Source organism: Plectropomus leopardus, chromosome 19 (assembly GCF_008729295.1).
Source record: "Plectropomus leopardus isolate mb chromosome 19, YSFRI_Pleo_2.0, whole genome shotgun sequence".
Classification (NCBI taxonomy): Eukaryota; Metazoa; Chordata; class Actinopteri; order Perciformes; family Serranidae; genus Plectropomus; species Plectropomus leopardus.
Genome location: NC_056481.1, coordinates 22,389,614 through 22,533,792, shown reverse-complemented (window position 1 = coordinate 22,533,792; position 144,179 = coordinate 22,389,614). Strand labels below are relative to the sequence as shown.

The window sequence follows — 144,179 nt, the reverse complement described above, 5'->3', positions numbered from 1 at the left end:
AGTTGGTCGGTTAAGTGGAAGATGCCCCATGTGGAGGGAGAGCGTAAAGCCTCGCGGCTCCCTGACCGTGCGCACTGTCCGTTCATCATCCTGCAAGCTGTCAGAGGCGGGAGCTCCATCAAGCAAAATCAAACGAGCATGACATCCAGCCAGTGGGCAGAGATTATGGCTGTAATTAAGACTCTCTCCAGTGTCTTCTCTTCATTGTTGCTTCTTCATCTGTTCTTCTTCCTCACTTACTCCTGCCACACAAGATGCAAACAACTGTGGCGCCACCAAAAATTTTTCATGGGGGGTGGCAGGATGGGGCAACTGAAAATCTTAACTGCAATTCGCAAACTGAACGAAAAGCCGTAATTGTATAAATGTATAAAGGCTAGATGAAAACTATGTCAATATGAAGAGTTACAGAATCGCATACTAATGTACTTTGGTACATTAGTACCAAAGTAAATTAGTACTTTACTTTAGTACTTTACTTTCAAAGTGTTATGTCATACATTCATTGTTTTTCAAAAGAGAGAGTGCCCCAGGAATTCCATAACCACAGAACTAGATTAGCATTTTAGCACTCCCTGTACGATCATCTCAAAGTAAATTAGGTTTTTGAATGGGTTTTTGGTTAAAAGCCTGAAATAAGATCTGTGGTTAACTCAGGCATAAGAGGCTTTAATGTTTTTGTTCTTCAACATGAAGTAAATAATCCACTTGTGAACTTTTAAGCTTTCATGTGTCTTGAAAAAGACGGTTAAACAACAGAAGAATGTCAGACCTGCTGAACTCTATGGGCTTATTGTTCTTTAACTTTAAAAATACAAGTATACAACTTATATTTGAAGGAGAAGATCATCATTTACTGATGACTGCACTGGTGGAACTGGTTGTACAGAACGGCAAAGAAGGATGGCGTCAGATAATAACACTGCTGATGACCGCCATGTGCATTTGTTGACATCACGGTATCGGCATGCTACAGTGTAAAGAGCTGACACAGAAAGATACCTAAAACGTTGAAAGTAGACCCCGAAGGTCCAGCGACGTCATGTGATGAGTTAGGATTAGAAAGTCCCTCAGTCTATATAATGTTTTATGGAGCACACAGAGGACTGAGTTGTTCATAATGCAGACAAAGCCAATGTTCAGCATTTGTATTCTGCATTTAAGGTCTTCACTGTGCCAGGGGGTATTTGTAAGGCTCCTCTGACTCTTTTATTTCACATAGATATATGTCCTTGAAAGATATATAATTGGTTTAAAGGGAATAATATCAGTTTTAAAGGTTAAGAGCAAACAAGTGGTTGTATAATGTAATGGGAGAAGATAATTGTGTAATAGTAGAGTCAGACATGGGCATTTGGGGACAAAACATTGGAAGTGTAAATATGGCCTAGTATAAAAACATCGTAGGCAGCTATAAAGTTCTTCAGCTAGTTTTTCAGCTCATATTTTAGTTCACGCTCACCACGTGCCATTTCCGGCTGTAGCAGACAGCTGATTTGAGTAAAAAAACTCTAAAAATGAACTGTACATTGACTGCTCAGGCAGACAGACACTATTCTTATATTAATGTTTGTAATTAAGACAGATGTATAGGTTTCCGAAAAGCCTTTTTTTGTTCATTGCACTTGTTGTGTTTTGTTTTTACATGTTTGAAATAAAGATTAATTAATTAATTAATTAATTCATTCATTCATTCATTCATTCATTCATTCACTTTGGCTTTAGAATCATTATATATCATAAACTATAAGGTTTTACTCATTAGTGAGTTTTTAAAGAGCTGGTGGGCAAATTTAGCTTACTTTGGAAAGAGCCAGACTAGCTGTGTCTGCGTTTCTAGTATTTATGCTAAGCTAAGCTAAGCTAAGCTAACTGGCTGCTGGGTCTAGGTAAATATTCTTCATACTGACATCAAAGTCACGTGAATATTCTAGTCATTTCAATTTGAACTCTTGGCAACAAAACAAATGAAAGTTGGACTATTACTTTTAGGTAAAATAATGTGCGGGCTCGTCCACTAATAGGAAAACTGGTTCAATCCTTGGTTCCTCTTGTGCGCAAGTGTGAAATGTGAGTGTGCGTGTGAACATTTGACTGTATATCAGGTGGCAACTTGTATGGTAACTTCGACTAACAGTGTATAACGATTGCATTTGTTTAGATGTCATGAATGGAATATGCAGGAGATAGAGACGAAGAAAAAGGACACATAAATAAAAGACAGTATAAGAATGTACATATGTTATATGACAGCTGACCAAGGAAGTCATTGTTGATCATGATGCCCACATGGCTCTGAAGTTATAGTTAGTGTGATAGAAGGAGTGGTTACCTCAAATAAGCAATAAAAACCTGTATTTTTGAAAATGAGATCTGAATCACTCCTGTATGTGTATATTTGACCATGTCCAAAAATAATAAAGGTGAGCATTTGTTAGTGGCCTGTACAAAACACACACACACACACACGCACACACACACACACACACACACACACACACACACACACGCACACACACACACACACACACAGACAGCTGCATACAGTGTGTGTTCAGTTTGCAGGACACACAAAGGCACTTATTTCCACGTACAGTTAAACATTCACACAGCTGACTGTGTTGACTTTTCCGTGGATTAGACAAGAAGACCATGTGTGTTGTGTTTATATTCACGCAATCAAGCACGCACACACACACACACACACATACACACTATCATAGAATATAATTGCACACACTTTTGATATATTATTGAACTCAAGAGAGGAGAGGAGCAGAGGGAAATAAAAGACAGAACAGCAGAGGAGGACTTGTTGATCTCATGCTTATTTCTCTGCACTACAAACACAGTCAAGCTGTTGTTGTCAAGGTGCTGTCAAGGGTAAACATCTGTTACTGCAACTTGATTCTGGATTCTCAATGGAGTTTGCAAACAGTGGGTTAATGATGAGGTTGGAAGATCCACCTGTGTACAAATCAAGTCAGCACTTCAGTAGGTTGATCATCAGATTGATTCATCTTGGACATGTGCAGGGGGAAGAGTAGCTGCCAGTTTTAAGAACTCTCTTGTGCATATGGCAGGAAGGCTGCTCAGCCGTTCACAAGATGTGACGTCAAAGGTGCTCTGCAACAAAAGATGAAACATTACAAGCTGCACCTGTGGTTGAAATGGTGTACACTTCCTATCTCCGAAGTGGGTACCATCATCTCTTCCCCCATCCCCACCATTTCATTGTTAAATGTTGTGACCGTCATGGATGAAAGGAGACTTAAAACGATCCAACACTGGATACAGTATATACTTAGCGTTTGCATCTTAAAGGGATGGTTCACCCAAAAATGGAAATTCAGTCATTATCTAAAAACCCTCATGCCAATGGAAGGTCAGGTGAAGTTTTACAATCCACAAAATGCAGCCTGATTTTCAGTCATCTCCCTAATATTTAAAGCTTATGATGACCAGGATTCAAACTTAAAAAAAATACATAAGAAAACCATATAATGCCTACATACTGCTTGTTCGAAGTAATCCAAGTGTCCTAAAACCCCAACATGCAAAGTTGTTTGAAAAACGGCACTGACACTATGTTAATAGCTGTAGTTTGTCCCACATTTGAGCCATATCCCACATGAGGAGCTGAAGGTTACAGTATAAAATATAGCTAAATACATGGAATCAGTGACATTTTTCAAAACTTCTCAAGACACTTGGATTTCTTTAGACAAGCGGTATGGCTAAATTTTATGGTTTATTATGTTTTTTGTTTCCTACACTTGAATTCTGGCCACTATAAGCTTAAGCTGTTTGAGAGATGACTGCCACGCCCTTTACCTGTGAAATTGCGGCTGTATTTTGTGGATTGTAAAACTTCACCTGACCTTCCATTGGCATGAGGGTGAGTAAATAATGACTGCATTTTCATTTTTGGGTGAACTATCCCTTTAACCTAAAGGTTATTCGAAGATAACATGTTTGCAACAACAAGTTACAAGTTATTTTAGACCAACTGGTATTTACTGATTTAATACAGCTCTAACTAGCATTTGACAAATATTTGACAATTCAATTCTTGAATTCAAATCTAAGCAATGGCGATATAATTGAATTTTTGACTTCTCTCAAATCCTTTTTGCTTTTTTTTTTGTCCTTGATAATGACATGATGGTAAAAAAGGTCAGGCAATAATGGACTTCTCCAATAAAAGAAAGCAAGTTTTTTTGGCTGCACTCGTGCTCGATAAACCACATCTGCTGTTACTATGGTAACCACAGGTGTCACCAAATCAAGTGGGACTGAAACTTTAAGGATTATAAATCTAATCTCCAAGATGATTCCAAGTGTCACCACCTCAGCTTCACCCTGCTGGATTTTCTGGCTCCATTACCTGGTAAACATGGCAGAGAGCAATAAACTACAGGCTTAAGAAATGTAGTCAAGGTGTCATAGGGGCTTCTTACACAATGTCCATCATCTTTCTTCAGTTTGTGTTCTGAATAGAACTCGAGCAGTTGCACAATTAATAAAAATTATAAAAAACACATTTTGTATGGAAAGATGGTGCAAAATATTCAAAGATGACCAAACTTGTCTCGTTCTTACGAAGCCAAAATGTCCTCATAGTGCAGAAAAATATATTAAAACACAAACCCACATGACACATAAACACACAGCCAGAGCGCCACATACACACATTCAACACACACATACACACACACGTGCACATGGTGTTCAGCAAAGGTAAACACTGTGTATCAAAACAGCAGCTCGACGACATCATTTCCTCCAGCTTCCTCTCCTGTTTACAGTCAGACGCAGACAGAGGCAAACGGGAAAATAACAACCAGCGGAAGGCTCTACATTTGCTTTCCCACAATCCCTCTGTCCCAAGTGAAAGCACTGAATCATCAAGGACAAATAAAAAAATAAGCCTGACGTATTTCAAAACCCCACACAAGCTCTCATGAACACGCATGTGAGAGACAGAAAGGAGAATGGAAATCTATCAGCACACTGACACAGTGCACATGCAAACACAAACTCCTTTTACACTGTCTGTGCAAAGCAGGAATATCGCACTGTTATGCTGCTTCACAGTTCTGTATATGAGTTACGATTGCAGAATGGGGGAACAGAGCTGTTTCACCATTAGGAGGTAGTAACAGCGCCAAGAAAGTGTCTGTGTCTTTTGTGTTAATTTTGGTCGGCCTGTCATACGGCAGACAGTCAGCAGGTTCATGAAACTCAAGAAACCGAGAAAAAAGCTGGTGCACTGCCAGTACTAAAAGCAGACAGGAGAATGTTGAGAGGGCTTTAATGTAATTATCCATTAGACCCCTTTGGCCTCAACAAAAGATGTAGAAGAGGCTAAAGTGAACTCTGGCAATGGAAATAGGCTTTTTAAATTTTCTATATATGCAATAGCAGATTTTTAAGTTTAAAATAAGGCATTTATTGAGCATCGAGTGCACATTACCTGTGAATATTATTATTATAATTATTATTAATAATAATAATAATAATAATAATTTCATTTTGAAAAGATACAATGCATGTAACACTTGTGAATTGATTTGCTGTCCCTGAAACACAAAACTGATGCTGGAGAGGTATCTAGAGTGTCACAAATGCAACCTATTCTTGTAAAAGTAAAAAGTATAAATCCTTGGCCTTCATGCATGTAAGAGCAAAAAGGAGAAAGACAGAACAACAGTTACTGCTCAAAAACAACATGGTCTGAACAGAAAACAACTGAAAAACCTTTACTGGAAGCATCGGACTGGATCAAGGACTCTTGTGTTTGAAAACTGAGCATATCTGCATAGGCAAGATTAAGCCTCAAAAAAGAGCAAAGTGATTACATACAGTTTGAAACATGTGATAGTTAAGACACAACATTTTTAGAAAGAGTCTGCAGCAGAGTTGTTACAAGAGCATCAGAGTTTATATCAGGCTGATCTACAGTCCCTCTAAAAACTTTTTATGCCTTTTAGACTTTTTCCTTTTTTTCCAACATGGAATCACACAGTTGGAAGGTTCTGGTAAACACAAGGGACTCTTTCAAGTCAAAGATTTCTAGACATTTCTGCATCTAAATAAACTACAAATAAAAAAGACTATTGCATAAGTGTCCATCTCTTCAAGTGAGCATTTAGTCACGGTAACTTTGCAGCAGTTACAGTCGTGAATAAGTGTGGATAAGGAGAAGTCCAAAGAATCCAATACTTTTGTTTCACAGTCTCATAATGCGTTTCGTTTATGGTGCGTGATGTTTCAAAGGGGGTGGGGCCTGTTTGATATGCCTTCACATCTCTTATGAAGCGAAGTTGCAGCAAACTACAAAAAAAAAAAAAAAAAAAAACTTTTATAACAACTGTATGCAACCTGCTCAGCGCCAAATCCTCAGATAAAAATCATTAGTGATTAGCTGGGGAACACAGAAGATCATTTAAGCAGCTAAAGAGACAAATCTTTCCCACAGAAGTAGGTGGAGACCAAAATTGAGCTACTAGGAGAATGAATATTAGATTCTATAGGTAAACAAAAGGAGTATATCTGCTGGATGTGTGTTTAAAGCTTGTTCAACTTTCTTCAAGCAGCCAAAAAAAAAAAATCAGTTTACACTGCTTTAAAAATAAACCACATCAATGCCAAAATAAGCCCACTTTATGAGTTCCTTATCTCTTAAACTGTCTACTTCAGTTTTCTCTTAGCTTTGATCTAACATACAAAATAAAATTGTGGTTCTTTGACTCTGCCTGTGTTTTGATATCTACTATAACATAATATCTACAGGAAAAATGATGTAAACAGGTTTCCACTTTGCACAAAAGCCAACTGTGTAGTAAAATAGAAATCAGCCCTTTCATTCTTGTGCCATTTTTAGCATCAGAAATCAATTTTCCAGCTCTCTAGCCATTCCTCCATTAACCCTGATACCTATGATCCATTGACACATCCAGTCATCCACCCATTCAATTTTCCATCCGTCGTTCCATCTGTGACCAGTTATAAAAGCTGATCTGAAATGAGCTACACCTTCTCATTTCTAGTTTCTTTTCCCACTGCTGTTACGAGCTTGTTGAGCCGGTCCCTGTCTGGCAGTTCATTGTACAGTGTCAGACCACAGTAATAGATCCCAATAGTGAGGAAACAAATAACGCAGGACAGGAAATTGATAAGCATGGCAAATTTATCAAAGGAAACAATAAGGATCCTCTTGTTTGTGTCTCGAATAGCCCCGCTGGTGTCGTCAGCTTAACTGAATTAGCACGAACGACTATGAGTAATCCTAAAACTCATCACAATTTCGTACTGTACAACTCGTCCACTGATTTGTTGTCACCCCAGCTTTAAACTTACGCAAACAGCTCATTTACACCAATTAGCTTAAGCAAAGAACATTCTGACCCTGACATAGCAGTGACTGTGATTTATAGTAATATTTGCCAACAAGATGTACTGATAGTGTATATGTATTCAGGGGATTCTTGTAATCCGAGAGGAAGGTCGTCATTGGGTTAAGCAAATCATGATGTGTAGTATCGGATGCTGTTGTTTTGATACAGTGGGAGGATGCACGTGCATGCCATCTCATCCTCCTTCCTGTTGGCGAGTAAACAGAGAGCCTCATTAAGTCACTACCTGCTGCTGCAGTGATTTGTGATGGCTAAATTGTTTTCTTCATTTATTTTTGAAGACTGTGTAATCAGTTTTTACATGAGCAGAACATTAAAATGATAACAACAGCAGCCAAACAAAATGACATTTATAGACATCATTAAAAGGACAGTCATCAAAATGGGCAGTACATGATGGTCCAAGTCCCCACATGTGTACGTCAGTTGTTCATGTATGAGCAATGGGTAAATAAAGGTCAAGGAAATTAATGAAAGATTTTTTTACTGCCTCATTGGGAGAGAGTCTATTCTTGATTTATTAATAATACCACAATTTAATGTTTTTGCCCTTTTTCATATGCGTAAATCTTCATGTTATACATATGCATTATAGTGGCAAACAGTGCACATTATTTCGAGATGGATTTGAAAAAAGGACTAAATTATATTATGTTATGTCACTTTTTTCTGTTTATCTACTGCTTTCTCCCTGCTTTTTCCATTTATAAATAAATACAGAAATTTTGTACTTATTTATTCCCTGGCATTTTATTTATTCAAAAGGGACAATATTTCACAATGGATCTTTTAGAGACAAGCTGGTAAACATTGTTACAATAGTACTGTTATGGGGTTTTGTTTCATCACGAACCTTCAGTGATACATTTGTGATGACTGGCAGGCTAGGATGTTCATTAAGCTACTTATGTTATGCTTTGAGAGATTTAATAAATAGTGTAACGCCCTAAAAACTCACAGCACCAAACTGTCCCTCAAAGCAGCCATGTTAATTAAATCGTATCGTATCGCATCACATTGCATCGCATCGCATCGCATCGCATCGCATTGCATCGTATTGTATCGTATAGCTGACAATGGGGAGAAAAAAATGGACCAGTCATGGAAAACTGGAGAAGAGCCTTGTGATAAGCAAATTATTATGCAGCCTATGTAAGATATCTATATTGATTGTGCATTCCATAATCACACCCACTTTACATGCCAGTTTTCCAGAATTTTAATTCATCTTTAATGCTCTGTTATCTATTCTTTATACGACTGCTGTAAATGTGTGTAAATATTACTAAATTTGACACGCTGAAGACCTTAGAAGAGAGATCAAAAAGGTTTTTCTCCTCCACTTACTTGCATCATCCTTTGCATCTTGCCCTTTCACCGCCTTTACCTTTAGATATTGTGGGACAGGACTTATGACCCAAATTCATTTGAAGCATACTGACACCATTCTCCATCATCCATTTCCTCACCTTCCCTCTCATTACAAAAATCACATCATTTCACTTCTCTCCCGTTCCCTTCTCTTTCAGTCTTTCCCTCCATAACCCCCCCCCCTCCTGTCATTACCGCGTTAATGAGGCGAGGCGCGATTGAGATCTGTATGTAAACAAAGTGTTGCCCTGTCACGGTAGATCGATACAGCTGATGACTGCCGCGTGATTGTAGCAGCAGATTGATGGGAAATGACAAGAATGGGACCTTCTGCACACATCCAGGCTCATGGGGCATCATTAAAATGATGGGAAAAAAATGCCTACATGCGTCACTCAAGGCCTAGTGCTGAAATGGCCCTTTCCATCAAATATGAACAGGAAGTCAATGCAGCAGTCTTCTGCATTTTTAATAAAGTGTGATTCAGCCACAAATGAACTATGAATAGATTTTGAAGTGGAGTTATTATTACTGCAGTCCTTGTAAAAAAAAAAAAAAAAAGAAAGGACAGCTTTAGGAAGTCTTGACATTTCACATACTATTATTGCTGTGCATCTCTCAGGTTCAGGTTCAGGTTACTTTATTTGTACCCATAGGTAGATTGGCCATTTCAAAATGCAGGCCACAGAACAGAACAAACAGGAAACAAACAGAAAAACAATAAGTTATTTAAAGCTTCCTATTTCTCCCCCTCTCTCTTCTTCTCTCTCTCTTTATCTCTTTATTCCTTTATGTCATTACTGTAATTTAATTGTTATTTATGACATCTATTGCACAACTATACGTCCTGGAAGAGGGATCCCTCCTCAATCATTCTTGCTGAGGTTTCTACCCCCCCACCCCATACAGTTTTTTTTGGGCAGAGTTTTTGATGTGAAGATCAAAGGACAGAGGGATGTTGTCTGCTGTAAAGCTTTCTGAGGCAAACTGTGATTTGTGATAATGGGCTTTATAAATAAAATTGACTTGACTTGACTATCATAGACAGTCCCTTTTTGAACATATTAATATTTACACCATTGAATATATTATCCCATTACGACTGAATATGAGAGAAGAGGAGGCTTTAACTTTCTTTTCCTACATTGTCACCAGGAAGTATGCGTCACAGTCTCAGTGGGAGACTCTTTTCGGTCCACCCAGGGAAGGAGATTAACATGTTTTTCTAATTTGATCATAGTAATTTCATGAGTCTGTCAACAAGTGGCCTCCATAGTAGTGACGGAGGCTGGTTGCAAAGTGGTCTTTAATTTTGGCTGTCAGTCTGAGAAAGAGAATGAGTCACAGCAAGCGCAGAGCAGTGGCATTCGATCAGTTGGCTGGCGTGTCTTTGATGGAGGAGTTTGCATAGTCCTTGATTCACAAACGCAATAATAAACACATCAAATATGCATTTCCTTTCCAATGAAGCCTGTATTTCCTTTGGTTATATGCTTTTTACTTTCAGTAGCTTCACTAACTCACTTACACTCTCACTCACACATCAATTCAGTTGCTCACAACAAGTATTTCACTCGAAATATAAAGAACTAAAGAAGATATAAAGAAGGACCTCACATAAAATTAGGCCGTCTTTGCATTAGAAGGACACAAATACTTTTCAAAGTGGTGCCACATGACCAGAGAAAACAACTACAACGACAAACAACAAACAACTTATATATTGCCACACGTATGAAACAACAGTGGTCTGCTAGATCTTGCATTACAGTTTAATAGTAAACTAAAACATGTTTCTGACAACATTTGAGGGGAGAAATGAGCAACTTGGTAAAATAATCTTGGTTTATATTTGATCAGTGTTGCTTTGTTCTGCTGTTTGATCTCCTTTTTTTTCTTTTGGTCTTCCTTGTCACTGTGCAGGTAATTCATGGGCAATACGAAAATGTGGAAGTACAGCCTGTAGTTTGAGCAACAGCCCCGAGAGCCTGCGAAAATCCTCCAAATGATGTAAATTACATTATTTGGAGGATTTTTGCCAGCGGGGAAATACCTAGGCACTGGCTAGATGGAGAAAAGTTTACCACAGTTCATCTACATATACATATACATTGTTATGATACAAAGCTGGTTGAAATATTCCTTTAATAACATTTGCACTCACTCACTCACTTTTTTTTCAGCCAGCTACTTCACTAAAACTTCACTCTTTCTCCTGTTTCCCCCCTCACACTCACAGACTCCCATGGGCCTGAGAAGGAACAGGGTATAAATCAGACACACACACACACACACACACACACACACACACACACACACACACACACACACACCTTCAACTCTTGCCCTGGATCCGTCCAGCCAAGGCACACTGTGAAATCTTCATACAAACAAACACTTTGTAAAGACTACGCAAAGAAATTACATGAACTCTCCAAAACAGCTGAAAGCTAAACATATGGTGCTTATCTACGTCAGTACAGGTTTACTGAGCATGTAGCAGAGGAGTGACAGAAGTCCCTGTTGACCGAGGGGCTATATTTCAGCGGGGTAAAAGAGCCGTTCGGAGCTACAATTGTACCCTTGAACAGTGTGGGACTTTTCAAAAAAACCACACAGAGAATGTTGCATGAACAAAACGAGTAACATATACTGTATGTTATTGTACATAACGTTTCCAAACCACTGGATTTCATACAATGTCATAGCAATTTCTGTGTACTTCTTCTTGTCTTCTCCTTAAACAAGTTGTTTGCTTACTTGCACTTGTTTTTATCTATTTAACATGCAAAATATGTAACATTTTATATCAGAATTCATAGCTAGAGCAAGAGGACAAAACTGTTTTTGGAACACTCTGAGAGTCCTGATGAACAGCAGAGAGGTGAATTATGCTGCAGAAGTGGCTGAGGCAGTTTGCTGGATGTTTGATTACTTTTTTTTTCTGAGTCCAACTGAGTCACTGTTGGAATTAATTATAACTGATGTTAATTCAAACTAGTATATTCTGGAAAAAGGGAAAGCTACAATCTTTTCTCAGCCACCTTAAAAGCCCAGAAGGGTTGACAGGGTGGCCACATACTTCTTGAACTCAAATTTAAGAATTTTTAAGACATTAATAAAGAAAAAAAAAAGCTGCAGCTGTGTAGCTCAAGCTTACTGGGCAGACTTTAAAATGAGCATTCGCCAGGGGGATAGCAGCAGACAGTCCAGTCGACAGACAGGATGGGTCGCGATCAGAACCACTGGCACAAAAAGAATCAAATTATTGTTTGACTGGAGACATTTCGATACCACTTGGTCCTGAGTTGTTTTGGTCTTTACCATAAAGTACCGATACCAAGCCCATCACTCAGCAACTGCTTATAGTACAAAATAAATGGGAGCACAATAAAAAAATTAAATGAAAATAATAGAATTACTGCCTTGCTGTTGAATGCTCCTATGCACCAGTCAAGTTGCACTTACAGTAAATAAGCCGTGTATCAAAGTGTATCAAAGCTTGATACACTTTTCGGAGTCTTCCTTTGGAAGCAAAAAGCTTATTGTCATTTCAAAGGGTTGGAATTAGAGCTATCCATGTCCATGTGTCATGTATTGCAAAGTAACAACCACGACAACAATCGTGTTCTACACCGTGGTCATCTGTGGCATGGTACCCTGCTGCTTTTCTACTTTCATGTGTTGAAAATTACATTGGTTCTTGAGAAAAGAGAGCGTGGGAGCTTTTTTAACAATTTGGATCCAAATTCAGATGGCTGATTCATCTTCTCAGTCTAAGGACTTAATACAAAAAAATGAGCTACAGCATCCAAAAGAGCAATGTCTCAAAGGATAAGACTGACATGTGGCCGCATTAGCGAAGAACATTGTATGAAAGCTCGGTCTAGAATTCTTGGGGCTACTACTATGTTGTGTCACTTTCTATATCCAGAGATAATCTTTGGGATTTAATCAGCAGATTTGAGTGTAACAAACCCTAAATGAAATACAGAAGTTGCTAGATCACATACTGTCTCTAATACTGGCACTTGTCATGACAGGAAGGGAACATATTGTAAGTGACTTTTTCATCACATTAAACTTTGTTCAATATCTCCTGATGCTACTATTGTTTTGGACTTTCTCCTGTCTGCACCAGTTGTTTAATGTATCATCTACAACATTTCACCCTCAATGGTCACCGTTTTTTATTGACACTGTTTCCTCGATTCTTCCTTTTTAAACAACTTGCTACAAGTCCTGCTCAGGCAGAGCGCCCACAAGGTGATCAACACTCACTGTACAAGGGGTGAAACTATCCGAGCCCCACATAAATACAAAGGTGAAGAAAAACAAGAGAAACTAAACAAGAGAAATCAAAAGAGGAAAAATGCTTTTACATAACCAACCAGACATATCCCATCATAACTTGATAACTTAACAAGTGTCTGAATCACAAGGTGCAGGCAAACATCACTGTACATCAGTCCTTGAGGAGACACAGGATGATACTTTGGCCATCATTATTGAGTTGCTGTTGCATAACACAAAGTGAATCACGTTGCTGCTGAGAACACCCACATCTGCCAGGTGAATGCTCTGTTTCTCGTGTTTAATGATGTACTCTCAATAATTGCAAAGTTTTGAAAGAACACTCAGCGAGGCTCTCAGTGTATTCAAATGCTTCAATACAAAATTTGTTTGAATATAAATCATGAATAGTAAATCAAAAGTCAAACTGAAAATACAAATCCTGTTTGCTACAGAAACCAGTATATTCTTGTAGTTTTATTTATTAGTAATAGTGGCCCCTACTTTAGTCCTCTCTAGAGGACAGGCATTGTGGATGGGCACGAAAGATAGTTTGTGTACATGTAGACAGATTGTAAACATGCATTATTTCTGTATCCTTCAAGAGTCGGTAGGGAATTTAAGTCCAACGCAGGAATGGCGGACTCCGCCACTAGCAATGGAAACTACTGTATAGAGAGGTAACTGCAGAGTGTGAATTTATAGAATAGGTATTGTAGAAAAAAACATAGGCCATGAATAGCATCTAAAACGAAGTTGGATTTCACTGAAATGGTAAGGCATTAAAGTCACAGGCTCACTCAACACAATAGCTCATAGAATCTAAAAATTGGGGCTGGAATCAAATAACTAATCATTAATAGTAATTCACTTTAATTTCAACAGCCACAGAGACACTTAACCAGCCAAGGAGCTGCTGTTTGGTCTCATTCAGTGCTCTCACTAGATTTATCAATATTTCAGAGCCTCTTAGCGACTTCATTTCTAAAAAAAAAACAAAAGCAACTTCTGACAAATTTAGCAATTTATCCAGTGATCAGTGGGTGTGGGGGAGGCAGGAATACGCCTTTCACATTAGTGGGAGTTCAGTTGTTTGAGTTTCTATGGTTACTTTGACACTCTCGCTTTGAAACTTTCTGCACTATACTTCTGTGATGCACTATAGTAAAGTACCATAGCGCTCCTGCCATTTAAATGTTTTATTCAGGATTTTTCTATTGAATCTGATTCAGTGAAGTTAAGCTGTAAAATGCTTCCAATTTCCATTTTGAAAATTAATGCATGGTGACATCATCCATATAATGTAATGTGATGACTTTTAGCAAATTTTGGAGCCAATGCTAGGAACAATATGACCCCACAATGCGATATTATCATAATACTTAGGTCATAATACAAAATTATTAAAATTTTATATGTACAATACGATGAGCAATAACATATATTGTGATATACTGCGATTTATTACCTATTTTCAACTGCAAATCATGTCACATCATATGTCACCATAAGATAACTATACAACATCTGATTTATTCAATAATATGCTTTCAGTCTGTATATCTCATTTCAATATCACTTCAATGCAAAATGCAGCAAAATGTATCTATATATGCCGATTGATTTTATTATTTCTTTAGGCTAACAAAAGTTTAATTTGTAGTTGCAATATTAATAATTTATACAATTTAAAAAATTGATACTATATTGATTGATTGAAATATTGACTGATACTATGTTGCCATGCAAAATATCAGGATACTATGCTGTATCAATTTTTTAAAAATTGCTGAGGCCCACACGATTGATGCTATATTTGCTTGTTTAAGAAGGGGAGAAAGTGTCTTGTATCAGTGTTTGAAGGCCTATGACAGTAAGGCAAAGCCAGTTATTAACACCTTTCAACAAGAAGTTCATTTAAAGTGTTATACATAAGCCACAGAGGTTGAAAAGCCTCCAAGCTTCGAGACTATTTCCAGTTTTTACCGGTTTATAGTCTATATTAACTTACATACAACACTACACAACTTCAATGATATTTAATGGCTAAACTTCCTTTTTTTAATCAGGCTAGTTTCCATAGGATCATGGCACAAATATGCGATGCTAAATGATGGACTTCCATTTTGCAGCACATCTCATCTACATGACTTTGTCTTATTTTAATTCATGAGCTCAGCCACAAACAGGTCAGTTCCTCTTTGTTTTCCAAATAACACAACAGATCATTGCAAAGAAATGTGTTTTGATAACTGTTAAATAGATCAACTCTGCTATAATATATTCAGTGGCTCTCATGCATGCAATTAGGTATACTGCGTCACCTATTGAATTTATTTGGCATCTTCATTTTCATTATTTTCATTGCCGAGACACATTTGCAATAACCAGACCCTGTGAACCCATCTCTCATTTCCTTTGCAAGCGTGATCTCATTTCCCACGATAGCCTTGAGGCTCGGAAACAGTCTTACAACTTAGAGACAACAGAACTAAGGTTCTACATAACATGACTGGGCTGGTATTCTGTGTGTGGTGTTTATCTTACATAATGTGGAGGTTTGAGTGTTCATGCATGTCTATCTTTGGACCACAGACATCAATTACTTTCTCTTTCCATAATCTACAGAGCCAGCAGCTCAGCATCTGTCCTGCTGTGAAATCTGAGGACAGAGAGAAACAAGTCAATCAGACTGTTTTCCTTGATGTAGTCCTTGATATTGGCTTCCTGGCATAGATGGCTCTCTTCCTCATCAGTTGAAACACTTAGCATCATGTTAGCTCCAGGAAAGTGTTTCAATAGCAATGTAATAAAAGCACTTAGTGCTAGGAAATTTACATTTATTATACCACACTGGGATTCTTCTGTAATTTGAATGGAAATATAAACAGAAAAAAAGCAGGTGAGAGGAAGATACTGTTCTGTCTTTGACTTGAATGAGGCAGTGTTCAGTTTTTATTTTGGTCTTGAAATAAAGATTCATCAAAAGGAGCATTGTTTTGCATAAGATATTTAGCTAAAGTTTATATCTCAGGCACACAAAAATTGTTTCCTGCCACAAAATGATACTTTTCACAGCTATTTATAGTACAAGGGTTCTTTTAAAGTGAGCTCAACTCGGAAAAAGTGAGGGCCAGAATAAATGCAAAAGAACAGCTGTTTATGCAAAGGAGTAAGTGAAGAAGTATGCTTTTGAACTACTGGGAGTTTGCAATGTAAATAGTTTATCTTTTAGCCAATCTTCACTTTTTTAACAGTAATGATAAATTAAAGAAAAAATCTAATTTCCCTATGTTTTTTTTTTTATCTCAGATTAATAGAATTATATTTTCAGAGACAATTTTGGAAAATGCAAATGATCAGCAGATTTTACAGCATGTTTAAGTGAACAACAAAGAATTTGCATTTTTCAAGTCCATGTCCATTCTTCACTCGCTTTCTATTTTTAATTATTACTGGATTACTGGATATTACTGGATTTCTTTCTTTTTTTACGAGACATAAAAATCCTAAATGACATGCACACATGCAATAGGCTTCATGATGCCAAGTAAGAATGAAAAGCATTTGCTTTTACAAATCTATATTCTCTAAACTTCTCCTCCAACAGTGACTGTTCAATCATAGTTTAGGAACTGTAACTACGAGGGGCAGGCCTGTCAAGCTTTGGATTTCTTAAGTGTTTCACACTCACTTGTTGGAGAACAAAAAACAAAACAAAAAAACAACTGTATAGTAATCCAACTTTTTCCATAGGACTAAGGTTAGCATGATTGTTAACTCTGTTAAGTCATCATGAAACACACTATCAAAACTCGACAGAAACCTGATAAATTCACCAAAACCGTCTTAGTTGATGTTGTTCTTTTCACTGCTCATTTGGTCGTTACTTGGTAACCTCATCGCTGCAAGTCGGATTGTTTTTACAGAAGTTTATACAGAACCTAGCCTGCTACAATAGTTGCAATGGCAGGTTGCTGGGAGATGCTTGCCTAAAAGGGGTGTCTGCCAGAAGGAAGTTAAGGTTAGGAAATAAGTTGTGGTTCAGGTTAAAATAAATAGATTTCTGTGAGAAAATGGCAAGCTTCTACCATGTGCTAACGGCAATGGTGCACAAAACGTGGCCAAAAATCTGACCATCCTGCTATGTTAATTTTAATATGAGTGTCCGTTCTAAGATAAGATCTTTATTATCACTGTTAATACCAAAACAACGAAAGTCGTTCTACTCTCACTCCACATCCAAAATCGCACTCTATGCACTAGGTACCCAATATGTGTATTATCTGTCAGTTGTGAACATTGCCCTCTACCACATTGCATTGTGGGATATTTAGGCAGGAGCAATGTCGAGTGTATGCATGCTGTAATATTTCACAGGAAGTGGTATGCAATTCACATACTAGTGATTTCACACTAACGTATTGGACATACTAAAAAATCTCATACTGTTTTAGCCACCAAAAGCATGAGATTTCTATGGATTCAACAGTGTGTTTACCTTCTTTGATGCAAGACGCAAGTGTTAGCATGTAACTATTTTATTACACACAGTAGTATCCTAATGCTGCTTTTAAAGTCAAGGAGCATAATTACCCTAACAAAACATTACTTTGTGAGTTACTATGTGAGTCCAGCCTCTGTGATGTTTTACAGTTGAGGCTAATAACACACGACACACAAGGAACACACAACTGTTATGCTTTTTATTTCTATTTCCTCCACATGAATGATCAACGGGTGAGAATGCTGACTTTTTGCCTGGGACATGAAGTCTAGCTTGAGCCTCTGTCTTTTAACATTTTGTCATGTTGGTAGACACCAAGTACATGTTTAAGACCCCTGTACATTGTTTTTGTTTTGAACATGTCAGCCGTAGGCTTAAAGGCAACTAGCTAGCTACTGCCGATAATATCTAGCCTACTAGCAAAGATTTCTTGCAAATAAAATCTGCAGTCATAGGCAAAGAAAGAGAAGGTTGCTTTTGTTTACTTGTATGAATTAAAAAGAAAAAAACATTGTTCAAACATTATCATGATTTTCAAGTGATAAATCATTTGTCATTTGTCATTGCCTTGTCATTGCCCTGTGAATGGAAAGCATCCGCTTGCTCTTCAACAGTAGCTTGATCTACAAGAAAATAGAACACAGCAACACTGTGTCAATACACCCAGCTATCTCCTGCTCAACATTTTATTTCAGTTGCGTAGGAGTGGTAGTTGCAGGTTGCCACATTGCACAGTACAGCAGCAGAATAGAAGGAGGTCATGGTCACCATCTATGACCAAAAACATAACACTGAATATGTCAGGTCTGCTTGTTATTTTAAAATTGGCCAATACAGACATATTGTGAGTATATCGAACATTTTTACAAGGTCCACAAGAAGATAATGCTAATATAATGATGATAGTCAACAGTTATTAGGTTGGCATCAACCCTATTTATCTAGCTGAGGAAGTTACATTAGATTACAAAATAATAGCACAAGTGTGCGTCATTGTTGTTATTGAGCAGCTTGAGTCTCTTTGTGGTGCCAATTCATTGTTTTCTAAAACTATGCCAAGGCTTCCCTTTCACCCCTGACAGGCATGAGGTAGATTTTCAGAAAGAGGCTTTAGTCACCCAAGAATAAGAGAAACAATTTCCAAAGTACGTAGCAAAAGTTCTGGGCCCATAAAAGAGCTCAATAAAACAGAACTAAACTTAAGATGAACTTAATAAAGCTGACTTGACCCTAAAAAAGACACAAAGGGGAACATGTATAATGATTGATCTGATATTCTTGGAACGAAATGGGTAACAAACACTAAGAAACTTAACTACAAGTAAAACAAGACAATTTGTCAATCAGTTCAAAGTGACCAATTAAGCAAAAAAAAAGCTAAAAAAAGTTGAAATACTCAAAAGAAATAGACAAAATATCTAAACTAGACACCCTAACCCACTATAATAGCGATAATCCTGTAAATTTCTTAAAGAATGTCAACAAAGTGCCACAAACTATTTTGTCAATTCAGTCAAAGCACTTCACAGATATGAGACCTCAACCTCCACAAATTCACAAATGGGTGCGTATCCAATGTCTTATAGGATCCTTAAAAAAGACTGACGCACACCATCATATTCTGAGATGTAAGGGAAGAGTAATCTGCGGTCCAACGTCAATGAGTGATTCTCTATTTCCACTGATAAAAATTCTCTATTTCAAGGATCAAAAAGCCTGGGCAATTTAGAGAGTTATTGAGGAAGAGTGACTATGCCTTTGAGGTTTCTCTTCTTAAGCCAACATAGGGGATCTTGATAAAGTCCAAGGTTTCTGACACTCTTCACTGCTGAAACATGCAATACGAACATTTTTTCTGGTGACTGGGTTGTATAACCAGTCCACTCTGCCTTCCTGACCCACTATAACCAGTCCATTCAGCTTCTCTGCCCCACTTCGTGGAGTACAGTACACCCTCAGACGCTGGAAAGAACCTTGGAGCATTAAGAGTGCCCTACAGTCACAGCTTTGACAGAGCCTGTCACACACAGCAGAAAGAACTAACAGACTGCACTGAAGGTTGTTGGCCACACAATTTCAAGGGTATGTTTGATTTGGGTCACTGAGCATACTCTCCAGGTGCACCCTTTTTTTCTTTTAACACCAACACAATACCACTAACCTTAACATCAACCTTTACCCGAATTTTTTATGAATGAATCAATCAGCATGAGTCATAGGCTTTGACAGATACTATAACAGATTGTCTGCTTTGTATCGTGACGCTGAAGAGAGAAACAGAGAAACAGAGAATGAACATGAAATAGATCAAGGTCAACTATTTCAATGACAAATTAAAGCTGACCTTATTTTAGGTACAAGAGGGTTATGTCCTTGTTTTGCACAAAAATGGTTGGTGCAATATTTACAATATAAGACTGATGATTTAAGACAAAACAGAGTATACAGGTATACAAGCTACACAGTGTATAAATCATATAAGATGTTGTTAATAATTGTTGACTAATTTTTGGTTAATTTCTCCATGTTCCATAAGATTACATTTCCATTTCTGGACGGCAGTCTTGGTGTTCTTTTCCAATTAAATCATTTACTAGGTGGATGAGCAAGAAGGTAAAACAAACACTGGCACAGATAAAAAGGGAATCTAGTGATATCTATTTTTATCTATATGGCAGCCTCTGGCTAGGCCAGGACCTGCAGTGTCTGTGTCTTACTCTTGTCTGTTATTCTTATGTCTTTGCCTTAAGTCATGCCTTACCACCCTAACACCAAATGACTTGTCAAGCAATTTTACTGTCACCAGGTGGTTGTATGCCTACACCGACAGTCAAGTTGCCATTAAAATTTACATTCATGTCTGTGAAAATGTGGGTGCTTAACACACATCTTACCCCTGGCAGCACAGAAGATTATTGTCTGACCAAATCCCCCCCGTTTTTAAGATATTAAGTAAGGGAGAACTCAATTCACGAGAATGAGATTGACACACAAACCAACACCCTAAAAAGCTATCACTGGCGCAGAGGCATAAGAGTTTTACCATGGTGCATGCTCCCATGATCTAGATCATGTAAGGTGGTCATAAAACTCCAAAGTCCAAGTTGTCTTAAGTCAGTCTTTTTCTCATCTTAATGTTCCCACAAAATTAAACACTTAAAGTTTTTAGTCTTGGTTGACGCAAATATTTAAGTACAATGATGTGAAATTCTATTCCAATCTGTGCTTTCTTTAGCACATACTTTAATGAGAAATCTAAATTTTTGAAGAACTGTTTACCTTTTTATTCCCACGGTCCACTCCCACTTAAACAGCACAGCTACCCAGTGGAGGCTGTTGGCAATGTGGGCCGACAAAATCCAAAAGACAAAGTTTGTATGCAAATACAGTTCATCTTTATGGATTAAATCAATGCAGAACTGATACGAACCCTGTCAACATGTGTTTCCTTTTATGTTGTGTTTCTACAGATGTGTTTTTGCAGACACGTAAGGAATTGCTCATATGTCATATTTCTTCAAGTGAGTTTGGCATAATATTTTCCACTAAGTGCATGATGGGAAGTTATTTAAAAAAGAAATCTAGTTATAGTTTCGCAATTAGCAACACCGCAAGATTGATGTTGTTCACAAATAAATGGTTGTCTGTCTTAATGTATTTGTTGTTATTATGACTCTGACCTTACAAGCACAGCAGAAGCAGTCGGTTTGACATTATTGCCAATAAATTTGGCAGATTTACTATCTGGCAATTTTTATTTTTTTTAATTTATATTCTAGTCAACACTGGAAGTATTTTGTCTTTATTTTCACTGAAATGTCAAACTTTTAACACCACAGGAGCACCGAGGCATCCATGATGATGACTGTCTCCAGGTATTTTTTTATGTTGAAAGGCTCTGATCTCCCAAATACAAAAACACTAATTGTACTAATAATGGGATTTCTGCCGCCATGCATTCAGTACTGCATGTGGTCATCAGAAGTTCTTTCTCCCAAAAATTATTTTCAAAATTATGGTCTGCATGTTTCTCATTAGTCTACTGTACGTGACTGTGGAAACCCTGAGTTAAATTACTGCCCCAGAAAAAGTACTTTTCACTTTGATGTTAGTCTTCAGTTAGGAAGAAAAATAGTTATTGACTGTGTGGTTGTTGTTTTTGTTAATATATTATGTATGGATATGTATCCTGTATGTGGGTGAAATGCATAGAACTGTCTGTAATGTTCTGTGTGCACATGAATTTCAATCTCTTAGCATCAGCGAGATTATGGTGAGCTGGGTTTTTAGCACATGCTGACTCAGTTTGACGTCAGCAAGTTTCTGGATCCAGACACAATATATGTTTTTCTGAACTACACTCCTTTTCTTTTTATTGCCTTGCTGACTTCATCTTCCTGTATGGTTAATTCTGCAGAGATGTAATTTTTGTGTTTGTCAGCCTGTCTTCATTGGCCTTTACTACCTTCCATTTAGACATTTTTTAATTAGAAAAAATTCTCTTTGTCACCTGCTTTTCTCAAGTGTTCCTTTGTGGTGGTGACGGTCACTTCTTTGTATGATAGTCCTCCATTAAGTGTGAAGAAGTGAACAAGGAGAGAAGTTTTTGTTCTGAAACACAACGCAATCTTTAAAGAGAGTTTAAAAAGTCTGAAATTTTACCAGGAAAAAATCATATTTTATTAAAAGATTTGCACCTGCTTCATGTGTAACTTTTTCTGAAAATTGGATCAATCATAGTGCTTCTCAAATATGCTTTAGGCTCAGTCTGAAAACACCTTTAAGTTATGTAGTTTTACACAACGCAGAGTTTCCCACACAATTATTAACTAATGGCAGCCCGCCATGATTAACTCATCTGCCACCACAAATAGATTTTCTATTTTTGAAGCAGGACCGCTCTTTAGGAGCACAGCTGGAATACGGTTGTTTATTTATTGCAGACCACGTTGTCGGAGCCCGGAGTGTACTCTGGGCAGAAACGGACCAGCAGAACCAGACACAGTGAAATATAAAGTAGGAATATAAAATATAAAGAGGGAAAACAGAGTAACAAAAAAGAAACAAACACACACAAGATTTTAAAAAATGCGAAATTTGATGAAGAGCGTAGGCCTTAGGGCTCTTGCACAACGCTAGGAGGAGCCAGGTATTGAACTGCCAACCCTTGTGTTAGATGGACGACCCGGTTCACCTTCCAGAGAAACTTTGCATCCGCTTTTGTCTTTGCATTAACATTAAACACACATGTAGTGCTTCTAAAATTTGCTTGTCCTCAGTCTGACTTTAGGTCAGATGCCCAATAACAATGTCACATTACTTTTGCATTTTTTCTAAGACAGAACAGTCAATATTCATCAGCCTCTAGAAGCCACAAGTGTCAACATAGAAGGTGTTTGAAGAAATTAACAATGCTGATTTTTTCAGGTGAGAATAGGCTCTATCAGATCCATTCAGAAAACTTAAGGTTTGAACATTATTGGAGCAGAAAATAATCCTATTAAATGTAACACATCAGAGTGGAAGAAGACAGATCTGTAAATGCAAGCACAGAGCGCAGAAGTGAGGAGACACCAAACAAGCAGACAAACATTCATGCCTCCAGGTGGATATGATATTGTCTGTCTCACCATCACATAAAGAAAGAACAGCATGTACAGCGGTGGGACTAAGGGTCCAGCTCATAAGCAGTTCTTACTTCCGTTACCAAATGTCTATGATCCCCAGATTGTCGATCTGCACTCACTGAGCCACAATAGGGGGGAACTAAAAGTCCTACACAGCATATGTACATAAGATCTCCAGGAAAGGTCCCATCTGTCAAATCCCCATGCAGTCAAGGTATAGGCTCAGCCATGCTGTATGGCTGTTGGCAACACAGGCAACTCATAACCACTGATTATGCCACATTAGCCTCATTTACATGCAAGTACGTGATTGGCAAAGCATTATTCATAATTTGTTTACAAGCAAGTGATCAGACCAAGAGAGACAACACGATCTAGAACTGGCAGTGAGGTGCAAGAAATAGTTAAGAGAGATAATGGGCAGAGAGGGAGAGTTAGATTTTAAGAATTAGCTGCCCCACATAACCTCCACATCATTTCTTACCATACTTCCGGAAGCTATTAGGGAGTTACAGTGTGCAATGGAAAGAGCAAGGTAGAAAGGGGTCAGTACTGATGCAGACATTTAGTCATCACATGAATTGTAAGTAGCTCATGCTCACATTAAGTCTTCATCTTTAATGAGGTCGGACTATGCTGCTTCAGCAATATATATCCCGTTGCCATGGAAGCAGTGGCCATAGTGATGACTCTGGTGAGGACAGTGGTGTTTGGCTTTAAAAAGTAAATCCTGCTCTTTGGTCAGTTTCAGGATCGGTTCAGTAAGGTTTAATTCTGTGGACTGTATGACCATGAAAGAATGTACGGACTGAAATAAAAACACACATTAAATTGATTTAATTCTAAAACTTGTTTCTCAGCAAATCTGCCTTTGCGTAAGTCTAATCATTGTACCCTGACAGCCAATGTCTAACCAAACTGTTCAACAAAAAATGATTTTCTGAGGTCATCTGCTGACAGGCAGGGAACAATTATTAGTTGTACAGAAGATGCAATATCTTGATCGGAAAATTAAATGTTCTCGTTAGGATTATATCATTTCAGTTTGAAAGAGTATTAAACAACAGTTAGTTCTGACCAAGTAATCTGATTAGACAAGAGGCATTTCATGAGAGCTGATGTCAAGTATAACAGCTCTGGGACTTAACTTAACTTAACTATGCATGTATCACTCCACTTAACAAGAGGTCTATTAACCAAAAATTAGTCAACAATTATTAACTAGTCTATACACCATTAATTGTGCAATATTCACTCTCCTTTTACCTCTTTTTTGCTATGAACCTAGCCCCACATTGCTGGATCAAATGTCCAAAGCAAGTCTGGAGCCTCTGAATAATTTTTTGATTTTCAAAGGGGCACTACTGACTACTGACCGGGGACCAGAATACATTTGGATAGATCTACAACCAATCAGAGCAAAACAACATGTCGCAAAGTGCTAAGCAACAGCAACGTTTCCCATGCATACTTTTATTTGTGAAGGCCTGCCATGATTGAAACATCTGCCACCTCAAATAGAATTTCTATTTTTAGAGCTGGACCATTCATTAGGACCCCTTTTGAAATATATATACCATTCATTTATGCATTGCAACAAAATCTTGAAGCACAAAGCATACTCTGGGCACAGATGGAGCAGTTAAATGTCAGGCACATTGAAAGTGAAACTTAACCACTTTTTTCCCAGTTTGTTCCACATTTTTAAAATGTAAACTCAGTTTCCCGTCAGGCACACTGAGCCAGCTGGGTTGAAATTCTTTATATTCAAAAGTGCAGCAACAGACACGGATTGCAGGAAAGGATCGCTTTCTTCTTTGAGTGTTCTGTACTCAGTGATCTTTCAAAACGAGACTCTGCCATGATGCAATGGCAGACTGCTGGAAACTATACAGGAAAAAATGTGCTTTATATTCAGTGGAGGGACTGATACATGAATCACTGCAGTGTTGTTTTCTAGGTTAACAGGTTTAGTTTGTTCTCACAGGGTAATCCTTCAGTGACTCAGGTTACTGGGGAGTACAGTGAAATCCACACCATGTGTCACTGTGAATGTGTGCTCTCCATCATTTGCATCTTCCCTGCTATCTGCTGTTCCAAAGCAGGCACCAAGTGACAGTGTCCAGTAAGGGATTCACATTTACATTCAGTGACGATCAAAAAGGACAGCGAATTATCACAGCCACATCATTGATGGATGATTTGTTTGACAAAGAATCACCCCATGTGGATCCTAATAAGGCTTACAAAGACCTCAGACTCCTGCTGGAGAAGGACACCAGACACTACCTGAACTCAGTAACCTTATCAGACTATTGGAGAAAAAGCTTAATCCCCAGAGATTTGTGAATAAAAAGTTTCTAGCTTTTGGAGGTGATGATTAAAAGGAATACAGAGACAGATGGGAAGCCATTCTCAATAAATGCTCCTCTGACCTGATGCTCCTGCTGAAAGAAGAGTCTAACAAAGACAGAGGAGTTATTCAAAATATCTGAAGTGAGGACGAGCATTGATGAACACTCAGCTCAGTTAAACTATGCACAACTTGAAGAGCAATTAAATGCAGACCGAATGAAATACGCACAGAATCTCAAACAAGAAAAGATCAGAAAGAGAGATGCAACAGACTACAAAGAAGGAAAAGTCTACAGTTGGAAAAGGCTGCATCCAGAAATACCGCTGGAGGCCCACCTGCAAGGTCTAAACCCAGGACTGTCTCCTTTAACTTCACAAGCAGTGAGGAAGAGCATGATGCTGAACACACTGCAGCCAAAAGATCACAAGATTTTTCAGTCTCAAGAATATCCACCCTTCCAGACCAAAAGAGGAGGAGGAGAGGGACATGGACCAGGACACAGCAGAGGAAGAAGAGGACGAGATAGTGGAGAAAAAAAAAAGGAATCCAGATACAAGCCGATCAGAACCAGGTACGGGTAAACCCCAGTCCGAGGAGTGCATTCAAATACTGTCCAAAGGAATTTCCCTTGCACCTGCGTATTCTGCCAAAGAGTTTGATATGAAGATTGACTTGTTCCGCTTCTACAGGAATTTACATCTTAAGGCATGGTACAAGCAAAGTCCCATAGCATCTACAACCTCCACAGAGTCAGGGGGGATGTACCACCTCACCCTAGATCACAATTTAAAATCCAAATACATCTTTTGCCCCTTGGTTCAAAGCGCTGCATTAAACACATTTGCAAAAAAATAAATAAATAAATTTGAACTTCTTCAAGAACAGAAGGGCTACAAAACAAAGCCTCAAAAAGTTGCTTTGGAAACATTATCAAAAGATGATGAAACTGTCAACAAGAAACCAGACAAAAGGGGGTTGCCATAGTGGTTTGGGGTAAGGACCTGTATGTCAGAGAGGCTCATTGTCAACTGAACACTGAGTTTTACCAACCTCTGATATATAATCCTGCTGAGTCATTTAAAGTCGAACTTAAAGAGATACTTTTAGAGGCAAAACAAAATGGATGGATTTTTGAAGATGAACTACGTTTCTTATACTATGAAAATCTAAGAATGGCCTCCTTCTACATGCTGCCAAAAATAAAGTGTTAAAAATCCACCTGGCCAACCTGTTAATTCTGGCAATGACTCCCTAACTGAACTAGTGTCTAAGTAAATTGATTATTTCATTAAACCTTTTTTGCCTTCACTGCCAGCATATATCCAGAACACTTCACTTGTTATACAACCATATAATACAATCAGGGCCTAACAGCACTGAAGTATTTTTAAATGCTCAATCATAGTGTGAAATGAAGGGACGGAGAATGATAACACACAAGAATAAAAAAAAACAACAGGAAATTTCTGACTCTTTATACTACTTATGAGCTCGTAACAGTAACTAGGGCCTACTGTGTGATGTCGTTGAACCAGGAAATGTGTGTGCTTCTGACCACAAAGAAATAATTTGTGTGAACTGCTAATTAGCAAATGCTAGCTTGCTAACATGCTAAATAAAGACACTAAAGATGTTCAACATTATACCTGTTAAACCCCAGCATGTTAGCACTGTGAGCATATTATCATGTTTACATTAGCAAATAGCTCAAAAGCTCTGCAAACAGCTCTGCAGCCAAACTAATAGCAACATGGTTCTGATCACTGAAGATACTGAGGGCACATTAATACTGGAATACATGCCTTTTTTGGCACATCAGAGGAGCGTATTTATAGCATTGCAGCATGATCACATCTAATAGTTCAAAACAGCACATCCGCTGACACACGTGGGAGGATGATAAGCCAGCAAAATAAATCACAATAAAGCTGTCACAGCCTTATACATTATTGTAACTGAATGAAAATATTAAATAACTTTTTGTGGTGTTTTTAATGTTTAATCACTGATTCGGCTGCTATCCATGACCACCTGCAAAACACAAAGCAGCAGAAGGAGGAGAAAGAGGAGGACAAGGAAAGGAAGGAGGGAAGGGAGATGAAAAATAAAGAGAGGGTGCTGATTCTTATTAACCCCCCCTTAAGCTGAGAGACACAGACATACACACATAAAGTTCTATAATCACATGTCTCCGCTTATGTGATTGCCAGATTGTTACACATGAACATTATCAGCCACCTGTACATACGTTGCCATGACAACTGTCTATATTTATACCTGCGGCTGGATCCAGGCTGGAGATTTGGAGAGGATAACTTACATGTCTGTATGATTACCAGTCATCTGCAGTCATACTGTCTGTGTGAAGTGATTCACAGCACTGCCAGACTTTCTTTCACCTCAGCTAATTCTCCACATGTTCAGATCTGCACCCGGAGGGGGGACTTTACTCAAGAGGTTAGAGAACATACAATCCTTTCTGCTGTTTAGCAGCACAGTGCTTCACACTCAAACATAGATGGTGTACAGACACTGCTGCCTGAGGAAGACGGTTTGAACAAATGGAATTCTTTAGACATATTTTCGACATATTTTTACAGATGAATGTTCTGTGCCTGGTCCTTGAAATGTAACATTGTATTATTTATTGTTTTCAATCATAAATGGCAAAGAAAACCACCAAATCCACATATCTGAGAAGCTAGCACCAGCAAATGTTTGGCATTTTGCCTGAAAAATTACAGACTTAACTGATTGTCAAAATAGGTGTTAATTAATGTTCTATTATATTGACTATTGATTAATTGACTGATATTTGCAGGTGGAAAAGACTGTGGCTGATGCTTCATATCTCAGACAAATCAAATCACTTTTTTGGGTGTCCATGAACACAGTGTAGGCGGATGTTGTCATTTTTGTTCTTTTTTGAGGCAGTATGGGGAGTTTGAGTGGAAGAGAGGATAATTGATCTGTTGATCTGGCCAGAGCTGATCAGATCAATGGACGAGAGGACCGGCTTCTGCAGAAATGAGTGAAAGCAAAGTTTGAAACTCAGCATGAATTAACTGTTAAGTTCCACTTTCACCGTGTTTGGTTAAGTCTGTGTCCAGAGTGCACACAAGAGTGTGGTGCATCAATAATCAAAGGGTATATGTACTTATTATCATCATATCCTAATATAGTCCAACAGCACTCTTAATGAACGGCCCATCTCCACAAAATATAGAATGAAAATGTGCTGGCATATGTTTTAATCGTGGCAGACTGCAACAAATAAATGAAAGTGTGAGAAACCTAGAAATTCACTTTTTAAAAAGAAAACTGTAATCTTAGTAACAAAGCAAATGACACATTTGGGTCGTTTATAATGACTAAGTTTACCATTCACGTGTATGCTTATTATACAGCTTATCAAATTGTGCAAATACTGTGATAAGTTTTTTCAGTAGAAATAATTCCACAGTATTATTTTGGACTTTGGCAGGATTAAGCTTTACTATGGTATGCAATAGTTTTAGCACTTTGACAAGCATCTTCTTATTTATATATTTATATGTGTAAAATTAAAGTTGATTTTTATTGTCCCTTTGCTGAATGGTAATTTTAGTTCCTTCATGCAGTTGTTTAATGGGGGACTGAACCCCGAGAAGCTGGGTGTCGATTAGAGATGATTGTATAGACAACTGTAGCTTTATCATTAGCCACTGCCCAGAGTGACTATAAACGCTTCCTACCAAGAAAAAACTGCATAGGATGAGCATACAGTGTGCATGTCTGTAAAGTACAGACACGTGGGACCCACTTTCACTCAGAGGCCTTGAGGTGAGAGCCTAAGGGACCCGTTTTAAAATGGCTATGCCAGTTGCCAAAATTTAGCCTAACTTTGGAGCGTTCATTAGCCCCTGTCCCGATGAGCTAGCAAGTAGCAAGTATAAAATCATACCACGACTCCTTAAATTACAGCATTCTGGCAGTGGCACCAAAACCAAGTGTATTTTAGCATTGAGGCTAAATCTAACCATGTTATTCACAGCTTTGTTGAAACATAAAGTCTCAACATTTCAGCTACAAATTTAAAATACAAATGTTACGTAGCAATTGTTTACAGAAATGTACACTGCAAACTTTTATACTGGCGGTTTGGTTGTTAGAAGTCTTTTGCGATAAGAAGACCTTACCTTACCTGTGAGAGAATGTAACTGACTAATAATATACTCCAACAGCCCTGTGATAATGTAGATGATAAAAACCTCATACCTCCGACTAATAATTCCAAAGTGTATTTAAAATGTTGGTCCCATGACCTATCCTAGTCAGGAATTCAAATCGGCAACAATTCCTGGACAACATCCCGTATACTCTTTAAGCTTGTTAGTGAAGTAAAAAACCCCAGGGACCTCCACTGATGAGATACTTGTCTGCATGCCGTGTATGTCTGCAAACAGCAACTTATTCCCGTCTGTGACTCACATTCCAAAACAGTCGGCTGTGTCCATATCTAACTTCAGCAGCATTGTGAGTGACGGATGCAACTCACTTGTCTGAACATGTCTGTAAGATGTTGCTCCATACTGGATCCCCCCTGAGTGTTTCTCCCAGACTAACTTTAGCTGCTGAGTCGTGAGTCTGCCGGGGGTGTTTTTCGTCAACAGTGACTTGGCTTTTGGAAAGCAGGTAAAGAGGACTCTGCAGTTCAGCTTCCTGTTAGTTGGGATATATTTTAAAGTCCACCTTCGGACTGTTATATATCATCAACCTGTGATATTGAGGTCATTTAAGGAGATAGTAAACCGCATGAATAAAGAGGACAGTGTAAAATCATTAAATTTAAATATACAGGAGTTTAACTGAAATGATGAGAGCAAGAGAAGCAAAACCAAAAACTGTAACATCAGAAAACACTGACCATCAACCGAAAGCATAACACCTCTGGCTACGACTATTACCAGCACAGAGGCATGAAAAAATACTTATGAATGTGCTGTAACTATTGTTTACAATAATAAAATCTAATTCCACAAAAGTCCAGTGCCAGATTTGAAGAAATTCCCTCAAGGTGTTCCTGAGATATCAGGGACTTGCTACACAGTTTTGGTGTGCTTATCACTGCTGCTGTGAGTGGATGATGATGATGAAGACTGTGCTGGACAAAACACCAGATGTGCTGCAGCAGCTATTGGAGTTGAAAGAGTTTTCATCAATCTGAAGACAGTCAAACTTACTGCATTTAGGTTTAATTTGATGCACAATGTGCGATGTGCTTAGCCATGGAGGTTATTAATTTCAGGCTTTTCAACATTTAAGAGAATGAGACTGATGCAAAGTCACATAGACCTTGACCTTTCACCAACAAAATCTAATCAGTACATCGTTGAACCCAAGTGAATGTTTGTGCCAAATTTGAAGAAATTCCCTCAAGGTGTTCTTGAGATATCATGTTCTAGAAAATGGGACAGACAATTCGAAAACAATGCTTCTGGCCTTAGCTATCACTGGTGCAATGGTTTTAAAAATAGGATTTTTAACAGCAGACAAACTAAAAATTATAAACTTTAATCAAGACTATAACTATGAAAGCCATATTTTTTGTTTTGTGCCAATTGCTAACATTGAGAGGTGTCAAACTGAAAGAAACTGTCCACTTTTTCCTACTGTTTCAGAAAAGTCAGGAAATGGAAAAGAGGAACATGGGGCTCTCTGAAAATAGCACATGAAAGGAAGAAACCTGATCTGGGTCATACTGGCAAAGGCTGCGAGGGAATGAAATCGGGACTGAAATGGTAAAATAGTTTGACTTTATTCTCATCACAAAGCAACAGAAAAAAACAATGGTGCATCTATGCTGTATTATCTTTTCTGAGTCATTTTTGGCTAGATAGATACGCCAGCGTCCTGCAGCAATTGCTCCTTCACCTGCTCCCTCATCAACTACAGACATAGATGCATCGTGACTCTTCAGTCATCAAGGGACCAAAACAACTTTCAAATGCATACAGTGTATACAGTCCTCATCAAACACAGGGCTAAAAATACAGTCCATGAAATGAGACCCCATTAACTCTCCCCTGACAGAACATGCTTTTCCCCTCTGGAACTACTGCAGGACTGAGGTCAAACAATGGTGCAATCACTCAGAAAAACTGCTCCCACAGAGATGCTACCCTCCTTTTTAGAGCGGCAGAGCCTTGGAGGAGCAGCGGAGAGTGGACAGGGTAAAAATAAACCCAATCAGTCCAAGCATTGGCTAAACAGCAGGCCTACTAAATCCCTCTCTCCTGAGCAGAAAGGTCCAGAGAAGTTTTAAAAGGAGTCAATGGGAGCTCGTCTTTGCAGCTGATTTAAAATGCAGGGCAGCAGCTTTTATTGTGATTACAATCATGCAACTGTAATGCAAGACCAAGTATTTATACCTATTGTGCCCCTCGCCTTTTCTAGCTCCAGCACATGCCCACTTTCTCACTTTTCTGCCTGAAAATGAACACATAGCTCGGCTAGTCTTTGTCTCCCTGCCGATTCCACCATTGCCGTTATGTAGCGTCAACCAGCTCACAGGTAGCCTTGCCAAACATAATAACACCAAAATTTCAAGGCCCACTGCCCTTACACACTTGACAAGTTGATACAAAGCACTTTAGATACCAGGGTTAGGGCGCTGAAAAAATGTTCAAACTGGTTTGATATCAAACCAACACCAGATCGGACTGTTATACTGAATTTTACCAGGTGGGTTACCTGATTCAGCAGCTTCCACATGACACCATGTCCCTATAACAAACTAGCATCTGACTATCATGTAAGATCAGAGCTCTCTGTAAACACTGAATCCAATAAATGTGCACTTCAGTTCCATCATATAAACAAACCCAGTAGCTATCAGCTGCACACTCGCAGATCCTACTTCTACTTTTGTAATTTTATTTTTTAAATCAGAAAACACATTTTATGTTGAGATATTTACTATAAATGACAAAACATAGCCAACAACAGGTAGTCTCCCCTGTTCTTTACTTTAGTAGAAATTTTCATCTCCTAGGCAAACTCCCTCCAACCAGCTGACACTTTATTTAATTTTCTGTTGTAAAATAAGAAAGTGTCATAGATAATTTCTCATTTCAACTTCATGAATCAGCCCTTCCTCGCCCACTTCATCGCTTTCAAAGTGAGTAACTGAAAGAAACTGAGAGAGAAACTTGGCGCCAGCCACAAATTCAGCTCAAAATGTCTCTAAATAACTTAAAATGGTTCAAAACAGCATTTGCTGCTAAAAAAACATCTTTTTTCAGCTTTAATTCTAAATGTTGTCACACTGGTTCAGTTTTACTTTTCTTGAGACTAACTACTGTGTCCCCATTCGACACCCCAAAAAACACATAAACTTCAACTAAATAAACACAGCAGGCGCTGCTCTCCCCGCTCAGTCCTTCAAAGTGTTATAAGAACTGGTTACTTCACGACACTGACTCATTCATGAAAATTGCTCGCCAAAGGCACAATTCACAAGAGTTCTCTAGCTTCCCGTTTTTTTTCCTTATCATGCAGCCTACTGCAAATGCAAGACCTTATCAATTTTGAGCCGTAAACCATCTTTGGTATTTCTTAACCATAACATCAACGTAAGCTCTCCTTCTGACGTTTCAACAGGCAAGTGGTGCCAACAAAGTTTACAATGCTAAGCAGTTTGCTAAAAACAAAGCTGCTTACTCATTGGGACTACCTAGAATAAGACCAGAGGGTGGGTACAATGTTTGTGAACACATTCTGCCACCAGGACGGCGTTATCAGCTGTAATTATTAAATTAACAGTGCTACACACTAGTTAATATTAGCTCCCACCAGACGCATGTGGTGCACAATGCAGAGCAGCCAACAAGCCAGCGGAGACAAGACGCTAGCATTTGGCTGGACGGCTCTCTGTCAGCAAAGCTAACAGAAAATAAAAGGCAAAACAATTAAACCACAACATATTAAAATTTCACCTCCTCTACATGGATGGCCCTTTGAAAGGCAGTGCTAAAGCTCACCAAGACAATGAAGTACCAGACTACAAGGAAAGGCATCTTGTATTTCACATTTTCACATCAAAATAAACTAGTTACTTTCTGGTTAATGTGTGACATCCCTACTTACAAACTAAAAACAGTTAATGGTACAAATATTTCTTAATAATAAAGAATAAACTGTATTAACTTATTATACCCACTTGGGGACACTGGCACTCAAAGAAAGGAATTATGTCTATTACATTATTTCTTAAATTACTGAGTTGTTCTGAGTGATCATTGAACTGTCATTTTCACTGAACCTCTCAATTGTAAGCACAATGCCTTTTCAGCCTCGATCTATCCTGTATAATAGTATTACTGGGCTTTTTTGTTATTGGCCTTGTGTATATAAAATGTAACACTTGTAAGGTACATCATTTGTGTGTTTTGTGTGATTCAGTGTATCGTGGATGTAAGCACAGTTTGGGAGGGAGGAAATTTTGTTCGTCACATGTTTTGTCTGCATCCTTATCACTCACCTTGCTCATTATGCACGCCTTGCTCCCATCATTCATTAACAGATAACAATATAAACTCACAATAAATATATTTTCAAATATTAAGGCGACAAAAAGTACCTCCTCCACATGATTTCACTTTGATGATTTGTTGTGTGCCATTTCCTGCCTCTTCCTCCTCCTCATCTGTTGTCTCATCCTATCAGGTAAATGTCAGCGAGGGTGGAATCTGTGGATGAACACATACAGTACAGTAGATACACGTGGCCCATCCTGACTACTCCACAGAAAAGTAAACAAACCGAGCACAGCCTGTGTGTGTAATGTGTGTATAATGCGCGTGTGTCGCAGCAGGAGGTTTTGCTCTCTGTTTGTTGACGTTTTTCGGCTGAGTGGAGTAAAGGCTTATCTTAATGGGACTGCATAGCTGGAAGGCCGGTCGTCTCCACAACGCTAACCGTGCACACAGGTGCATACACACACACACACAAGTATGGAAACTCATGTCGCTCTATTTATATGTGCACATGAAGATTACCGTCAGCCCAGTCACACAACCAGGAAAGACTGAGGAAATGTTCATTTCCAGTCCTGAAAATCAATCTGTTTGAACGAGGCCCTAAAGCTTCAGGTACAAATAGTGGAACACATTACCCACACCAGCAATATTACTATTCAAGTACCAGAGGAAGCATTGTAGTCAATGCACTGTGACAACAGAAGGGCGAGAGGAGTCATATACGGTAAACATGTGAGAGAAATGATTTATTATTTTCTAGCCATTGAAAGTCATGAATCACATTGCAACCAAACTATTAGGGCTTTACCCGACTCAGAATTATGCCCGTCGAATCAGATTTGGCTGTTAAATACGAATACTCAATGATTCGTTTTGTTTTCCATACAAAGTTTTAAAGTCTTAATGGGGCCCCAATTTGATGTTCAGTGTGACAGCAGCGTTCATGTCACATTGTAAACAAGCTTACAGTGCTAACGATGGATCCACTGAGCAAAAAAAGGAATTTTGAATAAAGATGGTAATGTTAGTTTTAGCTCCTTAGTGTTTGTTTATATATACATAAAATTACCATAAAATGCCAGTCTAGTACAGCCCAATCCAGTCTAATCCAGTGCAGTCCGGTCCATTTCAGTCTAATCTATAATCTGGTGTGATGTTGTGTGATTTCAGACACGATTAAAGAACCAAAGTATTCTCATACAACTGTTTGTATGACACGCTACAAAGTTACATATTTACTACGTAACATAAAGTTACCCGCCTCCTTACAGGGACCGCTAACTTCTTTACTCCCTTCATCACACTGATCATGCGATCCCAGCCTTGCCAAATATGGGTTACACAAGAATTACTGGCTCATGATTGTGTGCGCTATGTGCCTACTTTTCATAGATATTGTATAAATAGTACACAAGAACAGCCTCTAAGAATATATTAGGCAAAACAGAAACAATGTTACTCATGCAGATGTTTCCTGACATATTGTGTAACAACATACAGTCCTTGTTACGTACACTGTATAAACAGAAACATCAGTGGACATGAGCCTGGGAATTAGTGGTTTTAATCCTCAAGGGATGCAGTGCCTTTAATTATCGTCATATCAGATGGTGTTTATGCTGCTTAATGTCATTGCAACAAGGTCCAGTGACTCAAATGGAGACAGACAGAAACAGACAACGAGAAAAATAACAATATCAAAAATAACACCCAGACAACAAGAACAAAAAACCTCCCTCCCCCTCACTTTGTAATCATTCTCTGATCACTGTCTCGTCCCATAAATAACTCAGAGCTTTGTCTGGTGGTGTTACATGTGATATTATTGCTCCAGGTTATAGCACTGTAGGCAGGGATCATTGGAAATAGGCTGCGGTGAGTGCATGGTGAGTGCACACAGCAAGTCTGTGCCATTTAAGGATTTTCCAGAAAGTGATCATGCATTTTCGACCAAACTCAAGCTGAAGAAGCCAGCATTTCTGCACAGACACACACACATACACACACAAATACACACACCACATGGCTTTGTTTGGGGTTCTTGGTCATTTTAGCGCAGTAGAGTGGACTGCTTGGCAACTAGTGACGGATGAGCACACACACAATCACACACACATACACTGACCGCTACAGAAGAGCCATCGGGGTTATGGTGCCCTCAGGTAGGGTTAATGACACGGAGAGCAACTGGTGCAACAGATGGCCCTCGCTAAGTCATATGAGGGCCTTCGTGAGCAAGTGCCATGACTATGACTGTCTATTATTTACTTATTCACACCATTGCACACAATTACACACATATTCAGGCAGCATCGCCACTCCCGTTTGTCCGCGGCCTGCCTCTCTTCTTCTGTGGATGGAAATTTAAATTGTGGAACGTTTATGTTCCAATGATTAGGATCGATATATAAATGAAAATGTTACAATAAACCAATACCACGAGGGGAGAATGCTGAGAATTAGTCAGTGTGGATCCAAGAGGAAAACTGAACTTGGACCCCTACTGACCCCACAATTTTTTCATGCTCTGAACATTGTATACCCTGTCACCTCCAAGTATTAATAGGATATAGTTCACACAACAGACTATACATGGCAGATTTATTACATGCCCCCAACCAAGAGACCAACCACTAGTCCCGGGCTCTCTATGTGTCAGTTTGAGTGTGACGATTTCATTCACAGCATTATTTATAAAAAATGCACCACAATTGCACCGAAATAATAATGCTCTTAAACTAGATATTGTTACAAAACCTGTCTGCAACAACATTCCCAAAACATTTTGTCTATGAAAAGAGGCTGTGTGTGCTTGTGACCTCTCATCATTACATAAACATAATGTAACATACGGTTCAAGATCACTCTGATATTTTATGGTAATGGTGCAAATTGTATACCTACTTTGCACATTACTAGAATGACCAAAACCCAGCCCAAAACTAAGAAAGGCTGCAGCTAATTTGGAAGAAACTGAATCTAGAACTTTTAAAACATGGCCCTAACATTTAAATGATTAAAATTATATAATATGAACATGTAGCTCAGTCAGCCTCACTTTACAACAAAAAACATCAGAAAGATGTAGAACTCTTTTCAAAGATCAAATTGAATGTACCTCCAGTCCTTGATAATTAAATATTTTTTTCGTTTGCTCTTGCATCTGTTTGTTCTTCACTGAATGAACAGCAGTGAGCAACACGTTGCCTGTGGCTACATTGCAAATCTGTGATGCATGTGTGACCCCTGCTGGGCACAGAAAAGTACTGCAGCTCACCCCAGCTTAATATTGACCTCAGTATAAGGCAAACAAATGTGAAACATTTTCCATTTTGCATTCTGGAAGACTGATAAAAGACTGAAATGAAAAAGAAATAATGAGTAAGAATCTCAAAGTAATATATAGCTAAAAAAAATGACAATAATTTCTCAAAATTATGACAATAATAATGATTTCTCAATACAATGAGCAACTGTAGATCTCACAAAGTCATATTTACAGATTTTTACTCATCTTGTTATTTTGACATAAAAAGTCACTAGTTTGAGATTTTAACTTCTTATTCTGAGATACTACCTCATTACTTTGAAATGCCAAGTCATTATTTGGATATGTTAAACGTCATTATTTTGAGAGTTTCTCCTTCTTTTAATACTTCAAGACATCAAGTTACTATTTGAGATAACTCCCTATTTGAGATACTCACTTATTATTGTGTGATACTGAGTATTTATTTTGAGATAGTTATTATTTCAAGATACCAGGTCTCTATTTTGGGGTAAATCAATTTATTAAATTGAAGTCACTCATTATAAAACTTGCAGGGTGTTTTTTTCTTGTCACACTGGCTGTAATGGGCTTCCATGTATTTCAAACATTGTGTATATATTGCAAATTTATGCAACAGTACTGCAGCATAAAATATAAACAACACGATCATTTTGTGGCATACTAGACATCTCTTGAAGATTGGGAAATGTGGATGATGATATAAAGTTAGTTCAGTTTAGCTGCAGTGCAGTTGCAGTACAAAATCAGTTCAGCATGCCCTCCATTTCCATAAAGTTATTGTTCTATGTACATTTCAATATGTGACAACCTTTTCAGGTCATGCCTTCAGGTCAGTTTGTGCTTTTAATAGATGCCACTGAATCTTTTAAAGACAGAGGAGACATACGTATTTCTGAGTGTCACTATGAAACCGTTCCAGACTGGGACATTTTAAGGAAATTGGAATAACTATTAGTCAGAGTCTGAGTCACAGCCTGTCTCGGTACAAGCTGTTGATCATGTATGCATGGAAACGTTTTTTTCCACTCATAACGAGGGACACAATAACAGAAAGAGAGAACACTAGATTAAGCTAAGTGGACAGAACACAATGAAGATTAATTTTGTCTCCATTTTCACATTCAGTAGCAGTAGCAAGAGGCCAACTGCTCCAAACTGACTTAATCAAATTACTTTCTGGTCAAAGTTTCTATCTATGTTAGAGTTGTTTACAATCACCAGCATTAATTTGTCCACTCTGTACTCACATTCTCAAAACTCTATACACAGTTCGCACAGCGTCTGTTGAGGACCATATCATCAATATAATCCCTGTTGTTTTCACAGAATATGAAATATATGAATCTTTACACATTTCTAAAAAAGATTCTTCACATACAAGCTTGCCCAAAACCATAACTGTCTTGTCTTTGTACAAAAGTTTGCACAGCATGCCAGAAAGGAAAACCTTATGTTCAAAACCTTGAGTGTAGTATAAAACCTAGACTTTTGCAACCACAGCAGCCCAAAAGCTGTTTTAATTTAACAACAAAACAATAATTTTAGCAGATAGTAAGCAACTGACTGTTGCAGTTTTTCTCAATTGCTTCTCTCAAAAAACACATCTGTTCATGCAGAAGTTACATTTTCAGAACAGTTCACACACAAGTGCCTATGCTTAAAGTCTCTGGCCAAAATGACACATTTTGTTTGCAAAATGCTCTTATAGTCACACAAAAATTAAACATGCAACAAAGCAAAGTTTTCCATCAAATCAACACAACTTGTGCTCAGATGGATATATTCTAACACAACAGACAACAAAATACACTGTGCACCAGTTCAGCACTGGTTTGTGCTATATGCCTGCGACATCTGTTGATATTCCACACAGTATGTGTCAAAAAAAGGCAAGAATGCATATCACAGCATGAATTGTATTCTTCTGTTTTGTGAGTTTTTAGAAGTACTTATATTTAGTATTTACCTACTTTTTGTACTTTTTCTATTCTTTTGGTTTGGTTTCTTTGGGTTTGCATACTTCTCTTTACGTGGGGGTAAATGTTCTGTGGTCCTGTTTTAGGTTTGAAATGAGCCATATATTTATATTGGTATCCAGGTTAAAAAAAAGAAGTATGCTTTATGCAAGAATTCAATGCAAACATTTGGACAACTTGACATTTTGACCTGGCGATGGCACTAGGTGAAAGTTGGAGTATGACCAGAGTGATTAGAATTCATCCTGAGGGGAAAATTTTATAATAATTCATTTAATAGTTGTAGAGACATTTCACTCACAATCAGGAATGTAAACCTTCTAGTAATGCAAGGGGGGAAACTGGGTGATCACCAAAGTCAGCACTGTCGTATTTAGCGTCGAGTACATCTTCTAAGAACCTTAAATGTCTGTACTATACCGTGAGCATGTCTAAAACACCATTGTATGCTGACAATTTAGGACTTTCAACCCCAGTTTTGAGTCAATCTAATATTTAATCAGTGCAATCTGCACTGATTAAATATTCTTTCCTGTTTTCAGTTGCTCAGCACTTTTTATCTGCAAAGAGATATTTCAGTGCTGAAAATAATTCTTCACAAAAATGTTTTTCTATCTTCCCTTCGTGCTGCGGGTCACTATGTTCTTTACCTGTATGAGATTTGATCTTCTCGTATTGTACAACGTTGACCTGCTCCGTTGTCCTGGTCACTTTGTCTCCTCACTACCTCCTCTTCGTTCTTCTTTTCACTTTCATCTCCCCTGTTACAGCATGTCATTGAGTCAGACTTTTTCAGAGCAATTAAAGCAAAGCTCAGTAGTGACTGATAAAGGCTCTTAGGTTAAATTGTCCCTGCACTTGCACTGCAGGGTTCTAGCATTAGAAAACATGGATGTATCCGGCGTTCAGCACCCACACTGTGACACATGGCACCTCCAGGTTAATTTGGCCTGGACTCAAAGTCTCTCCCTCCCACCTCCTTACACAGAGAAGTTTCAGATTTCAGAAACATTTCCAGAGGCAGAATTGATCTCAGTGGCTTCTTCACAGCTGAAAGTTAGACTTAAATAGCTCAGACTGAACAGTACTACAGGGGAGGTTAATTGTATTATTTTATTTGAAACTATCCTCCTTTGCAGCAGCCTTTGAGGTATTTTGTTTTGTTGCAGAGGTGAAAACCCTCAAATACAAATTCCAGTAGTGCTATTACTTAAATGTCAAGTGTGTAGGAATTAGTGGTGAGCAAGCACGTATAGGAGGAGGAAGAGGCAGAAATTCTGAAATTCTGAAATGCTGAAATGCAAAGAAAACACTAAAAGCAAATGGCCCATATGTGGGTTGTCGGTTCTGGGCTACAGCAGAAAAAACATCGCTAAAGAGCCATTTTTCTTTTTTTTATAACTCACTGTTTAAATTCCTCAAAATTGCTCCACTGTAGGCCATGTCTGGCTCCAAAAATCCAAGAAGCGGATGGCATTCATGTACCATAATTAAGGCTTCAGAATGGGAGTTCACAAACCAACAGGCCTTTTTCCAACAGGACATCATTACTGGTCCCTGTGGCAAAGGCGCAGGTGTAAATTACGAAATTAACGACAGCTGAATTCTATTTGGGTGCTTTGATTTCAGGATGAGGTTCTGTGCATGCTAGCAGCCTGTCTCTCTCACTGAAGCACTGAAATAGAAAAAAAAGCCATCGTTATTAGCAACACCTGTGCTCTTTCTGCTAAGAAAAGTTAGAAGTTAAAATGTTTGCTTGTGGCCCGTGGGTTATGTCATGATGGCTACATCCTTTATTTTTATACAGTTCATATATGAAAGTCATCTGCACACAGAAAAAACTACTCATTTTCTCTGCTTTTAATATGCTTCTTTTTTTCTAAAGAACATATATTGTGGCTTGTGCTGCCTGTCATAGAACAGTGCCAATTACTGTAAAAATAAATAAAATAAATAAAATGCATTATACCCATCGTCACCTGTATCAAAGCTTCAAGGGGGGTAGCTGGGACAAAAATGAAAGTCAGTGAGCAAACTATTGGTGATGTGTCAAGTGTGTTGTTATATAACTGCAAAAGCATCTCAAATTCTGTTTGGTTTTGATGGCTCTGTAAGGAGAAGGTGCTATATCAGATAGTAACCCAATGAAATTACCTAAAAATTATCAAGAAATTAGTAAAAAGTTACAAGAGAATTATGTGAAAAAAAAAACCAAAACAAAAAGAAAACAGGCTGAAAACTTAAAAATGAAAATATATATTATATATATATTCTTTCTGTAACATAGTAGTTTATATACATGACTATAATTATTAGAACTATATTTGTATTGTATTGTATTTTATATCTGGATATTTTCTCAAGTTTTTTTTCCTAATAATTTCCTTACCTCTTTTTTTGTGGGATATTTTTTTGCAAAATTGCTGATTACCTTTTTCTCCGTGATTTTGAAAGTAATTCGGCCACTTTGCTCGTGTTTTAGAAGTTTAAATGCTTGTGAGAGGCGTCTAAATGCAGAACAAGAAAACTGATGTCGATCTACATGTCAAAAGGTTAATACCTTGTCCTGCCCAAACAGTCACGATCAATGTTGTAACAACATGATGCTGTCAGATGGTGGCAGAGTTAATCCATTTGTGGGCTTCATCCCTGCCCATCCACAGGTAAAAACAACTCACTCACTGTTGATTCTTTATTGTGAACACTGGAGATTGAGACAATACAAATCATTTCAGTTAAGATACAGTATACAGGTTACAAGTTCACAATAAATAAATGACTTCTGATTTATACTGAAAATCTATTTGCAAAATCTGTATATCAAGATTCATTGTAACCATTTAATGTAAGCAAATAAAGTCTGTATATGTAGGATTTCATGGTAGAATTTACAGTGTGTTTTTTTAACATAAGCAGACAGCAGTATGAAATCATTCTTAATAAAACGTCGCACTGAAGAAAAAGGTAAGGTATGTCAGCAAAGACACAACAACTATGGCTACATCTCTACAAAACCACAGGAACAAGTGAAAACAGATTCAGGCCAACCTCTTTTGGGGGAGGGGGTGCCTGGGAGATTTAGTTTTCTACATTTTGTAATCATGACTGAAAAGTACAAGACTGGAACTTGGCAGGTCTGCTGTGCTCATGTTAATTTCATCTTGTTTGGACATTTTGATACATTGAAATTAACCCTGGCAAAGTGGCGAAAAATAAAGATTTAGTTTAAATTTATTGTACATACAAAAAGTGGACAATAATAAATCCTCTTTAGAACCTCTGTCTCAAAATGGCAATATTTAACTTAAAAACAAAAAACAAACTTGCCACTTACAAGCTTTACTCAGAGCTTTCAATCACATCTCAAGTTCTTCATCCCAGGATGGAGAAGTTCTGTTGATATAATCAAGTTAATCAGCATCGGTAAGTTTAGTAAAAGCTGACAGTCTTGATTAACTCTTCATTAAAAGATTGGCTCCAGTGACAGTGAAATGTGATGGAAATCTCCAGAAGCTGCTTGTGCTTGTAAGTGGACCCTGAATTCAGTTTGGGTTTTCTTTTCACTTCCAATGTAGAGAATTAATTTTCAACCTCACTACTAAATTTTTTTTGTCCTTGCTGATACCAGATTTCACAAGAGCCCTGTTGCTTTGTGTCACAAAAACTATGATGCAATTTGTCTCTATCTCTTGTTTTTTTTCTCTTTATCAAATATGATTATGTGCTAGAAGCTCTATGGAAGAATGAAACTCACCTTTTGTCTGTGGCAATAAAATACTATAACTGATTTTCCCCCAAATTTGCACAACGAAAAAGTAAAACACAGAAGCATAGTACAGTAGAGACAGTCTCTTTGTTGATGATATTGTTTTTTATATTTAATATGGCCTAATTTTTACCAAAGGAGATTTCTTAAAGGAAAACTTCACTTATTTGTATATCAGTTACTCACCCTGTGTCACCTTGAATTCTGGAAGAAAACATTTTTTCTTGACTGCCTCTACAGTGAACGAAGAATTCAAAAATGGAGAAAATCCTTGACGAATTGAAGTCATGGGAGATCGCAACAGCAAAACTATCAAAACGTCCATTTACAATCACTCACACAGCTCGTGCAGTTGATGATGTTTTGACATAGTTTTGCAGAGTTAAACGCGGCCCCCTATGACTTCCACAAACAATCCAGACTTTTTTTTCCGTTTTTGGATTCTTCGTTCATGGGTGAAGTATTCCTAAAATGTAAAAATGCATAACACATAACAGCTTTAAACTCAAACTGAACAATCTGTGTATAAAAGGCAAAGAGCTCAAATTATTTTTTTTACACATCAGTATTATGAGTCACGATCACAAGTACAAGTATTAAAAACCAGTTATCATATGATATCCTGTACATAACAGCACACAGTGCCATTTGGCAGCTTACATTAGGTGCAATAGTGTATCTGTACAAATGTGTTTATAAGATCTATTCATTTGTATTACTCTGACAAGATTGATTTATTATTCAACATATTTGTGTCTATGTTCTTCAGTTTCAACAAGACATTTAGGCATTTTACAAACTACAAAGCTTTTAGGGCACAAAATTAAAATTACATTTAAAATATGTACATCACAATTATGGGGAAAAATGGATTGAACGGGCTGTGAAGTAACTTACAAACATAGCCGTATGTGTGTGTGTGTGTGTGTTTGTGTGTGTGTTATATGCACGTGTACGTGCAAGTATGTAGATAGGAGTTATATTACATTCACAGTTGCAGAGGATAGGTGGGTTGGGAGAGAGAGCATGTTGGTCATATCACCACTAATTTATGTTACACTGAGCATGATAATTCCCTGACTCACCAGATTAACTACTACTCCATGTACCTGTTCTCTCTCTCTCTCTCACACACACACACACACACACATACACAGGCATGCGGGCACATACACACATAGCATGTGGTCTACGAACGGCAGCAGCCAGCAGTCCTCATTTCTTTGTTGACGTACTCCTGCAGCTGAAACTTTGGCTCATCCTGCTCCTTCATGGTCCTGTGCTTCAGTTCTCTGAGAGAGAAATGGGATAAACATGAGGCTGTGCTAACTCTGCGACCAACAGGTGGCGAGAGAGCATAGCAGTATTCACATCGCACTGAATTTAATGCATTTAGTATCACAATGACATTTTCACAATTGTGTCAAGGCAGTCAAATTCTTCACAAAGAATGCATGTTTTAGAACATTTTCATTTTTAGGTATGATTGATTTGTACTACGCCCAAGTACAATTGCTCCTCTCTCAACTCCTCTGCCACTCAGCTCTCCCATCAGTATGCTGTTCCATACCCAAGCACACTTGTGTCATCTTTTTTGTTTTTTAGAGTGTAGAATCAGGCACAGCAGACGGACACCGCTGCCCAAATGACCATCCAGTTCTGCTTCTAGAATTAGGAGGAGCTGTTGCTGTCTGACGCAGAGCCCCTGTGTGGCGCTTATGCTTCCTCCCTTGGCAGCTTAAACGCAAGAAAACTCTGCTCCCCCTCTAATCCACAATCTTACCTAATACAGAGAACAGCAAGGAAGCATAACGGCGAGATATTCTGGCTTTGAACAAGCAGTGTAAACCAGTGTGTGATTGACAAGACATAAAACAAAAAATGTCAAAGTTTACAATGGTGAAAAACTCTGGATTTAGGTGAAATGAATGTAAAATGAATAAAAATAGGTGTAGTTATGTATTTTCAATGAAAATAATAAATGTGTGAATATGTAACTAAATGTGAATAATAATTATTATAATTTATTAATTATTATTAATTATAATATTAAAATTACAGTAATTATTATAATAATTAAAACATACAGCAGCATATATATATATATATATGATATAACGAGAAAAATATATTTCTTTCCAATTTCGAGTAATTTTAGGAAATACAATATTGGTTTTCTTGTCCAAAGTAAGATGAGAAGATACAGTATTTACCACTTTTATATCTGTCCATTACATTTGAAGCTGCAGCCAGAAGAGAATATGTAACTTTTCCTTTAAAGGGAAAAATATAAAAGTCTTATTTGTTGTTGTCATGGCATCATGTCACTATATCCAATTGAGTCATATTTTTACCCATTTTGGTTACTTTTTCTTTAAGCAGTTATGCAACTAATGCACTCCCAAAGTGAAATCAACCAAAAAAATGATGAAGTGCAGGAGATGACAAAGTGAAAGAGTGACACATGAGAGTTGATGGAGAAGCTTGGAGTGAACAGGAAAACAAGAGATGGAAAAACCGGAAAGGTGTTAACACGAGCTGGAGGACAGCAGCAAGAAAAGAGCTGCTCTCATATTCAGAGTCTGCGTGGCGTTTTGTGCCAGACTGTCATTCTATTCTTGGCAACACCCCACAATGCCAGCCTGTTACCATAACGAGGCTATAAATGTAAAACATCTCCCACACAAACTGTCCGACACTAGTGACACACAGAGAAAATAGCATCCTCATTATTATGAAATAAAACACAAGCACAACTATTATTTGGGTTGCTGTCAAAGCAAACTTCATTTTCAGATACTGATCTCATATTACCAGCTGAATTTCTAATTTTTGTCTCTGTCTAATTGAACCCTTAAGTTTGACAGTTTTTCCATTATCATACCATGGCTGTAGGGAGCGAATGCTAATGTAAGTAGCGTTAAAAAATAACCCCTCCTCTCCCCTGTAATTACCAGACTGCTTTTGTTTTTTAAAGATAAGAGCATCGGCTATGTTGCTCTCAGCTTTTAAACTTGTTCATACTGGTTGGTGTTGTAAAAGTCCTCCATCTGCACCTGCCCTCCATTAGTGATGGCGAGCTTTTGAAACTGAATATAAAAGACTTCAAATAGCTTCACACACAAATGGAAGGCCTGCTCAGAGGTTGCAGGGTTAGATCAACACTGCAGCGGTAGCTGAGTTGATCAGAAACCTCTACAAGGGCCTCATCTGTGCAGCTGATGAAGCTATTGTTCTGTGCTCTTTAGCACTGATAGCTCAGCTGGGTATTTTCCACCACATATAGATTGCAACACAGACAGTTTTGTCCTCTCTTTAACGATTTATGGTAATTAGAGAAGCTGTGACAGGTTATAAACAGTTGTGTGTCCAGAAGACGCAATACATACCATACATACAGCTGCACGTGTGATGTGTCGCCTTCTGGTTGTTAGGCGATTTTCTTTGGTATTAAAAGGAACTTTCCTTCACATCATCTCTAGAGCAGCAGTTCATTTCATATCAGTGTTTCTCAAACTGTTTGCTGAGTGACTCTCCTGCTTCAGAAATTCAGCGCATTAAACCTTTGAAATCTGAGTAATTTGCCTCCATTTCTTTCAAAAACCTGAAAAGAAGGCAAGGGGCAACTTTACAAGAATTGGCCAAAAAGAAAAGGACAATATTTTTTAAAAAAATGTTACCAAAGGATATCTGAAAATAAACCCAAAAAAGGAAAGAAAGAAAAAACAACTCAAAACAAAACTGGTAAATTTGAAAAATGATTTTAAATATTAAATTATGATAATTAGAATTGCCCTCCAAGAGGGTACTTTTGCTTCGTTTATTTTTTTAGAATATCAGGGCACCAAGAGGTACGGTTGCTTCATCTGCCCCCTCTGAGTCCACCAGTGTGGTGAACCACTGTATGACTGCTTCATTTTTTACTTATGTGATAAATAAACATTTAAATGTTTATTTCTGATGTGCTAAAAGTAGCAAAAGTAGAAAACTGTTATGCTTAATTCATTGATATCTCAAGTTTGCTTTGGCTTACATTAGCCACGATAAGCTACTGATCGGGGCAGATCAAGTATCAAGTAAGTGTGTTATAGTGTAAGACAATATAACAGCATGATCCCTGAGTGTATCAGACTGCTGAAACATTTGTAAGAGAAGGACTGTGTAACTGCTTTTGTAAAAGTTATATATTCTTTAACACAATGCTTTTTGTCCATGCTTCACGTAACACCAGGGTTATTGACATACAGGGGACACTATTCCAGTTCTCCTCACTTCGAGGTTTTGTGTGCTCTACCATTGTGTGTCCCTTTGCACTGTGCCGTTGTGTGTTTGTGACTCACTTGGCCACTGCGGTGAAGGCCAGCTCCACATTCAGTCCAGATTTAGCACTCGTCTCCATGAAGGGCACTCCAAACTCCTGCACAGAGAAACACTTGTTATTAGGTGTTCAAGATGTGGACTTGGCACTCTTTGTATGGCTTTCTTCTGACAGGAAAAATTAATCCAGTTTTGAGAGTTTAGGTTTCAAGCATCAGCAGAGGGATGACAGCGTTGCTGATCAATACCAATGTTTCAACACTAATACTGATGGGTGTCGAGATTTCTGGCTTTCAAAAACTAATTTGCTTGTTGTAACTTACAAGAAAGAAAAAGAACACAGAATGTAGTTGATTAAAGATGCTCTCAGGTATAGTTATATCATTCTGTGTGTGTGTGTGTATGTGTCAATATTCCCGCTCTGTGGCTATCTACCTCGACAGCTGCACTGCTCCCCTCCACTTCTGTTCGTATTTACTCTAACACGCTTCTCAGAGCTTATCCGAGCGAAACGGCCCGGAAAATTAAGTTAGCAAGCCCCCGTCATTTATTCCAAACAATAACAACATTACGTGCCTCCATGAATACGTAATTACACACACTAATCAAGACGCAGCAGCTACATGAGGGGGGGGTTTAGTGTCCACGTGGTTGCGTGGGCAGAGCACAGCATGACTTTTATCCTTATTACATGTGTCAAATTGAATATCCGTGTATGTGTGTGTGTGTGTGTGTGTGTGCGTGTGTGTGTGTGTGTGTGTGTGTGTCATGACGCTCACCTTTGCCAGTTTCTCTCCCTCCTCTCGCTTCACCATCCTGTCATGTGTGGAGTCGACCTAGAACCCATTGGACACAAAATATAGTTAGAAACTGTCACTCACATTAAGCCCTGGCTGTCACACGGTGTCTACAGAGCGGTTAATGAGGGAATTCACAGCAGTTTGTTGTCAATGTTTGACTTACATGTAGGACCACTTTAGGCTGCTTTTCCTATCTTTGGCATTAATTTCAACACTTTGTTATTTTTCATGCACTACCAGCTGCTTTTAGCATTTTTTGGTTTTGATTTTCATGACCACCCCTCCTAAAAGAGACTGAAAGTTTTTGTTTTTAACTTTAAAGTCCAGGTAAAGTGATAACTAAAATGTGTTCTGAGTATGTTAAAGAAGGTCTCAAAATCATGAAAAAATGCACAGTAATCTCTGATCTGGAATGCTGGGGGCGTGTCCACTGGAGGAGTGGAGGCCACGCCCAATCGCGGGACTATGCTAATGATGCTTCTCGTTTTTATACTGCTACATTGTCAGGGGTGGGGTTATGCTGAGTATAGCTCCATTGCATCATCGAGCTATGGTTTTAGGCCCGCACAAAAAATCTTAAAACAGGAAAATGGTGAAAAAACAGTCAACAATCTAAGTCCACAATTCAGTACTAAATAGTAAAGGGTCTTTGAAACATGTTTTCAACAATCAGTTTCCAACATATATAATGTGTTCTGAAACAAATCTCTGAATTCACTTCAGGAATGGACCTCCATAACAAGCTAATAATACAGCACCTGCCATTTTAGCCCTCTACAAATTGCTATATAAATAGTACGTATGTACGTATGTATTTTCAGTGGGGTGCATGAGTTTCTAACCTCCAGAAATAAATCCGGTAGCTAGACACTTTTTGGCATTTGCGCTGGGTGAGCAATTCTCATTGGAAATAATAGGTACCATCTTGGGGTCCTGTATCCAGTTCTTACTATATATTCATGGTTCAGCAGCTAGTTGCTGTAACGTTTTGCTGTTTGGGGTTAAGAAGGTTTCTTGCGCTGAGTTTAAAACAGCTGCCACACTGAGGCTGAACCAAGGTTGACGAGAGTGAGGAGAACCAAAACAATGCGGTTGAAAACTAAAAGCTGCTAAGCTCCACAAGTGGAACTGGGTGATAATTCTCTGGAGGCTGACTAAGTTTATTTACACATAGTCATTTGATACAGTGTTTACATAATATGTTATAGACTAATTAGTTTAGCTTTGATAAACTGATCTAATCACCACTTTTCCAACAGGAAGGGCTACCAGTTAAAATGATCAGTGAACATTGCTGAGACATTTAGTGACATTTGAAAATCCAGTGTCTAATACATATAAAGCACTCCTCTTCCCCAGCTTCCAGACTCATCCATAAATCAGTCCTTACACTCCAGCTCCCACCACACTTCCCTCCACTATCCCTCCCTCTATGAGTCCATCTGTCCATCCGTCTCCTAGTGTTGGCAACAAGGTCTCACCTTGTTGCCCAGCAGCATGACGACCACGTCCTGCTGGGCGTACTCATGGATCTCTGTTAGCCATGCCTGGAGATGGAAAGAGAGCACAGATTGGTGAAGAAATCTAAAACAGGAAAGGAAGGAAACAAAAGGAGGGAGTGCAGAGGAGATCTGCATGATACATGGGAGGGATTGGAGATAGATAGTGGTAATGGAGGAGATGGATGGATCCACAAAGAAAGACAGAGGGAGAAAGACAAAAGATTCATTTATTGTTCACTGGCTGCAGTCCATCTTATCTTCCCTTCCTCCCTACAGATTCACGCTTCTTCCCTCCTCCTGCATCTATATCCATCCATCTTCCTCCAATTACAGGCCAGCAGTCTCTTGGCTCTCTGTTACCTGGATGGTTAAAAAGCACTTAATGTCTCCGGGGGTCTTATACTCGATAGTCTCCTCGCGTGCACTTTCCTCAGAGATCTCATCTACGGCATGGGTTTACCACAGCATACGTGCAAAACATGAGAAAAAGAGCGTTTTTATCTCACTTTTAGACAACTTTTGTGCAAACTTTTGACATGCACAGTGACCAGTGATGCCACTGAGCAGCTGAGAAACCAGCTTACACAAGATGATTAATGAAGCTGTTTAACACATACATAAAGAGAGAGAAATGGTTACAGTAATTTCAGCTCTTATTAGTATCAAACATGTCAGTTTCAGAAAAAAGAAAAGGATAAACAAAAACAAACTAGGAGATGACCTGGAGAAAAAAAAAGTTTGGAAAATTTAAAAAAATATATATTGTGTAACATATTTTGAATATTTTATTATAATAATCATACATTTATTTTCTGGACATTTTTCCTTGTTTTCATTGTTTTCATAATCTTCTAATATTTTCTCTCTCCTTCTCTCTCTCTCTCTCTCTCTCTCTCTATCTCTATCTCATTTTTTTGTTTTCTTGTCATCTTTTCCCAATTGTACTTTGCTCATCGCCTTTTTGTTCTGTATTGATGACAATTATAGAATTGAACCTTTTTTTTCTCAGGTTTTAAAGGTTTAAATACACGTGGAAGGTGTCTAAATGCAGCACAAGAACATCTACAGAGAACAAAGTTCTTTCACTCGGCAATATTCCAGTACTCTGATTATTGTTAAAGCAGTCATAATGGGCTCTGTGTGTATGTGGGAACAACAGTAGATGTGACATTTCGGTGAGGTTGTGATAGACATAATGCATAAACGACACTCGCTGCACAATCAGACTGGCCTGCTTATCAAAGCGATCAATGTAAACATTATTGATACATGATCAGCCAGGCTGATAGTGCTGCCTGGCTTAGTATTAAAAAATTGCAGCACATTCAAAGACAAGATATATTTGCTAGCCGTGCAATATCTCACAGTTTATGCTTTCAACCATGCCCACACTACTTCCTGTCCAGCCTGCATTAAGTAAAGGTCACCTGGCCGAATAGGGTCTGAGTGCATCTTAAGGCCGTGTTTAGACCAACTGTAGTTTGCTGCAGCTGCATCAAAGCAGGGTGCCCAACAAAACAATGAATAAAAGTTGAACCAGCTGGATGTTTGCTGCTAAGGCGTTGACCAACCAAACACATGCTAGAGTGGGAGATTACTTTCTATTGGCTACCTCGCAACCATTATGATAAAAAGTAAAATAGTTGCTGTGGTGAAAGCTTTCCATCATTGTGCAGTATTAAAGAACAAAATGCATTGACAGTGACACCAGTGGCTAGTTTTTAGTCCCACAAAATTTGCTGCTGTAACATTACTGCTCTTACTTTGTTACTCATACAGTTTGCCAAATCTGCCATCTACACCCAGCTTTTTTTTTAAGGGAATGGAAGACAAAAATCTGAATGTTTAAATTCACATTAAGTCCAAAACACATGTATGATTAGTTAAGGGACTATTACAACCCATTTCCTCCTTTCACGCCTTAATTTGTGCCCAGATTATACACCGTTCAACTACCAAAAGTGATTAGACATGCCCTGACTGCACTTGCACTTGCATCCTGAGAGGATCAGGCTTCAAATCTCTCCATTTTCCACACCGCTTTACTGTACATCACTGCTGAGCCGTCTCCATGCTCTCCCATTGTGAGCACTGAGTCTATACGCATTTACCTACTTCTGGAACAAGTGTCAACTTCAGATAAAAAATGCATTATGAAATCCTGCTTTTCTGAATTATTCCCACTTGATACCCTGTTGTGCTGTATTACTTCTGACCTCATATTCTCACCTTCATAAAATCTTTCCCTACTTTCTTTTGATATATGCTTTTTTCTCAGGCCCAATTCAGATGTGTAACTTTTGTCTCAGACTGTAGAAATACAGTAAATCTGTTTATCTTTTGCAGCAATTTTCTGATAGAACAAAGCTGAGGCCAAGGACACAGAGCAGGAACTCTCTACCAGTGGTGGGGAAGCAGTTAATAAGGTTGGTGTACTATTCGGTAGATGGGTAGATTACTGACGAGGAAGTGGGTATACTCATACATTCAGATTGCTTTTCGGCTATGAATATACTGCAAACGGACAGAAAACGAGGTGGGTATACCCGACATACCTGCGTATACCCTCCACCACACAACTACCCCTATCCACAAATGTTGTGTAAACTGAGTTGCACTTCAGATAATTCTATAATATTTTCAGCTACTCTCTTATTTGTGCTTGCCTATAGCTGCTAAGTAAGCAGCAGCTGAAGCATGGCTAGGTGTGTCAGCATCACTCACTGGTCTCTGAGGTGGACGGTAGTCCCTTGTTGAAAAAACAAACAATCCATGGTGACTCAAAAGAATGTTCGTACACTTGAAAAAATAATAATACAGCTAATTGGCTAATATGTTTCAATAGTAACTAACTGCTAGCTGGATAAAAGTTAACTAGTTCACCTTGCCATTAAGTGCTTCAAAGAGGTGAAGTATAAGCTACCTTGCATAACTGTGCAAGGATTTGTGGGTAATAAATATTATTAATGTTGTTTATGCTAAAAGAAATAGCTGTTTTTTGTTGAATAGGCCAGTTATCTTTGCTGATAATATGTTGGATTTATGTGTATGTGTATTTTCAGACACATTTTAAACTTAAATGACCAAAAAAATAATTTGGTGCCCCCCCTGCAGTAACTCTGAGGACCCCCTGAGGGTTTTGGACCCCATGTTGAAGAACCAGACTATGCACTATAGATTGTTAAAATAGGGCTCTGAGTGGAAAAGCCTCTAACGTAGAAGATAAATTCTCCACCACACCAATAAAATTCATTAAAATGATAATTTCTTAATTCAGTTAAAGATAAAAAAGTGGAAGGGCAAGGTTCATGTGAAAAAAAAACTCTTCTGGTTTCCACCAGAAATATGATTTACACATTATTTATTTAATTTAGCTCCACATCCTCACAGAATACATGAACGCAGTTTAAAATTGTGCCCAAGTCGTGTTATGATGACCATATGTCAACAGTAAAATAGGATTATTAATGCACGCTACAGTAATTTACATTAAAGCCAAGTAGCTGCTCTACTTTCATGTTTCTAATTAGCCTCGATGATTATGGAAATAATTTCAGTTATGGTAATTGCTGACCTTTAACATTCTCTGAGCACATACTGTATTGTGTCTGTGTGATTAAATCTTAATCCAATTTTACACTTAACCATTGCACATAAAAAAAATCCTGAAAAGTTGTAATTTTTTTTCAGTAAAATGAATTTTCAGATAGTGAAGATACTAAATAATGAGTCACAGAGGATCACAGGATTTGTATTAACTTTTCAGCTTGCCTCATTTTTTTGTTCACAGGATATCGCGAAGGACAAAGATTCTGCTCCTAAGCCCGGATAAGAGTGAGCGGAAGACGGAGGTGTAATGAAAATGGAGAGCTTACGCAACAGTGAAGTTACACAGAGGTTCAAGGTTGTGTCAGCGCACCTCGATTGTTTGACAGAACAGGAGAAGAACAGAAAAGGTTATGCTGCTATAAAAGATGGCAATGGGCATTTCATCAGTTATACAGTTGTATGGGGGAATTGTACTATGGCAAACAGATGTCCTTCGGGAAAATGTATACAAATAGGATAAAAATTGTATTTTTTCATGCTGTTTTCCCTTGAGACCACAAACCTTCGTTGCAAAGAAGTCACACTTGACTGTCCATTCATGACTGTGATTCAGCTGCGTTTGCTTTTAAGACACACATATGTTTATGTGAGAATGTGAGATTCAGTTATATACGCCTTATGCAATCGATGAACTGATGGCTGAAGAGTTTCCTCAATCAATTTTCAAGCAAACTCTCCATTTTCCATGCTGAGCCGCCTCTGTGCTTTAATTACATCCAAATTACATTGAAATTTACATCCATGTCTTCCCCCCTGGCATGAAAGAAGATCTCTATAATCAGCACAGTTTCAAGGTGGGCACCAAAGATTGGTGTCCCCAATTCAGTATCTAGCCAAATGTCTCCCCTACCGTTCCAGAGTTACGTTGAATAATGGCCAAAAAAGTGTTTTTTGCAGGGTGTTATGACGTCCCAGTGAAGTTGACCATTGACCTTGTGGATATAAAATGTCATCACTTCTTCATTATATCTTACATGACATTCCCATGAAACTTTGTCATAATAGTGTATGAATTATTGAGTTATATCCAAAAACTATTTTTGTGAGGTCAGAGTGACCTTGATCTTTGACCTCCAAATTCTAATCAGTTCATTCTTTAGTCCAAGTGGATGTTTGCGCCAAATTTGAGGAAATTTCCTTGTGATATCTTCTTGAGATATTGTGTTCACAGGAATTAGACTGGTGCAAGATTATGGTGACCCTGACCTTTGATCTCCAAAATCTATTATTTTATCATGAAGTCTAAGTAACCATTTGTGCCAAATCTAAAAAAAAATCCTTCAAGATGTTCTTGAGATATTCTATTCACAAGAATGAGACAGAAGAGGTCACAGTGACCTTGACCTTTAACCACCTATGACCACCACATTCTAATCAGTACATTCTTGAGTCCAAGTGGATGTTTGTGTCAAATATGACGAAATTCCTGTGAGGCACTCTTAAGATATCACCTTTACAAGAAGGGGAGGGAGGGATGGACCGACAAACAGAAAAAATGATGCCTCCGGCTTCAGGTATCACTGGTGCTAAGGCATAAAACTACTATGAAATCGTCCTCTTCTGACGTTATTCCTCCTTAAATTGTGAATTATTGTATTATTTTAGACCTCATATTCTTACCATGATAAACTATTTACTGTACTTTTATTTAGACATATTGTCATCTCAGACCAAATTCAGATGCGTGACTTTTGTCCAAGATCGTAGAAATAAAGTAAATTTAACTTTCCAATAGATTTTAAAAGAGTTATAGAATAGGTTTAAATGATGATACACAACATATGCACAGACGGCCAGCTGTGCAGAAAGCTGCTGTTAACATGTCAAACATCAAAAAACACATATTGATCACCTCTGACTGGCAGGAGAAGAAAGTAAAATAATTTCATTGCTATTGACTGAAACAGTGGGAGAAAGGTCAGGTCTCTCTCTCACACTCACACATACTGTAGATAGCACACACATTCCCCCTGCCTCCCTCCATCTCTCTCTGAGTGTATCATCAGACGAATACAGCTCGGATCAGCGGTAATCCCCCCCCCCCCTTGTCTACAGGTTTACAGTATTCTGCGCTCCCTCCCCGGGGGTTTACATCACTTCATTACACAGAGATTAATGTAGTGAGCGCTCACCTAGCAGCCCCGACTCTCGACAACATGTGAACCTGCCAATTACTCACACAGCCTTGAAAGATCTCGGAGGCCTGTGGGTGGATTAAGAGAAAGTGAAAGCAGGAACGCAGCTTCTGTGCTGAAAGTGATCAAGCTTCAAAAGGCTCTCAGTCGACACCGAGCATTAGAAGCCTTACAATACGCGGCAGCACGGGAGAAGGACACGTGTATGTTTTGGTCTACATGTGATAGTTTGTGACATGCCGTCAGGTTTGGTGCAGCCTTCGGTTGACACGACTTTGACAGCCCGTTTTGTACAAAGGGAGGCAGATCAGGGAGGTTAATATTTGTGGCCGTTGGCTTCGAAAGGGGCAGCTGCAGAGTCAGGTGATCAGGTCGCTGGGTCTCTTATTTTTAGCCGTCACCCACACACCTTTGAAAGAGTGCCAAGAGAAAAGTTCTATCGAACCAATTATCGACAGTGTTTGCAGCGGCTACCAGAAGTCACCAGAAAATGTCATATCCCAATTTGCATAGCTGCTACAGCTTTCTAAACTTTGTGGCTTTCCTCAAAGCAGATAAGCAGACAGTGTGAATCAGTAGTGGGCTAACAATATATCTCACAATGCCCCCAGGAGTCAAAAAAATCAACCTTGCTGCCACCGATTTAAAAAAGTTGGAACAGGAAGAAGTTCTCAGGAAATAAAGTTGTCAGGGTGAGCATAAACTCAGAAAATTGGGGAATAATTTTGCATTTTCAGTGAAGGATTTGGTATTAAATATAACGTAGGACGAACAGAGTATATAAAATGACCCAAAAGCCATTTTATCAACGTCAAAGCACTTATGGTCCTTTTTCTTTCAAAACATTCTCATGGCATATGATTTAAAAAAAAAAATAGATAATCCCAATGAAAATACCATTTTGAGACATTTTTTAAAATAGCAGCTTTAGGTCAGAAGTATTCATTATGACAATGCTTTCATCTTTGAGAACAAGATGGCACTGAAACATTTTCCAAATGGAAAATTCTGTTTAATTCCACCTGCTGGTTGCTTTTAAGTAACACCACTAAAACAGACTTAATAGCAAAAAAACATAGCAGAGCAGCAAAACACCTGTTTGCACATAGCATGCACATGGCCTTATGACTTATGGATGTCAGCTGCCATAAAACAAAAACGGGGATAAGACATTTCATGAAACATCACCTTGGTCAAACACACTTTTGGTTGTGGGTAAACCTGACAGATCTGCATGGTACAGGATTATTGCAAGCCTCCTCCTGAACTGCCTCGATTCGGTGTCTCAGATTCATAAAAAACACATTGTTTTTCAAACTGTATGGTTTGCCTAAAATGAACAATGCAAACAGTTACAATGGCCAGTGCTAAAATCAAGCCATGTCCTTCACTGTTAAATAAAGTGTCACTTTTATCTGTGCAAATGCATCCTTCAAATTTTTATTTAGTAACTGAGTAACTTGTTCCCAAATACAATTCCTAACAACTGAAAGGAGTTTTCTCAGGGTTTTTTTTTGGTACGGTTGCAAAATTCGATCTCCTTGTTCATGCTGCAATGAAAACACGAACCACCTTGCAACTTAAAACTGGACCGTGATTTGTACCAAAGCAAACAAACTCTGGGTCTGAAAGCACTTACTACAAGTAGTAAAATAGAATGAGATCATGGTTAGTCATAGACAAGTCTGAACGTTTTAAGGCTGTGTAAAATGTGTTCCTCATAAAAAAAAAAAAAGAACTATAAACTTTCCCATACTGGTCTTACTTCACGCTATTTCTAAATTAGCTGTTAATCAACTCTGTGTGTGTCTCTGTGTGTGTGTGTGTGTGTGTGTGTGTGTATGTGTGTGTGTGTGGACTATGTGTGTGTGTACTCTATGGGTTTCTGGGCGTTAGTTTGAGGAAGCTGTGGTCAAATGTTTGTGGGTTGCTGGGTGGGGAAACAGAGAAAGTGATATAAAGAAATAGATATGAGACAGGTTTGTCTAGATTGGATGAGAAAGACGCTCAACACAGCTCTGCAGGTAAATAATGTCTTAAACTTTCCATTCACATCATCGAAACAAAGTTATTGGAATTGTAAACATTTCAGCATTAAGTTTGTAATTCTTTGGGTATGATAATTTTAGGTTCTGAAATTTTTAAATAGGGTGAAGTCAGGTAATTTGAAGCCATTTTCTGTAGATTATCAAGAAAACAACCGAAGACTGAATAGTACTTAAAGTGTTACTTGCAGAGCTTATTACAGAGCTTTCTATATTTCTAGGAAGAAAATCTGTGCCAAGTAAAATCATTTATTAACTGTCGACCTTATTACACATCAAGAGTCCCGACCTCATTCTGATGACATGTTAAAGTGGGACAACGGGTAAGGTAAAATGAGACAATTATGTTTGTATTTTTAAGTGATTAAATCCATCTATTAATTTAGTCATTAATTCATCATTAATGTTAAAAGATTGTCCAACTTTTCTGCCATGCTTTCCCTGTTGTTTTGCTGCCTGTTTCCTTCGTAACATATCGTCAACACTGAATAGTGTGTGCGTGTCAAAAGTAGCTAATTCTGGACCATTGTTGCATCATTTGCATTGTGAAAATATTTGAACTATTATTCAAACACTTAACTAAATACAACTTCCTACAGCCACTTTAGTTGTTATACACTTAATATTTCAGTTTTGTAATAATATTTTTTTTTATCTGAAGCACATTTGTATAAATAACTCAAAACAATACAACACAATAGCTTAGCATTTAAGCTAAAAGCTACGGCTTGTTTAGTATTTATTTATGAAAATGTCATATTTGCTTCTACAAATTAAAACTCGTAATCTTAATTTGATTGACAGTTTGACAGAAATTCACACGCCTGATGGGTGTTGACACAGCAGCTACCATCTGTTGTGAAAATACAATGGTTTTGAAATCATATCTGAGAGGTGGAGATAGGCGTCTCCTGTTCCTCTTTTCAAAATTCTAACATCCTGACCCCCCCCCCCACCCCCCCCCCCCTCACAACACACACACTTTTTTTGTTTTTTTCCACAGGGTTATTTATGACCATCAGACCTGATAAACACTGAAGTCTCACCCCTTTCAAGCAACATGAAGAAAGTTTTAGCGGCTATTAATGGCACTAGCCCAACCTGTGCTAATGGTAGCTACGATAAGAGTGGCAAGATGAGTCAAAAAGTGTCTGAGGTGAGCCTCAGGGCACAGAATAGAAATTGCAAGAACAGACAAGGACAAGGACAAGGACAAGGACAAGGACAAGGACAAGGACATGTCACAACACAGACCCAGCGCCCTTTCTCAACAGTCACCACCTCTGACGTTGCCCCACATTCTCATCAGCGACGTTGGTCAGCTGAGTTTTGCAAGCGTGGGTCCTCCCCTGGCATTATTGTGAGGAAGAGCAAGAAGGAACCACAGCCTCCTCAGCGTGGAGTATCCCTCCTTCGACCTCAAACAGCATCCCATAATTCATGCAAACGCTACTCCTGCCCTCCCATTAGAGTCTTTAACTCATTATCCTCCTCTTCCTCCTCATTATCCACCTCGTCCTCCTTATCGTCCACTTCTTCCTGCTCATCTCCTCCTCCTGTACAGACATCTGTCATCACTGGCCCCGACCCTCTAGGCTGGAAGTTGCGTCCCAAGTCCAGTGCCGCCTCCCATCGGGCTCGCAAAAACAGACTGTCTCTGCAGATTCCACTTCCTGTCATCTCTCCTAAATCCAGCCCTGCACCTAACGCTCAATCAGACAACACTCTGAATTCAGAACCTGAAACCAAACCCCCTCTAAAACCCAAACCTTCCCGTCGCCGCCACTCCGACTCCTCAGCCTTCCTCAAATCCCCGTCGACCCCTGTACCCATGGTGGTGACACTTGAGGAGCTGTGCGCTGTGCATCTCCGCCCACTCGCCCTTTTGGATGAATCTGATGATGTCTTTAGTGAAGAGGAGGTGAAGGTGACTGCTCGGTCACGCAAAATACCGCCACCTGTTCCTGAAAAAACTTCCATGGCAAGACAAATAGCACAACTAATGGCTCATTCACACCAACACTGCAGCCTGGATGCAAGAAAAAGTGGTAAGCACTTATGACAATTTTATAGTAATTACCTGTGAAGAAAATATGCAAAACTAAAAGAAAACTACAAAACAACCTGGACTTCTTATTATGATTAGCTAAAGGGGTAATCCAACAATTTAGCACTGCACTTCTATAAACAGAAGAAGTTAAACTTGTGAGACACATGGAGGGTCTAAGTCATTACGAGTTCTGCAGCAGCACTGCGTTCATGGAACCACAAAAACAACTTTTCATGGACCTGCAAAAATGTTGTCAGCTCCCCCCCACACATAAAAATTCTAATTTTTGTGGAAACACTAGAGTTTGGTGGAGCTCCATTGCAGGAAGCAGTGCTACATAACTGGTTTGGGGTGCTTCCACCTCCAGGCTGAACCCGTAATTGTCATCCAGATGCTCCCTTAGGTAATGACATTTGCCACAATTAATTTAATGTGAATCAGTACTCAGTGGTACCAATGTAATTCGATTGGCACCAAGCTGCAACCTCTGATGCTGAAAAATTAAGCTTATGCCCAAGTGCCAAAATCTGCAGTTCCAGGAATGGCCACTTGAGGCTGGCTCCAAAAGTACGTCAGTCCCCACAGACCCACATGATAAAATGCCCAACTTTACAGCAGAAATAAACATATTTATAACCTGGTACAAAAATGTTTTGATCTCTAGAGATAACTTCCCCATTAATGACAACTGTAAGGAGATTGAATATTTATAGAACTCCCCCATATACATTTGATTAAGGTGCAAAATTATACATATTTAAAGGTGGGGCTGCTTATCTGCAAAGCGTAGCTACAGTCGATGAGTCAGCTCCACCCCTCACCTCACCACAGTTCCAATCTCTTGTCCAAATATGATCACGTCAGGCTCCAAAAAAACAACAACAACAAAAAAAACAAGATGGCAACAGTCTATACGCCGCACTTGAGACTTCTAAACAGGGGTCAACAAACCACCATTGCGGTAGCTACAACCATTATCATATACAGTCTATGGCCGGTGCTCATAAAAGTATAGATCCTGACATCATTAACTCAAATATCTTGGTGCTGCCCTTCAGTGGCACTATTCTGAGCCAAAACATAAATACAGCTAAGGGGATATAGAGGCAGAATTAGACATGCAGACTGTTTTTACGGCTGATTTAAAAATTGTAAACCCAGTGGTGTTGAGCATGACCATTCTCCTCAGAGGATAGTTACTTTCAACACAAACATGGAGGATAACTTAAAACATAAACATCACGGTACAGTGGACATATTAATTGCACAAGTATAAAACATATGTTGGTCTGTGATTAAATGATGGAATCGACTGAAATAATTAACATACCTGAATGTGCTTTGTGGAGGCTTTCTCTTCTTTTGTGCATTATTAATGAAGCATTTCATTTTAATTATTTTAATTCTTTTGATGAAGAGGTAGGATAAGAGAACAAGAGAAGGAAAATTGATTTTTCAAAACAATGATTGTAAAAGAACATATTGTCCTTCAATGAAGAGGCTGGAGGTAGGAAAGGGGAAAAAAGCTTGTAGAGACTGATTCAAACAAAGAATGGTCAGAGTCGTTGCAGCAGAAGCTGAGATTTAGTTCCCAGCCTGAATCAAGCTTGCAAAACACTGGATCCTACACTTCCGATGGTGCAACATGTCTTTTTGTGAAGACTCTCCCTGCCTGGTAACATTACATACTTCAAGCCCAGTTTACAATAGTTTGTAAATAGAGAATGAAAGAGACGCTATGCGAATCAATACACTGCTCGCAGCTCGACAATGAAATGAGATTTTACCTGTTTTAGCAGTAATTGGACAAAATGACAAGGTTACGCAGAAATCCCAGGGATTCTTTAAATTTGCATTAATTGTTGCATCCTGGAGGGATTGAAGGGGCACTGTTATATACTTTAGATAGTTCCTCCAGGGCCACAGGGGACATTATACTGCTAAAGTTACCAACTGTGTCCCCATAACTGTTCCTCATTACACAACCAGTGACAACATGATTACAAGAAATGAATTTCTTGTTTATAAAGATGATCTGCAACACTGTCTTCAAAGTTTGCACAAGATCTAATTGTAGATTCCCGAGTGTCTTTCATCCTGATTAGCTTTTGATTGATTTCCGTTGCAGTGTGCTGAGAGGAGAGGAGGGGCATACACTGTCAGTCAATAGTAACAGCATTTACTGTTTCTGCAGAGCTGTGTGTGGATACCAGCTGTGACAGGGAGAGGTCTACTCCACGCTTCCCTGGCTGAGGAGACTGAGAGAAGAGCAGAGACTCTGTTGCACTCCAACAAAACTAACAACCGTTTTAAAAAATGACAGCACATGTACAGTATGTCCTGAGGATTGGGCATTATGGTCTATTTGCCTCATCAAAGGTCTAATTTCTAGAGTTACGGACACACTTTTCTGATACAAGTGACTGTTATTACTTCATTGTTGCATGATTTTTAACCTCTCTTTAACATTTACCTTTAACATTCTTGTTGACTCTCTGCTGTATATATTTTGCAAACTTCTCTCTGTTGTGTAAATATTACTTTTACATGAGTGTTTGTGTGAGTTCAGGCAAGTGTTGCTTCAGTGCAGTGCTACTTATGCAACTTAAACCCTGCAGATGTTGCAATCCCTGCTGGTTGTTAATAGAGATAATAAATCACTAAAGTTCCCTTTAAGGAAGTGATGTAAAGTTGGTGGCACAGTGTATGCAATTTGCCTTTCGTGGTGTTTATGTAAGCATCTACTTGGACTCAAGGATTAACTGATTAGAATTTAGTGATTAAAGGTCAAAGGCCACAAATGACACCTTGTGTCCATCTCATTCCATGAACATATCTCAAGAAGGCCTTGAAGGACTTTCCTCAAATTTGGCACAAACATCAGCTTGGGCTCAAAAATGAAGTGATAAGAATTTGGTGGTTGTATGTCAAAGGTCAAGGTCACTGTGACCTTACAAAACATGCCTCTATAATAATTTTTGCCTTTTTTATTCAGTTCATATTTGAAGCTGGCGATCCTTGTAATATTTAAATCTCCTTCTTTCTGTCAAATAAAAGCAAAAAAAGGACACAATATTTGTTAATAGAGCTTTTCAAATGATAGTCAAATAAAGCAAACCATTTTAATAAATTACTTTGGCCTCTGCTAATTATTAATGCTGTTATATGTGATATTTAAAAGATGATTTAACCTGTTAACAGTTTTTTACAGCTTAAAGTGATTGGAGCCAAGTGAGTGTAGGAATAAGATTACCTTATAAAAATCTTGTGAAGAACACATGCTTCTTTTGCTTGTTTTTATCAGCAATTCCCATGGTCTGATGTCTCCGACACTCTGCCTCAAGTTGAATTTCTGCTGCTCTGCTCCAATTCAGGCTTGGCAGGCCCTCGCTACATACAACACAATGGTGTATTTGCCTGACAGATGTACACACACACACACACACACACACACACACACACACTAACAATGTGTTGTAGCAAAATCGAACTTGCTTGTAGATGCACTGTGACTGGGGCAGTATGTGGACTACACATAGGTGGAAAGTGCTGAGAATCTTGCTGCTTATCCAGATGGTCATAAAAACAGAAAAACAGGCTCAAGACAGCTAAAAAGCTTGAAGTTTACAGGTTGTCTAATCAGAAAGGAACAGCTGCTTACTAGGAAATCACTGGGAAAACAACTATGTTGTATCTGTGAAAATACTGGTTACAACTACAAACAATGACAGTCTTACAAATGCCGAGTAATGCTCAACAGACACATGGTGTGTTTTACAGAAACAACAGCAGGGGCACATTTGCAATTAGGACGAGTGAGAGGATACAAAATGACAAAACATCTGTTTGAAATCCAAAAAGTAGCAGTCGAATGCCAACACTTGTTTACTCTCTGTCGCTTCTGTCCAGGTTATCAACCAGTGACACACTTGAACGAATAGGTTCAGACAGAATTAAGTGTTGCAGTAAGCTGAAGTAATGGGTAACACTTCATTTTACGGTTCACATAGTTTCCTCTTCATCTCCTAGCAAGGAACTGACCGGGTAATTGGGAAGGTTCCTGGAAGGTATGTAATTTGGTACTACTGAAGAAATGAAGACAGTGCTCATCTAAGTACACTTTCAATTATGTATTTCCAAATTATTGTTGGTGTAACTTAAAGAGTCTTTTACTTCGTAAACATGTTCATGTAAAATTCAACCGTGTGGTAAATAATTACGGAAATTTGGCAATACATATACAAGAGACAGATGATTAAAGAATGGTCAGAACTGATGTCCTGCCAGTGAAATTAAAATTAATTTCCGGTTTAGTGGGTCTGGTCTGTTGTACAAACTTCAATAGATATGATTTAATAAAAACCTGCTCATTTGGTGTTGGGACAAAGTGTCATTTTGTTTTACTTGTCTTCTGGTTCAAGTGGCTCACTTAGTGGTAAAATTCAGTATACGCGTCCTTGTCCAGTGTTTGGCTCCATAACAAACCAGTTAGTAAATTTTCAGTCCAAGCCTTCTGATAGTCATTATTTTGGTTCAAGTTCACGAAACACTGGATCCCACATTTCCCATCATGCAACTCAATACTGCTCGCTTGTTTTAATCCCCACAACTTCATTTTGTAAAGCAGGCTGACAGTTAAAATCTTTTAAGTCTCAAGCCCAGACCAAGATAACATTACATAACTTTTACATCATCATGGATATTTTATTTTGATCTGGGAAGCTTCCTCCAGAGCCAGAAATCTGATTTCACGGCATGAGCAGTACTTCTCCTGTATGAAGTCAACTGAACTTCATGTGAAAAATTTGTGAGGTGACCCTTTAAGATTTTAACACTCTTTTAGAAGATTTGATCTGAAAAACAATAACTTCTAATAGACTCTACTTCACTTCATCTCTTCTGTATCTCTTCTATTGTTTATGGAACCATAGTGAAATATTTTGAACATGAAAAGTTAATTTTTGGGCTCATGATAGTAAAAAAGTAATCTCAACTCAAGGTCCACTTATTTTTGTTTTAGTTTTAACGGCATCTTGGTCCAAGAAAGGGTTTACAATGTCCGATACACTTTTGATAAATTCAACCAAATTACACCTTGCCTGCTATCTATATTAACCTAATGAAAAATCTTTTACAATAAAGTATTTGGTAATATTTCAGGAAGACAAAGAATCAGTAGGTATTCCAATATAAGGTAAAGGTAAAAAGATACAGACAGAAGAAGTTAAGATGGAGTCAGTGGTGTGAATCTGGGTTTGGTCCGCTGAGATGAGCTGCTGAGTGTCGAGGTGAGCGGAGAGAGAGATCTGCAGCGTAGGTTGGAAGCAACGCTGCAGGCAGGTGAGCAGTGGGACTACACATCATGATACATATACATAAACACATGCAGAAATCCCACACCAGTACACACAATTGATAGGACACCTTGAGCATGCAAATCTGAAACTGCTGCATCTTATATTTCCTTATTGATTTACGTCTATATTTCCTGAATTAAAAATGATGGGGGGAAAGTTGCGTGTTCTTTGCTCCTAGTTTTACTTGGATAAGCTACCGGGAAATGAACTCTTTCCGTCAAGGAAAAAAAAAAAACATTGCGTTAGGTAGGCAAAATTAAATACGGAGCTGTCTGGTTATCTTAAGGTCAATCACTCTGACAACACATGCACAGTGCTATCACACCTATAGTTTATTGACTTTATTTCAAACTGGATGGAAAACTACACTTTTTTGCATTTTTGTATTTGTTTTGTATTAGACAGCCAGGGTTCAAGTGTAGTGTAGTATGTATAGTGTACAACTATTTATTTCTCCATTGAAGGAGACTTCTAAAGAAACTGTTCTCACCAGAAAAACGCTTCAAACGCTGTAAACATGTGTTTGTTTATCCTGACAGGTGTCCTGTGGTATTTACACTGAAAACAGGAAGTGAAATATGACTCACAACACATCATACCAACTGCACAAGTGCTGCAAAAGGGTCCTGAAATTCTAGTTGTTCTGGTTTAGGTAATGGTGAGTCCAAACAAACTAATAAAAGTGAACTTAAATAATGGATCCGTACCAACGCTAATACTGTCCCGGCTTGATATCGGCTAGATGTGACTGATTCTGTTTTGTGGTCACTATCATTACAAAATGAGTGTAGACAAAAAAAAGGAAAAAGTGGGTCTAGTAAAACTCTACAACAAACCACAGCACTGTCTTTTTAAGGCACTTTAGTGGTTTTGTTTGTAGTCATATGAGCTTGAAAGACATGCTCCCATCCTGCCAATAAACTGAGGCGAAGGATCAAACACTCCAAACATGCTTGGTGTGAAGAAACCTCTGATATAAGCTTTCCCTCAAACTGACTAATAAGTGAGGCTAGAAGGGGAAAAAGGAGCAAAAGTCTCAGGAGTCTAAATGAGATGGTGGGATGCACTCACAAGGAGGAAAGATGAAAAAGCAGAGTGAGACGCTTATTAGGCTGCTGCACTGTGTGTGTCTCGGGTTGTGTGAGTAGTGTGTATCAGTGTGGTTTTGCGTAAAAGTTTGCAGGTTAGTGTGTGTCTAAATTCTGTCCAAATCTGAGTGTGTGTTGGACTGACCCCTGTCATTGTCTGTGCATTGTATATTGTTGTTGGGCAGGATGACAATTACTGCCTCCTGGTAAAACCTGGACGTGGTGTTGCCAGGGTGTAAAAGTGAGGTCTAGTTATGCTTTCATTTTCTTATGCTTTCAATGTCTGCTCTCTTGACTCATACTTTTACCTCTTCTCTCCTGCAGGTACATTATCCAATTTGTGAGGACGACACAGTTACCTCAGCTGTCTTAAAGTCCCTTTTTTTGCCTAAAAAAATCTAATGCTTTAACAAAAAGGTCTATCTCTGTATTGATCTTTTCCATAATGTTATCAGACATTTATGATAACAAATTGAGCCAGTAAGTGGCAAAAACAAGAACTTTCATTGGATGTACATTGACATTGTCTCCTAATGCCTAAAATGAAAACCAAATATCTACCCAAATAACTACTCCAATAGCTGTATATTCGGGTCCAGTCCTATGCTCAATTCTGGACCAAATCCTAAAATGGTTGTTACCATAAGTCACTTAATACCATTTCCACATTGGGAATGGTATGACTTCCATATTTGTCATACAAATACATACTTACATTATTTCAGAGAAGCTCAAAACATCTTCAGTATAAAACCTCAGGCAAGATTTTCAAACATTTGCATATTTTAATAACCTTTTACAATATTAACATTTTCCTTAAATAAGATAAGCTCTGGTACAATATAATTGTGAAGAATGTGTAGGAACCTCAGTACAAAGTTCTGTAAATAAACTTAGTGACTAGCCTGCAGGACAACACTTGGGTAAAAGAAACACAAACATACATTTATGAGTAGTGTGGTTAATTGGTACATATCAATGTATATGTTACCATGTGAGTGTGAGCCAACATTTAGGGCTCAACAGCACATGCGAGAACATAAGTGTAAACGTGCATGGATTCTTTCCAGGTCTCTCACATACTGCAATGAGCCAACTACAGATGGAGCCATTAAAGTTTCTGTCAAATGCTAAAAGGCTGAATAACCAATTAGCATTCAACTACCACAAGTCTTTCACATCTTAATCTCCTGCTCCTTGTCTTCTACATATTCATGAGAGGCACATTGGCCCTATCAAGCTGTTTGCTCACTCCTGTCTGATAAGCTGCTGCGACACAAGGGGGATGTTTTTAAGCAAATGACAAAAAAATGTCAAAGAAACGGCATTGTTAGTATTGGAGAGGAGGGTGGAAAGCTACCTTGGTTTTAAAGATGCGCAGCCTTGACAGAAGGGAGAAAGATGAAAAATAAACAGAGGAATACAAGTGAGAGAAAGTGTGAGGGCTGTCGTGGGGTAGATGGAGAAAATAAACAAATATGCTCATGAGTTTGTGCGAGTAGATGAGAGACAGAAAAGCAGAGAGAGGAGGGAGCTGGAAGGACAAACATTATTTGATTTAGTTCAATAAACAGGCAGAGAGCTGGGGAGTGTTTTTTGCATCGCTGATTTACTGCTTGGAAAGGACCTCGATGAACAGAGCATCACCACTCTCTCCTGCCAATCAAGAGTGGGGTTTTTTTCCACCCCAAAAGTTTTTGGTTTCCCTGCAGCTCAATTAGACAAACTGGCACTGTGATTCATCAGCGTCGATGTCGATGGTGGTGCTGGAGAGGCTGCACTGGAAAATTATTGGTTTTCTTTATTTTTTCATGGAACGCCAGCCCCCAATTTCATTGTTTTGTAATTCTAATTTATTGTGATTGAACATGCAAATGATCAGAATTACATTTATTCATTTGTTAAAGGCCCATTTTTCAAACCTATCATAAAAGAATAAACACTTTTTGATATCCACTTATTTGAGTTCCCTTGACTGCTCCTGCTGTCCATAATGGCCATTAATGGATTAGCGCAACTAAACTGTAAAAAATGAGGGACAAATTCCATAGCCTTGATATATCGTTTAACACGTCAGTCCGATTAATGATTGCTGAAATGATTTTTTCCGCTTTGCTTATTTTTTATGTACTGTGCTGCTAGAGTCTTTGATGAAACCAGTCTACCAGCACTAAAGCTGAGCAATATAATGCTAAAAAAAAGCCACCAAAAAAAGACCCACCTAAAAAAAACAAAAAAAAAACCCCAAAACATTAACAGTTAAAAAATGTGAATTTTCTCCACTTAATTTTACACATTAAAGAATCAAGGCAGTGGTAGACCAGCAACTCCCATGCAAAGTAAAATTACAGTTTTTATGCCTATGTTGTTATATATATATATTATATATATATATATATATATATTTTACCTGGAAAACATACAGAAGGGTTTGCGGTATATTTTGAAGACCTGAGTTCCAAGATCACAAGATCACCGTGTGGTAAATTACATGAAAAGAAAAAAAACAAGTCCCTTGATCATATTAACACAAACATCCATAATTCTGCTCGCTACACAATGCCCCATTTCTTCACCCTCTCCACACATTTAGCCAGCCATGTGCCAGCTGACACCTTGTGTACATCAAATTGATTTTTACTTTACTTGTTGTGGGATTCTTTTGAACAACAAAGCCACCCTGCTGTGAGAAGGCTTCAGTCATTTAATGATTTAATGATCTGCTCCTGAGCGTGCCAGTCAATAGTAATAAAATCTGTCTGTGTGTGAGTGCCGGAGCATATATTTATGCATGTGTGTTATGTGTGTGTGTTATGTGTGGTATGTGAGTGAGAGCAGATCTGCTACCGAGGAGTGCCTTTCGCCAACTTAATGCATGGTGCCAGAATAGCAGCTGTAAAGCCCTGATAGGAGGTTGGCAGCTTGGTCACTGGCCCTATGCCTTAAACTATGACAATCTAAGTACCCCTTTAGCATCAATTTTGGACACTCATTCTAGGCACCCCTCTTGTGTCAGTTTTTGATGCTTCAAGACAGCATGTCTGAGCTATTTACATTTTTAGTGTCCTTCAAACTAAACCTTAATGTTCACAGAAAATGTAGGTTTCGTCACTAAAAGTACCTCTGCTTTAGGAAGATCATGGTTGCGTTAAAATAAGTGTGTTTCTTGTGTAAATTAACAAGTGTGTGTTGACGCATGTCGTGACGTTAACTAGGTTACACGCATGAGAAAACTCAACATTAACTTTTGGTTTCACAGAAGACATGAACAGTGTTCTTCTGGGTGAAAGTCCTGTATTTGTTAGACCTATCCACCGACCACTCCCTCCCACCCGATGTGGACTCTCTCGTTCTTTATACAACATCTTTGGCTCGGATGGCTTTATATCCACTCCCATCTTTTTTTAATTGGGAAAGGTTTCAATGACATTTATTCCCAGGACAAATGACTTATTCAGTACTGTTCACTCCCACATACGACAGGTAAGGTATTCTTCTGTGTCTTTTGCTGACATTCTGGGACAGTGTGTCAACTGATGGCTATTCAGTGCATTGTGTCTTCTCAAAAAATACTTCCTGTTTCACAGGAAATGTAAAGTTTCTACCTGTTAGATACATACAATCAATATAAACCTACAATGCCATTGAAACACCTTGTATTTACATATATTTCTTGTGGAACTGGAGCACGTGGTTAGGTTTAGACAAAAAACACCATGGCTTGGCTCAACATTCATACAAGGAGCCAACAACAGGCTCCAGATTGCAAGTCAGGGGTTTGTTGGACCTTTCCACTTCCCTTTTCCACCAGTAACATGTTAAAGGGAGCCTTGTGTGTCAGCAGCAAAGGCTGCCGACAAAGCTGCTGTGTATGAATGATGTGGCCCTTAGAATTAGAGCAGGGGTAAAAGGGTTCAAGGGCTAAAAAATCAACAGGGTCTTAAGGCATTTCTACAATATTTCCATGAAGGCAACAGCAAATGCAGGATAAATAATGCAAAAAAAGCCATGCTTTTTCTGATTATTCACTCAAAATTGTTGATCCTGGTTATCACCATGTCTAAAAATCACATAAATGGCTGGATGCTGGATGCGTGTGCCTTATGCTCCAGATTTGCTTTCTTTATTTTATTATTTTGCAACAACTTTATTTAAAACTGCCCACTGTGGGTGCCACAATGAGAGGCAATCAAGGTCCAATCAAAATGCTGGCTATGGCGGTGAAAAATAATTTCTGCATTGATGATAAAACCTCACAAAAATAATTATATATTATAAAATCATGAAGTGGTTGGCATAACAACCAGTACAACATGAAATTCTCATCATGTCCTTGACCACTGAGAAACCTGAATGGAATTAGAGATTATGTAATAATGTCAGGCATTGTGTTTACTACCTGCATCACAACAGTAATGTGTGTATGTGATGTATGTTTTTATGAAAGTAGTGCAGCCTTGACATGTTAGTAGCGTGCTTTTCCATAGATACAGCAGCCATATATGAAGGTTTCCATTCTTCTTTGACATTAAAGGACAATTTTACTGCCAGATTGAAGAAAGCTGAGAGAGAGACCTTGTCACATTAGTACCTTTCTGTATTGCTAATAGCAGGCTCACCATTATCTGCTGCAGTGAACAGCATTAAGATTTGTTCTCTTTACTGTCAGCAGTGTTTCAAATTGAACATTATCTAATTTAAATAAATAGAGAATAGATAATAATAATAATAAGTGCTCTTAAGATGTGAGTTTTATGCGTTGCAGTGTTGCAGAAGCCTTACGTTAATCTCACAAGATTCAATTCCAGCCTAACTAGAACTACCACCTTTATTTGTATGCCTCTGCACACCAGTGTTTACATCCATGTCTGTGAAAAATGGATGTTTCACACACATCTTTCCCCCAGCAGCACAGAAGATCTATACAATTAGCACAGACTGAAGGTGGATGCCCAGGATTAGTGTCACCAATTCAGTATCTGAACAAATGTCTCCCCCTCTTGTTTCTGAGTTATGATGTTGAGTAAAGGCCAAAACATTTTTTTTGCAAAACATTATAATGTCACAGTGAAGTTGACCCTTTGATCTTTTGGATATGAAATGTCATCACTTTATTGTATCCGAGACATTTGCGTGAATTGTTGTCATAGTTAGCCTTTGAATTCTTTAGTTCATGAGAATGACACAGATGCAAGGTCAAAGTGTTTGTGCCAAATTTGAAGAAAATACCTCAAGGTGTTTTGAGATATCATATTCAAGAGAATGAGACTAATGCGATGTTACATTAACCTTGACCTTTGAACACCAAAATCGAATCAATTCATTGTTGAGTCCATGTGAATGTTTGCGGCAAATTTGAAAAAAAAATCCTTCAAGGTATGCTGTAGATATCATGTTCACAGTTATGAAAGAGTGACCTTGACCTTTGATCTATGACCACTAAAATCCAATCAATTTATTGTTGAGTCCATCTGGACATTCGTGCCAAATTTGAGGTATCACATTCATGAGAATGGAATGTACACATGGACATAAGAATATAAGAATGGACAACCCGACCAGCTATCTCCATCGCAGAGGCATAATAAAGTGTCATTGTGACCATGAAGATGTGACTCGGGCCTTGTTTATACATAAGACCTACACACTAAATTGCCAGCACATTTATGTAACAAGGTACATGCCTGAGAGGGACTCCAGAAGCCAAATGCAAGATGGTTATTGTTTTTGTTCCCTCCATACTGTTACAATGACAAATCACATTTATCAGAATCAGGGCAAATGCACTGGTTTTAAAAAACAGAACGTTATGCAAAAATCCTCAGACTACTGACACAGAAAGGCAGCTGAAGCTATAGAGGAAGTTAAACCGAGGCAGATGAGAGGGGGCAGAAAGCAGCAGTGGCTGTGGTCATGGTTACAGATGGTATGGAGAGTGACGAGAAAAGTGAAAGAGCAAAAGAAACACATGGGAGACAGAACAAGAGAGCGTGAGTGATGGAAAGTACTGGGCACAGTCTCTCCATCTCTTTATCATCCAAATGCTCTCCAGCCTTCACCCTGAGGCTGTGCTGCTAATGGATTTACACTATGGGAGACATCAGCGTGATACAGCATGCTGCACTAGCCCTGAATGCACATGTAGTGTATATGGTGAGAACTGTGTGAGAAACATATTTACGTTATATACACTCATCTGGGTTAAAGCTCAAATGTCTAATCTAGAACTTTTTTTCTGTATAACTACATGTCTATTTGTCTTAATCATTTTCCTGTAGCAGTTTTACCATCTGCTTTCTGGGAATTTGAAACCAAGCACATTTCCTGAAATATCAAACCATTAATGTAATCAAAATTAATGTATCAATGCAATAATTATCTTAACAAAATCAACAGGTGTCTTACAAAACAAGACATGAATCTAAATCAGTTGTGAAATGCAAGTAGTGGAGTAAAATGTAGCCTATATTTTACTACAGAAGTATAAAAATAAACATGAAAAAGAAATGCTATACTAGAAAGATTATAGTATTTAAGAATCTAGTAAGTTAAATTCCAACAATGTAACATTTATGACAATGGTTTTGGAAAGGTCTACTTGGTTGTGCACACTGAAGTGACAAATCTGATACAAAATACATTTGAAGAGGTGAATGCACAACACGCAGTGAATCTCAACACCATAACTTCAATGTGTTGCTGCGCTGCCAGCCATACTGTTCCTCTCCTGCCACTGTAACTCATGACAAGCCACCAAATATGTGAAAGTGAAGGGAACAAACACTGCTGCATCTCTGGAAAAAGCTCTAGCTTGCACAATGTTCCCATACAAAAAAGTGTGTGTGTATGTGTGTGTGTGTGTGTCCACGTACGGCATTAGGCCGGCACAAGCTGCACTTCAGCTGTAATTAGAATTGATTAACATTAACAAGCTCAAATTGTGTATCTCACAAGTTGTAGTTCTGTACTAAGCCAAACAGGTGTGCCCTCTCAGCCCTCTGAGGGGAGTACAGCTCGTGCTGTATATTCACCACACACACACACACGCACACACACGCATTTCTTTTATGTTAATGCTAGCATGTGTAAGCTACGAATAGGCTTACATCCTCATACATGGAGAAATCTCTACTATAGTAAGTGGAGCAGAATGCGTGATTTATACATTTAGAGATTTTGATAAATACTCCATCTAATGAAGACAAATGATCAAAAGGACATTCGAGGAGAAAATCATGAGTAAAATTTATCTCCTGAGTCAAAGTAATACACACACAGTATTGAGTATACAGAGAGTGCTACAGCTACATAATTTCAAATTAAGCAAAACAATCAATAAGCATGTGTGCTACAGGTACATCTTCTAGCTATATATAACCTCTGCCAAGTTCCAGGTTGACATGCTCTCTGGTTTCAAATCATCCATACTTCCTGTTCCTATGTTCTCTGATTGCTCCGAGAATAACCGGCAGCGTAATTGGAAAAGCTCCTGTGGTTCTCAAGAGTGCTAACAGACAAAGACCAACACCCCTTTTGTGCCATTTGTGGCTGTTCCTTTTAAGAGTCATATCATACAGCACAGCAGCGAAGCACTGAGGTACAAGATGCACCCGGGCCAAGGACCCATCTCTGAGTACTTACACATTTAAAGATGAGGTCATAGGACAATTTCGTGTTATGGGACATACTTGTCCTATTATAAAACAATTGCTCTCTCTGTATTTCAAACATTAGATGCAATACAGGCAGAATTTTACTACTCACCCATTAGCTTTCAAGTGGGATATTAACCCTTTGCCACCTGAATAGACATCCATTTTTTTGTGCAGCATTGAGACACTAAAATTTAAACCTTTGACAGAGGACAAAAATGGTTTGATTTCTTTTAAAAGCACAGGAATAAACTAGCAAGACATGAAAAGAAATGTCCTGCAAACTGCAAAAAGTTAAGAAAAGGTGACAAGGAAATGATTTGAAATAAAAGGTTAGGGGGATTAGTAGATATCATCCAAAAAGAGGGGAAAATATCTACAAACTCATCATATATATTTAAAATAATGTTACAGAAAACCAGACAAAAAATGTTTTTAGTACTTTCTCGCAGTAATTTTCATTCTTCTTTTAAAACGTATATATATATATATATTTACATTTTTTCTGCTTATCGTCAGACAGTTTTCTTAAAATTTCTTGCTAATTTTTGGGCCATTTCTTCTTGAGTTGCTTGTCGCTGTCCTGATGTTTTTAAAAGAAATCAAGCTAATTGGCACAGGTTTCAATTGGTTTAAAGCATAGACTGTATAAATAGTGGATGTTGCTACCATGACATCACCTATTGGTTTTTGAAATCCTTTTTTGAAGCCTTGAATATAAGACATACATGGCTACGGCCACATTCCATTTGAAGCATACACAACAGGCTCCCTTCAAACTGCATCCAAAACTGGTACAAAACAAACCCACTAACAACTCGGTTTGTTGAGCTCTGTTTCAACCCCATTTGTTGTGAGTAAATTTGAGGCCAAACCTAGCAATAATCTACTGTATCCTTTTACTTTATTCATTACACATGACTTGACTGCCTTGACTGCCTTTCTTTAGACCAACACTTCATGGTGAGTATTACATGTAAATTGGTAAGTTACATAAAAATTCACCCTGCGTACAGTTGTCACAATCAGGGAGATTTGCTACAGAAACCCAAACCTTTTGTGTACCCGGACAAAATTTAACAAATGTGTTACTCCTCGGATGTAACTTGATGTTACCAATTTTTTATTTAACTTTAAAGGTCTCCTATTATAGAAGGATTGGCAAGATATCCCTGAGCTGCACAATGTTTCTACATTTCATCTGTCATCTTGGTTCAAGGAGATATGTAATGCACTTACAACACCTGGCCAGTGGGTGGCAGTGCATGGCACAGTGCACTGGGGTCCACTGTGGTGGCTTACATGCAACTATAGAATCAAAACCCATGGATATGTATGAAAATGGGATTTAAATAGCTGTCCACTGTAGTGACCACTGTGCATGAAACATTAACTCTTTCATTCATAATTTAATGAGTTTAAAAGGAAGAAGGGAATGTGGTGTTGAGTAGGATCAGAGTGTGGTTTATAAGTTTGCTGCTAACTTGTCATTGTGTGTTTACAAGCTTTAAAAGTGCATTTATTATCTGAAAATGGCAATAAGAGATTCAAATTCTGAAAGCACAGACTCATTTAAAAACAAAATCCCCAAATGACTAAAAATCAAGATGTAGGCACAAAACCACTATATCACATATCGACAAAAATCCAACAATCCAACTGTGCATCCATAGTATCTAAGGTGAATTATAATTAACCAATAACAATAAATATAACCTTTTTAGTTGACCGGAAGAAATCTTAAGACACACTTAGTGAGGATAATAGATCTGAAAATTTTTGGTGAATAAAGCATGGTGTACTGAAGTTATATCACATTTTAATTTTGGATGGACTCTCATTGAAGCTCCCTCTGGTCTGCCTGTCTGTCCTTTGTTTTCCATCCCAGTTAGATACGAGCCTTTAAATACCTGATATTAAAAGCATAATGATGGTAACCAGCTGTTTGTAGAGAAGTTAAGCAGTGTCTGTGTCTCTCTAGGGAACACTCTCAGTCCTCTGATAATGAAAGCCTCTGCGCACCTAGACACATACACACCTGAGTGCACATGCACATTCAGGTCACACAGGCACCACACACAGGCATACTCATGATCACACACTAACAAAAGCCACCCACAAGCAGCACATAGTCTCCAGATGTAAATGCATCAAATCTGACAGATGGCTGGGGAGCTATTCCTCTCATTGATGTGCACACTTTTATAATGGCCGAATTCTGTTCTGCATTAATCAAAGGAGACTAATGCACCTACAGCGGGCGAGGGGAGTGGTTCCAAATGGGGCAAGAGATGGCTGGAAAATCACAGTGGGCGCTGCATTCAGAGGAGAGACATGCTGCGACTACAAAGAGATAGCTCCATTTGGGGGGAAAAAGTGAGCTCTAATCTATTCATTTGTTGCCACTGTGGTCATCCTCACTCACTGTCCTCATCGGTCATCATCCAATCCCTGCTGTGAGCATGAGCACATAGGGACCTGTGGACATCACTTTGAGAACTTTTCTATTAAATTGCACATTCAGTGAAATAACCTAGAATTACCGCCTCTGGGTTGTATGCCTCTGGGAACCTGTCAAACTGCAGTTTACATCCATGTCAGTTCAGATGTATCCATGTACCTATGACAGATGCAGCAGGCAAGTTTACATATTCTAAAAGACAGATGTTTCACACACACATCTTCAACCCAGCAGAACAGAAGATCTGTGTAATCAACATAGTTTCAAGATGGGCATCCGATATTCTGGCACCAATTCAAAATGTTACAGCATTGAAAAATTAAATTAATTCATTAATTTCTCTGTTGTCATTGTTTTTGTTGTTTGGTTATGATGTGACCAAGGACAGCAGGGATGAGGGAGGGTGGGAAGGGCATTCACATTTTGCATATTAAAAATCAATAAAAAGAGGTTTTGAAAAATGTCAGGAAAAGTGTTTTGCAAAACATTATGATTCAACAGAGAAGTTGACTTTGGATATAAAATTACATCATTTTATCCCATTACACACTGAACAAGAATTCATGTGAATTTTGAGTCATGGCCAAAAATATGTCTTGTGAGGTCACACCGACCCTGACCACCAATTTTAATCAGTTTATCCTCGAGTCCAAGTGAACAATTGTTCCAAATTTAATGAGATTTCTTGAAGGTCTTATTAAAATATGGCATTCACAAGAATGAGATGAATATAAGGTCACGGTGACCTTGACCTTTGACAACCAGAATCTATTCAGTTCATCCTTAAGTCCAAGTGGATGTTGGTGCTACATTTGAGAAAATTCCCTCAAGGTGTTTTTGAGATACTGGTTCATGAAAATTAGACAAACGTAATTACAGCGACCTTGACCTTTGATGACTGAAATCTAATCAGTTCATCACTGAGTTCAAATGGATGTTTGTGCCAAATTTTAACAAATTCCTTCATGGTATTCTTGAGATATAATTTTCACTAGAATAAGACAAATGCAAGGTAACAATGACCTTGACCTTTGATCGACAATGTCTAATAAGTTTGTAATTGAGGGGGCTTCTGGTGGCTCGGGTGGTAGAGCAGGCACCCCATGTACAGAGTCTATGTCTTTGCCGCAGCGACTGTGGGTTTGATGACGGCCTCAGCCTTTTGCTGCACGTCATCCCCTCTCTCCCCCCCTTTCATTCTATTGCTGTCCTATCATCAATAAAGGCAAAAAAGCCACACATAAAAAAATCTTAAAAGAAAAAAAAATTATCAATGAGTTCATGTAAACATTTGTGCCAAATTTGAAGAGGTTCCCATAAGGTATTCCTAAGATATCATGTTCACGAGAATGAGATGGACGAGATCTCAGTTTACCTTGACCACTGCAGAGGCATGAAAAATGTTCTTTAAGCACTAGCTTGTGCAATTCAAATACCATGTCTACTTTGTTTACAAAAACAGAAAACATTCAACAATATATAGCATTCAACATGTTAAATTAATCTGTGCATTAATCTGAGGTAATATTTCATACAAAAATCCCAGTTTAGATGTCTAAAGAGTGATGAAAACCCACATAGATAATTGTGTCATAAATTGACAGAACACTCAACCAGGCAGCACTATTCACCTCCGCCTTCATGTAAAAGTTAAAGGGTCAATGAGTGATTATAGTTATTCCTCCGGGCAGCACTGAATTTGTTCCTCCAGAAGACTTAACAGCGATTTCAAGCAACCCCAAATCATTCTACCTCTTTCATCCCTGGAACCAGTCAATGTATTGCGGGTATATAGATTGAAACTAGGGTGCGATCTATCCACTCCCGAATCTTGTAGAGGTTTAAATTACTATTCCATTCAATTTTCCACCTCTTATCTATGTAGTCCAGACATTCCACTCCCCAGCAACATCTCCCCAAACCAGATGAGATATATAATCCCTGCAGCGCGCCTTTATGACACGCTCGTTTCGTCACAAAGTAGCAACAGATCCACCCTGAGCATGTCTGAGCTTCTCACCCTATTTCTAAAGTTGACCCCAACCACCGTTTGGAGGAAACTCATTTTGGCGGCATGGGTCCGCAATCTCATTCTCTCAGTCACTACCCAAAGCTCATCCCCACAGGTGAGGCTCAGAAAGTATATTGACAGCCTTCACCTCAGGAGTCTGATATAACATTACTGCTGACTCCTCATGCTCCATTTTACCTTCACTTGCGTACAAAACACCAACATTCTCTAACTCTTTCATTTGGGACAGTAACACATTCTCAATCCAGAGCTGTGGCAAATTAGTCAACACTAAGTAACAGCAATATTTGGGGGATTGACACAAGACATAAACCAACAGCCTACTGAGTCCATTAGAGAAGTGAAGAAAGAGAGAAAAAGATTGCCGACAGACAAGTTTGAGTGTGGTTGTTCTTACCCGGATGTTGTCGAAGGATGCTTTGTTGGTGACATCATAGAGAAGGAGGAGAGCTGAGGAGAGACAGGGAAAAACATTTAAAATTCTCATTTACTTGACTGCAAACTGTTCTAATAAATTACACTCAAAAATAGGATTTGGAGAGTCACTTTGTAACCAATGATAGAATGTTTAGGTAGGTTATCAATCCACAGTTTACATCGTTCAAATCACAAACATGTATTCTTACATAGCCATGGAGCCTGTTCACTAATTTATGGCGCAAACCATTCTGTTATCAAAAAATTGCTGCAGTGGCTGCATCAGTACAGCCAGTGTCTAACCAAACCACTACTTATCGTGACCAATGTCAGTGCCACACTGCTGTGGGAATTACATAAGGCAAAGAGGAAGAGGAAAAGAACATGAGGACAGGAGAACAAAGTGGGAAACGAGTGTAACATGTAGTAAGCATTGGTCAAGGTTGTAATGAATCATGGAATGAGAGAACATAACAAGCAAAGCTGTGTCATTGTCCAGGAGCTCCCTGCATGATTGATCAGCCAGCTAAAATGACTGAATGTCTCCAGGACTGCTTCCCTGTTACCCTGCTAGATAAAACATCTTGTGATCTAATGGTGCTGTATAATACAAAATCATTAAATAAGGAAATTCATCTTATATTTTCATTACCTTCCATTATCCTTTACCACAGTAAACACTTTTTATTCCAGCCACAGTTTTTCATTAAATGCTGTCTAACTCTGTCTTTCCCTTTATATCTGCTATTGTTTGTCATTGCCAGCAAAACTGTGAATCAATTTCTTTTCAATCTGTGTAATTTCATAAATAGCTTTTGATCTTGTAACACTGTTATCAATTAGCAATGATTGTCTAATTTACATAGATAATTTTTTTTTCATTCCCCACTTAATGATAATCAATGTAGTCTCCACAGTTAAGTTAGCTGCATGACAAATCAATAATGATTACATTAAAAACAGGACTGTGGAGTTTTATCTTGCCAACATATACTGTCTGCAATACATATGGCAAATACTGCAATACTACAACTATGATTTCATGCCCTCTCCCATATCCCAGCATGCCCCACCATGCAATCAGTAACTACTTAAGAAGCAAAGATACTGTGAACTAAGAAATTAAAATGTATTCATTTTTGAAAATTTAGAAAACAGTCAAACGAAAACACCAAACATAGATACACCAGTGACAAAAGACTCAGTTCACAGCTAAACTGTACACTAACGTCACATTTTATAAAGCAAACAGATAGCTGGGAAAATGCTTAATGATTTAACATGCACAGTACCACAGTTGGACTCACAATAGCAAGTTCTTTATAGGAATGGATCAATGCAGCAGAACCACAGATATCATTAACTGTATCACTTTTCATTCCATGCGCTTCTCTTTCTTCTCAAAACATGCCACATACATTTCCCACAATGCAACTTGGCTGTCAGAGATTTGTGTGTGCTGTATGATAGAGGTGGCTGATGCAGAGATAAGAAGCTACCATAGCTACCACAGAGTGTATAAAATAATGCACTGTAATGGAAACCATTGATTTTTTTGGGCTACCACTTTTAAGCCTTGAGTTCAGCACTTTGACCGTTGCCATCGTGGTTTTTTTGGAACCAGAAGTGACCATATTTGGATGAGAGGTTGGAGGTGTGGAGGAGTGAGGGGTAGACCTGACTGAGACTGAGGACAATATTGGCAGACACCAAGCAGCCTGCCCTTAAATATGCATTATTGTCTGCAAAAACTGAATGAAAAAAATATGATCAAAAAAGGCATTATTTTGGGACTTTCTGTAAACATGTTAACTTATGCTGTGAAGTTTGGCATGAGGATCTCTGGGGATTGACTCCAGCCTCAAGTGGCTATTTGATAAATTATAGTTTTCGGCACATCTGCATTGACTTCTTTTTTCAGCCTTGAAGATTACCACTTGGTTTTAGCATTGAAATACATCGTAGGAAGGAGGTCACTGAATAACATCTTAATGCATTATGTTTCCTGTCAACTGCTAGAATTTGTTTCTTTCCCAATCAAAGTCGCTAAAGCTCATAAATTGACCTTGTGGGATTTTCGAGATTTTTTTGTCAACTACTGTCTCAAAGGTCAAGAATGAACTTTCAATCTAAACTTAAAAGCAAACATGGACAAGAAGTCCTTAAATTGCTCAGAGGAATGGAAAAATGTTTCCTCAGGTGGTGCAGATGTTTCTCTGCATTTTGTATAAAGAGAAAATAAAGCAAGATCTGGATGGAGTAGTGATGCCGCTTTTACCATCTCGTAACAACCCCACCTCAATTAAGAGGACTGTCTGCAGTTCTACAGTTTATGTAAATGTTCACACAGGTAATGTATAGCTCTAAGGGTACTACTAAAAGTGTTTGGTGGAAAAATGTGTTAAATCATTTAAAAACACATCATGTCCTGTTGCTTGACCTTTGAGAAACAAACAACAGTGTGGAGCACCACAGGACTACACCACCTCTCCGACCTTTCCTTTCTTTAGAATTCATGTACAATTTTTTTAAATTAAGTTTTTTTTTTATTTCCAGAGTTGAGTTCCACTGTTTTTGGATCTTACACAAGAAAAATGCATGGAGAAAAACTTCTAAAATGTCTCCCACCATTAGTGCTGTGCTCTACCTTTTACTGCAGCATTAGTATTACACCTGACAACACAACCACGCATGTGAATTCTAATTACCTCCAACTGCACCATGCGAGGTAATATCACCTCAGGTATTTTTCAGCACAAGCAAGAGGGTGTGCATTATAAAGCTCTGTCAGAGACCAAAAACTCATTATACCTACGAGGGCAATTGTAACTCATTTTCTCAGCTGGATCAACTTTCACTTGGAATAATTAGCGTAAGCTAATTACCTCCACAGCACCCCTCCTCCGCCTGCTGAATGTAATCCCTCTAGCTGTCTTCTACTATACCTGCATCACATTCAATCCTCATTCTTTCTTCTCTAACCCATACCTCCTTTTCCGTACCTGTCCTCGACCCCTGCACCCCTCAACTGTGAGCACATTTTCAAGAAGTCCTCTATTTGTTTATTCCAGCCAGACAAGTCCATGATGGGTGTTTAATGAGTTGTAATCACCGTGAGTGTGAACTTGCTCTGTTAATCTGAGAAAACACAGAGGGGGAGAGAAAAAAGGGAGAAAAGAGAGAGAGGAATGACCTGCCCCACGAGTTAATTTCCTCTGGTGTGGCTCCTGTGTTTATCAGCCACCTGAAAACCAGAATAAACCACAAGGAGCCCCCCCCCCCCAAATCCAATTACATCTTGCCAAGTGCAAAAGACAGACGAAGCTCGAGAACTTTCTCAGAGCAGTAGAGACGCTAAGAGTTTAGCGTTCACAGGCAGTTGATTTGTGGCTGCAAAATAGTATACACAAAGTAAGAAATAACTGCTTTGAAGGATGAGTAAGTCAAGCTAAAGGGCAGAGGAAGAGAGAGAAAAAAGCTGGTATTAGTGAGAGAGGAAAGGCAAGAGATTCAGGAAAGATGAGAGAAAAAGGTGAGCGAGATTAACCACGGAAAGGCAGATAGACATATTGATGGATCGACCTATAACCTTACCAAGAAACTCTGAGTCGAGATACCATGATGAGAAAACAAAATGCTAATGACAGAGGCTGATGTAGAATATAAAGTGAATTCCTCTAGCTTCTTTTAATGCTCTCTTGAGTAGTAAGGCGAAAAACGCACACTGGATTAATTACATGATTAAGCGTTAATGCAGGCCAAAAAAATAAATAAATAAGGGAAATGTGATCAAAAATGGATTTAATTCATTTTTTTTCTGAAATCTAACTGTTAAATTGCACCACCTGCTGATCAAGACAAACAAACGAGAAACATTTAGGACAGAAATTAGGAAACTGTCCTCATCTAAACTAGTTAATATTTAGCAGCTGTAGACTGAAAAAATGTGTTTCGATGTGCTGCTCAAAGGCTACCTTCCTGCAACTGTTGAGTTTGAATGTTTTCCTACATGAAATTCTATGCATGAGTTGACATTGTGAATCGATCAACAAATCTTGAATGTCAATATGATAACTTTGACCGTTCTGTTTGTTTTTACTGGTGCTTAAATTTCTGCTGGTTTATGCAAACTACAAATATTCTATTTCTTCACTTGAACAAAGAAAAAAGGGGGTGGTGCAGCACTACATCCCTGCTATAAATGGTTCAGCCTGTTCTTTTTTATTCTGAAAATGTTGCGCAACCCCATTCTGTGGACGATCAGGGAGGTGCAGATGTTCCTCTGCATCATTGGAGGAACTAGTGCCATAGCTATTATCATCTGGTGAAAACCCTGCCTACATTAAGAGTACTGTCTGCGGTGGAAATGCAAAATAGACAAGAGGTTTAGGTACATGTTTGTACCAGTGACCAACAGTTCTAAAGGGACTATACCAAAAGTGTTTGGTAGGAACGCAGCTAAATATCACAACAACCATTGAACGGATTGACGTAGGCTTTTGAGAAGACATCAATGGTCCCCAGTGGGTGAATCCTACTGACGTTGGTGATTCTCTGACTTTTCCTCCAGCACTACCAGCAGGTCAAACATTTCTATAATTCTCAAATAAATAGCTTTTTAATAATTTAGGTATAAGGATTTTTGGGTGTTGAAGGTGAATTCTGAAAATGTCATTCATATTTTTGTTTGATATTTTCTGCTCCATTATCCTAGAACGGAACAATGTGCTCCCTGCATGACCCAAATGCAACCCGCCAGCACCCCAATATTACACACAGTATGAACTATTTGACTTTGTGAGCTGCTGCCACCTTGACTTATCAAAGTTCCTGCAGGACACCCTGAGCAGGAAGGGACAGAGTTTGATGGAGTGAAGTGATCCATAACGAGCACAGCCATCCATCATCTCTCAGATCATAATCTGCGTCAATAATCACTGGCTGACCTTGGCTGCTCTCCTTCCCTTGAATAAGTTGCATAAACAAGTGATGCACGCAGACACACGCATGCAAATGGAAGTACCAGTTGGCCCACAATACACGGTGGTTTTTTTTTTATGATGAGTGACTTTTAGATTGAGCAAATCAGTGATTAAATTACAATACCATCTTTACTTTAACTGCACACTGTTAACTACTTTGGACTTTAACCAGGTATGTTGCAGTTATATGGTTTGCATCCTTTAACACCCAGATGCCCCAGAGGCTTTCAAAAATGAGCATTACAGGAGAAAATGTGCATACGCATAACAAGAAATTCCACAAAATTTATATAGTAATTTCCATTTATTATGTTGTGTTACACTTTCAGTTTGCTATATTTCCAGGATTCCAGATTTTTTTCTTACAAAAGCTAATACAAGATAATGATTAAACTATGCATTACTTACTTAAGTGAATGCATGGTAGTATTTCAGCTCAAGTAAAGCATGTGAGTGCTTTTTCTGCCACTTGCTTAAAGATAATTTCTTATTGTGACAGAAACGTTTTGGGTTTCAGGGGTGACTTTCACGGATCGACTTACATGCACGTTAAAAATGCTAGAATATTTCTATCAAAATGCAAATGGAAGCTAAGTACCAACAGTCCCTCTCCTGCTCCATTACTGCCCTGAAAATTAAAAGCACACCTATGATTGCTCCACACTACATCCACTAATGAAAAGCCAGTGTGTCAGTGTGTGTGTGTGTGTGTGTGTGTGTGTGTGTGTGTGTGTGTGTGTGTGTGTGTGTGTGTAATGTCTGACTGATGAGTTTCACTTTATTTCCTCAGGCAAGTTGCTGCCCCGACATTGATGTTACTGTACGACAAAATGAGACTGAGCATCTGAAATTGCTACCAGCGCCCCCTCATTCCATCACCTTCATTATTCCTGTGACAGTTGCAGCAGCAGTTGTCATTTCTACCTCTTCTCCTAAGCTAAGCACAGCCCACAGGGCGCCATTCCATGGTCCCCAATTTAGAGAGGGGTGGATCAATCACAACGACAAGCGATTACTAAATTCTCCAGGCATTGTGACAGCTGAATCCATTAATATTTGGAGCCAGTCTTTTTGGATAAATGTTAAAGAGGAATGAACAGGTAAAGCATGTGAAATATGAGAGCTGGATCAATGTTTGAGGATGATAAAGTGAGCCAAGATATTATTGTGTATAGAGAATAAGCTTAATGGAGAGTGTACGCAGGGTGATTCATATGCATGCGCGCGCGCACACACACACACACACACACACACACACACACACACACACACACACACATTTTCGAACTTCCTCTCAACTCACTTAACACAAATGCCTGACAATAAAGCCTCGAAAACGCCTTTGACTGTGACCTTGCACATCTGTTTTAATATGCAGGAAGCAAGGTATGTGTGTCAGTGTGTGTGTGTGTGTGTGTGTGTGTGTGTGTGTGTGTGTGTAAGAAAAAGACAGTGAGAGCTTGATGATGGATCGCGCAGCTCACGGCTCTCCCTTTAGTGGTGCAATATCTTCAACGTTTTGTTCCAAATTGCTGTTTCCCTCTTCTCCATCCATCTCTCTCCTTCCCTTTCCCTTCCATCTTTCCTCCTTTAACATTTCCCTTGTTCCCTTCATACTTTCTGCGCTCAACTCTTGATCAGCGTTCCCTCCGCCGCTGTCCATCCTCCTGCCTCATATGGGACACGCTTCGCCCCCACAAGCTGCGGCTGATTGAGGCCTCCAGTCGCTCATTAGCGATGAAAGTAGTGACCCAAGAAGATGGAATAGAGGGAATAAAAAATGATGCAGGCTGGATGGGACGAGGCAGAGCAGAGCAGAGACATAATGGGGTAATGACACTGATTTAATATGCGATAGATCTCGTCACTGTGGGTCCTATAGTTGTCATTTCTCACTAGTTTTCCACGTTCTTGCATCCTGTCTGTTATAGCTCATTTATGCCATGTTATTTGGCACAGAGGAACAGAGCAGGGACAGATTGAACTAAAATACAAACATAGAGTTATTATTGTCACATTTTCACTTCAATACAAAACTACAGTACCCAGAATGCTTTGAGGGATGTTATTAAGAAGTATAATTGCTGTGGATTTAGTGGGTTAGCTGTGGGCTACAACTCAATCCCTATCAAATACACAATATGCAATTTCTTTTTTGCCACTATGGGCCTCTCAACCGAAAAAATAACAAAAGACAGAAATACCATCATTGCAGTTGGTTTCTACTGCTTAGCATTCGTTCAGTGTTCATTGTTCAGGAGGTTTTTACCAAGAGCCGAATTATTTCCAGAGGTCTCTTTTCCTCCAGAATAAATGGAATTGAGTCATTTAAACCAGTAAACACACAAAATAAAGCAGTTTCACGCTAAAAACCTGTGCTTCTCTGACACTGTTTGGCTCATCCCAGAGGGGCAGCTAGCCCAGCCCCAACCAGTGTGTTCACATTTTTCCACAAATCATTTAAGATCCAGATGTTCATACTAGGAGCAGAGTTATCGGTAGAGGTCCCCTCTACAAAACAAACAGATCCCAGATTGATTTAAAATGATAAAAACACTAAATAAAACAGTTTCATGGTAAAAATCAAATGTTACTCTGTGTTTCCTTTATTGTGGAGGGGCACCAAGTCCAGCTCCTTCTAATGTGTGCTGAACTCTTTGTTTTGATTATTTAAGATCCAGATCTGCTTACCAAATTATCTGCACAGGTCTTCTCCTCTCTAAAATGAATGCATCGCGTGATTTAAACCAGTAAAACCAATTTAAAAAGCAGTTTCACATTTAAAAAACAGTGTCTCTTTGAAGCTGTTTGGCTCGTCACAGAAGAACAGCTAGCTCAGCATTTGCTGATGTATGCTCATGCTCATGCTAATGCTTTTATCTCTAATAGTTTATGATCCAGAAGTTTACATTGGTCTAGTCATTTTCGACATATAAATGAGAAAATTTACATATTATATCTTCTTTTTGTTTATGTTTTGGCAAACTTCCAGCACTAAAAGTATGCGAAACTAACTATTAGCAGTTCCTTTTTGCAATGTACCCATGGAAGTACAGGCAAATTTCCCTGGAGTCCTTTGCTATCATAGAGAACCTAAAAATATGATGATTCTCATGCAAGCTATGAGGAGCGTCATTTATCATTTCTGAGTGAGTTTATGGACACTAGTTAGCAATGACATTTGAGATTATGATATCCTTGAAAGATATAAATCATAAAGAATCTTGTGCATCACACTATTCAGATTTATGATTCCCAGAGAGAGTGTGATTTTTTTCATGCAAACTGCGGCAATCTGTGGCAATCTGTGTTACAGGTCTAAAACTACCTTAATTGTCTCGATGAGCTGTGTGTCAGCTCTTTGACCTCTTGGGTGTGTTGGTGAACAGGTCAAATCATTGGGACAAACCACAATAACTAACTGTTATTTTTAGAACACCAGCATGCACCTGTCCCTTTAACCTTTGTCCCTTTTGCCTCAGGTCTGTCCCCTTTATCTGTCCTGAACACCTACTGGGAATACGCGCCTTACAGTCTGAAAAACCTTAGAAATAGACCAATTAACTGAGACACTAAAATATTAAACCCCACTACTTTTCCCATTTTAATGACTCCCTCATTAAATAAATCATCATATCACTCCTTTTAAAATAATCAGTTTAAAAAAAACTGTTTGGCATGTTAAATAGTTAAAAACAGAGCTGCTTCACCACAGCTCTGCAGTCATGTGACACTAACGCCGTGATGAGGACATGACTGCTTTTTTTTTGTTTGTTTCTGAGACAATATAAGAAATTCACTAAAAACTTTAGCTCTGATCTGATGCAGTCACCACTCTGTTGCCTCGCTCAACACCCCACCCACAAACCATCTGATTGGTTAAACATCAAAAGTAACAGCCTATCATCACTGAAGGCTGTTGGCCACAGAAAAGCTCAAGGAAAACTGAAGCCATTGCTCCTGTGAGTAAGCTGAAGTTGTAATTAACATCACAATATCTCATACTAAAGTTGTAAAATTAAACCAGGTGGACATCTGTGCCAAATTTAATGCGTTCCCTTAATGCCTTCTTGAGGTATCGCGTTTCCAAGAATGAGACAGAAGGATGGAAGGTCAACGCAAAAACCCTAAAAGAAAGTAAACTGCAAAAACGCAGTGATTTGTTGGTTTTATTTCTAACTGCACTATAAAAAACAAAACACATTGTCAAAACCTCACAGGAGCCTGAGCTGCAGAAGAGTTACCAATTTTTGTTCTTCTTCATCTTGTTTTAAGAAAGTGTTGAATATTTGCACAATGTCAGCACTAATTTCACTGAAAATTGAAGGATTTTTGCATTAGACATTCCTCAGACTGGAATGCTTCTTTTGTACAAGATTTCATTTCAAGAGATGGCAAGGAAGGCCATTACAGGAAAATAGCGCAGCCAATGCTCCTTGTTCTGAGTACTACAGCCCAAACAACCTCTTTGATCATACACCAGCACACATTGGAGCAGCCATGTGAAGGGCAGCTATTACCTGTGCTTTGGAATGTATTAACTGTGTCACTCTGTTTCTTTAAATTCATCTTGGTGGGTCTTTTTCTATGATAATGGGAAAGGACATTTGGGGAGTTTCATTTCAAGCTAAAATGTCCATCATTTGTAATGCAACATCTATGTTGCAAAGTGACAGAGTTAATGGTAGTGACGGGGCTTTCTCTTGAGATTACTTGGGAATACAATAATTTCACAAATGCACTAAGTGACTACGTGCCTGCATATCATCTATCATAAAGGATAAGTGCATGGAGGTGCCTGGAATAAAGGCGCTCACTTTCTCCCATTACCTGAGCCCTCTTGACAACCTTGAGCTCCATTCTTCTTTAATTCCTCTGGACTCGTTACAGGGTTCTGCCTTTTCACTGAGGCATAATACCACTTCATTGCAGGACGAGCTTCTATTGAAAGCTCTACAAAAATTTCTCTCTACCCTTTTATTCATCCTGCTCTCTTTCTCTACATTAGCTGATTCGTGAAGGTTGCTGTACAGTGTCTCCAGCTAGCGTGAGTCTTAAAGTTTGCATATTTAAACTGGTCTGAATGCTTTGTTCCTCTTTACTTCTTATTTCCTTTCTTGATTTGTTGAAGTTAATCTAACCTAATATTGCTCCATCTTTCATGTGGATATTTCAAACAAATATTCAACCTGCCAACACAGAGGATATATATACAATCACCACAGTTTCAAGATGAGCATCCAAGTTTAATGTTACAAATATTTATTTATTTAAAAGTAAGGGACCATGTAGAGTTTAAAACCTTAATGTTACCCTTTGATGCACTGAGCCAGATTATATCTTAGAGCTAACTCTCATCTGCATGACATCTCCCCTTCTGTTCCTGAGATACGGCATTCAATAATAGCCAAAAATGAGCTTTTTGTCCATTCAATTTTTCAAGAATAGAGAAATCTCATATAATTTAAATCCCCCCTAAGCTAATTGCAGTTTGTGATATTAGACTCTATAGATTTACTATTTAATTTACTATTGTTCAGTCCTTATACTTTTTGATTGACCTACAATGAACTTTGACTTGACTAATTTATAAAGCCCTTTGTGTTGCCTTTGGGTATGAAATGTGCTTTTATAAACAAATATGCCTTTCTGAGGTCACAGTGACCCTTGACCAACCAATTCTAAAATCTTAAGTCAAAGGGGATGTTTGTGCCAAATTTATATTCAATCAGGTTCACGAGAATTGGATAGATGCAAAGTCACAGTGACCTTGGTTTTGATCTTTGGCATGTAAAATGCCATCTTTTCATTATTTTATTCTATTCGGCATTTGTATGACTTGCAGGTGGACATTTGTGGAAAATCTGATAAAACTCCCTGAAGTCATTCCTAAGATCTTGCATTTACAAAAATGAAACTGCCACAAGGTCACAATGACCTTGAGTTTGGACTACAAAATTGAGACTTGTTCTCTCTTGGGTTCAAGTGGACATTTGAGCCAAATTTTGAACAATTCCCTGAAGGCATTCTTGAGATATGGCGTTCATGGGACAAATGGATAGTCAGACAACACAAAAATATAATTCCTCAGGTCACCATCCGATCTCTTGTTTCCCTTCTTCATTTGAAAAATAAATTAATCTAATCTAATATTTTTCCATCTATCACCCTCTCGCACTAACACCTCAATATTCTCTCTCTAATTTTACATCTCTATCCCTTTCCTTTTCCTGTCTACCCCCCTTGTTACTTGTCTCCCCCACTAACTCTGCTTTTCCACTTCTTTACCACCCTGTGGTTTCACTCCATGCTGTGGGAATGACAAGCTGTCAGCTCCACTGGGCAAAGGTAAAAAAAAAAAAAAAACAATTCTGTGTCTGCTTTCTGGACCCAGCTGGACCTTCGCAGCTCCCTCTACACCAGATGGCAGATTGCACTGGGTTCACTCCAACCACCAGCTCATTTGCACTGATTGTCTGGATGTTGTTGCTCTCTCAGTAAGGGTTTAATGACAGCTGAGACAGGGGCCTAAGCTGAATAAAATAATCAATAGTATGGGGGCAAAGGGTCACTTTGAGACATGCTCCACTCTTGCACAGCAACTACTGAGTCATCATTGGGGCAAGGCATTTGCTGCATTTCAGCAGTAAACACTGCAGTATTTTTAGCCAAACTAGCTGTGTGGCTCCGAGGATGACAGTATCAGTCTGTCCATCCAGACTGAGATTTCAGCTACTGGACAGATTTTACATTTGGTACAAGACGTTCATGGTCTGCAAAGGATGACTAGGTCTTTGATGATACCCTCACTTGTCATCACGCGCCATCTGCAGGTCACAATTTTCACTCATTCAGTGAAATGTCTCAGCATCTAACAGACCGGCACAAACTTTTGTACAGACTTCCATGGTTCCCAGATAAACTATCCTGATGACTTTCCTGATCACCTGACTTTTCCTCTATAACCTCATAGGTTTGGTACAAACAAATTCATGATATGCTCAAGATAATTGTAATAACTTAATAAAGGTGCTGTATGATACTATGGAGAAAGATTCCAAGGTTTTTAAATACTGAAGCTTTAGGTTAATAGTTCAGTCTTACTGCCAATCCAAAGCATCAGTATTTCTCCAAATCTGCAAACCACAACTTTAGTATTATCTAGTGCCATTATCATGTCAAAATTTACCTGCAAAACTAATGACACCACCATCCGCCTAAGATGTACTTTGTTGGTAGTGTTAGTTACAAATATTGGCATTCTAAAAAACCAAATCCAGATGGTGAAAATACCTACTAAACATCGGCATGTTGCTATGTGAGCACATAAGCATGCTAAAGGTAGCATTAAACTCGAAGCACTACTGTGCCAAAGCACAGCCCATAGACGACATAACAGCTTTCCAAAAGCGAAACCGATTTTAGGTTGTTCTTATCATGCTGTTGTATGTTGAGGTGTTTTTTATGACACGTTCGGTTTTAAGAGTTATTTTAATGCTATAATAGAGGGGGTTTGGCAATATGATCGACAGTGATGTGTGCCAATCGGTGTGCTTGCTTTCAATAAGGATTGGTTGGTTTCAAGTGAGGTCAAGATGGCAGAGGCAATACCTTTTATATAAATATATAAATATATATATAAATATATATATATATATATATATATATATAAGTAAGTGGAGACATGTTGCCCATCTTTATAACACATGTTTACAAGCAGTGGTTGACATGATTGATTGAGACTGGTTGTTTTTGGTCACATGCAGTGATGCCGTTAGAAGTGCTAAAAGTACGCAAAGGAATATGTTTTGCTTTGTTGTTTTTTTTTTCATTTTCAGTCTTTTTTAGGGCTGTGTGAATATAGCAACAGTTTCAACAAATATAACAAAAAGTTACTTTCTTCTTAGAGTAACCAACTATAGCTTTAAAGAAAAGTGTGGTTTACAACTTGGGAGTTATTTTCTTGTTTGACCAATCATTTCTGTCAGTTATGATGTATGATGTATATGATGTATTGAGCAATTAACAGGTTGTTATAGTGGCAGTATCACTATTAGGAACAAAAGCCAAACCTGAGACAAAGATTTAATAAAACTTGAATCTCACAGTGATGTCCTACATCGCAAAATCAATTCTTTTATTTTGTCTCCATCTTTGCTGCCAAGCATTAGATGATTCATACCAGGTATGCCTCACTAAATACAGCCTGGCGCTGGTTATATATGAGCCTCCAACAGAGAGAAACCACCCACAAAGCAGACATTGATTCACAAGAAATGACAATGGATTGTGACTCAGTTGTACAGTCATTTGTTTTAGCTTGAGTAACGACATAAACCAGCAGTCTGGGGATGTTCCTGTTGCTGGCACACTGCTCACTCAACATTTTCATTGAGACTTGTGGATACTTTTCAATTTAGCACCTTATGTGCTCAAATCTCTTTCCTAACTAATAGCAGATGGCAGCGGAGCTGTTCAGTGGCACAAAACTTTGGCTATCATGGAGAGCTCCAAAGAAATATCTGTAACTGAGAAAGAAGAGCATATGTGCTTGGCTAATGTTTCATGTGGAGATGAAAAAGAATATAAGCTGCTAGAAAGCAAAATGTAAAGTAAATAATCAGTGATTCTGAGGCTATAAACGCACCCATCAGACACCGATGTTAGATTTATGAATAATTTATTAAAGTACTCCTCCACTCAACACCTCACCAAAAATGTCTGACTTTGACTTGCATATAGAAAGGTATTTTCCTAATCCTCCACTAAGGGGGGCGATGTTGCGCACTCCCTAAAATCTGAGTATTATTTAGCAAGATGGTCCTCACAAATTGACAACATGATTTCATGAGTTTATAATGTAATTGCCAGAATTAGAAAGTGTTAGGCTATAAAAGGACTACAACACACCACCACCCATTCCTATATCACTCTGTACAGGACAGACCTCAACACAGCACTGGCAAAGACACCTGAACCCTCCAGTGCAGAGCAGACTTGTCAGTACAGAGAGCAGAGTTAGCATTAACATAGTGAAAGTAAAGAGTTAACAGGGTAGGGTGTGTTGTTTTTGAATGTGAACTGGACCTTGAAGGTTCCTTCCACTGTCTACCAAAAACCCCTATATTGCTGATAATATTGCATATTTTACAACCCCTGTGTCAGCCACTGACAGTTAGCCTACAAGCTAACAAGCAAACACAAAAAAATAAATCAAAGATGCTAACTAAACTTACTATTCTGTTGCACCTGCTAGCCACAGGTTTGGTGCATAACATACTCTTCATCTGAGTCTGGGTCTGACTGAGGCATAAATATGTATGGCTGAATGCTGAACACAAAAAGGAAGTAGCCCGTTTGGCTGGTAGAAGTAAGCAGCTTGGCAGCACTCAGCCATGCTCTGCTTATAAGTCTCGAGTGCGCTTGCTCTTCTGGCCCCATAACGCAGAAGATCCGGGTGATTTCATACAGTGCAAATTTGGCTTTTTTGTCTTTATGCGCAACTGAGTAATCTTCATAGGAATGAATGGGGCCCCAACCTCCAATGCTGTATCCAAGTCTCTTAATGCATTGATGATGCTGACAATAGCCATCTTGATGTGCGCTTCTTTATCACTGGTCAACCTAGCACGAGCGGTGTTGGAGAAAGCGGAAATCATAAAAGCAGAAAGCAAAAGTGAAACTTGCTGCAAGTAAATTTGACAGAAAAAGACTCAGGCTGGGATTTTTCTTAACTATTATGTGGGAAATCCGTATCAAACTAAATGTTGAACTAAATGAAAGTATTGGTATAAGTATTTATTTTAAAATGTGTCTGGAGAGGGACTCGATAACTACTGACTTCATCCTCCATGCAAGTTTTGAAATGATGAACTTTTGGCAGTGTTTGTCCCCGAAATGGATGTGTCATGCTTTGGAATACCGATCTAACATCGAGACACCATAATTGTCAAGTTTTTTTTATAGACATTGGACTCGCTCACTCCTGTCGATGCTCAGAAATGAGGCAAGCAGAGCCCTCTTACCATCGGATCTTTACATTTCAAAGTCTGAGTCAGAGTAAAAAACACATCCATTAGTTCACCGGAATTGACAGCTTTCCTGACAGTCGCATCAGGGCTGCTTCCTCTCCCCTGCTCCTGCCCGTCAGATTGAAGGAGCTTTTATTTAAAAGTTAGTAACGGACACACAACTCGGGAGGAGCTGGTCCGAGGCTCCCTGGGTGCCTTGTTAAAGATCAGCGAGGGTAAACTGTTACACTGACGGATCCAAATGAAACCAGGCATCTGGCCAACCATGCACGCACACACAGATAACATGAACACACGTGCAAATCCATACATACTCATTAAAAACACATTTACAACAGGATCACATTCACAACAACAATCCATTAGGATGCTGTTTTGTATGCAGCTGAACAGATTAATGTTGGAGATAATACCTGAACAGCAGAATGTGTGTGTGTGTGTGTGTGTGTATGTGTGTGTGTGTGTGAGTCCTTTTGTTCCACAACACCTGTTCATTTAGGCTGGCCTGAGGCAAACCACTATCTGTGCTCAGTGGGGTTGTTTCGTGATATAACTGCTACACACACACACAAACTTGCAAACACACACAGGAATAGCTCATCGTTGTCCCACCCCCTGCTGTGTGAGAGGCAGGCTCATTTTCCCACCCAGTGGTTAGCTCTCGCTTAAGGGAACTTGCACGCCACAGAGCCTCTGGCGAATGTCTGCACACACGGACATATATATACACACATCAGTCTATCAAATCAGCTGAGTGTTTTTTTTTTTTTTGTCATCCCAACAGGACAGAGTGAGCAACAGGGAGACTGTCGATGTCAATCACACGTTTGAAGAAAACAAGGGCAATGAAACATCAGGAGAGCAGAGTAGTTTGGCTGTCAGGGGGGGATGAAAAAGTGGAGGGGAGGCATGTCAGTCACAATCAAACAGGCTCATGCTGACAAAACACAGAGGGATCCTACCGTTAGCGTCGCGGTAGTAAGCATGTGTGACACTCCGGAAACGCTCCTGTCCAGCAGTGTCCCAAATCTAAAAACAGAAGAACAAGAGGACAACTTTCTCTTTAGCATCACAATTTATGTACAATATTGAGCATGTCTCTGTGAAACAATTTTGCAGGGTAGGTGGACTTTAGTTTGGCCAACTTAGCGTTATTCTAGAGGTGATTTTTAGTCTTTCAAAATGAAAAAGCAAAAATGTCAGTTTGACCTTACTAGTACCAAATCATAGTTACAATACTGCAACTAAACCTGTGCTTTGCATTGCAAGAAAGTGGTGGAGTCATTACGAAGATAATGAGACTTTGACAATGCTGGCTGGATGTTATAAAGGGCATTTACATCTTTATCCGACCTCGGGTTATTGCTTTATGCTACACACTGTTGAAACTTCCACTGTCATCGTCTGCCTACTTAATTTTTCTGCTTTGCATTTTACACAGGCTTTTTGTCACATTTTACATGAATGTGAAAAACAATTCAAAAGAGGCAAACTGAATAATTGAAATAGAAGGTCAGAAACACAACTTTGTTGAAGGCCTGAGTGTGTGGCAGGTATCAGTATGTTTGTGCAAATGCGTGTGATATGGTAAAAACTGGAATTATTGCCTTGTGGTTAATTACATCGGTGAACCAGTCAAGCTGCAGTTTACAATCCTGTCTGTAAAAACATGGATGCTTCACATACATCTTCAACCCGGCAGCACAGAAGATCTATACAATCAGCACAGATTCAAGGTGGACACCCAAGATTAATGTCACCAGTGTAGTATCTGACCAAATGTCTCCCCTTCTGTTACTGAAATATTACATCGAGTGCTGGCCAGGAAAGTGTTTTTCCAAAACATTATGATGTCACAGTGAAGTTCAACCTTTTGAAAATTAAATTTCACCGCTTCATCATTTTATCCTATTAGACATTTGTGTGACATTTTGTCATAATTAGCATATAAATTCTTGAGTTATGGGCAAAAATATGTTTTGTGAGGTCACAGTGACCTTGACCTTTGACCACCAAATTCTAATCAGCTCATTCTTCAGTCCGAGTCGACATTTGTGCCAATTTTAGGAAATTTAAGACATTCAGACGATCTTGACATATCACGTTCACAAGACCGAGACAGACACAAGGTCACAGTGACCTTGCCATTGCCTCCAAAATATAATCAGCACATTGTGGAATTCAAGTGTATGTTTCTGCCAAATTTGAAGAAATTCCCTCAAGATGTTCTTGAAATATTGTGTTCATGAGAATGAGACAGAGGAGGTCACCTAGACTTTTGACCTATGGCTTGGCTAGTACTAACCCAAACCATGACCTCTGTGCCCTAACCCTAACAGCCTCTGACCTTGACGCATTGACGTGATTAATGCTAGTCAATCACAGTACAGTAGGGAGGGGATAGGGATACCAATTCTGGGGGAAAAAAAATGTGCTTCTGTGCATTTTACAAATTGTAGCACCTGAACTGTAACTGCACCAATAGACGTGCATCAAAATCTGCTGTGGTGCCATTGGTAAGTTGCTAACACCCAATTCCCATAATACTTTGAGCACACCCAATTAATGACGTCACTTTTTTTCTTTTTTGTGGTTTACTTTGTGTTTATTAGATTGCACATTCTAGTAAGCGTAAAAAAGGAAGACAGAGGGGTTAACATGCAGCAAAGAGCATCAGTTGGAGTAATCTTGCTTCTTACCACCATTTCTCTCTCCTTCCATCATGCACCCACCACAATGTAATCTCATAACTTTTTAGTTACAGATCAAGACAATTCTAAAATGCATAACTATCCAAAGGTTTGTTAAAATGGGAGCAGTTTGTGTAAGACACTTAAACACGGTTATGAAGTATCATACTGTGATGTTGTTACTAGCTAAACCATTCTATTTTTCAAGTTTGGAGAAGTTTATGGAGCTTGCGCCTGGGAAATCACCTGAAATATCATGTGACAGAAAGACTGATGGATGAACACAGATCCATTAAAGATCAGAAAGATGGCAGATGAGAGAGCGTGAGTGTTGTGTAATTGAGGTGAAAAACTCATCAGACAGTATCTAATGCTGTTTTAGAGCTGCCAAGGTTTCATGGGCATCTCTGCCTGTCTCTCGCTGATAACTTCCAGGCTTGATAATCTGATGGAAAAGTCTTGTTATTCCCTCTGGTGTCTTCAGTCAGGCAGAGCAGGAGGCTAATTGACTGATAGAGATTAACCAAGGCCTCATTAAGTCATCGTTTGGGCGTCTTCGCCCTCCCACAGCAGGGAATGAAGATATATGGGAAGTATGTGCACCATGGGAAACAGTTGCTGGTGATTTCTTATTAAAAAGAATACACATAAATCTTCATTTTGGTAAATAAAAGTACCTCTTAAGGAGTTAAACAGAGACTTGAAGATTCTTAGAGATGCGTTTTTCTTACCTGCAGTTTGACCTTCACAGCATCAATGGTCATTACTTTATTCTGGGAGACAAAAGAAAAAAATAATTAAACACAAGCATTGCAACAAGAATTGATAAAAATAATTGACACAAGTGAGTAAAACAGCTGCATAAAATATTACAGAGACTTTAGAACCACACTAAACGATGCTTTCAAGGGCTGCAAAAGGGGAATGCTCTTTTCTAAATGGAAAAACAATTTAGAAAGAGAGTCCATTGGCATGTAGCTGTCTTATGGTTAGCATTTTGCAACCACGGTAGGCGTAGAAAGGGCCTGGCCTCTTCCGCAAGGCTCTTTTTTTTCATGATGCAAATGCACACGCACACCTTTTGTTATGACGAAGACCTTTGTTTCAGGGAGTTGCATCATTTACTAACACCATAGCTGCCAAGTATAGCGCTCTCACACACACACATGCACACACAATAGCTTTCCAATACCGCTGCAATATCTTTTCATGAGGAGAATAATTGGCTGTGGGGATCTTTTCAAAATGACACCAAGTTTTTGGTTACCGGTTGCAGCAGCTCCAGCTTCATTTTCAGATAATCTACCACACGGAGTGCAGATCTAACTCTGCAATCTATCATTACACTAGAAGTGATATGATTGGCAAGCAAGATAGAAGGGCACACAGCCTTGGTCAGGACCCAGTGGGGATATCAGCAACCCTGACTAATATGTTTCATGGAGATACAGGTTTAGAATCGGTGCAAGCGCCAACCGTATTTTTCTCTGCATTTTAAACATGTCTTATTATCCTGTTGTGAAATATTTAAAACACACATCACACTGTCTATTGAATGCTTGCTCAGATACTATTGCTGTGTCTGATGATCCCTGGACACATTATGCTTCATCCTGACAGTCATCCAATATCTGCCTCTTACCATGAAGCAGAACAGGGTGGTAAAATTTCAGCATGCAGATGCAAAGGATGCACACAGTATAATGTTTCTTGGATGAGCAGACCGCTGAATCTGTAATTCAGTCACAAGCTTTGAGGTCTCTGTGGGGTGAAAGATGAAGACCTCGGAGAGTTCTCCAACTGCAGAAGCAGATCAGCTGTTTTTGATCCAAGAGGAAAAATCCAACAAAAAGGGCCTTAAACCACTCTGGATAGGAATGATGGTGTTAAAAAATAGGACAGAGAAATCAGACAAATTAAATTGAAACTGACCATTCGCTCAACCTCCTCTGGAAAATGATTGTTCAATCATTGCTTAGCATCCGTAATGAGGCACAGCTTTGGATTTCTTCGCATGTTGAAGCGCTGAGTTATGGAGAGACTGATGGTTGTCATCTAATCTGTTTGGAAGTTCCTTTTTTGTTGAGCCAGTTCAAATTAAAAACACAAAAGCAAAAGTGGATTAAACAATGGACCTCATGCAAGAAAAAGTATCAACATTTTCTCCTGTTTTCGCTTGTTTCAACGATTTGTTCTTATTTTGTTAGTGCCCACTGAATTTGGGGATTCACCAATGTATTTTTTTATTTCTGCTCCCCTCTTAGGTTAGAGGAAATTTTAAAAGTAGTCAGAAGCACTCTTACCAAGATAAGAGAAAAACATCATGCTTTCACAGGAAACAAACTGTCCAGCGCAAGGAAAAATACATGTAATATTTGAGGGACATCTAAAAAATGCACAAATGTCATTTAGTGGGCCTCATGCAGTATCATTCTTTTAAATTTTTCTTAAATCTGCTCTTACCCAGATGTGCTCAATGATGAATCCCACTTCATCGCAAGTCACCTGTCAGCATATAGGTAACGCCCCCTGAACACTATATGAGAGCAGGTTTTGTGCCGTGTGCAAAGACTCATGGCCAAGACTGGAGAGATGGCATCAAAAAAAGGTTGGAAGAAGAAGAAGAACTTCTGCAGTAGTGAAACTGACATAAATAAAGTAAATGTGATTTCAGGGAAAAGCATTTAAGTATTAAAAGTAATCTTCATTTTAACATCAGTTATTGAATAATACTAGTGGAGTAAAAAATAGAATATTTCTCTCTTAAGTGTAAGGGGGAGTCTATCACTTTATGGGTTTTCCCACATTTAGAAAACCTTCATATACACACTAATTTCATTGGAAAAGGGTTTTATGGTCCTGCAGAACCAGAAAAGAGCGTCAACATGCTGATCAATAGTCCAGTTACAGATCTTGTGTCTTTGTGTACATGTACGCCGAGACATGAACAGGAAATGAAAACGCCAACCCAGTCTTTCTTTGTCAGTGAAGTTAGAAAGAATCTGACAAAACAAGAAAGATGATAGTGACGGGAAAAATACAGCAGTTCACTCTGACCAAAAGTAATAGTTGGTCAGACAACTCCATCAAAATCTCAGATGAGACCCTAAAGGACAGATCATTTTGGCTCCAAGAAAAACAGGAAAGGAGTCGACAGCAGAAAACGCTGGATTTGTTGGCAGAGAGATTGAAGTTATGATTGCTTTTCACACGCAGATGAAAAAGTCTTTTTTCATCAAGGCAGCATCAGCTAATCATAGTGGGCAGGTTAGCGGGTCAGACGACAAGAGGCCCTTCCTTATGATGACCGAAAATAGCTGAATACAAAGTAGAAAGATGGGCAGTCAAAATTAAAAAGCTTGTCAACATGCACACACATAACACACAAAATTGCATTCCATTAAAGTGAATTGAAAATATCTGCTGGCTACGTTGAGGTGGTTTGTAGAATACAAAACTCAAACAACAGGCTGGAGCGACCCTGAAGGCAAGAGGCTCAGCAAAGTGTGCTCGTGAAAATAAACTCATCACAAGAGCAAATAAAGCCTAATTTATTTGGTCACTTTGCTTAACGCTGCATCGCCAGCACTGAAAGTTCCTTTTGGTTTACATCCAGCTCCCTGCTTTGTAGTTAAACTTCATATCCAGAGGCTGTGTTTGTGGGTTTGAGGCCTTGAGCAATTGGCCCACTCTCCGACAACATACTCTCCCTCATTCTTAATGCATTTCATACATATTGCATGGGGTATTGAGTTACAGTTAGTTTACCTTACAAATGGGAAACACTTAACATCTTCTAACCCTCATTTGCAGCATATATACTGCAAGATACACCTGGAAAGAGTAACTCCCCAAGGGTAGCCTCTGGAAACAAACAATAAGGTTTTGCACAGCAGTTTGTGCCAACAGAGGTGCGGGAGTAGTCTTGCACAATGGCTGTTGCAGAGGGTTATTGATTCTGACACTGTCAAAATCAGGCCGACTCTGTCATTTGCTTACTTATTGCTGCAGAGCAGCTCACTGACATTTACATGAATGTTTTTACAAGTAGGACCAATCAGTGTCTCCTGGTACCAGCTGCACAAATTCATTTATAGTATCCCAACCCAGCACCAAAACATATGCACTGAGTTACAATCCATAACTTTTGTTACGTTTCTCCATCATAAGGCCACTTTCAGACAACCCTGCAAGAGAAAGCTCAGCCCCCTCATCCATTTGTTTAGATTTGGATTGGAATAAGCCCTTAGTATCTGAACTGCCAAGAAAAAGCTCCAAAACAACCTGAAGTTAAAGAAATAAAAGAGGTAGCACTGTAGTATAGTGGGCTACCACTAACAAAGCAATATTTTTCCCAGTCAGCACATAGGCATGCTGTAACAAACATTTTCTGGGGTTAGCTGTGCTAACTGCACACTGGGGGACTTTTGGGGATTGGATTCAATATTTGCATTTTATTTTTTAAAAGTAGATATAATAACCATGTTGCTAAATTGCACCAATTGCACAACAATATGCTTGTCACAATGTGTAATGGAAAAGGAGAGAGCCAAAGTTGAAACAAAATCGCACATTGGGTGAGATATACAGGTGCAGCCATTTCAAATCCATTTGCTGCTGCACTTTGGCTCCACCATCACCACCACTTTATTTAGCTGCCAGGAGCAGATGTTTCAGGGCTTTCAACCATTACAAGTAACCAGTAATGGTTATTTAGAGCCGCAGGGGGTTTGCTGCAATATGCAGTTTATTTGGCTCGTTCATGCAGGAGCTGCGACTGAAATGTCCCGATTAATGGCTGATGGATGCAGGACTAACAGAAGCTGGAGTGCTACAGTGACACAAAGTGCTACTAATATTTTACTTAACACCTCAGTAAAGATGTTAGCGGTGCCGTGTGTAGGCTGGGTGTTTATGTAACCAAGTCTTTAACACAATCCGGCGGATGTTTCAGTTTTGATGTGAAATCTATCAGCTTCCTGTGATGAGCAGATGTAGAAATGAGAAGCAGGTTGATATAGAAAGAAATACCAGAAATCATGGTTTTGTCCATGTATTATATTTTTCTAGTCATACTGAATATGATAAGAGATTAAACCTTGACATAGATCTATATTCATGTTGTCTTCAAGTCATTTTTAAATCCTTTTTATTAAAGGAAAACTGTAAATAAAGTTGATTTGACACCACCTTGACAATAGGACTAGTCATTATTATTACCTTTAGCTCCTTCTGTATTATGAGTAAGTTGTTCTTTAGCAGGATCACCAAAAAAATGAAACTGTTAAATGTAAAAATAATACTAATCTGAGGCTGTATTTGGCACTTACATTGAATCTAAAGTCTCATATCTATGGTGTTGCTGACCTGGAAAGACAAACAGAAGCTTGGCATTTGTTTTTTTTTTTTTGGCTGTATGACATACAAGGACACATATGTGAACCAACACACCTGTGCTCATGTAGACACAAAGGCAAACAAACACTTACTAAACAAAGGCTTGGGCCTGTATTTATCAAGTGTCTGGGTGTAGGAAGTCAGTTATAGCCTGCATGTAAATGACTGGTTAACACCATTATGAGATTTAAGCTATTCATTAATAATCATGGGCACGTTTCATATATCTATGCACATAAAAAGAGGTGCATATTTTCTGCTTTTCAAATTTAAACACTATATTTCAAATTCAGCTGCCAAAAAAAACACAACACTTCTTGGTGTGTCATAAAACAGTGATGTCACACTCTCTCCAAGGAATGGTCCTTCTTGATGAAAGTAAGCGAGACTTCATAAATAACTCAAAGTGTGAGTGTTTTGAGTCGTAATTCAACTTCAGTCAAAATCTGGGTGTGATTCTGAGATGCTTGATATGTAAGGGTTCGGGGTCCCACCTCCTTTGTTCATTGCTTAGTCCTGTCTTCTCTCTCTCTGTTGCCCTCTCTTATAGGAAACAATCTGCATGGCTGCTCTGGTAATGATTTTTCAATAACCACAGGCTCCAATTCCATCTCGTCTTTTCTCCCATCCCCACAATTTTTCTCATTGCCCCCTCAACCTCTTCACTTACTCACTCTGTTTCTTTACTCTCCCTCCTTTCACCCACTCTTGTTTCGATCCTCTTACATTATTATAAGGTCTGCCCAAGCTGCTCAATAACCAAAGTAATGAAAGTGGAGACCAGCAGAGAAAAAGAAGTCTGAGAAGGAGCAACGAAGTTCAAAGACTTCAAGAAGGTTCAAAATATAGAGTGTGCTGTGTGCGACTGTGAGAGCTTGTCTTTCTTTTTCTCTCCGTGTACAAAAACTTCTCAACAGCCATCTGTTACAGCCGAAATCTACCGTCTCCCAGGGTCATATTTGGAGGAACATCCACATAACTCAGATGAAAACAAGCCCTGCGGTCACACAAAAAAAAAATTCAAGTGTGAGCTCAAGGATGACTGTGGTCCAGCCTACAGGCACCTTGAACCACATCCAAATCTGATTACACTGATGTGGGTCAAAGCACCCCAGCTCATTAGAATAAAAAGAGCCGTGTTATTAGATTCATTGAGGATTGTAGTGTGTTGTGTTATTGCCTCAATTTATGATGGTTTCAAATATGTAGTTTTTCTCTCTGCAGTTACACATTCATTATTAAATGCACAACACTCAAAATTAAAGGAATACTTCATCCACATATCGATTACTCACCCCGTGTTAGATTGAATTAGTGACAAGAACTTTGCTTTTCTCGCATGCCTCTGCAGTGAATGGAGAATACAAAAACTGAGAAAATTCTTGATAAATTTAAGTAAAAAGGGGCACATCCGCCACAGCATGGTGACAAATGCCAGTCAATGCCAATCTGTAGTTTTCAGAAACATATACTGCATGCATTTCTTTCTGTTGATACTTGTCTAATGGCTGGGAGTGAGTCTTTTTTTGGATAATGGGACTTGAGAGCAATGGGCATTTGTTTTTGGGATAATGGCCTGTCATAGAAATAGGATTTTGGTCCAAAGGGAAATCTTTTTGGGACTAATAGGGGTTGAAAATTCGGGCGGTCCGAACAATGGGCAGTGTGTCTCAGTACTTCCCAAACACATTAAGTTTTTGCTCAAATATTACTATTTAAAACACTTCCACATAAACAGGCATGGACGAGTAGCTCACCTCAACAACTCAATGTTTCTTCATGAATTTAACATAAGATGGAATGAGTCATTGATATACAAATAGTCATTTTTTGGATGAAGTACTTCTTTAAAGTTTGACAGAAAAGTTTGATACAAATATTGATAAAAAAAAAAGTATGTGACATTATCTTTTTCCAAATAGGCCCTGCTTATTACAAACCAGCTAAAAGAGCACAGATTTAATAGAAAATACAAATGCCTCTCATTAGAATTAACCTGTTCAAATTTTGGAAGATAAAAACTTCCATGCACTATCATGTAATGTTTGTTTAAATCAAATGTCACATTTCCTGTAGAATTTGGCACCTTATCCCCAAAAATAAACTAAGAGGCTTCAATAAGGAGCTGAGCAAATCAGTGTTTAAAGTTGACACAAAGAGGTCTTAAGTCATATTCTTGAAGGTGTGTGTGTTCGCTGATAAGCATGGCAGCAGTAAAGTGACAGATTGTGGAATGGGCTTTGACAGACTGACAATTTTTTAGTGGGCTGTGCAGACACCCACACGTCGCCACATAGACACACACACACAAATATACATGCACAGAGCATTAAGTAAGGACGACCAACACACACATTAGACCACAACAACACATACTCAACAGTCATTAAAACACAAAACAACACACAAACACACAAGCTAAGAATAAACACACAAACGCCTACAGACAATGCTGAGTTATTGACAAATAACCATTAATATTCATCTGCAGCCTCGCGAACCAGACAGCTCGAAGCTATCTGTCAATCACCCTGTCGGCCTGACCAGCACTTACTTTGAATATATATGAGTAATCAGGTCTTCCAGCTCAAGAACTTACCTAAAGCCCTGAGGACTGATCAATAACATCATACAGATAAACATTTTATTAAAGTCGTCTATCTATAACCTGCTATATATAACAGTAAAGGGCTGTGGCATTGGCACAGTTGCTGCAACAGTGTAAAATATATTAATTTTCTGACATGCAGTCCCTATTGGCCGTCATATAAGACCATCAAAACAATGACATCAGCAAAAATACTGTAACTGCAGCCATGTTTTCCTTCTCAACTGTGTTCCTTTGTTTGTCCTGCCTTAAAAAAACAGCTGTGAAGTTTTATTCAATCATTTTAGTCACTCCCTGTTTTTATTTCCAGTGCCAGCTGTGAGGTTGACTTGTATTGATCAGTCCATTTCAAAGGCTGCACTAATGCTGTGGCTCTTTCCAAAGTGGCGTTATGTTTCTGACACATTTGATTTGTTACAACCACTAAAGTCTTTAAGCAGCAAAACAGTACAATAACAAATAAACATCTAGGAACAGTTCGTCAGTGACACCTTGCTGCATAGCAAAAGTAGCACATCAGCACCTGTCTTGTTGTCTTTGTGAGGTTGCCAGGCAACAAGCGGAGACTTGAGAAAATGGCAGGCGAACAAAAAGTCCCCGAGTAATCCTTCGTTAATCCACAATATGTTTTTTTTTTTTACACTAATTAGTGAGCTTTAGACGTGCCACTTGGTGGATTTTGTTATGTTTGCACAGAGGTAAGCTAGCTGTTTACCCTTGTTTCCAGTCTGCATGGTAAGCTAAGCTAACCAGCTGATTGCTCCAGCTTTGTTATTATAGTATTTTCTCATCCAACTTTTGGCAAGTAAGTGATTAAGTGTTTTTTCCAAGAATGTTGAACTTTTAATTCCAAATCAGTGTCTGCATTGGATGTGTACGTCCACAGTACTGCTGCGCACTGGAAGCAGCTCCACCAGCCCAATACAACATAACTGTGCATCTTACAATTATTTTAGTCATCAATTGATTTCTCCATTAACAGAGCAATCGGTCTATAAAATATCAGAACACTATTCATTTCCTGCCATTCACTAATCAGCTGAAGGGAGACTGCAGATCTTCAAAAAGCTCTGTGTCATTACAGTGTCTGCAAACAAAGACTTTTAGCCTCCCTCCATACTGCTAGTGGACTAAGCTCTCTGCTCATTCGCTGGCAAAAGTCTGGCGTCATCTGTCAGACTTTTGCCAGTGAAAAAGCTTCTGGCGCTTGCAGCTTGTGAAATGTTGATTGATTCAAATTAAAACATATGGATAGATGAATAACTAAGTAGAAGTAGACTATAAAGTGACATAAGAGGATAATATCAAAGTAAAGTACAAGTATCTCAACGCTCTGTACCTAAGATCTCAGAAATGAATTACTGATAGTCTATGAGCAAGACAAGTAGAGCAGTTTGAGGATTTTGTCTGGGTTAGGACTTTGACGTTAAGCAGCCAAACACATTTAGAGGAGATAAACAGTCAGGTGTTTCTCTGGCAGAGTAGCACATCAGACAAAGTTTACAGACACAAACTAAACTGTCAGCATTTGGCTTTTAGCTGCTGTTAATTTTCTCCCTCGTTTCTACTTCACTGTAGGGATGTAAACAGTGAAACTGCCAGCAAACTTTATCAAAAAGCTTTTACAACAAACACATACACACACATGCATTACCTATGCATCTCTCAACAGCGCTCAGTCTAATTAGTGCTGACTTAATGTGTATTAATTATTTTGGTTTGCTGGCTCTTCAAGTTTTTTTTAGCAGGAAACTGGGGCTCAGATAAAGACATTATCAGAAAACCCTGAGTGGCTGTGCGAGAGATGAATACAGAAACTACTCTAGGCACTCATATGACAATGACATATGTGCTCTATAGCAGGTTACTGAAATCAAAAGTTCATAAATTAAAAGGAAATAAAAGAAAGTCATTTCCTCTCGCTGGCCTTGGGTTCAAGTAAAGCACTGTAGCATGAACAACCACTATGCCCCTCTGTCAAAAAAAACTGGTCCTCACAAAGGCTGCACAGAAATATTGCTAATGAAGGAACTACTTCACTGACGAGAGAAAAAAGAAACAATGAATCCCCGTTCTCTGACAAACTTTCATCAGCATAACACGCCCCGCTGATTTTGATTGAGAACTTTGTTCTCCTAAAGTCTTTACTGTTGTACTGAAGTTAATTAAAAGATAATATTATCTTATCTGTATGTGTTACATGCACTTTGCAGATTCAAAACCAAACAGTGAAACATGCACTCTAGACCCAGAAGTGACAGTTGCAATCTGAGGTGCAACACACCAACAAAGACAAGACAACAAAACGAAAGTGCAACTTAGTAGGCAAGAAGGGCAGCACCTATCTATTTTTTTTCAATTAATCTCACTTGTATTTCTTTGATTATTCCACTAATATAATGACTACTTTATTAATAATTGTGAAGATTTTTTAATATAACTATTCAATTATCCAAAAATAAATATCAGACTTGTCTCTTGAAAATATTGGGCCTCAAACTCGAAAGGATTGCTGTCACACATACATATCAGCATTTTTACAAAATCAATGGTGTCGATTACGTTAAATTGCCCCGACCCTACCAACATATAACTGCTTTGCAACAGAGGTCTTCTAATAGTCTTGAATCTGATTATTTGACCTCTTTTGGCCACTTGAAATCAATGAAACAAGCCACATCACTTTTGTAAAATGTTTGGAGCTCCATGTTTCTGGCCACCTTTTCGTTTTCTTTTGGTCTCCTGAGGGAAATATCTGGCTCTTTGGGTTCTTTATGCTCTACTGTGTTCACCAGCTTGTTACTAACTTTGTCTGTTTTTTTTTTTTGACTGCTGCTGGACAGCTTACGTACGGTCAGTTTATTACAGCTTTTTTACAGTTTGGCCGGATAAAGAGGAAACAGGCCATGGGCAGAGATATGAAAAAGTCCCTGCCACCTCTCCTACATTGAAGCAAGACACAGACTTTGTGCTGGTTTTGCATCTCTTGAAGTTGTAATGCATCTTTTTGTGTTTCTGTGTCTCCTTGTGGTTGTTTTTTGTCTCTTTGATGAAATTTTGTTTCTTATTAGGGTAAGTTTGAGAGATAATTTTGTATTTTTTTGGCTGTTCTGTGTTACTTTATGGCTGTTTTGTGTTGCTTTGTAGTCCATTTGTGTTTCCTAGTTGTTTTGGATCCTTTTGTAGTCATTTTGTGTTTCTTTGATGTAATTTTGTGTCTTGTTGGGATAGGTTTGGGCATTTATGAGGTAATTTTTTGTCTTTTTTAGTTGTTTCTTCTAGGTCATTTTTTTGTTTCCTTGCAGTTATTTTTTGTCTCTTTGAGGTCATTTTTTGTCTTATCGGGGTAAGTTTTTGTTTTAATGAGGTAATTTTGTTTTTTTTCATAGTTTTGTGTTACTTTGTAGCCATTTTGTGTCTCCTTGTGGTTGTTTTGTGTCTCTTTGTGGTAATTTTGAGTCTCAGTATGTGTTAATTTGACTGACATTTTACAGGTCAAGGCCAAGGGGACTTTTAAAACTTTGGGCCCCTGGGCCTGTGCCCAATACGCCTGCAAAGTTAACTTGACGGAGCAAAAGTCTTTGTGGTGCTTTACAAGCCATCACAGATGGTGGGTTTCAGAGCTCAGTGGTGTTGTTGTCTCATTGTGTCTAAAAGGACCTCTAGAATCGCAGTCATTCACTTATTTTCTTTCAATCCAGCTTAAAAAAATCTTCCAACACATTCTGTTTTGTGTGTATCTAACCATGATTCCTCACCTTGTTTCACTCTGCACTCTCAAAAGCTTCTCAAACAGAAGGAGCAGCCTGCCATGTTAGTTAAGTAGTCTGGAGGAAATGGACATTTGTTCTTGATGAACAGCCAAAATCGCCATTTAGAATCAATAAGAAAGCAGAAGAAGAAAGGTGCTGCATTAAAGACGCAGAAGCATGTATATTTGTTTTCTGGTTTAAGATGAACTAATAGATTGTGTATGGCAGTGCAACAACTGACAAGGGTTAAAGCAGTTTCATGTGCTGTTGACACCGTCTATACTTTCCTGGTGCAAAGTTTGCTAACCTTTTTGATAGAGGTTGTCTCTTAGTCTAATACTCTGAGTGGTATCGGGATGTTTTCCTCTTGGACCTCCTGTAGATTTAGCTGAGCATGTAGGTGGTACACTTTTCTTATTTATTCAGCATGGCGATTCTCATTCACTTCTGATCAGCTCTGATCACATTGACAGATCAATTATCCACTTCGCAACTCCTCAAACCTCTGCAGAGGATAAAAAATTTATTTATGATGAGTTCTGCCTGTGCTGTGTTCTTGGACCACAAAAACATCCAAATTTAGAGAAGGGACACAGTGATTAAAAAAACAACAACACACAGATACACAATAAAAATTTCAAAAAATGGGAAGGTTACATTGGCTGCAATTTGTGCTTAAAGTTAAACTGTCCCCAACTTGTAGTTTTGGCAGCACTTTGCACAGAATCTAATGGCTGCAGCTTTCCATCATCACACATCACATGGCAGCTCTCTGCAGGCTGCACTTTGCTGGTGTTTTTCATCTATATACTTCACCTTGCACAAAGACTATCAAATGGATATAAGTGCAGCTTTAAAAAGTGGCTAGTGTGGCTGCAGACACTTAGTTTTATTCCAAGGTTAACTCTCCTGAGCAGACTGAATAGTGCACAAAAGTAAATGTTACGGTTTAAGCTTCAAGGTTAATTTAAATGAAAACAGATGCAGCCAAGTGAGTAGTGCATTTGTATAATTAGATTAAAGAGAACATTTATTAACTGGCTGTTGTCCAGATTAACAACCGACCCTTATGTGAAAACTGGCTAAAGGCTGCTACAAATAGATTTCACTTAACACAATTAACATCTCACCTAACCCAGGTTAAAACACATAAAGCCCTCCTAAACCCAGCCCTATTCTCCTTTACCCCTCCTCGTCTCCTCTGCCCTCCCCTCCACTTCTGTTGCAGTGGTTTGCCACAGAATGGCTCACACCCTGCATTTGGCAATAAGACCAACTAATCCTGGATTTGTCACCCTCCATAGCTCTCTTTCTTTCCCAATTTTTCTCATTTTCCATCTATTTCTCTCCCGTTTGTGCTTTTTTATTTGTCTTTTCATTGCCCCCAGCCTCCCTTTCAAACCGTCATCCTCCCTGCTCAGCCTTTTTTCTTCCTCCCTCTCCCGCCCTCCCTAGATTCGTATTCCCTCGTGCTGTGCTCCGGCCTGACCTCTGTGATTCCTGCGCAGCTCCATCTGTCGATCAAGTCTCGAAATCTTTAACCTTGTGTTCCTTTTTTTGCACATCAAACTCCTGAGACAATACCCTCCCCTTACCATTTTCTTCATCCCTCAATTCCCATTTTACAATCCAAGCCTTACCCCTCCTTCCCGACTGTTCTGTCTGTAGACTAGTACGCCTAATATGAGATATGCCTCTCTGACTGTCTCTAAGAAGTCCGGCTTAAGGTTTGGATAGCCGTGGACCCATGGGAGCTCCCTCCTTCACTTTCCCTCTTTGTTTCACTGTCACAAATCTCAGCAAAGATTTAGAATCAGGGGCAGCCAACCACGGTGAGTCTGGCTTGTCCACTTTAAAGCTCAGTCTGTGCCGCTTGTCTCTCTATCTCAGGAGAGAGTATTACCATTCTCCTAACCTCTGCTTTTATACAGGTTCCCAGTGGAAATCACCCACTGCTGGAGTGAAAGAATCTATGAAGTCTTATGTCATGATGTTCCACCAATGCTTGTTTCAGTAAAGCATGATTGTTTTTTATGGGCTTTCATTTGAACAAATATGGAAATCACAAAGTCTTCAATCTTTCCTTTTCCTCACTTTGCTCCTCATATATGCTGCAACATAAGCATGTAAGTTTTGGTGTGTTTTAGGTCACTGAAAATGATCAAGGGAAAGGATTTAGAGTTTTAGAGTTTTTGGCTTCTAACGTCAGTGTGCTCAGTTAGCTTCTTTGTGAGGTGACTGCTCCAGGTAGACTTTTTTCTTTTCTCTAGACTTCTTCTTCTTCTTCTTCTTCTTCTTCTTTGCGAGCCTTTAGGGTAAGGGTTAGGGATATAACTGCCTGTTGATTTGCTAGCTCTTGACAGCACCTCAGTTGTGTTTTTGAGTTTGGACAGTTTTTTTTTTTTTTTATCACAGTGTGTCTGTAACCTTTTCTTTAAGGGGTAAAACCCTGTTTTCAAAAAATACCCCTTTAGGCCTTGTCCCCTCTGCATGGACAAGACCTAAAACATAGAAAATACATTTCATTTTGCTTTGTCGTAATCAGGCGGCAGCCTCCAAGGCTTCAAAATGAAGCCAATGCACGTGTGTGAGAAAAACTGCAGTTCCTCTAGAGGCTGGCTCCTAAACAGATTAAATCCCCAAAGACCCCCCATGTTAAAAAGACCAACTTTACAGTTAACGTTTTACAGCCTGGTCCAACAAAAATGGTTCTGGTCTCTACAGCTAATTTCAACATTTATGACAACTGCATCATGTGGGTTTTTTTTCATGACTCACCCATTTACACATTTTATAAAGGCCCAAATGTACGCATATTTAAGGCGATCAGTGAGGCATCACCACAGTCTGTGAGTCAGACCTACTCCTTACTCCTCCACATCTCCGACCTCCAGATATGGTCACTTGAGGCCCCCAAAAACAAAGTCAAGTCTTTAAAGTTACTTAGCTTACTTGGACAATCATGTTGCAGAACAGGGCAGTTTTTCAACATTGCCAAAGTTATCGAAGATATATTTTCTACAAGGTGCTGAAGGTGCTTACTGACTCTGTCTGGGCAGAACAATAGACTCAACAGAACCCCCTACTTTAGGTGTAAGACATGTAATGCCCCTAAAAACCATTCAATCCTTGCAAAGATGCGATAGTGTAATCCAAACAATAGGCTGGAAATCCTATTAGGGCATGTCGCATATTTCCAATAAGTCTTCTTAAACTTCTGCTTAAGCCCAAGTGTTATCTCTCTGTATTAAAAGGACACGGTATGCAAGCTTTTTCAGTTAAAGTATTCCAGGAGCACTGTGTGACATTACAGCTTTTTTTTTTCTTTGAGGCTTTGATATTGTTAAGTAAATAAAGTAGAGGCTGACAGCTTGATGAATAGTCACTGTGTATCTCTGAGGTTTGACAAAGATGAGGGACTTCTCTAAAGGCCGCTGTTTTCTAGATGCAGTCCTGTTTGGCTCGTATGTGTAGGAGGGAGAGTGTTTGCGCCTGATAATCAAAAACTGGAGAGTAAATTAGTTTAACCAAGTAGCACATCTCCGTAGTTGTTGCCTTGCTTTATCATCTCCGCCTTTTATTTTCTCAGAGGCTAGAGTTTGATTATTGTGATTACCGAGCAGTGCTGACATTTGTCATCATACTAACAGAAGATGGAATAAGAAAAGGAAGGAATGGGTGATGGAGAGAAAGACAGATACAGCTTAAAAGATGTGTGTGTGTGTGTGTTTGTGTGTGTGTGTATGGTGGTGGTGTACAAAGGAAAATGAGTTAAAGAAAGTAAAGATATGAAAGGACAGAAATGGTGTCTTGGGCATCAGAAAATCTTTATTCTGTACGTGCAGTCATGCAGTTCATTGCTTTCTTGCTTATTTGTGTGTATCTCGAGTGTGTGTGTGTGTGTGTGTGTGTGTGGCTGAAGGAGGCTGCCCCCCCTCCCCTCAGCTCTTCTGTTCATCCCTCACTCTCCGGGGCCAGTAGTGAGAGGCAGTGTTGCACTGAGATAAAGGCGCAGCCAGAATACCATTGCACAGTCGACACACATGCACACTTTGTGTTATACAACTACTGCTTGTGCTTTTTTTCAAGAATTTTGTGCAGTATTATGCTTTTTAAAATATACAGGGTCCATATGGAGTTCAACTCAAATGTTTTGGGGTTTTTTAAATAGCACGTCAATGCATTTAAAAAAGCCATCTGTGTTTCTGAAGTCTTCATAAAGGAGTTCAGCAAGGAACCTCCTGAGGTCCTCTTATGATAGTTCAAACGAGCCCTTGAAGCCTCTTTTTCAGAGTGTCTGTTTTGTCCTTGGTCACTAATCCAGCATGGCCTTACTGTCTGTGTATGCTAATGTGGTTTCATTCAACTTGTGTTAATACAGATAGAGTGGGGAAGGCTGGATACATTAAAGGAAAGTTCAACATTTTTGAAGAGAAAAACTTATTGGGAGTTTATGTGCTGGACTATTTCTCGGTTGGGACCAGTTTTCTAGCAATCAGCCAAGAGTTCAGGGCATTACTGAACTTGACCAAAGTCTGGCACTTGCTACAGTTCACAACACTTGACCTGTGATCAAAGAGCAACCTCCGAAGCTGAATAATGAGGCCAATGTGAAAGTGCCAAAAACTGCAGTTCATGGCCGCTCCAGAACACAGTCCATCCCCCACGTTAAAATGCCCAACTTAACAGCAATAATAAACATGTTTACAGGCTGGTACAAAAACTGTTTTAGTCTCTGTAGTTTATTTCATAGGCTGTCTGCATTAGTAGCTATTTCTGTTATTTAAACAGCCAAATTGATATAGCTCACTTTAATTATTTTTTTATTTATGAAGCCCATTATCACAAATCACAAAAGCCGTAGAGGCTTTTACAGCATAAAAAATCCCCATGTCCCTGGACAATCCCAGCAAATAAAGAAAAGTTCCCCCTGAAAAAAACATTACACAGGGGAAAGATGGTAGAAACTTCAGGAGGAGCATCTGAGGCGGGATCCCTCCTACAGTACGGACAGAGGTAGTGATGTTATGTAGACTTGTTTTCCCTATTTTTAGTTATTAGGCCTATAAATCTAGTAAAAGTTAGCAAATTCACTGAATGCTCATCATGATCCCGCATTTTGACCCACCATGTCACTAACATGATGTTGTGGGCAGACTTTTGAGTTTTATCTAAACACAAAGAGGAGCGGATCATGAAGGAGAAGGGGTCAGTCAAGTAAGTCAACTAACATGACTAAGAAGAGATGGGCGGTTAAATTAAGTCAACAAAACTACTTGGTTAGGTATAGAAAAAGATTGTGGTTGATGTCAGTAATGTGAGTTAATTCATGTGACCAATGACTAACACTGTACCAATTAGTTTTATTATTGTAATTTTATTATGGTAATTGGTGACTGTTTAGTCTATAAAAGGTCAGAAAAAAGTGACAATGCCAATCATATTTTCCAAGGGCCCAAGGTTTAACCCTCAAATGGCTTGGTTTTATCTGATCAACGGCAATTCCTCACATTTGAGAAGTTGAAACCATAAATGTCTAAATTGCTGTGCACAAGTACCAAATGAACAGTCTAAATAGGTGGCAATTTACTTACTACAAAATGACTAATTAATTGAGTAATGTTTCCACATGAAGGTTAGAAACTAAATTAAAGTGAAACTTCTCTTTTATCTGTGAATTTACAAAAAGCCATGGTGTAGTAAAGTTGTCTAAAAAATGCTCTGGTTGTGGTTCAACTGTAGATGCCTCTGCACTTGGTTTACATTCACCACAGTGGTTAATACTGCAGGATTTTACCATTAAACTATGATGACACTCGTGCCGTGGTTTTCCAGAGACAGTACTCAGCTTATCTTTGCAGAGGCACAGTGCTAATTGCATACCACTACAAAGTTCATGCTTAAGAAATTATTTCCTACATGTGAGACATAAATTAAAGGGTACGTATGATGTTGCTATAGCCACCGAGCATGGAAACATTGATTTGCAGAGCACTGACAGAGTTGGATTAGCCTTGAAATAGCTACAACACAGAGGAAACTATTTTCAGCAGTATGTTGCTTGTCAGAGCTTTGAGCTCCAGTCCTCATTGCTCAGATCAGCTGCCTTTTCCTCTTTTTTTTCCTGTGCCCTTGATTTCCATTCATCCATAGTAGATGTGAAAAATTAGGTGCCATTGTTCTTGTGTGAGGCCTGTATCCATCTTTACAAGAACACACTACGATGTTTGTGTAGGTTTAGGGTTACTATGTTTGCACTTTTTCTCCCTTACAAAACAAAAGTAATTCTGCATTCTATGGGAAACTGTTTTGATTATATTATGATATATTCTGATTATATATTATGAAGGCAAAGAGGATAATATTATAGAAACCCCACCCAGCGTTGCAGAGACAACAAAATCTCTTGGTGTATAAGGAAGTGGCAATAATGTGTTCTTATCATCTCAACATGCTGTTCTGATCCCTGTAATCAATGTCAACTACTATTCAAACATTCTGTGAGAGGCTATTTCCTGCTACCTGATATCTTTACTATAGGGATCACAACCTTGAATGATGTCACATCCTGACATGGAGATATGAAGGTAATAATAAATGATTTAGCTTGGTAAGCAACAGCTTTAAAGCTAATAAAAAAAATGAAATTTTAATAAAGCCAAAAATAAAAGGTCAACTTTTCAGAGAATACTAAAATAACAGTGATTCAACCCGCTGTTTACATAGCTTATGAAAACTGAGACAGAAGCTGCAATGAACATACTGTGTGTTGTTCCTCCTATAAATCTTTATAACATAAACTAAAAGTAATCTAGACATACACGCAATCCTAACAGTGCTGTTGAAACATATATCCCACACGCTGTTATTTCATCTATGAAAACTGTGACTAAAAAAACATGTCAAAGTTGCAGCTATAGTTACATCTATGTCTGTTGACTCATATGTGCCCATGACAGTCAACAAAACTTCCAATATTAATGTTGCTACAAAGAAGCTACAAATTCTACAACATGGATGCTTCCAACAAATCTTTGACCCAGGAGCACAGTGAAGTTGACCTTTGACCATCTTGATATATATTGTTTCTATTCTACATTTTTGTACACTTATTTCATAATTATCTTTTGAATTCTTGAGTTAGAGATGTGTTTTTAAGTCATAGTGACCTTGACCTTTAACCAACAAAATCCAATCTATTCATCCATGAGTCTCAGTGGACATTTGCCAAATTTGAGGAAATTTGCTCAAGGCCATCTTGAGATATTGCATTCATGAGAAAAAGATGGACACAAGGCCGCAATGACCTTTTCCCAGCAAGCTCTAATCAGTTTATCCTTAAGTTCAAATGGACATTTGTGCCAAATTTGGGGAAATACCCTTAAAGGCCATCCTGTGATATCACATCAACAAGAAAGAGTCAGACGCAAGGTCATATGTACCTTGACCTTTGACCACCAAAATCTAATCAGTTTATCCTTGAGTTTAAGCGGATGTTTGTGCCAAATTTGCAGAAAATCACATAGAATGGGACAGAAAATAAAAAATGTTAAGAAATAATGCTGCCTATTGCCAGTGGATATAGGCATAAAAATACATGAGACTGAAGTTTTACTTATGTAAAATAGACTCATTGATTTAGTAATTATATTTGTTGACTAAAACAATAATTAAATGACTAAAATGTAACAAAAAATGAAGAGCTTAAACATTTTTCTACAAAAGGCAAAAAAAATGAACACTGTATAGCCCACGTGATGTCAGCTATACAGTGCACTTGCCCACAGAACCAAACATCAGTATTACTTTTCTCATAATGAATAGTGCATTTGTATGTTTGTAAGGTGTGTAAATTGTATACGCTGTTGCCATCTAAAGACTTTGCCAACTTTAGAATCACCATCACATTAAAAAAAGAAATACAACCCTGCTGCTGTCTTCTGCACAGCTTGTCCAGCCGTGATTTGTGAATATCATTGCTGTAGAAATAGAGTTGATTCATTACCGCTGGCAGAGTGGTGACTACATTATTTTTACAGGAGACGCCTCACAGGAGCATTAATTGATCACCTACCACCTTGCCCTTCCAGCAGGTTAATGATAAGATTTAAATATGAGGGAGTTTGATCTATGACATGAAGAGGGCAGGAGTGAGCGAGACAACACAAACTGTATTTAAAATGTTAATACATACTGGTTTTATTTTATCTACTCCCTCCTCCCTTTTTCATCCCTACAGTGCTTTACCGAAGCAAACTGTATTTTATGTCCAATTAATTAGTGAGTAGTGTGGACGCTGTATAATAAAGCTTTCCAAGCAGGAGTTCGTTAATTGATGAAGCTGCATACCTGCTTTTCTTAATTTTAAAGCCAAAAACATCTGCTTCTTTGAGTCTATGAATATGCATGATCAGATGCTTTCTTATAGGTCTGCCAGTGTGTTCTGTGTTATTTAAAATGCTGTATCCACCTTTGAGGTTAGTCAAGGTAATCCTCAATATCTTGATTTTGTAGCTTCAAGAAAAGTTGCTCATTTTATGGGTTCTCCCAAGAAATGTCTGGTGGATCCTCTGAATTAGTAATCAGAAGAATCACTAAGCCGCTGCTCAACCAGGCCACCAATCAACTGACTAACCAAATGAGATGTACTGTGACTCTAGTAATTGATGGTGGACTCTGAGAACTCGTCTTGTCTTTATGACCAGTACAGGGTGCATCATTTTGTGTGTCAAGACTTTGCACCAGCACGCAAATCTGACATTACAATTTCAGTTGGGCAAAGAGGGCAAATTTATTGTTAATGGGACCAGAAAACTCCCATAAAAATGTGACCTATAGCAGCAATAACAGAGTAGAATATACGAGTAGCTGCATCACCTTGATTTGCCTTTTAACAAGCAGGAAGTTTCTATGCAACATGTTTTTTTGTTTTATTTTTTAATCAGTAGTTACCAATGGTTAGAAGGACTGTCAACAAAGAACAAAATCACGTATGCAGATATTAATACTTGAGAATTGACTGCTTGTGGCTTGATATTAAACTATATGAAACAATATTGAATGATTAGTTCTGTGAACATGCATACTCACCACCAGGGACGTGCACATTAAGTCTTCAAATAACAAGAAAAGGAAATATTGTGCTTGCTTACATTACAGAAACTCAATAATTGCTGGTGAAGCCCAGAAATAAAGTTACATCTAGTTCTGTATCTAAAAAAATATACAAGAATACCGAACAATTATAAATTGTCATACAGGATTCCGTGACCATATTTTCTGGCCTTTGCTTCCCATATTTCACTACAGATATTAGAAATATTTTGTATGATCACCACCATCTCCAACACTACCTGTACAGGGGTTAACCCCCCTGCTGAATAGCATTTTCTTAACATTATCTTCAAGATGAAACTCATTCACAATACTATGCACATATGCAATGTACTGTGTATTCGTCATTGATTGAAATATTCTCTTTTAGTTAGTTAGCTTTCTTTCAACTTTTATAAAAATGCCTCTGAGAAAATAGGCCTTCATCCCACAACATTAATTATGCAGAAAATAGTAACTTGACATTTCTATTCACCTGCTGGTGTCTGAATCCAGCTCTGTAAAGCTGCACTCTCATTAGCTGCCTCCTTTAGCTCTCTCTCCCTTCTATCTCTCTCCCTCTTGCATGCAGCTTTAGCATGTATTTGTGCATATACATACAAACAATTCCTGATCAATTCTAAGTCCTCTGTGGTACATACCAGTACCAAATCAAACTTTTTCAGACTACACCATCATCTCAGCCTGTGTTGAGGGCTCAGATGTATCAGCTCTGTTTGTCAAATCTTTTCATTGTTTGCTCTGATGGTCACTAATTTTCTTCCTGCTGAGCGCCTGAAAAACTCCAGAGCCGGAGCCGCAGAGCTCGTCAACCTACTATGACAACCACCAACTGTGAATTGGCATGTGATTAGCTGCAGCATAACTGCATATTAAACACTTGTTATTACGACAATTTCCATATTTATTGCTTCCTTGCTTTTCTTCTGTCATGACATGTTTGAAAACAACATAAAACACTATCAATGTAAATGCCACAGTTTTTTTAATGTGGTGAAAGCTTATTAAAAATGTATACATTTCTGTTCAAAGTACTTACAGTTCGACAGGTGTGCCAATGTCAGCCTGAAGTTTTTACATCTATAACAATGTGACCTTTTAAAATATTTAGCTTATAGAGCATCAGTGTTTTTACAGTCTGTTCTAGAGGAGAGACAGACAGCGGTGCAATTTACTACAATCTCACTCACCATTTGCCAATGCAAGTACGCAAGCTCTGCAAGTACGCAAGCTCTGCAAGTATGCAGGCTCTGCCATTGAAAAGTCAACATGGCTTATTTATTAATGAAATGTAATCCACCCAAAAGATGTGCGGATAACAAACATGATCACTAAAGGGAATACAGTTCATTCAGGTAACTCAGACACAGGCTGTACCAAAGCAACAAACACAGAGAATACTCTCTTAAGAGAAAGACACTCCCCAAGACAGGCCAAAAAGATTAAATGGAGGGTTTGTCATTTTATACTTTATTTTGTGAAATAAATAGATAGTAACAAAATAATGGCTAATGCATTGCAGAGCTATCCATTTATTCATATTGTGGATTGATTTAAATAACTTAAATAACTGAGATATTTCATTTATAAGAAAGTGACCTTGACCTTTGACCAGTGAAGGCAATCAGTTTATTTTTGAGTCCAAGTAATACAAGGTTCACTAGAGACAGACAGACGAGGCCACATTGAACTTGACCTTTGACCACCAAAATATATTCAGTTCGTTATTGAGTCTAAATGGACGTCTGTGCAAAATTTGAAGAAACTACCTTGAGGTATTCTTGAGATATCACATCCACAAGAAAGGGTAGGCCGGACAGACGACGCCCCAGTGCAGAGGCAAAAAAAGTCATTTCTAAATAACGCCTTGCATAAAAAGCCATCTAGACATATCTATAAATTCTTGTTTTACATTTAAAATTAAATTGAACTCCTTTTTTATGAATAGCAATAAGGGATTCCTTTGTTTTGAATGGGAGGAAATGTAATACAATTTGCCACTTATGTCCCCGGAAGCCTCGGTATCCACTTTCCCAAATATTCTGGGACAGCTCAAAGCGTTAAGTCTGTGTAAATAATTTGTTGAAACCAATCAAAAGTACTGTAGTGTGAGAAGCTGTGCACTGGTGAGCCGGAGCAACAAATTCAGACGAGATCTACCCAGATGGAGAAAACAGAAGTGAATGCAGCAGTGTTGTGATTCCTCATAACAGTGACAAATTAGAGACCAAGACAAATTCTTTCCTCACACAGTTCTAAACAAAGGAGTTTGTTCACAACATTTTCTGTCCATCCATCTTTCACTAATTCGCTCACACACGAAAACACACAAACACATCGTCTGTCATTTCTGAGCAGAGCCAGTTCCAGACAATACCCCACACTCACACTGTTGTTAAATAGAAAAGCAGTTCTTTTGATTTATTTTCCAGCACCATGTCCCTTCTTTAAAATGTCTAATTATAAAACTCATTCTTAGCAGTGACGACAGTAACCTGAGGGGCTGCAGTCGACTACTCAAAGTCAAACTCCAATTTATTTTTAAAAAACTAATTTTAACAACTTGATCAAAGACTATAGGAAGGCAATACAAATATAAACTCACAGGGGTATGAAAGTCTGCCAGTAGCCAGTTTGGATCCCAAAACTGGCAGAGAAAAGGTGGATGGGGAAAGTTAACGAGCAGTGCGGTCCTCTGCATCAACAATCCAACAGTTGCGAGGCACTTTAGTAATGCGTGAATGTTTGTAATTGAATTGGGCAGCTACCAGATGTGCATTTTTCCAACTCCATGAAGACGAAGCAGGAGGATTCTCTTAAAATACCCATGTTTAATCTTCTTAGTGGTAACTTCAGTGCTAATGCAGCAAACTGATGCTTTAATGGAGCAGAAAAAAAGAGTGTCGAGCTCTGGTCGGTGGATAGGTGTACTTGTTAAAGAGGACTTACTATGCTAATTTTCAGGTTGATAATAAGTTTCCTGACATGCTTTAATGGTCGAAAAAACTTTTTTCCCCTTATACTGTCTGTGCTAGAACACCTGTATTCATCCTCTGTCTGAGACTCACTTTTTAGTGCCTGTCTCCTCAAGTCCTCCTCCCAGGTCTTCAACATTTTAACATCTCTGTATTGTTATTGCAGCTGGGGTAATGACTGTCATTGCACTTTCCACAATAAAAACCACCGATAAAGTTTCTAAACACAACTGAACATGTTCCTGCAGAAAAATGATCCAAAATAAATTAAAACATTTGCAACCAAGATCCATATATCCCTAACATTAGCACGTAACTACATGAATGTTAGCAGCATAATTGCAGCCCGAGAATGATCGTTACTGAGTATGGCGGCACTTTCTGCCATGAAAGATTTTATGATCTGAAATTACGGAGAAATTTACAACATCTGCAACCTTCTACACATAACCAGATATGTTTCAGCAGGATTCTTTCCAGAATCGGTTAAGACAAAACAACATCAGCAACCGAGATTAGCCTACATGTTTCCCCTGATGATAGCATGTAGCTGCACGTAGCAGTGTAGGCGACATAATGATGAAAAGTTTTTCTTTTGCACCATTAACAAAACAATGGTTATCAACAGTCAACCGTTTGAAACCTGGAGTAACATCACTTTTCTTGTGCTGTTTTTAGACACCTTTTTAATCTCCCCTGTGCAAACTGGTGTGATTTCTTTCAAAAACATGGAGAAAAAAAGGATAATGTGCAACTTGGTCTGAAATGTACCACAAATTGCAAAAAAACTAGGAGAAAATGGCTTAGGGAAAAAAGAAAAAAGCTAGGGAAAACTATGTGTATAATTATCATAATTACCTATTTTAGTTTTCAGTTTTCAGGTAATTTTGCTGTACTTTAACTAATTTCTTTAGGGTTATTCTCATTTTTTTGTTGCCCATTACTTTGTTCTCATGTTTTTGAAAGAAAGTTTTGTGACAGAGTTGTAAAGATTGTTATTATACATTTTGACTCTATGGTCTTCATTTTCATCTCCTTGATTATTTAGAAAATCACATGAAGGATTAAAGTCACCGGGACTAATAGCAGATGTTGCAGGGAGATTCAGCGAGCTCACTTACAGGTATACATCATAAGCATGTATCAGCAGCGTTTGAATCATTACTCTCACTGTCAGAGGGGGGAGACAAATGTTTTGCACTCCAGCGTTAAGAATATCTACTAAACGTGCAATTTCTTATGCAATTATAGAATGTGAACTGTTGTTAGTTAAGTGGCAGCTACGGCCTTGATGTCACCAACTGTTCCAACATGCTGTGTGCAAGCAATCATTTGCTCATCATAGAAAGACGTGTCCTCTCCATAAGAAGTCTCGCGTGGTGCACAGATCGACATTTAACCCTGACTGGATCTGCTCTGTGGCCTTCAGCAGACAACAGTGATTAAACTGGAAATTCTCCCAGTTCTGAGCGCACTCAACTGTGAGACTGTGAAGCAAAATAATGCTGTACCGTAAATGAACACTGACTAAAAACCCATCTGTAAATTTGTCACCACATGCAGATTTCGGTCATGGCTTGTTCCGCGTCTGCCACAAAAACCAATCCTTCCCTGTCTATCCCCAGCTGAGGACCTCAGTCAACCCTAAAGCTCAGAAAAACCATAAAAAGCCATCTGTCAGCCAAACCAGCAGAATCAGGTGGAGGCCGTTTCCACACATTTATTGCTTTGCATCGTTGTCATGGTTACTGGCCCATAACAACCGTCTCCTGGGAACCCGACAAGCTCTTGAGGAGTCATGTGACGCAATGGGAGAAAGGTAAAACCAAGTACGCCTGCCTCTGTCAATGCTTTTGTCAACTGTATATCTGTCAGCAGGTCTTCAGGTCTGCTGAGCCACTTCACTACTAACAATCCTGAATCATATTACATAACAAGAATTATTTCCTAAGCTGGAAAAGAGGAGCAAAGTAAATGTAAATGTGACTCCACAGCAGAGAGGATTAGGAATGAAGGGAAAGGGAAGTGGAATGAAGGGTTATATAAGAGCAGAGAAGATGTGGCTTTGACTTTGTACTCTTCCTGTGTTGTTTGTCCCGTGGCGGCTTATTAGCATGAGTGAGTTTCATCATTTTGCTTATTCATGAATACCGAAGTGCATCTGCATATGGCTTATTTTCAGCCGACACCGCAGGAGAAGAGCAGACAGTGTGGTGCAGACCAACGGGAAGCTTTGGACAGCGATGATGATGATGATGATGATCCATTCTGTGATTGTATTTGTGTGGCTGTTTTGAAGTGAAGTTTGATTTGTCATTTGATCTTTTTTCACTTAAGAGTATTCGGAGGTTTTTATTTTGTGTGTCAAGTTCAATTGAAAGAAAATAATACTGATGTCTGACAAAAACCTAGAACCTCTGTCAACACTATACAGTTATTCAACTTCCAAAGCTACTTCTTAAGGTGATGATTATATTTCAACATTATGGAGTGATGCCCTGTATATTACTCAGGGTTCCTGCAGCTTAGGTGGATTTAAGACTTTTTTTAGATGTTTTAATGACACTTGGAATTAAGTTTAAGACCAATTTTCTAATAACCAAAACTGAAAAATTTTATTCTATTCATTTTTTCAATTTTATTTTGCCCAAATGTTTACTGTACCATAAAACATGACATTTTTCTCCAGTGTAAAAGTTAGATTATGTACATCAAATGTTAAAAGACAACCCCTTTTAAAGTGGAACACATGAAAGACAATCAATATGTCAGAGAAATATCTGCCGTGTCTGGACGATTTTCTTAGCAATTTTGTGTTATTCAATCTGCATGTGAGATTCCACTATTTGGATTCCCATCATGACAAGTTTAAGAAAAGGGATTTTTTTCAATTATTTAACAAAAAAAAATAGGTGTTACCCTTTTTTTTCAATTTTACAATGCAATGCCAGAAAAAAATGATTCATAAAATCTTACTTCGCATGACTGTGCATTTTTAGGATTTTCAAAAAATTAATTTAGCCAATAAATTCAATGGCGTTTAAGATCCACAGGAACCCTGATTACCAATGTAAGATCTTGACAAATGTGAGTTAAAATGGCCATTTTTCAGTAGACTCTTATGTTGACTCCTCTCGAACTGACCAGTTTAAAAACAAAAAGGAACTTAAAAATAATAAGTATGTAATTATGCTTGAAATTGGTGCTACATGACCACACACAAAAAGAGGAAAAGGACTGTGGAATTCACTTTTACTCAAGTAGCAGAAAACCTACAAATACCAGAATGCACTGTGGTGCACCAGACTAATAAATCCTCCTGCTGGTAAGAGAAGTAATGCAAGTAATCCATTTTGACACAGGAAAGAATATGGCAGCCGACTGGTAAAAAACAATATCACATTGCAGTTATACAGTAAGCTAAAACATGTTTCTGAAAACATTTCAGCCAAGAATATGCAAACTGTGGAGAAATAAGTGGCAGAACGTTGGCAGCACTAAACCCCAGTTTATGAGGGCATGGAGAGAAAAGATAAATAGAGACAACAAAATCAGGTGCCATGACATTTTGCAATGGTATGTCGCAATATCGCCTACCATTGCAATTGGGGTTTCCTATATGTCCTTGAGCAAAACACTGAACCCCAAACAGGTTCCAAGTGTTGTAACATTAAAGCTCTATTGTCCTCACACCACTATATGGAAAGCCATAATAAAGGTAAGTTTATTTAAATGATATTGAGACGCAGACCATCATCACCACTGGGAGCCTGTGCTGTCTATGCTGTCCCATGAGAGCTTACATAGTGTTACATAAACTAAGTGTCCTTCTGTCAGAAAAGCTGCTGTTTGAGTAGATCCTGCTTAAATCAGGTCATAGAAATCTGCACACAATAGCAAAAATACACTTACATAAAACATGGATGTACAGTGAGGCCCTGAAGATGTCAATGATTCATCCTACACCAACAAATAAAACCAGCTAAACAATATGGAGCTGATGACAGAAGTGTGGGAATAACAGAGAGCATCTGTCGACGTGCATGTTTGTGTGTGAACGTGTGTGTCAGTGCATGCATAATGTAGACTACCTCTCACCCTCCTTATATTGTGGACAGAAAATTGCCTTTGGTGTACCTGTGCGTTGTTACTATGACAACCGGTGTTGTCCAGTGTGTGGTCAGCGGTTACACTGCAAAGCTGACAGTCGAGCATAGAGATATTACAATAGAATTCATTAGATGTGGCTGAAGTCTGGGCTTAGCTACAGTCTTTATCAGGGGAATTGAGATTCACAGCCACAAAAAAAGGCGTTCCAGGATCAATGGGCGTCGTCTGGGAGCCTGAAGAGAAACTGAGGAACTGCAATCATCATCAGTCTGATTAGAGTCTGTCAATACAGATACTAAGGCTGCCTTTTTTAACAGGCATACACATGTGACTAGAGGGCACAGATACAGGGCTGTATCCATGGATTCGATATTCGGGTGATCTGTCCCCCACCCCAAAAAAACATTGAAAACTCATTTTCTATTATAATATTTATCATAAGCATGTACAACTGTATAAATATGCAATAAATGAGGGCTCAATGGTCCTTGTAATTTAGTTCTTTTTTGCTTCTACTTACATTGTTGGATTGTTGGTAGGATATTACAGTTCCTGACATCCTGTTGGAAACTGATGTGGCACAGATGTCGTCCAGTTTATTATCCAATGACTGTACAAGTCTTAGAGGGATGCTAGTTTGGATGTTTACAGATGTTTACATTAGAAAACTTGGCCGTATGGTTGCTCGACCCACACACGGGCAGTGACTTCCAGCATATTGAAAAAGCGACTCAAAGTTTACTGACGGTTAATAGGGAATGGTCGTCTATCTCTATGTGTCAGCCCTGCGATAGTCTGGTGATCTGTCCAGGGTGTATGCCACCTCTTGCCCAATGACAGCTGGAATAGGCTCCAGCCCCCCCACAACCCTTAAAAAGGCAAGCGGGTTATGGACAATAAATAAATGAATGAATTGATTTCCATATGCTGATGAGTTACTTTGAGCCACGTCACCACCGTCAAACGCAAACCACAAAAGCACCAACAGCACTTAGCAAAATAAGTGAAAATAGACATTAGAGCTTAAATTGAACACAAACTTAGACTTTAACTTTAGACAGAGAGGCGACTGGAAACATCTGCACCTACAACACTAGTCGCTACATGCTGGTTTCCCACTTTTGTTATATTTGAAAGTAATAAAATAGAGTGACAGAACACTCTATTCCACAGCAGTCGAGCAACGGCTTCTGCTGAGGTACAGCAAAACCACTTGGGACAAATCAACTGCAGCCTACAGTAATACTAAAACTGGTGGGAAAAATAATCATAATGTTAATTTGTTACGTTTATTTATGGTTATGATTAAATTTGCTAATGATTAATTTGGACAGTGCTGTACGGTTGCCTGTTGTAGCATATAATTTAAAAAAAACAACCACCTTTCATGAGTATATTTGGGGGGGGCATGCTGAGAATATATTATTTCTGCCTTGTACAGAAGTGCACATGCATGCAGGTAAAGGCAGGTCCAGTTAAGGGCCACAGTTCATTCTGCACTTGCTTTACCTTCATCTTAATGTGTGAACAAAGTTATCTAAGCAGAGTGCACATACTTAAGATATAATTTAGAAAATCTCATTAACTGATTTAATTACTGAGATTGTGGCCAGGACAAGCTGCTTCTATCTTGCACCAGTAGCATTGCCAGCTCTAAAATTAACACATTTCGCATCAACACTGTTGCTTCCCAGTCTTGCAATGCAAGAGAAAATCTCAAACGCTTCATGTTCAATGCAACGTTTTAGTCTTAAAAACATTCACTGAGAATCTACTGGGGCCAGCAGTCAGACTAATCAGGGAGCTTTGGGGAACAGCAAGATGATAACAGGCAACTAAATTCACAACCTCTCAAATCTCATGAATCTTATCATAAACTACCGAAACTAATCGTGACCTTTTCTGTGCCTCAACATTTTCAGAAAACAATTTCAGAGAGAAAGTTCAGGAGAAATGTGGCATATTTTGGTCATATCCAGAGCAGACTGTCACTAAGAGTTTTTCCTCTTTGTCTTTATTTAAGAGGATAAACATGTTGAAAGGGAAATCTTTATTATCCCTTCACTCCTTCCACCATCTGCCATCACCACAAACTCTGACAACTTCAGCATCATTTGCTCTAGAGAAAAAGCTGCATCTTTCAGTTTTGTGCCATAAAGGAATGGAGCACATCTTCCCCCAAATCTAACCCTGTGGCTCCCAAAGTAAAATGCACAACAGAAGCTGACTGCCTTGTCTCAGAATTTTCAGAAAACTTTTGCTGAGTAGTTAAGAAGAAATGTTAGCAGCTTAATTAGCCTGATGCAAACAAAGGGCCCATATTGCTTTGTTTTTTGAAAAGTTAGTCACTTTTCTGTTAGTTGTTAGTGAGAAGGAAAATTATGGTGGAAGTTTTTTTTCTCCAGTGTCTTTTTAATTCATTCCCCATCTGCCACCAGTATAAATTTTAAATACCCATTCCGCCTTTTGTTCTGGAGGAACTCCCAGCCATTTCTCACCAGTGTAATGCGAAAATACAAACAAATCTGCATATATATTTCCCTGCAGTAACAAAGATTTCTGGTCTGCAATTACACCACTCTAACTTAACTGACCACTTTTGGCTGCTTTAAACATCAGTCCTCCGATCTCACAAACCAGGGTTTCCATCACATTCATTTATTTGTGGCAGCCCACCACGATTAAAATATCTGCCGCCACATGTTAATTTTATATTTTGAAGCTGAACCATTAGTAGAATTGCTGTTGTAATATATATACCATTTGGTTATTTATTGCACCACACTCTCGGAGCACAGAGAGTACTGTGGGCACAGATGGAGGAGCAGAGTGCCAGGCTGAGTGAAAGTGAAACTTAACCATTCACTCATCAGCTCTAACCAGATCAACAGATCAGTTATCCATCATGCTATTCAAACTCTTCACACTGCTGCTAAGTATGCCTGCACTGCATTCACAGAATTTAGAGAGGAGAAACAGAATGTTAAAAAAAACAATGGACACACGTACAAAAGATAAAAATAAACAAAAAGATGAGGTATACAGTTTTGGTTCTAACATGTGATTACTATTCATAATGTAAATGTATAGTTTGTGTAAATTCAGTGATGTTTAAAGCAACATGTTGCACTTTATTGCCAATATGCCAGATATGAAGTGCCTTCCGAGCCATGCTATTGCAGGAATTTAGAACAGCAAACAATAAAACCGCCAAATAATAAAAAGCTAAATTCGCGAGCTGCATTCACAATCTGGCTTGTTAGAATTTTTAAAAATTCTGAGCAACGATGTCAGTAAATGTATCTCCAGCCAGCTGTTTCCCACAGCTGTTCCTCCTGACAGAGGTAGGCGCCCGTGGTCACACATAAAGAATCACATACACAAGCTGTGTCACATGGCAATTAGCTGGAAAGGGCAGTGAGGGTGGTCAATATGATCTTCCTGTCATGCTCTGGCAGGCACACACACACAGTCACTCTCACACACACATAAAACCATCTGCATCAGAGGGAGCTGTGCAGCCATTTGTTTAATGATTAACTGGTGCGGTGCTGTGCTGCATCATTTCAAGCAGCATGAATGGGTGGTGGAAGGAAGAAAAGCCACATTATGGACATGAGAGGTAGTATATAATTAAATACACAAACACACAGCATGGAAAGTTGGGAGGAGAATCAGAAATCCACCCTGCTATTCTTTTAAAGGTAGAAAACAGAGTGATCTTATTAGCATTTCTAACAAGCAGAAAAGAGTCTGAGCGCAGTTTGAAGTCTGATTTCGACTCATCATTTCATTCTGTCAGGACAAATAGAAACAGATGGAGAGAAGCAGGGTGAAGTCAGGCTGCGCTCTACCCTAAAAACTTTTATTTGCCATGGGGCGCTGACTGTTATTCCTCATTATCTCAAGTGGAAAAGGTCACGGTGCTTCACATTCCTGACATTGCAAAAAATTCAGGGTTTAAGGCTGCTGCATTTACACCTACAATATCTCAACTTTTAGCCAAAGAGCAGCACTTTACAGCACATTTTTTCAGCCCTCCTGTCCCAGTATCTGCTCAGGGCTGCTATTTAAAACTAGAATTGCTGCCCTGTGATTGTAAGCCTTCACGAACCATTCAACTTGCACTGACAGTGAAAACATGGACACTTTGCTCAAGAATGCCCCCCGTTGCACAGGAGATCTATAAAATCAGCAGATTCTTGAGTTCAGGACAAAATAAGGCTTTATGAGGTCACGGTCACCTTGACCTTTGACCAACAAAATCTAATCAGTTCATCCTTGAGTCCAAGTGGATGTTTGTGTAAAATTTGAAGAAATTCCCTGTAGGCATTTTTTGAGATATCGCATTCACAAGAATGGGACAGATGGACGGCGTAAAAAAGAAGAGGTGTCTGATGGACACAAAAGTTGCTGCAATTATGTTATCCACACTGTGAGAAACAGCAAATCAGGATTGAGGTGCGTTTATTTCCTATAAAGCTGAACAGTTGGGTAATTTTACCAACACGTGAATGGATAACAAGCTCGTTTTGGTCCCTTTTTGATATGATTTTGTATTCATAACCTTTTTTTAGAACTTTGTAGCATTAGCTTCTCATACTGCCCACAAAAAAAGGAAATAAAAAGTGCTGCAAAGTTGTAGAATGACATTTGGAAGAGCAAACTGAACTGTCCAAACTTAACTTTTGAAAATCAAAAGTTCTACATACACACTTATTATCTACGTGAACATTTCACCTCAGATAAAACTCCTTTGTTCCACATTTCAATTAAGCGCAGAGTCGAGATGACCTCTGCTGCACTGTGTCAGCTGCAAATGCACTGCCAAAAATTAATTACATCTCTTCAAATATAGCTGAACAGAGTGAATTAAAGACACTCATTTAGCTTTCGGGATATCTGCCCTCTAGTCAAGCACCCATGAAGTCAAGAGAACAGAGACACCCAAATTATCCATGTGTCCCTGGTAGATATCAGTGGCATTTTAGCAGACACTGACTGATAAACAACTGGCGTTATCTAAAGTACAACGGCCTACAATTAAACACTGTTTAAAGGAAATGTCATGAACTTTACACAAGCTTTTTTGAAAACAAAATTAAACTCAACAAAACTAATGTATCCAGTTACACAGTTGAGAAGCCACATTAGCCACTGACAGCTGTATGTTTACTTGGAAATATGATGGACAATTAACGGTCAAAAACTACACAACGCATTGTTACTTTAGCTTTTTTGTCGGTAAAGAGGACAATTCTTATGAACTGGAAAACCCTCAAACCGGACTGCTATAACATACATAACTGGCTTATGGACTTTTTAGACTTGCTATCGATGGAGAGTGCAGCCTTGACTCTCAGTGACTATAGTAAACTAGATGCTTCATGGACTATCATTGGAGAAAAGGTAAATAATCGAATAATAATCTGACTGATCCACAATTATGTAAACATACCTGTGCATATAAGATAATAATAATAATAATAGTCTGTACCAGTGTTTTTTTTAAAGTAATACCATTACCCATGTTATAATTACAAGAAAAAAGGCAAACGAAATTCTTATTTTCACGTATATGTGCATAATGTCCTTATTATAAGTGAGGTGACGAAGTGGACCCGTTTCAAAATACTGCAAGTGTTCTTCAGTCTGTATAACCCAGATATTCAAGTTTCTAAAAATACAACTCTTTAAACCAACAGATCTGTTACAAAGTGCTCTACACATCAAAAATATATACAAAGCAGGAGATTAAAGAGGAGCGAGACGAAGTGAGCACAGTGTGACTGTGTATGCAGCATGCTCTTGTATATCTGTCTGTTTGACAACCTATTTGATTTTTAGGACACTTTAAATAATCCTGCTTCAATACTTTCTTGCCCAAATTAAGAGAATGATGATGAATACCACTCTCATATCTATATGCTTAATATAAGGCTAAAGCCAGGAGAGAGTCAGTTTGCTTAATACAAAGGATTAAACAAGGAGAAACAGCTGATCTGACTCTGTCCAACAAAATCCACCTACCAACATCTCCAGAGCTCACAGATCAGCACATTATATTTCCTTTGTCAACATAACATAACATAACTCTGCTTTTTTCTGAAAAAAAAAGATATTGTCCTGGCCACAAGACATTGTGGATATACTGTACACTAGAGCAGTGCTTCCCAATGTTGGGTTGCAGTCTAAAAGCAGATCGCAGGTCCACTCTGAATGGGCCACAAGTGATTCGTGAATGTGTCGAGCTTGTAAAAACACACTTTAATACAGTGAATTTCCAGCACAGAGCTTTTATTTTGAAGTGTTTCTGTTCTTTCTAGCAATATGTTTAATTTCTTGTGTTCTTTTGTGTTTTTTGTGTACATTTTGTAAATTAGAACGGAATATATGGTCATTTATAACACGTGGACTTTGAATTTATGACTGAAGAGAAATCTGGACCCAGTGACTGGACCAGCAACAATTCCACAAACATTTATGGAGTGTTAATACTTTAATGGCTAGAAACATAATGTTGCCCAACATAAAAAGCTTGTTTTGATCTCGCCCTCTTGACTTTAGTGCTGAACACACCGCATAAACTAGGAAGACAGAAGCTCACTGACGGTCCAACATTGACCAACAAGCAATCATCAGGTTGGTGTGTCGGGCCTTTACAGACTGGGGAATGCATTTAGTCAAAATGGGGTCCTTATAAGTATAGAAGTACAAATGTGTGCATGCAAGTGGTGATGTAAGAGTACACAAAAAAGAGGAAAAAAAGGCAAAGAAAATGACAGATTACAGTTATGCATTTTGGGTAGCATGGCTTTGACATGGCCAATAAATTATTCACAGTAATCATAATAATGTGCTCGTACTGTCACCTTTCAGTACCAGGGAAGACTGACGCCGTGATAATGAGGGCAGAAACAGACGAAGCAGCTGCACATTATACCAATAGCTTCCAACAAATTTAATGAAGTGACATTTCACACGAGGCTTTGTCAGGAAAACAATAAAAAGTCTTTTTATCAAGATGCTGTAAAACTTTTTGGATGTGCACGCTCTATATATTCTGTTTGTTTATGGGAGTGATAATGATGACCTATTCTTCCTGGAAAGTCTGCAAAGACTTTTCTCCACAAAACCAGATAAAAGATTTTGTTTTGGTCTATTTTTACCTCTATTGCCTGTGGTACTTCTTGTGAAAAGACTGTTCTGTTTTCTTTCGTCCAAAACACAGCTGTGGTGCTGTAGCCAACACCGCTGTCCTATTTTCCAGTCAGTGCCGCAGGAAAGCAGCATTTGTTTCAAAGTTGCTCCCTTGCTTTGAACATCCTGCTGATGGGACTTTTAGTTCTACTGTTAGCTGATATGTTGCTTCAGAGACTGGCTTCCCAGGTGAGGAATCAGCTTAACTAACAACTCCCAATTCTAGGGTAAAACATCAAATTATGTTGCACGCTTTATATGAAGTGTGATCCTGTTTAAGTAGCACATCAGAGTGCTCCCTGTTTTTGCATGTGTAAATTAACCAATTGTCAGTGCTTGCACTTTCCCTGCAAGAGTTAATTTCCTGGAGTTTAACCTCTTTTCACAGTTACACTAGTTTCTATTGTAAGTCGCTGTGGATGACAGCCTCCCTGAAACAGGGCCGAGAATGCCTCCTACGGGAAGGCTTTTCCAAACAGCTGTGTCAGACTGCAGTTACGGCGAACGTGCTTGGGGGAGCAACAAGAAAGCAAAAGACTGAAAGGGTCAGTGCCTCTAGTCCACTGCTGTGACACTTACAGCAAGGCTATTTTTTAACCGCAACTGTAACACTCGCCTACAATTTCCCCCGGGGCACAATTGTCAGGAAATAGGTCAACGATTAGCAACAAAAAAGGATTAGTGTCAATGAATAACATCGATTTAAATTACCTTTTTAATTTAGCTTAATTCAGTTCAAATGTTTTGTGTCCCACAGGGGAGATCTGGGGTAGCTGGTAGGGTTTAAACACCTTACAAGTCACCTCCTTATTGAGTGCAGAGACAAAGGGAGAGAGCCAGCATTTAAACTTTTAAAGCTCAGTTGTTACAGCTGCAAGACATTTTTTAAGGGAAAGTGCTTGCATCTTGTAAGAGTAGAAAAGTGCCCATCTTGTCCAGTTTTCCTGTTGGCTTAAATGAATCTCGAAGGCAAAAAGGAAGTGCTCAAACAGCAGTGATTGAACACTAGTGTCAGGCGATAGGTTAAGACTTTCCAACTAGTCACCCTCAGGCCAACAACCTGAGACTGTGATATATTTGCACAGGTGTGTAAGTGTGTGTGCTCTCTCTTTGCATTTTCAGTCAAATAAATTAACATAAAAATACCCTCTGCCACATATTTTCCTTGCTAAAGAGAAAAATACAATGTTACACCATCAGAATTCAAGTCTCTCTTTTGCCAAACTTAGACTTGTTTAATTGCCAATGTTAAAGGAATTCTTCGCCAATTCTGAACCAGCTTTGTGTGATAACAATGTGGGCGGTGTGTGTAAAAGATCTGTAGTAAACTTCCCTCTATCTAGCTTGTGTCCAGAACTCAGTTTATCCCCTCCAGCATCATCTGGCAGAGTTTTCCCGTGTCTTGGGGCTGTTGCTCAAACTACATGCTGTACTGGATCAAGAGACAGACCTGTGAGATTGTTTCACAGGTATAAATTCACATTACATTACCCACCAGCAGGGGTGTTTATTGGCACAGAGCATTCTGGTAGTTTTGCTGCCTCTTGAGAGAAAGCAACCTTTTTTGTCTTTTTCCTCTGGTAATGTAGCGCCATTTCAAAAGTATTTGCGTCTTTCCACTGCATACACATCCTTGTTTAATTAAAAAAAAAAAAAAAAAAAAAACATTTTTCCAGCACTGAAATACTTCTTTAACAGTGGCATTGTTGTAGACAGCGGACAACTACAAGGCCATTAAATACATACATTGTCATCGTCTCCTATGGTCGTATCTCACTTGAACTAAGCTGCACTGTCTCCACAATCTCTGCTGTAACTGCTGCGTTTAGTCCATAAGCTTTCAGAAAACATGCCCAAATACACACAAAATGTACACAGAGTACAGGCAGAAGGCTACCTATGTGTTCATATACACTTCTAATGATGAGCATAAATAAACTCTGTTCCTGTTCCAAAGCATCAGGCTTTAAAAAAATCTACTATCAGTCGACCTCTGGTAAGCAGCGTTGCTTCCAAGCTAAAGGAGCATTTCATTAACTTACATATTGTCAGGGTTCACGCTAGTGGCTATGTTAGAAAGAAAAACACAAAATGTTCATCACTATGCAGGTTTGTGCATAAGTAAACATGCACAGATAACACTGTGACATATTCATTTGTGTGTGTGTGTGTGTGTGTGTGTGTGTGTGTGTGTGTGTGCTTCTTTTATAATTGTGCAGACTGGAGCATAAACACTGGTTTTGATACTACGCCAATGTCTCCATGTTAAAATGCCCAACTTTAAAGCAGAAATAAACATGTTTACAGCCTGATTTAAAAAAAAAAAAAACACGTTGGTCTCTACAGCTAATTTCATGCATCCATGATTTTTACAGTCTATGGTTTCCTCTAGAAAACAGTGTCCCATTCAGCAAACAACAATAAAGAGAAACAGACACTGTTGTCATCCTAATGGCAGCGTAAACAAACCACCTCAATAGAGAAAAATTCCCCGCAGGAAGTTGGATCAACCAATCAGCTCGCTCAACAGGCAGGTCTACACTATATTTTTTTCACGGTAGAGTCGCAAGGGCTTGCAAAGTTAAGTGTATATCTGCAAGAGGTACGATTCGAGCTTTGAGAACACATTAGCAGAGCTGCTATGCTCTTAATTGGATTTGTGGAAGTAAACACTCCAGCAACAAGTGGTAAATCTGTCATAGCAATCACTGTAAACTGCATATGTGCCAGAAAAAAACAGAAAGCTTAGTGAACGCTCAGTAATGGGTGTTGAAGTGTCAATATCTTAGCCAAAAAAGTTTACTAGAGCAGCAATGATAAAAACATTCGTACAGCTTAATTTTGTACTTTTTGCTCTTTTCCTCTGAGTGTGTGTACTGTATGTGTGTGTGTGTGTGCTTACCCTGAAGTCGATGCCCACAGTGGAGATGAAGCTCCCGGCTAAAAAGGCTCCATCTTTGAAGCGGACCAGCAGACAGGTCTTACCAACACCTGAATCCCCCACCAGCATCACCTGAGACACAGACAGAAGGAGAATGAGCTGGGATGATACATGTCTAGTGTCTGTGGGTCTGTGTGTGTGTGTGTGTGTGTGTGTGTGTGTGTGTGTGTGTGTGTGTGTGTGTGTGTGCGTGTGTGTGTGTGTGTGTGTCTGGGGTAGAAGAGGGAAACAGCTCAGGTGAAAACTTATCTTAAAACACACAGAAGTTTAGGCAAGGCAACACAACACACGCAGACATACACACTCCTCAAACTCCCATCTACAGAGGAAACAGAGCGTCACACTTGCTCCAGTGGGACAGAGCAGATTGTACAGACCAACGGGACAGAGACAGAGAGATGGGACACAGTCTGTTTTCCTTGTTCCTCATCAGACAACACGAGACTGCTTGCTCGTGCATCATTTCATGTGTGTGTATCTATTTACCGCATTAGCAGTGACACACTCCGATATATGAGTTGATTATGTTTGATTTGCTGTGAGCAGAGGTGATTTTGTGACACTGAACTGTTGTGCATATTATACAAAGTCAAAGTTAAGCACGGAGCAGTGATTCTGGCAGGCCTGTCATTGGAACTGTTGTTAATCAGGGTGCAGAATTAATACCAGCTGCCACCCACATGATGAGAATTCAGATTTGCATATGCTCAGTGCAGATTATCATTAGACTTTATCATCTTCATCTCACACTTTATTCATTATTTGCTATGTGTCACACAGTCGGTAGGACTGCAACTAATGATTATTTTCATTTTCAATTGATCTGCAGATTTTTTGTTTTCAATTTCTGTTATTAAGTCAGTAAACACTATACCTATATACCAAAAAACAGAATGACTGCCTTGTGGTTGTATGCCTCTGCTCTCCAGTAAAGTTGCACATTTACATTCAGGCTTAAAACAAGTAAAAAATACAAAACCATTCCACTTTTGCATTAGATAGGACACATTTCTGATTTGGGATAGATGAATGCACATTTCATTTGTAGGTATAAAGCTTTAACCAGTAGAGAACTACTTTCATATATGATCATTTAGTTGAGTGTTGGTTAAGTAAAAACTGAAACTGACTAATGCATTTTGGGATGTGTAGTAGCAGCCAGATATTTTGTCATTATCTCTCCTGCTGCTACATGAAAAACCTCCTCCTGTGCTGCTGGTAATTGATCTCACACATAACAGAAACTCCTCCCCAAGTTATTGCACTGGACTGGAGCACACTGCTTGATACTCCTGTTGGCCAATATATACTGTAGTTCCTAAACATTTTTATATGCAGAGACCAGAGTACAAACACAGGCAATATTACTTGGTCTATTTCACACATGCCAGAGGAGTTTGGGATTAAACATGAAAGAATTACACAGCTGGGGACAAAACAATCTACAATATTATGCATTTTGGTACTGTACTGTCAGTGGGAAATAATGGTGAAATTAACTCTTTTCTGCATACCTGCAGAAAAACACCCAAAATATTCACCAGTTATCCACATAGTGATGCACGGGCCCATTTAGGGAAGCCTATAAATGCCAATAAACAAGATCAAAAGCTATGCATGATAAAGAATAAAAATCCTCATGTTTAAGCTGTAATTGTTAACTCTGATGAAAAAATAACTTGTTATATTTTCTGCAACTGCTGCTTTTTACATACAGCACAAAAAAGGCCTAACCCCACATGAACAGAAACAACTAAACAGAGATGAGGAGAGTTTATAGCAGCTCAATCATGTCGCTCACTGCTCCTGAACTGTGGACAAATTGTCAAACTAGGCGGCACTGATCAAACATGAATCAAGGTTCTGTTACTGCACTCTTTTTCTTTTTTTCTCACCTCAAATGTTATCAGAAACATATTTTAGTGTACTGTTTACCTGTAAAATGAGAATGTCACAAGATGGTTGAGTCTTTGTTTAGACCTATGGAGGAACTGCAGATCTGAATGAGCTCCATGTGGTACACTACATCAGATGGTAACGGTTATGTTTTAAACTTTACATGGTACCTTTTAAATAAATAAAACAAATAAAAGAGCTTTATCAGCTCTGATTGATTGAGTTATTTTTGTTTTCAGCATGCTAAACTTGTCATTTAGCTAGGCTTTTTGTTAGGCTTTTTTTCGAGCTAAACACACTTTTAGCTCAGGAAAAGACTGTTTTAATTGCCATGCTGCTGCTCTTCAGTGTACTTCATCCTTTTTTCAATCTTTTTTCAATACATTTACTTTGATTTATTTCAGTAAATCTTAAAACGAAACTGCAAACTAGCTTAATTTCAAATTGGGAAAAAAAACAATATAATACATTAACAGTTGCTGTTTAACTAAATTTCAAAAGTGGTTAATTACTGTCTGACAGCTTCATTGAATGCATACTCGTCTTTCATTAGTCTTGTGAGCTTACCTTGAAGGCGATGTCATAAAACTCTCCGCTGTTGCTAATGGACGGTCTGCTGGGATAAACCAGTCCGGAGGACGGAGCCGCGGCGGCGGCCAGACCTTTCCCCGTCCTCCCGCTGCTGGGCGACGCCTTAGGGCTCTTGGAGCTCCCTTTGCCTTTCACTGCCTTCTTCCTGGACATGGCTGTGACAACCTGTTCACCTCCGAGAAATTCAGAGAGAACACCGAGGAGGAGAGTTTGAAATATGGCTTTTCTTTCAAACACTTTTCCTCTTTTGGAGTGAGTTGAGGCGCGTAGAGGCGAAATAAGTTCACCTGTGCGTCAAAAACATGACGCGTAAAATGGAAACGTTTTAAAAACAGACAAAAAAGTGGCCGACAAAAAGACGGGACAGCTGTTGTCCCGGTGGTGCAGCTGGATGACTATAAATCTGAGACCTGGATCACAATGTAAACAGCTCTCACTCCTCCCTCTCGCTCGTATTGTAATGATGGGAGCGCACGAAGGCATGGCTGTTTCAGCGCGTTTATATGGGAAATCCACCCAAAAACAGAAAATATTTGCTTTTTCAATAATGAAACATGAATCAATCATGACATGAATCAATTCCAATAAATGCAGTTCCTGTAAGATGAGAACACTCCTTAAAGTGATGATGTGATGCTTGTTACATTTTTTTAAGATACAGTCTTTACATGATTTTGTAAATTATTTCGAATTACTGATTTCTTAATCTGTTAAATACAGGGTCACAATACTGCAAATAGTCACTGCTATTCATTTTAAAAATTGCGTCTCATTTATAATGCAAAAACTGAATTACTGTGCAGCAGAAACTAAGATTCTAATTTAGGGTGTATTTTCCTTTTAAAGGTGCAGGTCTGTATGACAGCTTGTAATAGGATGCTTCACATTTTCTACACAGACACTTTCAATTTCCAGGCTGCATCACTCTGGTGCCCAATATCCAAACCGGCTGCAAAGTGTGGGACTTTAGGGCTGCCTGCAGTGTGTTTTCACAGTGTGGCCAGCAGGACAATGTTTTACATAAAACATTTGGGATTCAGAGTTGCTCTCAAAGCAGGAAAAAAAATGTCATTGGGTCAGCCTCAGTGGCTCCAGGTAATGTGAGAGAAGCCCAGCTAAAAAGTCTTCTGTTATGATTGAAGAGGGGAGTGAGGCATGGACACATTTCACAGGACTAGAGGGCTGTGGGAAAGTAATGAAAACTGGTACCAAGGCTGGGTGGCATCACAATATATGCACACATTTCACTTTGTAGAAGGTGTCCACATGTGTTATGTCTTTAAACCACTTTTTCATCCCCTACTGTACAGAAAATAAAAATACTGAACAATTAAGCCAACATATAAAGTGCCACAAACAGCATTTCCTCTCCTGGCCATTAGAGGGTGTCTCCAGAAGTGAGTCAATCCCCATAGACAACCATGTCACATGTTCTTATGATAATTTATGTTATTCCACCTCTGTATAAAAGGTACAGCTGTAGAATAGGGGGACAATGCAGTCTCACTGTAAAGCTAGCAGAAGAGGTAGCTGCAGCAAATCATTGTATGTGTAAAAGGGACAGCGGGCAGGACATGTGTGACGTTTTGACAGAGTAAGTACGCAGCCCACCCCTGAGTGATTTAAAGCAACAGACAAAGCTAGTGAGTAGCTTGTGAACACAGGACATAATTTAGAAGCTAAAGGTTCAGATATCTACACACAGATGAGGATTGAATGTTGGACTTGCATTCAGCAGGTGGCCAGAAACGTGACTCCAGTTAATATTAATGTTACTCTGTGTCTGCTGGATGTGCTTACCAAGTTGCTCATTGCCCTTCTACAGGTTTTTGAGAGAAACAGCACAAAGTTGCCCAAGGGTTAAAATATGACGCAATAAAACATGGTGAACTCTGTGTATGAGGACCTGCTTACTTTTTAGATAAAAAACAGCCTATTCTAAAATAAGAAAAGCACCTATATTCCTATTTCAGGTGATTATACGCTAAAAAAAAACCCTAAAATATTATATTCCATTTCTTCAGATATCTCCCACTAAATCCTACACACTGCACCATTAAAAGGTAATAATATGACAGTATTGTGTTTCAAACTGGTTTCTGCTGCCCTTAAGTGAAAAAAAAATTTAATGATTAGATCCTGACTTCTTGTAGAGGGCATTTATTGACTTAACTTTTCAGAGAAACGCTTGGATTTTTCTTTAATTTATATACAATCTAATGGAGCCAGCATCTGGTGACCATTAGAGGAACTGCATGAAACCCCACTATATGCAAATCCAGACGAATCATTCCAGGTTGACTCACCAGCAGTATGAATGTCGTGATCATGAATAAAGAGCAACAGTGTGTGCAGAGGAGAAAGTCTCTGCTATATGTAGCCACCAGATTATGTGAAAATACCATGATTCACTCTATGTTCAATAGAGCTGTGTGCCTTTCAGCAAACAGTCATTTTTCTGCGTTCACTGTGACGATATGAACTCCATGAAGAATTTTATGTAACCGTGAAAAGAGGATGATCTGTCCACTGCATCAGTGACTCACTTAAGACTCTTCTTTTGCTAAAATCTCCTTTAGTTAGAAACTTTCACACCTGAGAGCTGCCAGGTACGACCAGTAGCCACAGGGCAAAGTGTGTATTGATGGTCGTGATGTGATTCACATACTTCTACCATCCAGATTTTCCAGCAGGGAATCAAACCAAAAACCAGCCTCCCTTTTTTTGGTCAAAACCAGTCTTTGAGCATTACTGCCGCCCCCACTTAAATATTATATCAGAGGACAACAGGGAAATTGGCATGAGCCAAACTGGAGCTGTATGAGACAGAAACACGTCCCTGCTGTCTGTTACACAATCACAGCTCAAAAAAATGGACGGCCAATCTGTAAGTTAACCATCAAAGTCACATAAAACTGTGAGGAAAAGCGATTCTTTGGGGAAATTTATTTGCAGAGCGAGGGCGAGGAGCACGACAAACAGGATACAGATACGTTTGATGAGGGGGCCATTAAAAACGCCCATGCTGTGCAAGAGGTGCATCGTCAAAACCAATGAGCTGCGAACAAACCGGAGGTATGCACACACCCCTCCACCACTGACGTTATAATAGAGTTCCTACATAACTGTTTATTTAGCCTTTGAATCATCTGCCACTTTCTATCACCCACAGTACATATTTATCGAGCCCTAAAGAAGTCAACACTGAATAAATAAACAACACAGTAAGATATTACCATCTATAGATAGTGTTTTACGTATGGCATAATAAGTTGTGTAATAATTGAAGAAATCATGAAAATCATTTTTTGCAAAGGGTTTTATACAACAGTGTTATTTAAAGGTTCAGTGTTTAGGATAGTTTACATACATAATATTTAAGACTTCTTTTCATTAGTGTAGAAATCACTTTAAACTAAGAATTATGTTTTTGTTACTTTAGAAAAAGATGTACATACAGAGCACATAGTCGATTAGAAAGTCATTTTGATAGAAAATGGAAAATCAATGTCTGGCTTATTTAATTCCTTTTTTTACTGTGCTTTGTTTTAAGGAATTAAAAAAAAGTTGAATTTTTATTTAGTTTTTGCCTTGTTTTTGTTTTTTCTCTCCTGATGTTGTGGTATTTTTACAGGGTTGAATAATAATAATAATAATAAAATAATAATAATAATAACAAAGATTAAAAAATAAAATCAAAAAGATCAACTGACAGGATTAATGTGAAGCTTTTTTTCTGTCTTTCAAAATTGTAATGCTGGTTTAAAAATAATTTGTATATTTTTTTTAACTGAGTTTTTGTTTAGTTTTCTTCTTGATTCTTCTGATTTGTTGTTGTTGTGATTGTCTTTATGTGGAGGCATATGTTCCTTGTCATTTTGTGATAAATAAAAATAGAAATATTAAAAAATAACAAAACGACAAAAAATAATGAACTGCTACAAAAAAAATTGAATCACGTTAACATTTATATTTACTCACTGCGTTTCTACCAAAAATAATATTGTGCTGGTTAAGGGGTACTTGGCTAAAAAAAAAAATATTTCAAAGGGGACACATTACTGAAAAAAATTTTGAGAGCCACTGAGCTCGAGCAACAATCTCAAAATAATTCTGAATCAAGCGTGAGCCTCCTGTTGAAAATAAGCAGCAACTCTCCTATTATTCGTCTGAACAAGACAGCGTGAGTGCTCATTCTTCACAAAGACAGATCCACTGTGTCACACAAACACAAACAAATGGGCAGGTTCATTTTTTGTTTTTATCAGTGGAGACAGATGGTTTGCTGGGCTGACACTCACACGGCTGGTTGTGGATTTTTATTCCTGGAGCCAACAATAATGACTTTGCTGAATGTTTTTCCATCTGCTGTTTCAACAGGACTGTGAGGAGGTCAATAAATGTGTCACTCTCCCTTTGTGCCGCACCATGGGTGGCACAAGACACATTAAAGGAACTGGGCAGCGACGAGGATAATTAATATTTGAGATGCACCGCACGTACTCAAAAGGTGTGTCTCAGGCAGCTCTTTGAATAATGTCTTCATCAGATTGGAAGAATCCAAAGCCAGAAACAGGCTCAATAAATCAACGACGGACTGTAGTCAGAGGATGTTTTGATGAATTAGGAGGAAAAATAATCAATATATTTTACAATTCATTTTTGCAGACACTTTTCTGGGGCCAAAAATGTGTTATTGTCACTGACAGAGATAAATGGTTTTAGTGGCCAGCCAGCTTCGATCAGAATTTGTTGCTGTTTTTTTTTTTTTTTCTTAAATGTCTCTGGCGCAATAGGAGGGCAAAAAGTCAGAAGACATATGACAGTCACAAACCATGTCAGATATGTACCTGATACCAAAACACTCAGTCAAGATGAATAAATACCTGGAGAATAGCACCATCTAGTGGCTTCTTTTTATTTGTATGACTCTTACCACGGAGTCATGATTTAATAAAATAAAAAAATCATTGTAATATTGCACATGGAATTGCACATACCTGCTCAGCAAAATCCTGCACATGTTTTTGTCTCATTTAGAATTAATTTTAATTTATTTAGTCTTATGTACTTATTTAATTGGCTTACATAACAAGATTTGACATGACCCATTTAAACAAGGGAAGTAGTATTTAGTTTCCTTTTGTTTTGGAAATTTGGTATATATAATATTTTATTTTATTTATTTAAAAAAATCTATTGATTGATGTACAGCACTTTGGTTGACTCTGTTGTTTTTAAATGTGCTTTATAAATACATTTGGATTGGATTTGACCTCAATATCATCCTTAACAACCAAAAAAGATGTGTGTAAAATACTGATACTTCTTTTATGTTTTAAACAGCTAAAACAGCTCAAACAACTTTATGTTTACTCACTTATCCTTGTTAAAAAAGGAAAAGTCATGACATATGAAGCAAAAAATAATAATTCTAACCATTTATTGAACCATTTGTTGGGGTCAATTGACCCCAACAGTAATAGGAGGGTTAAATGACCTCTTTCTAAAATACATGTCTGATGTATGTCACCATCTCTCTGTGACACTCCCTCATTGGCATTGCCCCGTACTCTTCTTCTATGGTTGGAATGAGTCGATAGCCTGCCAGGGCACCGTTGTCATTCCTCCTCCTCTCTCTTCTTTCCTTCTCCTCTCTCTTCAGTCTTTTCTTCTCTCTCTTCCGTCTCTCCATCTCCTCTCTCATCTTCACCTTGTGCTCCATCTGGAGTTTGGAGGAGACCAGCTGCATCCTTTTCACATGCAGCTCCCGAATCTTTGCGTTCGTTCTTTTCACCGTTTGTGGACTGCAGCCACCTGAAAATAACAGCACAGAAAAGGTTCAGCCTGGAGTTCAGCTGTTTGCCTGCGCACCTCTTGACAGCAAAGAGTTAACAGACCACATTTGTACACATGAAAGTAGTAGGTTAACCATTTGAAACCTGAGAAAATTGTCTTGATTATTTCAAAAACTTAGCAAAAGGCTAAGTCAAAGGCAATGAGCAATGACAGAAGAAATGACCCAAAAATTAGTGTTTTATCTGATTTCCTATAATTTTGACTTTTTCACGTGTGTGTTTGTGTTTTAAAGATTACTGTTACATTTAATACACTAAGTACATTTTCTTGATTATACTTACTTTTACTTAAGTACCATTTTCAATGCAAAACTTTTATGTGTTACAGAATATTTTCACAGGGTGGTATTTGTACTTAGGAAAATGATCTGATTACTTCTTCCACCACTGCCTAACTGTATATAAAATAGTTAAAAACAGCTACAGCAGTTAAATGCTGATTCAGTATTAATAAAGTTATTTAATTTAAAAAGTCTATCAGTCGCAGGGGCTGATCTTTTGAGTACTTTCCCTTTCCATAATTTAGTAAATAATTCTGCTTTTTTAGGACATTAATTGCAGTACCTTAACTTGTTATAGAGTATTTTTACATTGTGGTATATGTGCATTTACTTAAGTTTCGAATTTGAATACTTGCAGGGGTTAAAACTGATTGTGTAGTAACAGGAGACAATGCTTTATGACATTTTAAGTGAAAAAATGTGAGTTGACTTTCTTACGTTCAAGTCGGAGGAGGCGCTCTTTCCGAACGTTGGCCTCGATGTCTCTGGCGAAATAGTCTCTCTTAATGTTGTGAAACCAAATGTAAAGTCTTGACAGCAGGCCAACATTTCCCTCCTCCTCCTGATTCTCTCTCTCCTTCCTCTCCTTCTCCAGCCTTTTTCTCTCCTTCTTGTCCACTTGTGCGTCTCTCTCCTTCTTCTCCCTCTTCCGTCTGGCTTTCTCCTCCTTCCACTTTTTGTCTCTCTCCTTCTGCTCTTTCTTCTCCCTCTTTCTCTCCTCCTTCCTCTGTCTTTTTCTTTCCTTCTCCTCTCTCTTCTTTCTCTTTTTCTCCTCCTTCTTCAGTCTTTTCTCCTCAGTTCGCTCGTACTTGTCCTGCGTGTCCTTCTCCCTTTGATATCTTTTCCACGCCTCTCTCTTCTGTCTGTCCATTTCTCTCCTGATCTCATATTCTCTCGCTATCTTGTCCCACATCTCCTCTTTCTTCTTCATCTCCCTCTCCCGCGCCTCTCTTTCTTCCTGCTTTCGTCTCAATCTCTCCTCACGTCTCTTTTTAAAACCTGGTCTCCATTCCAGGTAATCTCTTATCTTGTCCAACCACCTATCCTCTTCTTCCCTTTCTTCCTTTCTCCTCCACCATCTCCTCTCCCGCTCCTGTCTTTGTTCCTCTTCAGCCGCCCATCTGTCTATGTCCTTCTCCTGAATCTGATGTGACTCATCGAAC

General features: G+C 38.7%; 2 protein-coding genes and 1 long non-coding RNA gene across 5 annotated transcripts; 1 reads left to right on the top strand and 2 right to left on the bottom strand.

Annotated features, from left to right (window-relative positions):
- Positions 1–34,228: 34,228 nt before the first annotated feature.
- On the bottom strand, positions 34,229–40,853 carry LOC121958558. Its single transcript, XR_006106855.1, has 3 exons — positions 40,766–40,853; positions 40,010–40,120; positions 34,229–34,301 (listed from the first exon to the last, which is right to left on the bottom strand). It is a non-coding gene; the product is annotated as an uncharacterized LOC121958558 (long non-coding RNA).
- Positions 40,854–42,138: 1,285 nt separating this feature from the next.
- Positions 42,139–137,327, bottom strand: LOC121958674 (ras-related protein Rab-26). Its single transcript, XM_042507760.1, has 9 exons — positions 136,854–137,327; positions 134,352–134,462; positions 97,025–97,066; positions 94,566–94,632; positions 78,571–78,623; positions 49,724–49,789; positions 48,222–48,278; positions 47,466–47,542; positions 42,139–44,417 (listed from the first exon to the last, which is right to left on the bottom strand). Exons 1-9 carry the CDS (start codon positions 137,028–137,030, stop codon positions 44,315–44,317), a joined length of 753 nt encoding a protein of 250 aa, XP_042363694.1. The 5' UTR covers positions 137,031–137,327; the 3' UTR covers positions 42,139–44,314.
- Positions 57,449–62,716, top strand: LOC121958672. Of its 3 annotated transcripts, none has more exons than XM_042507757.1 (3): positions 57,449–57,512; positions 58,537–59,581; positions 61,778–62,716. In XM_042507757.1, exons 2-3 carry the CDS (start codon positions 58,594–58,596, stop codon positions 61,834–61,836), a joined length of 1,047 nt encoding a protein of 348 aa, XP_042363691.1. In that variant the 5' UTR covers positions 57,449–57,512; positions 58,537–58,593; the 3' UTR covers positions 61,837–62,716. The 3 variants fall into 3 exon arrangements, with proteins under 3 accessions (XP_042363691.1, XP_042363693.1, XP_042363692.1); XM_042507759.1 differs by lacking the exon at positions 57,449–57,512 and adding an exon at positions 57,834–57,856; XM_042507758.1 differs by lacking the exon at positions 57,449–57,512 and adding an exon at positions 57,841–57,861.
- Positions 137,328–144,179: the final 6,852 nt, after the last annotated feature.

Coding starts and splice junctions, on each gene's coding strand:
- LOC121958672 (XM_042507757.1), top strand. CDS start 58,594: ATGAAGAAAGTTTTAGCGGCTATTAATGGCACTAGCCCAACCTGTGCT. Junction 59,582..61,777: donor CCTGGATGCAAGAAAAAGTG/GTAAGCACTTAT, acceptor CTGTTTCTGCAG/AGCTGTGTGTGGATACCAGC.
- LOC121958674 (XM_042507760.1), bottom strand. CDS start 137,030: ATGTCCAGGAAGAAGGCAGTGAAAGGCAAAGGGAGCTCCAAGAGCCCT. Junction 94,633..97,024: donor CTGTGAAGGTCAAACTGCAG/GTAAGAAAAACG, acceptor TTCTGTTTTTAG/ATTTGGGACACTGCTGGACA. Junction 47,543..48,221: donor AGGGAGAGAAACTGGCAAAG/GTGAGCGTCATG, acceptor TTCTCTGTGCAG/GAGTTTGGAGTGCCCTTCAT.